The sequence below is a fragment of the Cannabis sativa genome, chromosome 8, assembly GCF_029168945.1.
Source record: "Cannabis sativa cultivar Pink pepper isolate KNU-18-1 chromosome 8, ASM2916894v1, whole genome shotgun sequence".
In the NCBI taxonomy this organism is placed as follows: Eukaryota; Viridiplantae; Streptophyta; class Magnoliopsida; order Rosales; family Cannabaceae; genus Cannabis; species Cannabis sativa.
Genome location: NC_083608.1, coordinates 47,535,758 through 47,679,062, shown reverse-complemented (window position 1 = coordinate 47,679,062; position 143,305 = coordinate 47,535,758). Strand labels below are relative to the sequence as shown.

The 143,305-nt window shown below is 30.3% G+C and overlaps 9 protein-coding genes and 1 non-coding gene across 12 annotated transcripts; 5 read left to right on the top strand and 5 right to left on the bottom strand.

The window, feature by feature from the left end:
- The first annotated feature begins 1,225 nt into the window (after positions 1–1,225).
- TRNAP-AGG (transfer RNA proline (anticodon AGG)) lies at positions 1,226–1,297 on the top strand. The gene has a single exon. It is a non-coding gene; the product is annotated as a tRNA-Pro (tRNA).
- Positions 1,298–24,477: 23,180 nt separating this feature from the next.
- LOC115700951 (uncharacterized) lies at positions 24,478–28,392 on the bottom strand. 2 transcript variants are annotated; one of them, XR_004008466.2, is made up of 5 exons: positions 27,943–28,198; positions 27,567–27,766; positions 26,585–27,057; positions 26,285–26,435; positions 24,478–25,606 (listed from the first exon to the last, which is right to left on the bottom strand). XR_004008466.2 is itself a non-coding variant. In XM_030628630.2 (4 exons), exons 1-4 carry the CDS (start codon positions 28,115–28,117, stop codon positions 26,396–26,398), a joined length of 888 nt encoding a protein of 295 aa, XP_030484490.2. In that variant the 5' UTR covers positions 28,118–28,392; the 3' UTR covers positions 26,073–26,395. The 2 variants fall into 2 exon arrangements, 1 of the variants encoding a protein (XP_030484490.2); XM_030628630.2 differs by lacking the exon at positions 24,478–25,606 and having other exon boundaries at positions 26,073–26,435; positions 27,943–28,392.
- LOC115700950 (two-pore potassium channel 3) lies at positions 24,601–26,092 on the top strand. The gene is made up of 2 exons (XM_030628629.2): positions 24,601–25,685; positions 25,773–26,092. Exons 1-2 carry the CDS (start codon positions 24,601–24,603, stop codon positions 25,906–25,908), a joined length of 1,221 nt encoding a protein of 406 aa, XP_030484489.2. The 3' UTR covers positions 25,909–26,092.
- Positions 28,393–62,499: 34,107 nt separating the features above from the next.
- LOC115701027 (WRKY transcription factor 71) lies at positions 62,500–65,597 on the top strand. The gene is made up of 3 exons (XM_030628711.2): positions 62,500–63,547; positions 63,925–64,068; positions 64,782–65,597. The coding sequence occupies exons 1-3, from the start codon at positions 62,847–62,849 to the stop codon at positions 65,260–65,262; spliced, it is 1,326 nt and encodes a 441-aa protein (XP_030484571.2). The 5' UTR covers positions 62,500–62,846; the 3' UTR covers positions 65,263–65,597.
- Positions 65,598–78,471: 12,874 nt separating this feature from the next.
- LOC115699296 (probable receptor-like protein kinase At2g42960) lies at positions 78,472–82,789 on the bottom strand. Its single transcript, XM_030626632.2, has 8 exons — positions 81,892–82,789; positions 80,465–81,217; positions 80,270–80,374; positions 80,002–80,124; positions 79,740–79,910; positions 79,503–79,632; positions 79,204–79,413; positions 78,472–79,058 (listed from the first exon to the last, which is right to left on the bottom strand). The coding sequence occupies exons 2-8, from the start codon at positions 81,130–81,132 to the stop codon at positions 78,924–78,926; spliced, it is 1,542 nt and encodes a 513-aa protein (XP_030482492.1). The 5' UTR covers positions 81,133–81,217; positions 81,892–82,789; the 3' UTR covers positions 78,472–78,923.
- A 10,861-nt stretch (positions 82,790–93,650) lies between these two features.
- On the bottom strand, positions 93,651–97,450 carry LOC115699200 (chlorophyll a-b binding protein of LHCII type 1). Of its 2 annotated transcripts, XM_030626488.2 has the most exons (4): positions 97,413–97,450; positions 96,517–96,964; positions 95,693–96,279; positions 93,651–95,576 (listed from the first exon to the last, which is right to left on the bottom strand). In XM_030626488.2, exon 4 carries the CDS (start codon positions 94,569–94,571, stop codon positions 93,768–93,770), a length of 804 nt encoding a protein of 267 aa, XP_030482348.2. In that variant the 5' UTR covers positions 94,572–95,576; positions 95,693–96,279; positions 96,517–96,964; positions 97,413–97,450; the 3' UTR covers positions 93,651–93,767. The 2 variants fall into 2 exon arrangements, with proteins under 2 accessions (XP_030482348.2, XP_060958123.1); XM_061102140.1 differs by lacking the exon at positions 97,413–97,450 and having other exon boundaries at positions 95,693–96,184; positions 96,517–96,767.
- Positions 97,451–98,850: 1,400 nt separating this feature from the next.
- Positions 98,851–115,519, bottom strand: LOC115701509 (callose synthase 7). Its single transcript, XM_061102139.1, has 42 exons — positions 114,888–115,519; positions 113,972–114,072; positions 112,703–112,815; positions 112,515–112,602; positions 112,291–112,401; positions 112,032–112,191; positions 111,243–111,328; positions 111,029–111,120; positions 110,784–110,907; positions 110,020–110,154; positions 109,855–109,931; positions 109,694–109,778; positions 109,136–109,258; positions 108,169–108,286; positions 107,571–107,902; positions 106,991–107,043; positions 106,757–106,817; positions 106,016–106,097; positions 105,871–105,920; positions 105,680–105,766; positions 105,395–105,502; positions 105,040–105,134; positions 104,868–104,949; positions 104,615–104,778; positions 104,366–104,489; positions 104,177–104,277; positions 103,954–104,059; positions 103,722–103,873; positions 103,299–103,408; positions 103,103–103,207; positions 102,950–103,018; positions 102,579–102,768; positions 102,372–102,483; positions 101,766–101,888; positions 101,564–101,682; positions 101,368–101,451; positions 101,013–101,125; positions 100,676–100,905; positions 99,787–100,584; positions 99,637–99,687; positions 99,354–99,539; positions 98,851–99,262 (listed from the first exon to the last, which is right to left on the bottom strand). The coding sequence occupies exons 1-42, from the start codon at positions 115,099–115,101 to the stop codon at positions 99,008–99,010; spliced, it is 5,769 nt and encodes a 1,922-aa protein (XP_060958122.1). The 5' UTR covers positions 115,102–115,519; the 3' UTR covers positions 98,851–99,007.
- Positions 115,520–121,233: 5,714 nt separating this feature from the next.
- On the top strand, positions 121,234–125,739 carry LOC115699341 (conserved oligomeric Golgi complex subunit 5). Its single transcript, XM_030626694.2, has 4 exons — positions 121,234–122,570; positions 122,899–123,372; positions 124,347–125,419; positions 125,510–125,739. The coding sequence occupies exons 1-3, from the start codon at positions 121,464–121,466 to the stop codon at positions 125,289–125,291; spliced, it is 2,526 nt and encodes an 841-aa protein (XP_030482554.2). The 5' UTR covers positions 121,234–121,463; the 3' UTR covers positions 125,292–125,419; positions 125,510–125,739.
- Positions 125,740–129,935: 4,196 nt separating this feature from the next.
- Positions 129,936–132,637, bottom strand: LOC115701233 (GDSL esterase/lipase At4g10955). The gene is made up of 2 exons (XM_030628976.2): positions 132,237–132,637; positions 129,936–131,218 (listed from the first exon to the last, which is right to left on the bottom strand). Exons 1-2 carry the CDS (start codon positions 132,371–132,373, stop codon positions 130,162–130,164), a joined length of 1,194 nt encoding a protein of 397 aa, XP_030484836.2. The 5' UTR covers positions 132,374–132,637; the 3' UTR covers positions 129,936–130,161.
- Positions 132,638–140,710: 8,073 nt separating this feature from the next.
- Positions 140,711–143,137, top strand: LOC115700637 (cytochrome b561 domain-containing protein At2g30890). The gene is made up of 4 exons (XM_030628248.2): positions 140,711–141,346; positions 141,436–141,597; positions 142,218–142,366; positions 142,622–143,137. Exons 1-4 carry the CDS (start codon positions 141,215–141,217, stop codon positions 142,929–142,931), a joined length of 753 nt encoding a protein of 250 aa, XP_030484108.2. The 5' UTR covers positions 140,711–141,214; the 3' UTR covers positions 142,932–143,137.
- The last annotated feature ends 168 nt before the right edge of the window (positions 143,138–143,305 follow it).

Here is a 143,305-nt window from a genome sequence, read left to right as displayed (position 1 = left end):
TTCGAACATGAGGCCTGTTTTTTATGAGGAGAAATGTATAAAACTATTGTGCTACTTATGATCACATTTTCAGTTATTAGTTTCAAATCTTTAAAAAAAATATTTAAGTATGTTCAAGAATATTTTTATATGTTTCAAATCTTGATCGATTTAACCCTCAAATCTGATATCATTTGTCGTGAAAAACTATCCCCAAACATCAAGATTCAATGCACCAACTAACATAAACAATTCGAACCAGAGTTTGAAAACTAATAAATTGAAAAATGATGAACACCATAATTTTAAGTGGTTCCACCGAAAGCTTTGCAATCTCTCGATTTAGTCCATTGTAGAAACAGTTTCAAAGCCACACAAACTTTGATAATCTTTATTAAATCTCAATGAAATAGTACAAAAAGTTTGTCTAAGAATTTTACAATTAACACACTTAATTCTTAGAGCTCAAACACACTTACACCTCTCAAACTCTCTCTGTCTTAATAATGGGATTACACTTTATAATTGTTTTGACAAACCTTTATATAGGCATTGGTACAAACTGAAAGTAAGAGAGAAAGACAGCTAGACAGCTAGCCTAATTGTCTTCTTATCTGAGTGATGAGTTGGTTGCTTAGGTGACAAGTGACTTGATCACAATACCACACATATCTTTAGAGAGAGCAAGTCTCATCTTGACTTTGTTTGTAAGGTACTAAATACCTTAGGTTAAGTGAGTAGGAATGCTGTTTAGAAAATAATGCAAACTTTCTCATTTATAAAAAAAAAAAGAAAAGAAAAAATGCAAGATCCACATCTTTTAAGGAAATTTAAGGAACTAAATTGCATGTGGAATAGATTCAATACAATTTTATTTTGGCTTTGTTATATGTTATATATATATATATGCTACTCATTTATTTTCATTCCATATATCCTTACTTTTAACGTACGGTTCACGTACGTTTGACAAAACCAAATGGGTCTCACTTGGCATTACTATAATATTGTGTGATTGTATACATATAGAGACTATATGTAATTCAGACACTATAGAGTTATGGAATTTGAAATATCTACATACCCTCAAACAAAAACAACTGGTATATAGTAATAGTATATTTACTTAATTACAGACAGAAGAAGAGAAATGTTATTTACTGCATTTCTTTTTCATGCAGTGGTCCCAACTCAACAGTTTCTGCTATGCTTCAAAACATTATAGGTTCACAAGAAATGTAAATTCGGGGATTTAGTCCAGTGGTAGGATGCTCGCTTAGGGAGCGAAAGGTCCCGAGTTCAATTCTCGGAATCCCCAACATGATCTTTGATCATATATTTTTTTTCAGAGATAGAAAAGAAAATAAAAAATGGTGAAAGTTTTAACAATTGGACAAATACGAAACATTTTTCTTTTTAATAAAAAAAGCCATCTTCATTAAGCTATATATCGTTCAAAACAACATCAAACACCTCATTTGGGAGAGAAATTTTTCGAATAAATACAACCAGCATTTAACCACGAAGGTTTTAACAATTGGGCGAACACGTGCGTATTCTTTTTTAGTTTTGTAAATAGATGAAAAAGATAAAAAAAAAGGTTTAAACTTAGCAACAAAAGAAAATATTAATATGCATGGCTTCCTGTGTTTTCGTTATGCATGATTTTAAAATGTTATTGTTTAAATGTGTAGGAGCAAACTCTTTCTCATGTTAGTTAACTAGGGGTTCTATAATAAGCATTTTATGAATTAATTTATCATGTCCTTAATTAGGCAATGCAATGAGCAAGTTTATTTGAATAGAAATAATCTAGATCTATTCACGTTTTTTGTGGGTCAAAAAATTATTTTTATTCATATAATAATTGAGACATAATCTATTTAGAAAGATAATTAAAAAGATGAAATTAGTTTGACAATTCAAACAATAATATCTTTTAGGCTATGAGCGAGGGGAGGGATTCTAACTACTCTCCTTCTTAAATGAATCAAACCGCAAATATTAGATTAACTCTGTTTGTAGATGCAACTATCTTAAAGGAATCTAAGGTAATTAGAGTAGGGCCATTATTATATCAGCACATCATATAGTGTTAACACTACGAAATTACTAATGTAGATAAATTTTTTAAGGTTTATAGTTTTCATATAATGGACAATTGTGTTTTCTAAAAATCTTAATGATTTGAAAAGAAAATAATGTTATAAGGGCTATTACTAACTAAAGAAATCTATTTAGAGTAGTATGAGTTATTCCTTAGTTTCCTCCTTTAGTATAGAAGGGGTTTGTTACTGCCTTGGATCTAGTTTTGTTTTGTGATCTTCATTTTCTTGGAAGCTTATTGAGTTTTGTACAGGAATTATAATAATTTTGATAGTTAATTACTAACCAAAGGTGTGACCTTTGGTTAGTATTGGTTGTTTGGTCTGTTTTATTTTTTTTCTTTGTTTTAAAAAGTAGTTTCAGTTTTGGCGTCGGTTGGGTTTTGCTTTGGTTGATAGTTTCTTCTTTGTTCTCTAGTTTTAGTGAATAATACTTTCTCCCACTTGTATTAATGTTGTTCTATTGTATGGTGTTTTGATATTAATTAGTTTGAATAATGATAATGATCATGTTGATCAATTTTCGGCTTAGCTACAAATCCACAGTCAAGGCGAAATTGTCGCCTTACTGGAGGAACAGAAGTAGGTAATTCGACCCATTTTTTTGTGAGTGGATTGCTAATGCAAAATTCATGATTCTGATTCGATTGCAATTTCGGTGAAATCAACATGTCAAGAAATGTAGCTCCAATAAAAAATTGACTACCCCAAGGGTAAAAACTTTCATAATCATATCTCAGTTTCACAATATCTTTATGAATGATTTTTGATTCTTCAGAAAATAATTCATAGAATTTTGTGTTACTGTTTGGTACTATGTCTCTAAACAAAATAGTGTATGGCATAATATGATGATATCTTGGTCTGTGGTTGAGAAACTGAACAAAATCAGAAATAAATTGATTGCGAGTGATAAGAGAATACCAAGTTTTACAAACGCTGGTGCATTAGATTAGAGATCGAAGATCAGAGACACGCATCAAGATTTGGATGAGTAATTCTTCAGGAACAATATTAGACATGAATCCCATTAATGCATTAGCACTATATGATTCTTCTTCTTCATTTTCTTTAACTTTTTCTTCATTACTCGTTTTCCTTCTTTTTTGGCTACACCTAACCATGATCATGAATTTTACAATAATTATTATAATATATATTTTTGAGTGATTTTGGGGATATATATATATATATATAAATAAATATTTACATTTACAAATAAATCTGTTACTTTAATTCCTTCTATTTAGTGATTTAATTATGCATTGCCTTTTCTTGAGGCCGTTGTTACGTTCAATGTTGAATTATTCTAATAGATTTTTTTAATTTAATTTAATTTTGGATTTAAGTTTCAAAACTAAATTCCTTTAAAAAAAAAAAAAATCAAAACTAAATATAGTTTCATTGTATACATTAATTTTTATGAAAAATAATGGTGATGAAAAATATTTAATAAAATAATTAGTGGATTTGCTCCCTCACTTTTGTTGCTACTATTATTTTATTGGGATTTTTACATTATATGTCAAATTTGGTATCTTTTTTACATTTTTATTTATGTTTGGTTTTTTAAACTTTTTTATAAATTTTATTTTTCAATTTTACTTTTCAAAAAGTTCTTTAATTACAAAAATACATTTATTGCTTATGTTTAGTATCTTTTACATGTTAACTCCCTTTCTCTTCTTTTTTTTTCATTTTCTTTTTTTTTTCTCTTCATTTTTCTCTCTCTTTAAATTAAAAAAAACAATTGTAATATTAATTAAATAAGAGATATTTACCCAATTCAACAAAAAATCACATATTATTACTTTCTTATTAATGAGGAGCATTTTGAATAAGTTTAACATTGATTTTTTAATACATTTTTAAAAGTTTAAAAATTTAAAAATTACTGCTTACACATTAATGTTGATATAATGTATTTTTTCAATTTTTATATGTTAGACATGATTTTCTCCCTCTCTCTCGTCACTCAAATACTCATTTTTTTTTTGTTCTACCCTTTTATATTCATCACATTTCTCTCTCTCATTTTTTTTTAAATAGAACTTCTCCAGTACACATGTTTTCCCATTCCACTCATTTTTTATTTGTGAAACTATTTTTTTTAATTCATAAATTCATAATTTACTATGGTCTTTTTTTTTAAAAAAAAAAAACAGAAAGAGAGAGTAACAAGACTATGGCTATTTCTAAAGCTTCTTCATCCTTTCTTCTAATTCTAGATCTTAAAAATGTTACTAAATAATCATAAAAACCCAAAATACAAACTAAAATGGGTAAACGCTATTGCAATGGAGGATGACTCTATTTCTCAACCTACTCCAGAAGCATCAACTTCAAAGAAAAGGCCATTGCCATATAAGGTTGAAAATGAAAAAGTAAAAAAAAAAAAAAAGTGAAAATAATCAAATGCTAGTGTAAGTAATGTCATGTATAAATACCCTATTTTTATGTTTTATTTATAATTTTACGGCCTAAAATTTTTATTTACAAAAATACGGTTTTAAAATTACAAAAATACTCTTTTCTCAACAAAAAGTAAGAAAATAACTAAAAAAACAACGTGAAATTAACATCATGACAACTATGAAACAATCATAAAAAACTACAAAACAACCAAAAATATCCAAAATAAATAACATTGTGGCAGCTACAATACAAGTTTAAATAAACTATAAAACAACAAAAAAAATAATTTATTATTTTTACTGAAGTACGTATTTTTGTAAATAAAAAATTTCAAAGCGTAAAAATAAAAAAGCATTAGTGTTAATGTATTTTTGTAAATTTTTTTTTTAATTTTTGGTCTATTATGCGAAAAATTCTTTTGTTTATGTTTTGCATTGTTGTTTTCCTTTCTTTTTTATAGTTGTAAAAGAATTCTTGTATGTTTTTGTGGTTATAGAATGTTGATCCTAATTTCGTTCATATTTTCATTTTGTTTCTACTTAGCCATTTATCATTTTTTGTTGTTGTTCAGTTTTATTTTATCACTAAGCAAATGTATTTTTTGAGGTATTTTTTCGTTGTTTTTCAGTTTTTAATGTTCTGTTCTAAGTATGATATCTTGAGTTTCTTTGGTTGGGTTTTAGAGTTTCTGTAAGGTTTTTCAACATTATGATGGCCAATTTCATCATGTTTGATTTATAGGGGTTTTTTCCTGTAACATTTGTGTATTAGAAAAGGTGTTAATGTTTGATTAAGGATTTTAGTAGTAATTTTTTAGATGCTATATAGTTATTTTCAGTTGTTCTTATCTATATACTAGTGTCATTTTACATTTGATTTTTGGTTGTTACAAAATGTTTATTTAGGTTTAGTTGTTTTATGGTTTTGAATCACATTTTTCGTTATATTTGTGTTATTTTTGCATTTCTTTGTATAATTTTTCTTTCAAACTCATGGACAACAACGTAAAACAAACATGACAACAACGTAAAAACAACATATTGTTTATATTAAAATTCTAATACATTATATTCATTATAGTACCCAAAAATTCACTTGAGTTGTTTTTATTCTAATTTTTCGAAAATTATCAGAATGCACTAAAATTATATAAAAAAAATCTACTGGCTAATATATGTGAATCAAGAAAAACAACTATAATGAATGAAGAAAATAATTACAGTAAACACACTAAACAACTTAAAAACAACTATACAAAAATATAAAAACAACCTTGGTTATTCCAATATCAGTAATTAGACATCATCATGTTATTAGATCCTAAATTTATAAATTGAACATAAAATTCATATTTATAATGTAGCTGCTGATCTAACATTTTTAATTTTATTGATCATATTCAGAATCTCTTCCTATCAACATAATGTTTATTGTCATCCTATTTCTCCAAATCATGTATCAAGATTGGTATAAGTTTTATTCCTTAGAATTAAGGGATGATATGAGTTTTTGTTTTGAATCGTAAAACTCTATATTTTTTACATATTGAAAAAACAGAGTGTAAACAACTCGTAATAAACTATACAACAACATAGAAATTAATAATTTTATTTTACCAAATATTTTATAGTTGAATATAAATTGTTACAAAAACAACATAAAAGAAACTTAATTAATAACAACATGAAAATAACTTTTTATTTTTCTTAAAAAAAATTGTGATTTATGTTTAGTTATTTTTAAACTTTTTTCAATTATTCGTTAAATAATAACAAAATGTATACAATATTAATAAATATGATAATGGACCTTCATACTAGCTACCTATCTATTGAGTCCATATGAGGAATGATGGTCACTGATTTCTACGTTATATTATGTATAGAAATAGGTGGCAGTGGAGTCTATATATGTTAGTAGTAAGTGGGGTCATTTAGAGGTAGTGGGCAACGTGTATATGCGGATTATTTAGTCAGTCCGTATTTTTGAAAAAAAAAAGTTTTGTATTTTCTTTTTTGTTTAATTATCTTAATAAAATAAAAATGTAAAATTTAGACCTAAAATGCCTATTATAGAAAAAGTCCCTAAATAAAAAAGTGCTGGTTATATATTGCTATTCTATTTTTTTCTTCTTTATTTCTTGTGATTAACACCTCTTGATTAACAGGATGTTCGTATATTTGAAAAAAAAGAATCTTCTTTTGTATAAAAGTTTAAATATGCATGTGTCCGTATAAATGTAAATATGAGGTCTTTTTTGTATATTTGAGAAAAAATCCCTATTTTATTCCCTCTTATTTTCGACATGATATTATTTTGTCCCTTTTATAATGGCAAAGTTAATATTGTTTTATCTTTATTTTTAATATTGTTAAATTTAAACCTTAAATTAATATTTTTTATGAACAAAATAATTTTTTATTATATATATAAAATGTAGAAGAAAAAGAATACAGCACATGTAATATAATTCTATTAATAAACAAGGTATTGCACATTTCTTCCAAAGCTTATTAAGATGTGTAACACTTTTTACACTCTTAATGTTGATGATAATGGTGGAGGTTACTCATAGTAACAAATAACTCCCCAAATGCTATAAAAAGATAACAATTGTCATATGTTACATATTAGTTTGTTACACAGATATTTAATCTATACATGATAAATAATATAACATATTATTAAACAAGAAAGAATTTCTTCTAACTAAAAAATCTCGTTTTTCATCTGTAGTGCATATCATACTTACTATGTGTTGCGTATTATCATGTAACGCCCTCGCTTCAAGCCTCTATTGGGCCCTTACACCCACAGAATGAATGACTCTTATACACGAGTACGCCACTCTGGCTGCTTCATGAACTGATGACTGACCCTACAGACCAACACGAGTGTTTTCAGCGTGCTTTGTCCTCACTCACACGTTTCCTGGGAAAACTTCTCCAGGTCAAGCACGCTTAACTGTGGAGTTCTTTCGTGATGGGCTATCGAAAAACAAGATGCACCTTGTTGATATAGGTAGTACCAATCAATCCATTTAAGCTCTCTTCAACTGTGTAGTCCCATACCTACACAGTCTCACAATCATCCCGCTTGACCTTCCCCAGGCGGTGTGGGATTGCACAGCTTACCCGGTATTTTCCCTTACGGATCACGGGACTACTGACTGTCACAATCACCACCCCTTACGGGGTCCGACGTCCTCGTCGACCACACTTCCGGCTGGGTCAAGGCTCTGATACCATTTGTAACGTCCCCACTTCAAGCCTCCATTGGGTCCTTACACCCACGGAATGACTGGCTCTTATACACGAGTACGCCACTCTGGCTGCTTCATGAACTGATGACTGACCCTACAGACCAACACGAGTGTTTTCAGCGTGCTTTGTCCTCACTCACACGCTTCCTGGGAAGTTTTCCCAGGAGGTCACCCATCCTAAAATTGCTCTAGGTCAAGCACGCTTAACTGTGGAGTTCTTTCATGATGGGCTACCGAAAAAACAAGATGCACCTTGTTGATATAGGTAGTACCAATCAATCCATTTAAGTTCTCTTCAACTGTGTAGTCCCATACCTACACAGTATCACAATCATCCTGCTTGACCTTCCCCAGGCGGTGTGGGATTGCACAGCTTACCCGGTATTTTCCCTTACGGATCACGGGACTACTGACTGTCACATATCATTTCACATTACATGTTGAAGATATACACCCAAAAAAATAAATTACGAAAATCTAAAAAAATGTAACAACAACATTCTCAGAAACATTGACAGAAAAAGAAAAGATAGAAATCACAACAACTTCAAAATCACCTCTATAAAAACCCAACAACGAACAACTTTAAGCAGGAGAAGATCGTCTAAGTAGCATATGAATGTGAGGAGCTTGTGCTCATGAACATCGACTCTCTATTAAAAATATTTTAACTGCAAATAATTAACAAAATATACATTAGTAAGAGAAAAAAATAAGAATTAAAAAATAAAATAATATCATAATAAATAAATAGATATTATTAAAAATTTTATCATATATTTTTACTATAAATTAATAATAGTATTCTTTTTATATAAAAAAAAAATTATCTTATCAAATGCAATTGATAATTGATACTGACACTAAATCTGCATAAATAAAAAAAAAAAAAAAAAAAAAAAAAAAACTGCTCAGAAAACCAATAGCAATTTAATTAAAAGTAATAATAATAATAAAAATTAAAGACAACAAAAGTTACTAAATAAGCGGCTGGTAACAAGTAAAATGAACGGAGGAGATTGAATTAATCTAACTTTGCTTTTTTTTTTTATTATTATTTTTAATCTTCAACCTTAATTAGTCGTTAAGAATTAATGAGAATGATTTTATATTTAAATATTTTCCTTTAAAATATATTTTTATATCTATCTCCTTCCGAAAAAAATCTATCTTTTTGGACTAAAAAATATAAAAATACTTAAATTAAAAACTTCAATTAATTAAATTATATTGTTTACTTATTATCCCATTAGGAATAGGTTCTTTTTAATTCTTTTATATAAACATCCATACTCCCTATTATACAATACACAATTTCATTAATTAACTCTTTTTCCACAACACAAAAACTACTCGATCAATTATCAATCATCATGACTACTTATTATACGATGCATATTTATCCTTATTGCGAAAATAATCTTCCACCACAATTTGAAGCCGAAGAAGTTAATGGAGACGAAGGAAATCAATATTTGATTTTTAAACCTAATATTTATTATTTGCGTCTTCATTCAGAATCGAATTATTCTGAAATAATTTTTAATGACTATATAGAAACTACTCCTAGTAACTACTTTTTTGAACATTCCTCCATCTTCAGGGGCATTTTAGCTATGGCTGAATGCTATGGTTTCGACTTGAACCTCATCTCTGAATATTGCTCTAGGATACCAGCTCACGTTATCAACACTTTTAATAATCCTACCTTTGCCACTTCTAAGACTATTATTTTTTCTATTGATATTATTGCCATTCGTTTTCCACAACAATAGGAGCAAGAATAAGTACTAGGACTAGGGTTTATGGTGTGTGGGTGTTGGTTAGTTTTATTTTTTTATTTTTTTTAAGGATGTGTACTTAATTAATGTATTTAATGTTTTTCTTTTCAATTTTATGTTTTAGTTAAAAGGGTTTTATAAATGTAATTTTTCTTTTTATTTTAATGGGTTTAATTCTAAATTTTCATAAAGTTTTAGACAGATTAATCATAAACTCAACAATAATAATCATTGATGTTTACAATCTAATATTTTGACAGTTGAAGAAAAAATACCTATAATTACATAACAACAAATGTCTCTATTATTTTCTCAAAATTTATAATAAATAAATAATTAAGCCATTCTTTTTTTTATTTGCATTCGTACATTCCAATAAAATGTTAATCTTAACATAAGCATATAATACCTAACTATAATAATTTGTGCATACAGGTAATTAGATAATATTATTATATAATTGAATTGTCTCAAAACTAAGTAAATAAATGTCTCCATTTTCAAATATGTAGTAAAATGGCTCAAGTGTTCAAATTTTGACTATGAATATATAATTATAACCTTTGAAAGCTTTAGACGAATGCTAATTACAATCTCATATTAGAACCTCTTAGTCAATCTCTATGTTCGAAATTACATGCTGAAATATTTTTTAAAATTTTTTTTATAGCAGTATTTGTTATAGTTACAGTATCATTCCTGTAAATTTTTGAAAAATTTCGAATAGTTTACAGTACCGAAAACAGAGTTCTTGATATTCAAGTTTACCACGCGCGTTTAAAAAATTTCAAACTTATTTTCGGCACTGTAAACTATTTGAAAGTTTTCAAAAATTTACAAGGATGATGTTGTAAGCATAACAAATACTCCAGTGACAAAAAAAATTAAAAAAATATTCCGACATGTATTTTCGAGGGTAAAGGTTGACTAAGAGGTTGTAACAGAAAGTTGACGGTAGCACTCCTCTAGTATTTATATAAGGTATGAAAATAATAATCACATCAATCAAATAAAAGAGAAATGCTAAAAAACATTTTATAGTTAGTGCCAAACACTACAAAAAATATCATACTGCTATTGGTGCAAATTAATAACAAGTCACACACATTTGATTTAATTAATAATATTAAGAAACTGCTAACCACTCGTAACGTACTACATCGATATTATGCACTATATAGTATCTAATAGCAATACTCCAATAAAAAATATTAACAAACTATATATGATGATTTTGAAAGTTTATTGAATTCCAATTAATGTCTGCATTTAAATGATGATTACATCAATTCATTTCAAGAAGTACACATCAACCAAAAAATGATGGTTAATGGAGTGTTAAGGATATGGCCTAGAGATGGTGTGGAGGCTTTGGAATGGAAGATAGAGAGTGTAGAAGAGTAAACTACTTAATCGGTTATGTACTTAATTCATCATTTTCAAGACATGATTTAAAATAGTATAAATCATATTTAATATATTAAAAGTAAAATTAATATTTAAATGATGTGGAGAAAAGATAATAAAATAAATAAAGTGACATTTCAATATTCTAATAATGTATTTTAAAGAATAAAATAAATCTTATAATAATAGCAAAAAATTGTATCTCTTAACTAAATAAGAATAACACATTAATTAACTGTGAACTAAAAAAGAAAAAACTAATAATAAGATAAGCCTTGGGATATTAATGCATATACCATGGAGATGGATGTGGAGGCTTTGGAATTGAAGATGGAGGGTGTAGAAGAGTGAACACACCTAAGCAGTTATGGAGATTATTCTTCATAACATACTTATAATGGGTAAGTTTTGGGAATCTACCATGAAATCTATACTTGTCTTCTTTCACTTCATATATGTATAATCGATATTTTAGTGATAAGAAGATAACATTGGGATTGTTTGGATGAAAAGCAAGCACAAATGTCTGATTCATTTTAACTGTTTTTCTAATTCGAACATCATGAACCAAACACCATAATTCACCATCATCATCATCATCATCATCAAACTCCCAAATTCTCAAACGAAAAAATCCAACCCCATCACTCTTAATCAACGATAATCGCAATCGCCCTCGAACAATTCCAATGCAAATTCTCTTCCTGTAATTCACTCCATGTGTCTCAACACAACCTTTGGGAAACTCAATGAAACGAAGCCGTTTTGGATCAGTTTCTTCTCTAAATGGATTACATGAGATTATTCCTTTAACTTTATACACTCCCATATAATTTCCTATGGTCAGTAACCAATAAATATTTCCTTTACTACTCGTAACTGGCTCTTTAATAGAGAACGATTCATCATTTTCTATTGAACCCCAATTAGTTGGACTCAAGGAAGAGTAAGAAAAGGTGTAACTACTCCATTCTCTAGTATTTGAACAAAAGGTTAATACTCTAACCATATCTCTGTTACGATAACAACTATGTTCTAAAATAACAACCTTGTAATTGTATAGCTCATCAATATTATTGGCCCCATGATCATATTCAATTTTTGGCTTAGCAACTAATCCATACAAGCATACCAATCTGGAGTTTGATAATGGAGGATAAGGTAGATTTATACGTTTTTTTGTGAGTGGATTGCAAATGTAAAATTCCCTTTCAAAACATGCACTTAACACCAACAACATGTCATGGAATGTGGCCCTAATTTCACTTAAACAACCACATTCCCAAGGCCAATGTCTTTCATCATCAGTATCATATGTATGTTTTTGTTTCATAATATCTTCATGAATGATTTTTGATTCTCCAGAATATACTTGATAAAATTGTTTTGGAAAATAAGAGCATCGCATCTTGTTTCTGAACAAAATTGTGTATGGCATAATAATCTCATCATCATCGTTCTCAACATTGTATCGGCGGCGTGGTTTGTGGTTAAGCAATTGAACAAAATTAGGAATAAATTGATTTTGAGTGATGAGTGAGTACCAAATTTTGCAAACGGTGGTGCATTGAATCAAGGATTGAAGATCAGAAATACGAATGAATATTTTGAAGAGTAATTCTTCTGGAACATAATTACTTGCTTTTTCTTCTTCATCTTTGATATCTAACTTTTCCATTGTTATTATTTCTCTTAAGTTATAAAAATATCTATATATCTTTATCTTTATATATTAAAATGTCTATCTAACGGCATTTCTTGGTTTAACAGAATATACTTGAAAATAAAAAGAATATTCTGTTAAATTTAACGATTAGGTTTGATCTCCCGTTAACAAATAAACCCAATAATTAAACCCAAAAAAATTAAACAATCTTTTAAATATTAATAATCTCTTTTTAAATTAAAAAAATCATCTTAACTATATCTCTCTAACAAACCTATTTTGGGAGAATATTAATAATTTTTTTTATTTATTTTTTTAAAAAATCTTTATTTTTTTTATTCCGATGCATAATGTGATGTTATTTTTTTTAATTGCTTTATTAATTTCTTTTCTATTCTAATGAGAAGAAATTTTTGGCGATAGAGAGTCATCAAATGTAGTCCAAGTGTTGGTGTTAATTCGGTCCGATGATTCAAGTGTCATGGTTTAGCAAAAATACCACTTCTATCTTTGTGTGATTGCAGATATACCACTTCTGTCATTAACCTACTTTTTAGCTTTATAAATGAAGATGTTCATATAATATTAACACTTTACAAAATATTTATAGATATAAACTTACATTACAATGCTATGTTAAAAAAAGAACTAAATAGAATAATCTACTACTCCAATAATAAATTTATTTATAATTTTATAATTACACTAATATTATTTTTAATACATTATTAAATAATATTTCAAATATAAATATTTAATTTTTTCAAACAAAAAATTTGAAATCTTTAAAAATAAAATATATTCAAAATCTTAAAAAAGACTAAAATCTTAAATAAAACTATCAATACGTGGCTCGGCACGTACAATCACCTAGTATATATAAATGAATCTGTTTTTTTTTTTTAATTATTATTACTCTTTTACTTTTATATTTTTTTAAAGAAAAAATAAATAAAATCTCAATTATGAAGAAAAAGATAAAACAATTTTTTTCGTATAATATGTGTGATTTGAATTTAATTCTGATATATAGATAGAAAAATATCTAGAGTTTTTTATATATTCACAAAATAATAATAATATTCAAATAATAATAAGAGCATAGCATCTTGTTTCCGGACAAAATTGTGTACGGCATAATAATCTCATCATCATCGTTCTCATTACTGTATCGGCGGCATGTTTGTGGTTAAGCAATTGAAGAAAATAATAATAATATTCAAATATCTATTTATTATGTTTCAAAAAAAAAATCTATTTATTATTATATTTAAGCGTTTTTTTTTGAAAAATAATGGTCATGAAAAATATTTAATAAATTAATTAGTGAATTTTCTCCCTCATTTTTTGTTGCTAGTATTATTTTATTCTCTCTTATTTTCGACATGATATTATTTGTTTTATCTTTATTTTTAATATTGTTAAATTTAAATCTTAAATTAATATTTTTTATGAACAGAATAATTTTTTATTATATATAAAATGTAGAAGAAAAAGAATATACAACACATGTAATATAATACATATTAATTTTTTTATTAATAAACAAGGTATTGCACATTTTTTTTCAAAAGCTTATTAAGATGTATAACACTTTTTACACTCTTAATGTTGGTGATAATGGTGGAGGTTACTCATAGTAACAAATAACTCCCCAAATGTTACATAAAGATAACAATTGTCATATATTACATATTAATTTGTTACAGATATTTAATCTATACATGATAAATAATATAACATATTATTAAACAAGAAAGAATTTCTTCTAACTAAAAAATCTCGTTTTTCATCTGTAGTGCATACCATACTTACTATGTGCTGTGTATTATCATTTCACATTACATATTGAACATATACACTCAAAAAATAAATTACGAAAATCTAAAAGATGATCTAACAACAACCTTCTCAGAGACATTGACAGAAAAAAAAAAGGATAGAAATCACAACAACTTCAGAATCACCTCTATAAAAACCCAACAACGAACAACTTTAAACGAGAGAAGACCGTCTAAGTAGCATATGAATGTGAGGAGCTTGTGCTCATGAACATCGACTCTCTATTCAAAATATTTTAACTGCAAATAATTAACAAAATATACATTAGTAAGAGAAAAAAAATAAGAATTAAAAAATAAAATAATATCATAATAAATAAATAGATATTATTAAAAGTTTTATCATATATTTTTACTATAAATTAATAATAATATTCTTTTTATATAAAAAAAAATTTTATCTTATCAAATGCAATTGATAATTGATACTGACACTAAATCTGCATAAAAAAAAAAAATAAATAAATAAACAGAAAACCAATAGCAATTTAATTAAAAGTAATAATAATAATAAAAATTAAAGACAACAAAAGTTACTAAATAAGCGGCTGGTAACAAGTAAAATAAACGGAGGAGATTGAATTAATCTAACTTTGCTTTTTTTTTTTTTTATTATTTTTAATCTTCAACCTTAATTAGTCGTTAAGAATTAATGAGAATAATTTTATATTTAAATATTTTCCTTTAAAATATATTTTTATATCTATCTCCTTCCGAAAAAAATTTATCTTTTTGGACTAAAAAATATAAAAATACTTAAATTAAAAACTTCAATTAATTAAATTATATTGTTTACTTATTATCCCATTAGGAATAGGTTCTTTTTAATTCTTTTATATAAACATCCATACTCCCTATTATACAATACACAATTTCATTAATTAACTCTTTTTCCACAACACAAAAACTACTCATCAATTATCAATCATCATGACTACTTATTATACGATGCATATTTATCCTTATTGTGAAAATAATCCTCCACCACAATTTGAAGCCAAAGAAGTTAATGGAGACGAAGGAAATCAATATTTGATTTTTAAACCTAATATTTATTATTTGCGTTTTCATTCAGAATCGAATTACTCTGAAATGACTTTTAATGACTATATTGAAACTACTCCTAGTAACTACTTTTTTGAACATTCCTCCATCTTAAGGGGCATTTTAGCTATGGCTGAATGCTATGGTTTCGACTTGAACCTCATCTCTGAATATTGCTCTAGGATACCAGCTTACGTTATCAACACTCTTAATAATCCTACCTTTGCCACTTCTAAGACTATTATTTTTTCTATTGATATTATTGCCATTCGTTTTCCACAACAACAATAGGAGCAAGAATAAGTACTAGGACTAGGGTTTATGGTGTGTGGGTGTTGGTTAGTTTTATTTTTTTATTTTTTTTTTAAGGATGTGTACTTAATTAATGTATTTAATTTTTTTCTTTTCAATTTTATGTTTTAGTTAAAAGGGTTTTATAAATGTAATTTTTCATAAAGTTTTAGACAAATTAATCATAAACTCAACAATAATAATCATTGATGTTTACAATCTAATATTTTGACAGTTGAAGAAAAAATACCTATAATTACATAACAACAAATGTCTCTATTATTTTCTCAAAATTTATAATAAATAAATAATTAAGCCATTCTTTTTTTTTATTTGCATTCGTACATTCCAATAAAATGTTAATCTTAACATAAGCATATAATACCTAACTATAATAATTTGTGCATACAAGTAATAAGATAATATTATTATGAAATTGAATTGTCTCAAAACTAAGTAAATAAATGTCTCTATTTTCAAATATGTAGTAAAATGGCTCAAGTGTTCAAATTTTGACTATGAATATATAATTATAACCTTTGAAAGCAAGACGAATGCTAATTACAATCTCATATTAGAACCTCTTAGTCAATCTCTATGTTTGAAATTACATGCTGAAATATTTTTTTAAAATTTTTTTTCATAACAGTATTTGTTATAGTTACAGTATCATTCCTGTAAATTTTTGAAAAATTTCGAATAGTTTACAGTACGGAAAACAGAGTTCTTGATATTCAAGTTTACCACGCGCGTTCAAAAAATTTCAAACTTATTTTCCGCACTGTAAACTATTCAAAAGTTTTCAAAAATTTACAGGGATGATGTTGTAAGCATAACAAATACTCCCGTGAAAAAAAAAATTAAAAAAATATTCCGACATGTATTTTCAAGGGTGGAGGTTGACTAAAGTTGACGGTAGCACTCCTCTAGTATTTATATAAGGTATGAAAATAATAATCACATCAATCAAATAAAAGAGAAATGCTAAAAAAAACATTTTATAATTAGTGCCAAACACTACAAAAAATATCATACTGCTATTGGTGCAAATTAATAACAAGTCACACACATTTGATTTAATTAATAATATTAAGAAACTGCTAACCACTCGTAACGTACTACATCGATATTATGCACTATATAGTATCTAATAGCAATACTCCAATAAAAAATATTAACAAACTATATATGATGATTTTGAAAGTTTATTGAATTCCAATTAATGTCTGCATTTAAATGATGATTACATCAATTCATTTCAAGAAGTACACATCAACCAAAAAATGATGGTTAATGGAGTGTTAAGGATATGGCCTAGAGATGGTGTGGAGGCTTTGGAATGGAAGATAGAGAGTGTAGAAGAGTAAACTACTTAATCGGTTATGTACTTAATTCATCATTTTCAAGACATAAATCATATTTAATATATTAAAAGTATAATTAATATTTAAATGATGGGGAGAAAAGATAATAAAATAAATAAAGTGACATTTCAATATTCTAATGATGTATTTTAAAGAATAAAATAGATAAGCTCTTATAATAATAATAGCAAAACCCAACATAAATTGTATCTCTTAACTAAATAAGAATAACACATTAATTAATTGTCAACTAAAAAAGAAAAAACTAATAATAAGATAAGCCTTGGGATATTAATGCATATACCATGGAGATGGATGTGGAGGCTTTGGAATTGAAGATGGAGGGTGTAGAAGAGTGAACACACCTAAGCAGTTATGGAGATTATTCTTCATAACATACTTATAATGGGTAAGTTTTGGGAATCTACCATGAAATCTATACTTGTCTTCTTTCACTTCATATATGTATAATCGATATTTTAGTGATAAGAAGATAACATTGGGATTGTTTGGATGAAAAGCAAGCACAAATGTCTGATTCATTTTAACTGTTTTTCTAATTCGAACATCATGAACCAAACACCATAATTCACCATCATCATCATCATCATCATCAAACTCCCAAATTCTCAAACGAAAAAATCCAACCCCATCACTCTTAATCAACGATAATCGCAATCGCCCTCGAACAATTCCAATGCAAATTCTCTTCCTGTAATTCACTTTATCTGTCTCAACACAACCTTTGGGAAACTCAATGAAACGAAGCCGTTTTGGATCAGTTTCTTCTCTAAATGGATTACATGAGATTATTCCTTTAACTTTATACACTCCCATATAATTTCCTATAGTCAGTAACCAATAAATATTTCCTTTACTACTCGTAACTGGCTCTTTATGATGGTTTGAGAATAAATTTGTATTGGTTTTGTTTAGAATAGGTGGATATGTAGTTAATAGTTTGATGATGTTGATAAGTTGGATGATTGGTGGGATAAGGAAGAGTTATGTAGTGTTTTAATTTTTATGTGTGTAGTAAGAGAGGAGACAAGGTAGTAGGCTAGTAGTAAAAGACTTGCTTTGGCTACTCAAGCTTAGTTACAATTTGGAAGCTTGATGGGGTATTTATAGTTGCTCACCCCTTACACTTTATGGCTAGAATTATTTCTTCTAGATCCTTCTTTTACTAGAAGGAATTATATCCAAACAAATCTAAATGTTTCTAGAATACAACATAACTAGTATATTCTAGATTTAATCTAATCTAGAATTCTCTTAAGTTCTTAGATAATTTTTCTACAAGTGTATAGAAATTTCTAGACTAAATTGTGTAGAAATGTGTAGCAAATTCTAATACTCCTCCTTGGTACACATTTCGGTAACTCCAATCATGTCTCGCAGTAGCTCGAACTTGCCTCTTGGTAGTGCCTTTGTGAATATGTCTGCTACCTGCTCTTCAGTCTTGCAGTGCTTGAGCTCGATTTCTTTGTTTGCTTCTGCTTCCCTGATGAAATGGTACTTGATGCTTATATGTTTAGTTCTACTATGAAATACTGGATTTTTCGCCATTGCTATAGCTGATTTGCTATCGCAATATATCTTTGTAGCTTCTTCTTGTAATTCTCCCATGTCTTCAAGTATTCTTTTGAGCCATATAGCTTGGCTTGTAGTCATTGCTGCTGCAATGTATTCTGCTTCAGCTGATGATTGTGCAACAGTTGCTTGCTTCTTTGATGCCCATGAAAATATTCCTGATCCAAGTGTGAAGGCATATCCTGACGTGCTCTTCATGTCGTCCATGGATCCTGCCCAGTCACTATCTGTGTAGCCAACAAGTTTTGAGTCACTTGTAACTCCGTACCATATTCCATAGAATTTTGTTCCTTGCAAGTATCTGAGGATTCGCTTGGTTGCTCCGTAGTGAACTTGACTTGGATCATGCATGAATCTTGATAGGAGACTAACTGCGTACATTATGTCTGGTCTTGTAGCAGTTAGATATAGAAGGCTGCCAATTAGACTTCGAAATTTTGATTCATCAGCTTTCGGTGAGCCATCTTCCTTCTTGAGAGCTTTGTTATTGTCTAATGGAGTTGATACAGTCTTGCATCCCTCCATTTTGAATTTCTTCAATAGTGTCTCTGTATACTTCTTTTGTGAGATGAAGATCCCATCTTCTTTTTGAGTTATTTCGATCCCGAGAAAGTAGTGCATTAATCCCAGGTCGGTCATCTCAAATTTTTTCATCATGTCTTCTTTAAACTTCTTTATCATCTTCTCATTATTGCCTGTGTAGATGAGATCATCAACGTATAAAGAGACAATTAGTGTATCATTCGTACCTTGAGTTTTGATGTAAAGAGTTGGCTCACTCTTGCTCCTCCTGAATCCTTGCTCGGTAAAGTAGTTGTCAATTCTGCTATACCAGGCTCGTGGAGCTTGCTTTAGGCCATATAAAGCCTTTTTCAATTTGAGGACTTTATCTTCTTGTCCTTGTACCACGAACCCTTGAGGTTGCTCCACATAAATTTCTTCTTCAAGATAACCATTTAGGAATGCTGACTTCACATCGAGTTGAAAAATCTTCCATTTCTTTTGTGCAGCTAGAGCTATTAAAGCCCTAATAGTGTCGAGGCGTGCAACTGGAGCAAATGTTTCGTTGTAGTCGACTCCGTATTGTTGTGAGTATCCTTTCGCAACTAATCTTGCTTTGTGCTTTTGGATAGAGCCATCTGCGTTGAGCTTTGTCTTGTAGACCCACTTGACTCCTATAGTATCTTTGTCTTGTGGACGATCTACAAGCTCCCAAGTCTCATTCTTCATAATCATCTTTATCTCTTCATTCATAGCTTTTCTCCATACTTCTTGTTTATGAGCTGCTTCAAAGCTTTCTGGCTCCATAAGTACTAAGTTGCATGTCTCGTAGATTTCTGATAGTGGTCTTGTTCGCCTTACTGGTGAGTCTGGCGGAGATTCTATGACTTGTGCAGGTTCTTGTGTTCTTGGTTGAGTAAGAACTTCATTTTGATCGCTTGTCTTGGCGGTAGAGGAATATTGACTCGTCTTTCTTTCAACTTCTTGTGTCTCCCGCCTGTATGCGCATCTTCGTCAAAATTTACGTCTCGACTGATTATTAGCTTATTTGTTTCTAAGCTATAGACTCGATAACCTTTTGATTGAGTACTATAGCCTAAGAAGATTCCTTTCTCTGCCTTCTCATCAAGCTTGCCTCTTTTCTCTTTTGGAATGTGATGTAGCAATATGCAGCCGAAGACTTTGAGATGCTTTGCTGATGGCGTACGTCCGCTCCAAGCTTCGATCGGGGTCTTATTCTGCACGGCTTTGGTTGGACATCGGTTGAGCAAGTAGACCGCAAGGCTTACCGCTCGCCCAAAATCGTTTTGGGAGACCTTTCTCTAGCAGAAGATGGCTCTTGCCGCCTCCATAACAGCCTTGTTTTTCCTTTCGTATACACCATTACGTTCGGTGCGTATCCAACGGTGAGTTGGTGCTCCATCCCTTCATCTTCACAGAACTTGTTGAATTCATTAGAAGTGTATTCTTTGCCTCTATCACTTCTAATTGTCTTGATGTAGTGACCGCTTTGTCTTTCGACACGGGATTTGAACTTTTTGAAAATATCGAAGACTTGCGACTTTTGTTGCATAAAATAAACCCATGTCATTCTAGTAAAGTCATCAATGAAGAGAATGAAGTACCTGTTTTGGTCATTTGATGGAGTGCGCATTGCCCCGCAGACGTCAGTATGGACTAGCTCCAGTGGCTTTTTGGCTCTCCAAGCTTTGCCAGATGAAAAAGGTTGTCGATGTTGTTTCCCGAGCATGCATCCTTCACGGCATCGTGTTGATCTCCTTAATTGCTGGGAGGTCTCGCATCATATTCTTCTGCTTGAGGATCTTAAGCCCATGGAAGTTGAAGTGACCAAACCTTCTATGCCATTGCCATGACTCATCTGTTTGCGCTTGCATTGCCACATTGCTTGCATATCTCCATTGTATGGGAAAGCATCTATTTTCTTTCATTTTTACCTTTGCAATTTGAAAGGATTTATCTTGCTTATCATATATTGTGCAAGAATCTCCTTCAAAATGCAAAGAGTACCCTTTTTCAATCATTTGACCTACGCTAAGTAGGTTTTGATCAATGTTGGGTACCAAGAGTACATCATTGATGTATCTCTTGCCCTTTTTAGTGTCAATGGCAATGGTGCCTTTGCCGACTGCTTCCATGAAGTCACCATTACCGATTTTGACTTTAGTCTTGGATCTATCAAGACTACAAAAGATGCTTTCATTTTTCGTCATGTGGTTACTGCAACCACTGTCAAGATACCAAGTATCCTTTTCTTCTTCTATTGCAGCTTGGCAGACATAGAAGAGATTATTTTCATCATTTTTCTCTTCAGAAAAATTAGCTTGATGGGATTTCTTTAAACGACAAGTTTTTTCAGTGTGGCCAAATTTTTTACAATTTTGGCACTGTGGTTTTCCTTTAAACCAGCAGTCTTTCTCCAAGTGACTATTTCTTTTACAAATGCCACATGGAGGATACTTGTCGTTATTTTCTTTTTGTTTTTCTTGTGTCTTTTTCCCATCAGCTTTTGGTTTTTGAGACCGCGAATTGATTTTAGACTGAAAGGCATTTTCAGCTTCACTTTCCTTATGCCTTTCTCGTCTACTTTCATATGCTTCAAGAGAGCCCATTAGTTCAGTTGGTGATAGAGTTTCTAAATGTTTAGTTTCCTCTATCACAGAAACTATTGAATCATATTTTTCTGTACAAGAAATTAGTATCTTTTGTACTATATTCTTGTCAGAAATTATTTCTCCATAGGCTCCCATTTGATTTACTATTTCTTTAATTCTAGAATAGTAATCTTTTGCAGTCTCATTATCTTTCATTCTAAGATTCTCAAAATCTCTTCTAAGCTTTTGTAGTCTAACTGTGCGTACCTTGACTGTTCCTTGGAACTCCTCCTGCAGCGTGTCCCATGCTTCTTTTGCTGTTGTTGCGCCCATAATTCGTGGAAAAAGATTGTCCGCCATAGCTTGTTGCAAGCAATATAATGCATGAGAATCCTTTTGTTGATTATCCTCCAAAGGTTTCTTTTGATCTTCCGAAAGAGTTGTAATATCTTCCGGAATAGTGATTCCTTCTTCAACAATTTTCCATAGATTTTGTGATCGAAAATAGGTCCTCATTTTGATGGACCAAAAATCATAATTTTCTCCATGGAAAATTGGAAGAGGTAGTGAAGAGCGATTGTACTCCGAACTCATGTTGATGAGTGAAAAAAGATTACGCCCAGTGATATATGATCGAACGGGGCTCTGATACCACTGATGGTTTGAGAATAAATTTGTATTGGTTTTGTTTAGAATAGGTGGATATGTAGTTAATAGTTTGATGATGTTGATAAGTTGGATGATTGGTGGGATAAGGAAGAGTTATGTAGTGTTTTAATTTTTATGTGTGTAGTAAGAGAGGAGACAAGGTAGTAGGCTAGTAGTAAAAGACTTGCTTTGGCTACTCAAGCTTAGTTACAATTTGGAAGCTTGATGGGGTATTTATAGTTGCTCACCCCTTACACTTTATGGCTAGAATTATTTCTTCTAGATCCTTCTTTTACTAGAAGGAATTATATCCAAACAAATCTAAATGTTTCTAGAATACAACATAACTAGTATATTCTAGATTTAATCTAATCTAGAATTCTCTTAAGTTCTTAGATAATTTTTCTACAAGTGTATAGAAATTTCTAGACTAAATTGTGTAGAAATGTGTAGCAAATTCTAATACTTTAATAGAGAACGATTCATCATTTTCTATTGAACCCCAATTAGTTGGACTCAAGGAAGAATAAGAAAAGGTGTAACTACTCCATTCTCTAGTATTTGAACAAAAGGTTAATACTCTAACCATATCTCTGTTACGATAACAACTATGTTCTAAAATAACAACCTTGTAATTGTATAGCTCATCAATATTATTGGCCCCATGATCATATTCAATTTTTGGCTTAGCAACTAATCCATACAAGCATACCAATCTGGAGTTTGATAATGGAGGATAAGGTAGATTTATACGTTTTTTTGTGAGTGGATTGCAAATGTAAAATTCCCTTTGAGGAATACGTGCACTCATCACCAACAACATGTCATGGAATGTGGCCCTAATTTCACTTAAACAACCCCATTCCCAAGGCCAATGTCTTTCATCATCAGTATCATATGTATGTTTTTGTTTCATAATATCTTCATGAATGATTTTTGATTCTCCAGAATATACTTGATAAAATTGTTTTGGAAAATAAGAGCATCGCATCTTGTTTCTGAACAAAATTGTGTATGGCATGATAATCTCATCATCATCGTTCTCATTATTGTATCGGCGGCGTGGTTTGTGGTTAAGCAATTGAACAAAATTAGGAATAAATTGATTTTGAGTGATGAGGGAGTACCAAATTTTGCAAACGGTGGTGCATTGAATCAGAGATGGAAGATCAGAAATACGAATGAATATTTTGAGCAGTAATTCATCTGGAACATAATCACTTGTTTTTTCCATTGTTATTATTTCTCTTAAATTAGCCATGTAAAAATATCTATATATAGATGAATCTGTTTTTTTTTATTATTATTATTATTCTCTTACTTTTTCACGTATATCTCTTTTTAAAGAAAAAATATATAAAATCTCAATTATATCTCTATATATTAAAGAAAAAGAATAAATAATTTTTTTTGGTATAATACGGGTGATTTGAATTTAATTTAGATATATAGATAGAAAAATATCTAGAGTTTTTTATGTATCCACAAAATAATAATAATAATATTCAAATATCTATTTACTATGTTTCAAAAAAAAATCTATTTATTATTATATTTAAGCGTTTTTTTGAAAGGAATTTAAAAGTTTTTTTAATGAGTTGATTTGATTTTATTTTGTTTCCATTTTAATGAGTTGATTTTTAGTTTTAATCTACTCGATAATTGTGATATTTATGTCGTATTTTTATTTCTCTTGAAAGGAAAGGTATTATGCGATTATAAATTTTTTTAAAATTTTTAAATTTTTTTTAAATTTTTTAAATTTTTTTAAATTTCTTAAAATTGCATCGCTACATGGGGTTTCCTGTATTTTAATTTTTACGATTAGAATATTTATTTATTTTATTAGTACAGAACCAATTCTTATACTTTTTTAGAAATTTCATTATTTCCGCCAGTCTCTCACAATATAATATTGATTAACAATATGCAACTGTTAACCAACTGATCAAAACACAACACACATAACTAAATTTCCAACTACCACCATTTGGCCATACTGAAAAACTATTCAAAGTGATCCAACAAATATTTGACTAGTAGTTTACAATTCTTTCTTTTCTCCAATCTCATTTCACTTTAAAGATATATATGAAAAAAAACTCACATTTTGAGGTCCAAAACTTCTCCTTGAAGACTTTGATATCCATGGATGAGTCTCTTCTATATGAAACAAACCAACAACCAAGAGAGATCACCACAAAACAACCACCACTTGAGGATCCCTTACACGATCGGAGCTTCCTAAACGATCCCGAAATAGCTCCTCTTTTTGAGCTTTCCAACTTCAACAAAAGACCAAGTCTCACAAGCCGTCGGTTGCCCTCTGCTCCATCGATTTTCATTGGAAATTTCGGGGAACTACACCGACACCACGCAGCCACCCAAATCCACAATTCATTCCCTAACTCAAACTTTTGCACATACCATTGTGCTACTCTTGTTCTTCTTCTCATGGCCATCATTGGAATGGCCACTGTTTTCTTAACCACCACAGGTTTCAAGGGACATTTCACTATCAAACCAGTGGATGCAATGTACTACATTGTTGTTACTCTTTGCACAATTGGCTATGGTGACATTGTCCCGAACACTGTATTGACAAAGCTCTTCACCTGTTTCTTCATCTTGATTGGTTTCGGGTTTGTAGACTATGCATTCAACTCTTGGGTCTCCCACATTTTCGATTCCCAACATGCTCTTCTCTTGGGGTTCATGGAAAAAACCCAATTCAAGAAATTGGCTGAAAAGGCACCCAACAAAGAGAAATGGTTCAAGAAACTCATCAAGACATACATTATGGATATTGAAAAGAGGAGAATGAGGATTAGAACAAGGGTTTGCTTTGCTCTGTTAGCTGTTGCCTTGTGTATAGCTATTGGGATATTTGGGCTTCATTACATAGAGAAACTCAGTTGGATTGATAGCTTTTATGTGTCTGTTACTTCTGTTACTACAGTTGGTTATGGAGACTTCTCATTTACAACATTTCAAGGCAGAATTTTTGCCATTGTTTGGCTCTCCATCAGCACATTAGCAGTTGGTCAGTCTTTTCTCTTCTTAGCCGAATTAAGAATCGACAAGAGGCATCGCGAGACTGCAAAAATTATTCTTCATAAGAAGATTAAAGCTGTGGATTTAGCTGCAGCAGACTTAGATTATGATGGAGCCATTAGGTACATATTTTCTTTAATTTTTGTATAAGTTATATCAGACTTTATGTACTCATCAAATTCACATCTATTTCATAAATTCCTACACAGTAAATCTGAGTACATCATATTCAAGCTTAGAGAGATGGGAAAGATAGCAGAGACTGATATTACTCAGATATGCAAAGAATTTGATTCGTTACAACATGGCAACAGAGGAAAAATCACTCTTGCTGATATAGTGTAAATGCCAAAAGGTCCATTCTATTCAACATTGTCAATTTTTGTTTATAAATAGCAATACAAACAATTCCTCTTAGTGCCTATAATATATTTGCTACACCAAAGGTAAACTTTAAAGAATATTGTAGATGGAATGAAGAGTAAAAAAGCATTCATGAGCAATAACAATTTAAAGTATTGAAAGTGTATTGAATTCAAATTAATGTCTGCATTTCAACACAGAAACTTCCTCAAAATGCACAGATGATTATATGAATTCATTTCAAGGAAAAAAAACATCAAAGTTAAAAGGAACACACTACACTTTTCTGAAGATCATGGAACTGAAGCAGCAAATGGCTGATATCTTTCATTGTATATACTAAATACAAAATACACACCTTTCTTTCTTTGCCCAATTTAGCCACTCATTGCAAATGCTAATTGCCATTTCTACACCAAACAAGCTTGCAAATACTAATAGAAAAACTGAAAACTGAAGAAGTATAGCTTCATTTAGTCTTTGCCTCAGCCAGCCTTATATCAGCAACTCTGAAATTAAAAAAGATGACCAATGGGATAAGAAAAAACTATACAATTTTTCAGCTACCAAACAATAAAGTAACAATTTTAAATGTTCAAAAAACTAAAACAGGAACCAATGGCCAGAGCTATATCAGCTTCAAATATAATGTTTATACCTTTGCCTGATTTCATGGATGCTCTCAAGAAGTTTTTGTGCTTGTTGCACCTTAAAGTTTTTTGTTTTCTCCTTATTGTCTAGTACTAAGGTTGAGAACCTTAAAACAGTGGCAATTTCTTCTTCAATTTTATTAAGCTGTTCATCCAGATGCTCTAAGAATCTCCCAAAAGATGTTATTCCTTTCAAGCGGCTTGAAATTTCATCACCGACTGAGATGACCCCTGGCAGAGATCCTTCAAGATCCTCCTTTTCTTGAACAACAGATAAACTAGCTTGACTGTCTATGCCAGACAGCAGCTCTTGATTGTCACTAAAACTCTTCTCAACGGATTCAGATTCTTTACCTGCAACAGAATCTTCTGTAGCTTCTCTGGTTGGAGATACAATCCGAACAGGACTAGAGTCCTCCTGAACAACTTCAAGATCCAACGCCACATTTCCAATTAGCTGCCTCTCTTTTACAGAAATCGCCTGAAACCAAATTGGGGTTTCTTCCGATCACATGATCGGCTGAAAGATAAAGTTCTTGAATAAGATCAAGTAAAATATCTAAAGAAGTGAGAAATCACAAAACAATTACAGAATTGAAACGATGCCCCTTTTACATATTTAAGTAATTCAGATCAAGCCTCTAAAACAAGTTGTTAGGGACATTATTTGTTCTGCATATTGTTGTTTCATGGTTCCTAAGTCAGATGCATCAGCAGGATTAGCTGGTCGGGCACTAACTATTTCTAAGTATTGGCTAATTGACAATATCCTGTATTTGAACAGCCACACAAGGATGTAAGTTGCATTAGAATTCTTTAGTGTGAAAAATTAGGTGCAAGAATTAACTGGGCTAACTACATGTATGTGCTTGATATTGTTTCTTTTCTTCTTCCCTTTTTACTTGGAATTAGAGAATTATAATATAATCTCAATGAGCCTAAACAAAATATAAAAAAAAATTGAGTAGTTATTGAACTCATTAAGTATACCTCATTAAGCTTCATAGAAAGTTGATCAAGAAATTCAATGCGATCCTTTGACTTCTGTAAAGCTTCCATGACCTTCTTCTTCTGAAATAGCAAATCCCTTGCCTCATCTTCCTTCCCTAACCGGACACTAATGGCTGCTTGTCGTTTAAGATTCTCAGCTGTCTCTGACAAACGCATAAGCCTCCCTCTGGCACTGTTCGCTACACAATTCTCATAACTGTGTCACTTAGTCTCTAACAAATTAACTTCAATCCATTCAACATGGCGAACTTTCGGGAAGAGAAATTCAACATAAAGAAGACGCTTTTCGAGCTCAAAAATCAAATGGGTATCTAAAATTGGAATTAGATATTATGAAATTGAAGAGACAACATACCTTTGGCTCTGGCGGTGTCAGCCTCTGTTTGAAGCTGATCCAGTTGGGCACGTAGCTGGTCTGTATTCGTATTGGAAGCCGAACACATAATCCTCCATGAAGGTCGCCATGGCAGAGCCAGGACTGACACTGAGCCCAGTCCAGAGTTCATCATCGTCGTCGTCGTCGTCATCATCCTCTTTCTTCGGTTCGGATTTGGGAAAAGTAGACAACGCCAGCAAATGGATCAGTGGCAAAAAAGTAAAAACAGTGTTTTTACAAATTTACGATTTTTTGTGCTAATATTTCAAAAATGCGATATGGGCTTCATAGACATTTTATTGGAAAATACCCAATTAATTTTGGAAAGATGTTATTATTCAAATTAAGAATTTGGAAACAAGAGTGAGTGACCATATGTTTTCCAAAATCGACATTTGTTCATATTACACACAAATTCCACACTGTGGCGTTAAATTTAAAATCTTTAGAAAAAATTTAAAATCGACGTAAAGTTATTTTATGAATTTTTTTTTAGAGAAAAGTTAAAAAATATAGAAAAATCATGGGGTACCTACCTAGTTACCATTTTATGGTAATTGGTAAGGGAACATGGTTATCGTTACTTAATTTTCTCATATTTTCTAACTTTTTTATTTTTTTATTTTTCTATAAAGTAATTTATTTTTTAAAAAAGAAAAATTTACATAGACAAAAATTTTTAAAAAATTACAAAAATACATAAAAAAAAATTTATTTTTACTCTTTTGAACTTTTTTATTTACAAAAATATCTTTTTAGTAAATAATAAATTGTTTTTCGGTTATTTTATAGTTTATTTATAGTTGTATTATAGTTGTCATAAGATTGTTTTTTTGTTTATTTTTTGTTGTTTTATAGTTTATTTATAGTTGATTTATAATTGTCGTGAAATTAATTTCTCGCTGTTTCTTAATTATTTTTTTTTTTGCTGAATAAAGTATATTTTTATAATTTTATAACTTTATTAGAGTATTTTTGTAATTAAAAATTTTAAACATAAATTGTAATAAAACATAAAAGAAAAGTCTTTTTGAAATTTTTCTTAAAAAGTTATATTTTTATAAAAAAAATAAAATAAAAATCCATATTCGTAATTTTCTATTTTAAATGGTTCTCATCTGTTAAAAAGGACTTCCAACACATAAGTATGTTTCAATATTTTATATAATTATTGAGATGATGTTAAATATTCCAATCAAATATAACGACTTACATTTGTTTTACAATAACTTGAAATTTCATTCAATTGTAAATCTGTAAAAATGATTCTTAAGAAAATCAGTAAAAATATAAAAACTGAAGGTGGGCTTGTCTTTTTACATTATGGGTACCCATTTCACATCCATTTTTTTCCAGAATGGGCCAGCTAGCAATTATTTAACCGAGCGTCCCGTTTCACTTATTTAACTGCCTCTTTTCAAAAGAGTTTTTGGCATGTTTACTAATAAGTAATGGGAATAAGTAGTAAGGTAATCATTCCCTTACATTTGTTTACTTGCATTATTAAAATTAGGAAAGGGAGAAGTTGATTAAATAAGGGAGAAAAGAAAGGGAGAACTTCTCCCACCAATTTTATAAGGAATGCCATTAAGGGTAATGGATTTTTATTATTTTTATTTTATTTTTTAATATTAAATATATAATGACAATTTTGTCCTTTAAAATATGTCTTGCAAAATAACTACCATATAATATAGTTTAACTCAAAAGGGCAATTTAGTCAATTTAAGCATTCCGATTACGTTTCCTAATAAAGTAAACAAGATAAATTACAACTATTCCATTTCTAAAAAATTTTAGTAAACAACATATTACAAATATTGATTCCGATTATTTTTCATTTATTCCGTTACATTTCTCCATTAATTTATTCCGATTCTGATTACTGTATAGTAAACGTGCCATTTTAGTATCCAAACCAGAGCAAAGACATGTCTCACCTATTTGTGGTCTCACTATATCCCATAATTTTTAGAGGAAATTACATGGTATACCCACTTTAACTTATTTATTTTTAATTTTTAGGTAAATACCATTTTGGACCCTCTGTTTTACAAAAGTTATCAATTGGATCATGTGTTTTGTTAAATGACAAAATAGACCCTGTATTTTTTAAAATAGTACAAATAGGACCCTGAATTGATTTTTTGTCAAAATAAAGTTTAATTATAATCCGATCTAAAAGTGTTATGATAAATCTGTTTACATTTTTTGTATCTGTTCGTATTAAGCATTGCCTTCAAGTTGGTTGTATTAAAAAAAAAAGTTGTCAAAAATTAAACTCAGGGTCCTATTTTTACTATTTTAGAAAATACAGGGTCCATTTTGTCATTTAACAAAACACATGGTCCAATCTGTAACTTTTGCAAAACACAGGGTCCAAAATGGTATTTACCCTTAATTTTTACCTTCATTTTTATATCCTTTAAGATATATTCACTTTTATAGATGATGTCCCTATTAACCCCTTAAGTTAATGTAAATTATATGGTAGACTTAAGTAGAGAGTAAAGGTATAATGGACAATCCACTCAAAAAAGTGGGTAGATTTAATAAAATATAACATAGGGTATTTTTGATTAATAGATACAAAAAAGTAGTATTTCCAACTTATCCCTAACTTTTACTAGGAATACACCACCCCACCAAGGTTTCAAAATGTGAAGGTAGCTTTGGGTTGAGTCTTAAGAAAGGTATCTCATCCGCCACATCACAAACTTTGTACTCCCTAACACATTCAAATAGAGCATTGCTATAAGGTATCAAAACCGCCTTAAAATATAGTGAGTCATAAAAAAAATTATTTTTTTAGCATTTATTTAGAAAAAAAAAATGTAATATTTTTCAAGTAAAAAATATATAATGTTAAAAGGGAAAAATATTTTTTAGGCCTCTAACCTAGGGGCTTAAGCACAGGCCTAGGCTGCCTATGCTCAATATCGAGTCTGGGTGGCGCCTTATAAATATTGGTTAACGATATTCCATAAAAATTATTATATTAAATTATATGAAATCTAATTTCTCATTCAAATATAAGTTTTGACAGAAAAGTAACTCGTTTTCTAGAAATTTCTATTTGTATTTGACAAATAATAATTATACATTTTTTCAGATTTTTAATATATTAAATTATCACATGTTCAAATTAAATAAAGTGACAGATTATCTTCAGCACTTGTGTAATACTCTTTAGCAACTTCGAGTCAATTACTAAACAAAAACCAGTACGTAATACACATTTTCAACATTTATAACTTATTACCCATTCATATCTATAGTGTTTGTTTGGCATTGCAAATAATAGTTCAATATATAAATAAATAAATATATATATATATATATATATTTGTGGTGCTACACTAGATGCCATAAAATTAAAATATATATTAAAAATGACTATTGTGAATAAAGCCTAATTTGCATATAGAAAGGTCAAAACTCGAGCTATATGTGTTCATCTATTGTGATTATTATTTATATGGCTATCCATATATGCAATAAAGTAATACAAACTATAATTCAAGTGACAATTAAAGAGTTGATTTATTTTTCTATTTTTGACAAGCTCTATCAACAAACAATATTTATTTATTTATGTATATATATTGTATACTTTCTAAAAGTCAAACCCCAATTTCTTTTCTTTTCCAATTAAATAAAATTATTGAACATAAGAAGAGATCTAATCATTATCATTATCATCATCTTTGGTTAGTCAAGACGATCCCAAAAAAAGCTCAAACCAAATTGATATGATACATGGTTATACATAGAAGAAGACAAGGAACAAGGAAAGAAAGAAAGAGGAAGCTAGTATAGATAGTTAGATATATAGATGAACATATATGTATATATCAACATATATAAACGATAAGCTTATTAATTTTTTGAACAATGTAAAGGAAATAGAGCCTATAATATATAAGTAGATTTTTTTTTTCTTTTTGCCTCATGTATTCAAGTTTGAAACCTCTCTAATAAATAGGGAGTGGGGACTTTTATAATTATTTATAATATAATTTTAAATTGGGAGATATCATTTTCTTTGACCTATTTTTATTTATTTTTTTTTTTTTAAAAAAAAATGTGTTTCTTTGTTGGATTTGGTAGGCAGAGACCATCAGAAAATGGGTCCACAAAAACAAATAATATAGTAGTAAAATAGAATAGTAGTAGTATAGATGAGGTCCATATGAATTTGTATATGTATATGAATATGATGAATTTGAATAATTAATGAATATGAAATGATTTGATACAAAGCTAGCTAAGCCAATAATGTAAAGGTCATCTCATGGCTTTGCTCCATACCAACCAACTCTAAATCATGACAAGCTCCCATCAACAACGCCCACCCAAAACTCAAACCTATTGCTATTGCTATACCATTCCATTACCATTATTACTACCCCTTTTTAAAATATTCATTAATTATTTAATTAAATTAATAAAAAGATGATTTTGACAACCTCCTAATTTGCTACTCATTGTTACGAACTTTCAATTGATCATCATCATCACCATTCACCTCCTTTGATTATTGCTTTTGATTTATGTTCAAAATTAATGTCTACTATATTGTATATATCTATATAGATATTCTTTTGAAAAAATGAAGAAAGAATTAATGAGAGAAAAAACCCAAGGGATCATTTTCATGAGAAAAAGAAAAAGAAAATTGTCATCTAGATAATTAATAATAATATGCGATCGAACTAACTTTTTAGCTATTATAAGAAAAACCATCTAAACAAAAGGAAAAAACTTGTCTATATATGAATGTAAGTTAAAGATAGGGCATATTTATTTAGTTGTTATAACTTTTGATCAAAGGAATTAATATATATATATTTGATACATTTGTAATTTAATGAAAGAACTTTTTTTTTCTCCGAATGAAAGAAAAGTATCATTTGGCCAAAGTCAAAATAAATTAAAGACATAAACAAATTTGCGTAATCCTGGCCACCAAACTCTTGCCTCATCAAAAAAAAAAAAAAATAACAAGTTTAGCAAGGTTATAGGCTAGAGTTCACAAAGTGATTAAAAAACAAAAACTTAGAAACATTAAACTTATCCCAAACTAAATAAATATTTTGTAAAACTTATGAACTATAATCTGTCAAATAAGTCTCTCTTTTATTCAAGAGTTTCGTAATAATTTGACAATCCGTCTCCACCTAAATATTATGATATCTAAAATGAGAGCACAATTACAACCCAAGCAGTATATATGACCATAGTTTCAACGACAAACGGAACTAAAAGACCCATCGTTAGGGTCGCTGTAGACGCCACACAATATCCTGTAAATTATTAAGTCTTTAATGATATCGCTTTAAACCCATACAACAGTTAGAAGGTCGCAACCCATTATCAATATTAAGTTTGAACCACATCCCTTCAGTTGGAGGTGACTCAGCTGACTACGGTGCCTCCAAGGACCGACCAATTGGACTAACAGTCGAAATATGACCAGAAGCCACACATCCAAATCTCACCTGAGTTTCTTAATAGGTTCGAAATCATACTTTGTAATTTCTTTTATTTATTTATTTTAAAAAAATCAATGTAAAGTAGTGCTCATGTTAAAATTTGATCAAAAGATTGTGTACAAATTCATGAGTATATTCTCATAATTAACAAAGTACCTTTTATTTATATTAATGATCATTATATGGAGAATATAATTTACTATTCTGTATTGATTTTTAAATTATAGAATGCCTGATGATTATTATTTATAGTATTAAAAGCCCGAATCGAATTTAGAGTAATTGTACCATATAGATTAAATGTAAAAGTATTGAGCCATATATAAGAACATGGAGTACTCCACTCATTGCTAATTAATTTTGAAATGAAATTCCATAATTCTCATGATATCAGCGCCAGGTCTCTAATTTGACAAAACTTAATTTATATTCATTTTATTTACATTTAAGTTTGGCATTGACTAATGAGAAAAAATAAAGAAATATATTTCTTTTGATTTATATAATTCGATTTCTAATAATTTATTTGAAATGCGGGAAGATTTTTTTTTGGTTTCAGGGACTAAATTGTTAGCATAAGAATAATTTTTATTAATTTATTTATTTTATTGTGGAATAACCAAAAAAGCAACTTTCAAACATCAATAATTACTAAGGTCACATGTCTCAATATTTTTTTTTCTTTCGTTTGCCAATTAGAAAACGCTACATATTATGATTGGTAATTATTTTTTTTAACAACTCCCCCTTAATCAATGTATAGTTTTTGTCTTTCCATGACACTGACTAATTTATTTTGCTTAAGAAAAAAATATTTCAATTTATGTATGGTAAAATAATGACACAAGGAATAACAATTAGGCTCAATGCATGGTTCCATTATTTCAATTTAATTATATATTGATCTCTCATTTATGATTGATCAAATGAATTAGACGAAGACTGATTATCTATATTGAGGCATGGACTGACTTTGAGCCCTATAGCTTATACACATTTCGTAAAATAAATAATATTAGCTAGACCATGCATTGCAGTACTATATATAGGTATATTAATTATTTTTTATTTATATATAATTTTGTCACTATATATGTATACACACATGGGGTAATTAGGTCGATCTTGGCCACCGCAACAAAAGAAAAGAAAATATTGATTGATGAGAAATTAGACACATTTCATATCAATATTTCATTTTCAAAAGTGCTATGTATCTTACTTACTTAATAGCTATAGCAAATTAGAGGAGTAGAGTAGTCAAAGTTGTGGTATTATCTTCAAACTAAAAAGGAGTCAATTACCATAATATTATCTCGTTTAATATATCATCATTTTAATATTGTGATTAAAAAGTTCGTGATTAAAGATATTAGTAGCAAAAATCACAAATTGTTGTGACTAAATATATTTTTAGCCACAATACTTATTGTGTGACTAAAATTAAATTAATGACAACTTGTGTCTAAATACTATATTTTAATCACAAAAAATTATATTGTGACTAAAAAGTTATCACTAAAAGTAACTATTTTTTGTAATATAGCTATTACGTAGTATATGTTTGTTGAGACTTAAAATATATACACATTATTAATTAAGTACCTCGACTTACGGATTGAATTAATGGTTCATTAAATTTGATCAACAAAGAGGTTAAAGATGTTTAACTAATATAATAGGAAAATCATATTCTAATTTAGTAGGATATGTTACAAATTGGTGAGGATATATATTTATTCTTTTCATAATGTAATCCATAATATTTTATTTATAGTGTATTCGATTTGTTTTAATTGTAGATTTTATATTTTAGATTCAATTTAATTTACACAATAATTTTAGTGTATATTTTATATTTCATTATCTAATCCATCATTAAATAATTTTAGATATAAAAAATTATATTATATACATCTGTATTAAATAAAATTATTACATATATGTAGAGATCACAACTCTAATATTATACTCATAGCGTAATCATAGCAATAACATAAAATAATTATTTCAATCATATCATGTCTTTACCGTAATACGTGGCATATCATAGCCACTACATACGTAACATGAGCCTAACCTGGTTCTGATACCAACTGTAACACTCTGATATTGTCTGCTTTACTCTGAGTTATATATAAGTGACCAATTATGTTATGAGTATCAAAATAGTATTAAATTGTAATAGAAATATTGTGTAGATACTATAAGTTATTTATAATTTATTTATCTCAAAACTCATTTATAACAAGTAACATATATCAGTTGGAGAAATACAGATCTTCTATCTAGTTCTATTCAATTTGACTATTAAATCGATGATGTGGCATTATACATATATAAATGGTGTTAGATAAATTAACAATTAACCCCAAGATCAATTTGTATATAACATAGAACACAATAATAATATATAATAATTAGGTATGCGTACCTGATTGATCCATAGCAATTATCTCAATTCGATCCACAGCAATTACTTCAATTCGATAGTGCAATACTATCAACTAAGTCTTCCTCTCTAGATCTCTAAATCAGAAGCAGTTTATTTATCTGATTATCAAAAAGTATACAATTGTGATGAGACAATATGTATTTATAGAGTTAGGGAGGGGACTTAGCTACAAAATCCTAGTTGGGCTGGGCCTGCTCATCAAAGGCTTCAGTCAACTAGAAAAGTCCACACTTCTGCTTCACCTAGACTTTACACACAGATGCTAAGCCCATTAACAATTGATCACCAACAACATGGGCTAACACAGCAAAGAACTATCCAATCAACCCAAGTTTTAATAAAACCAATAAAAGTTAATGTAAGCCCAAATAAAAAGTCTAACAGATGGTAGTTGAAAACTTATATACCCTTAAGAAAAAAAGAATAAAAACATGTTTATAATGGTAAATAAAAATCTTAAAAATAATGAATAAAAAGAAAATAATAAGAATCTAAAACAAGATTGAATAAATTTAATTTTTCTTGACTTTCAAAAAAATAAATTTCGGTCAACACAACTGTTAACAACACCATAATTTTGAACTGGCCAAATAAGAAGAAAATTTTATTGTATAATTATTTCTTTAGAACCTAGACCTTCTATTTTGAACTGGCAAGAAAAAATGGTCGAGATCGTTTTAATAAAATTATTTTTATTAAATCGTTTTTTTTTTCAAAGAGTTTATGAAATATTTTATTTTTTAAATCATTTCTTAATTATGTTTTTTATTTTGTAATATAATAAATGAGAACTCTATTCACCTTTTATCATCACTTATGTCATCTCATAATCAATTTTTTCTCTTAAAAGAAGTAAAATTACTACTTTATCCTTTGACTACCACATCATCAATATCAATTCTTTTAAACCAAATGTATAGAAGATTAAACATAAGCATAAAAAGTTATACAAAGACTATTTTTAACAAGCTAAATAGATTAAGGGGGCACAATAGTATGGTTATTCTTAAAATTAAATTTTAATTAATTTTAAATATTAAAAATTTAATAAATATACTTATTAAAAATAATCTAAATATGATTAGAAAGTGTACCTAAAAAAACTAGTTATTATCTCTCTTTCATATTCATCAAGAAAAAAAAAAATACAAAAACTAATCTAACAACAAAAATTGAACCTAACAACAGCGCCTATTGACTAAAATTAACAAAAATACAAAATTACACAATCAAAAAATGATATGGGAACCCAAGAAAAACCCAAAATCCCGACTTGAAGATCATATGAGTTTACCTATATATGTTCTTCGCGATCATATCCAATATTAGCAGACCCTCTCGAGTGTCGAGTAAGATATAACATCCTATATAGAAAAAATAATAAAATAATAATCGGTGATATTTTAAAGTAGCATTGTGAGTCCTAGGTTGGTTAGAGTAGCCGAGAGACCACTCTAACAACCTAAGAACAGAGTTGCTAAGTAATTAGAACTCTAAATCAAAATTTATTTGGAGACAAGTTGTAAATGTGACATGACAAATGAAACCATTTTTATAATTAATTTCTACAGACATTGTATACCCTTAAACGACCCACATGTAACTTGGAGTTGGACCCTCTATATCTCATGTGTGGCTACACCAAACAACATTGAGAAAAATATGTCCAATAAACGAATAACAACATTTGCTAATTATTAGTCAAAATCATCAAACTGAGATGAGATTATTAATTAATAAATTTACTATAAGTGGAGGAATTTAAGAGCTATATATATATATGTCTTAATTACATTTATTTATTCAGTAGTATCCTAATTTTGAATACTTGTAATTCTTCAAATCATGTTATTAACCCACCCATCTAAAGTGAATTAATTATTTGACCTTAATTTGCGAAAGTCTTAACTTTGAGCATCAACAAATTAAAGATGGAGTTATATTATGGGGTTTAGTCAACTTAATATATTGTCTAATAATTTAATTTGTTATATATATTTTTTAATTGAATTTCAAATATGTATATAAATATGTCGCCATCTTCTTTTTCATTTCATCTTCTCTAGAATAATATCTTTATTGGTAGAATAGATGCTTGAACGATTCAGACAGCAATTTTTAAAATAAAACAAGAATAATATAGTAAATTAATTATAAGGGTATTAATATTAAATTATATATATATAGATTCCTTTTTAGTCTAAACACTTTAGTGGTTGGATGCAGTAAAGAGTGCTTCTGACTTTAGATAAGAGTTAAACCTATCCATTCCAAATGCTTTTCACATTTGAACCAATATATATCAATTATTTCTCCCATTATATTAAATCTTAATTTTAAATATATATTAATTTTAATTTAATAACTGATAACAAAATAAGATAAAAGTTGGGAAATTACCCCATGCATATACTATTTTTTTAATTGTTTTTTTTTTTAAATTTACAGTTTGAGTTTCTAGTGGTTGCAGCACTAGTTGTAATAAGAGTTTCTATACGATTTTTTGTTACAATTTAGGTTGCAGCACTAGTTACAATAGGAGTTTCAATGTAGAATTCCGTAAAAATACCAAAAAAAAAAAGTATAAATAAAATAAAAAAGCCCCATAAAAATTTATGTATTTAATTTTACTATACTTAATTAAAAATAAATTTACACTGTGTCAAAATAAATATATGTTTATGGTTCAAAAAATAAATAAATATATTTATAAAAAATGGCAGAATTAATAATCATATATAAAATTAATTGTGGCGCATATAACCATATAATATATATTATTTATATCTGCCAGACCCTATATATATTGTGACAAATATTTAATAGACATTAGGGTTTACTGTAATATATATTAAAATTACAGCTATACATAGAGTACTCTGTTTCTGAAATTTCAATTACGTAATACGTACCATTAAATCACATATGTTTAGAAATTAGTGGAGACTGGAGAGCTAGCTTTTGTTGTATTGTAGGCCATATATATATATATATATATATATATATAGATATAGATCTATTGTCGTGATCGAGCACATAAATATAATTTATAAGATAATTAATCGAGAGTTCAACACACTAATATATATATATAGTTATTAATTATTAGGTAGATCTTTTGACTCCATACGTAGTACGTACGAAATTACATATATAAAATTTCATGCATGACTTGCCCCCATTAAATTGACAAAGATAAAACTAATATAACAAACGACGTAAGTGATTGTGTAAGTAGTTCTTAATCATCGGACATAAATTATTTAAATTATAACCAAGAAAAAAAACTAATGAGGAAGACTAGGGAGTCCGGACTACCTAGTTATAAATTATTAATTAACTAATTAAAGTTATTATAAAGCTGCATATATATTATAATTAACATTCTTAGATAATTTTTGTTCAAATTAAAGAAGAAAAAAAACATGCATACATATGTAAAATATGGCAGGTTTGCCACATATATTTAATTATTTTTAGTTTTTATTTTGATTAATTTATATTTCTAGTTTTGTATAATTAGTTTTTTTTATGAATGTTATTTAATAAATAAAATTATTTTTCATTAAAAAAATTTAATTTAAGTGTTATTTATCTATAAAAATAAAACAAAATAATATTTTAAAAAAATATTAATTATATTTTTAGTTTAAATATCGTAATACTTTTCATTTTATATTATTTTTCATTGTTTTTGAAGTACCATACTATTTTTATTTTTTGGTAAACAAAATAATAATAAAAAGATTTTTTTAAGAAATATGTGCAATCCTTAAATTATAATACTTAAAAGAAACAATATTTTATTATATGTATGTAGCCAAATTTAATATAATATAGCATGGATATGAATTATATAAGCATTTGCAAGCCACCATCTTTTTTTGAGAGAAAATATTAACAAGAATTTTTCATTTATACTTTATTTTCTTTCATTTTATTTGCAGCTTATATATGAAGTATGAACGAAAGTATATAAATATATATGATATATATTAATTATGAGAAGGATCGACGAAATAGTATATATAATATAAATATAATGAAATAGTCATTTTTCAAGGGTTCATTATTGATTTGTTGATCAATTTATGGATAATATGATCGGTTGAAATAGGTAACCTATGGTATATAATTTATATATGAAACTATATATAGAAATAAATATATATATATATATGTATATACACAAAGCTAGAGTACTACTTTCATTTTGTATGTGATAGAGTCAAACACGCTAACTACAATGCAATCATATATATTCTTGTCACTATATATTTCTTCTTCATCACCTAATTTTATTTATATTTATCTATTTATGCAAGTATATATAGAGAGTTGCCAATCCAAACATAGAACAATAAGCTGTGTGCATATATATAGACTGTCTAATTATTTAGTGGTTAGTAAGTGTCGTTTAATAACACTTTTGTTTTTTAATTTTTTAATTACAAAATAAAAGTAAAATTTTTATTTTAAAAAAATAAAAATGCGTTCTGTAACTACTTTTATTTTTCAATTTTAAAAACAGAAAACAAAAGTGTGTTCTGTAAAGTTCATTTTCATTTGTATTTTTTGATTTTATTTAAGTCGAGTCTAAGTCCGAGGTCGAATTTGGGTCTGGGTCAGAAACCGAGTTCAGTGCCATGGCCGTGAGGAGGGGATTTGGGTCCGGGTCTGGTCGGAATTCAAAATATTGATTAAGAAAAAAAATTATTTTAAAAAAATATTGAAAGTATTTTTTTCTTTGTTTTTAAAATTTTGATTTCTAATTAAAAAATTAAAAAGTAAAACAATTTTATAGAACATGTTTTTGAAAAATATTTTTACTTTTTTAATTTTAAAAACAAAAAAATTGATTAAAACAGTGTTACCAAACGCCACCATAATATATTGGGTAATATTTTTTTAATTAATTTTTTATTTTTAAAATTAAAAAAAATATATATTTTTTAAAATCATGTTTTATAAATTATTTTTACTTTTTAAATTTTTAATTAAGAATTAAAATTTTATAAATTTTAAAGACCAAAAAAAAATTACTTTCTAATTTTTTTAAATAACTTTTTTCTTAATTTTTCTTAATTATTTATATGCCAATTTTTATTTTTTTGTTTTTCCTCTCTTATGCAGTTCTATAAGATCCAATTACATTAATTAGTCATAGAAGTTAATTAATTTGTCATGTTTCTAAAAGTATTAATCAAAATCACATTTATATATATAAGAATAAGTAAAATATTTCAATTAAACAACTAAAATATCATTTTAATTTAGTGATGATGATATATCATATTGATCAATATATATATGTATATAAAAAGGAAGAAGAGTAAAGATATATATAAATATATATTAATTTGAATGAATTGCTGATCGATCACATGGCCGTACATGAATTATTGAAATGCTCTCAACTTGTCCCTTTCATTAACATTATTTTTCACACAAAAATAATATTATTGGTATGAGTCAAATGCCAAATTTAACTTCTTTTTTTTTTGTTTAATTCTTCAAAATATAAAATAGAATAAAAATGATGAAGAAGATGATCGAGTCATGAGTCAGAAAGAAGTAATAACAGCATAGAATAGAGATGGTAGAGAAGATGAGAAGGGTTAGGCTAATTTGTCTTATTAGGATGAATATGGATTCTTTGTACTATTGCTATATATATGGACCTAACAAATAACCTCTCCATTGACTAACACATCATCTCTCTCTATTCTTTTCTCCAATAACACAAATAATATGTCACCTATACTTTATACTATAAATAAATCAAATATATATATTTATCTTGGAAATGATTTTTTATTTTTAAATAACATTTGGTATCCTAAGTTTTAATAATGCTTATGTCATTTTATGCTATACTTTTTGTATATTAAATCTTTTTATAAAACTATCTTTATAATAATTCATAAGATTTTAAAATTTAAAATTTTATTATATTTAATTACTTATAATTTTGAATATAATTTAGTCAAACTGATAAAAAGGAATTCTATAAAATACCAAGATATATACAATTTCAAAATATGAAATTGTTACCTAAAATTTTGGCATTTAGCGAAGTGATGTGGTATGTAAGAGAAGATACATCATCATGAATACCCTACAAAAAGTTAGAAGTCGGTATCTTCGTAGTAAAATTTAGGGCCAGTATGTAATACAAGGAATGAGATCATAGAAGAGGGATTTCTCTTCTTTAATAAGAAACCAGTCATAATGAAGAAATAATTCTGACTTAGATACAATTACATGGGCTTAATTTGAAGTATTGGGGGAAGAGATTATTGTTAAAGATAATTGGGCAATTGGATCTTATTATGATTGATTCTGTCATCACTAAGAATAAAATGCAAGATTTAGTGCATGTTTGGCATCATAATTAAAAAATTATTTTTTATTTTTTTAAAAAAATTATTTTTTAAAAACAATTTGGCGTTTGACATTATTTTTTTTAAAACAGTTTTCCGAAAACAGAATTACAAAAAATAAGAATTTTGAAAACAATAAAATATTGTTTTTTGTTTTAAAAACCAATTCACTTTTGGTCAATATTATTTTTAAAAAACACTAACCAAACATAACTTATGTTTTAAAAACTTCAAAAATTATTTTTTGTTCTCATTTCTAAAAATAATTTTTTGAAACCAAAAAACAGAAAACAATACCAAACATTAACTTTCCTAGAGTTTTGGTAGAAGTTTGGATGATCTAGGAGTTTCCCAACATCATATCTTTTCATAATGAAATTAACCTTGAGGTTGAAGTTGGTGTGAAGTATTAGCGGATACTGGTAGTGTGTAATGAATGCAAGAATTTGGGCCATATCGTAATAGTGTGTAAAATATTCCAGCCACAAAACCAAAGAAGATATGAGTGGAAAAGAAACAAACATGGAAGAGAATAACATAAAAGAAACAGGAGGCTAAGGCGGTTGATGAAGAGGGCTTTCAACAAGTTAAGACAAAAAAAATAAAATTTTCATGCAAGGGTCTCAACAAGTTGTGATTTCAAATAATTTTTAAGTGTTAGCGGATGAAGGAGAATGTTTATTTGTTGCTGATGAGGAGAATATAGCTAGGCCAGGAGGTGAAGGTGTAATTACTCAAGGAGAGGGAGGTCATCCTTTCTCCAATAGATAGGCTATTGAGTTAGAATATCCGAGGGATCAACAAATTGAATAAACAATTAGAGGTTAAACACTTAATCTTAAAAATAAAAATAAGTTTGGTTGGTCTTCTCGAGACGAGAGTAAAGACTCCTAAAGTGGGGGTCACAAACTTGAACTTGTTTCAAGGATAGCATTTTACGTCAAATAATGTCTGGCATCTGGGAGGGAGGATAGTAGTAAGTTGGAATCCGTTAATGTTTAATGTTGACATTAAGTTTTATTCAAGTAAGTTAATTCACTTAAAGGTTAAGGTTGGAAATCAAAAATTTTCATGTTCAGTGGTCTATGGAATGAATGAAGAAGACTTTATGAATAAACTTCCCAAACTTCTGGTCTTTGGCCAAGTGAAGAGAAATCTATTGTTTATTGTACAAGTATGAGTGCTACTGAAGTTCAGAGAATGCTAGATGATCCATCATCAATTATTACTCTAGCCACACCATTATATTGGCTATGTGCACCTCAACAACGAGGGGGTGATTTTGAGGATAGTACTGGGTCACACTCGAAGCGTAGAGATTTTGGAAGCCAATCTCTAACATCTCTAATTTTAGCTCATGTTGCAAAGATCCCACATACCTCTTTAAAGCTTTTCTTGAATTATCGGCAATTTGTGGACCTCCTACTAGCACATCATGTCAGCCTGCCATTGATGCAGGCTAGAGAGGTGCATTACTTCTTACTTGACCCTAAAAAATCTTGCTTGCTCCCCAAGATCACTTGTATCTTCATTATATCCAAAAATGAAAAAGATGCCTGAAACACTTTTCAAGAAAGCTGACTAGAAATGACCTAGGTTGACAAAATGTCAACCTGGGCGTTGGGTCCACTTTTTTTCCACCAAACGGTTCTATTTGATTGAAAACACTCGTATCCCAGTTATTTATGAACGGGGAATATGCCAAGAAGACTTCACGGAAAAACTAATTGACAAAATTTCAACTGGGTCCCAGTTTTGGCTCTCAGATGACTTTGTTTGTTTCTCGAAAGTATCTAAATCTTAATTATTGAGGAAAATAGATAATATGCTTAGAAGACTTTTTCTGAACTACTATTGGTAATGACCCTAGTTGGCAAAATATCAGCCTAGACGCTGAGCCCAACGCTTAGGTCAAACTGGGCGTTGGGTCCTAGTTTTGGCCTTCAAGTCGATCAGTTTCTTTCCCTAATGCACTTAATTTCTCGTTTTGAATGGAGACGAATAAAATGCTTGGGATACTTCTTCAATATATGGTTGGAAGCGCCTCAGGTTGAAAATATGTCAGTCTGGGCACTGGGTGCATTAGGTGTCCTTGGCGCCTGGTGCCTTAATTGCTCTGATTCTGATTTTGGTGCCTCAAATATGTTCGAAATAAGTCTTATTCATGTCAAAGTATAAAGTTTCAGCCATTTGTACTAAGATGGGCCCAAAGACTGAAATCCTAAGCTGAATGTCTACCTGGGTGCTGGGTGAAAACCCTATGCCCCCGGGTTGACTTTCGGGGTCCTATTTCATATGTTTTCAGTTTCTAGGCCTTGGACTTGGATTCTTCTAGTCTTTTTGGTTCAGAAACTGAAAGATGGTGAGTTTGAAACAACTTGACAGGATCCAAACACTTATTCTGGAGTTCTTGGAGTTAACTTGGGCATAAGGCTATAGACTCCTCTCAAATCGAATGCTTTGACTCGGGACTACATAATTCTAAGATTTTTTTCTTGCTACGTAGTAAATATTAATGTCCACATCACCAGAATTAATTTTTAAGTAAATAAAAGCTATTAATTAAATCATTCGAATTGATAAAAAAATTAATTAATGTGTAAAATTATTGACTATATGTAGCTTATTTAATTAGTCTATATATAGCTGGGGATGAGCTATATATCAAAAGTTGCAGCTGTACCATTTCACTTATTATATCACTAATTTATATAGTACACTTTATTGATTGATCAAATTATGCTTCTCTGACCCGATCAATAGCCATCACCATTTCCACCCATAGAAGTTTTATTTTATTTTCTGTCCTTTCGAATGAAATAATAGTTGAAGGGTTCATATACAATTTGATCCATATGTTTAATTCACTTTTGAAATCTTTAAGGGTGTGTTACATGCATTGGGGAATTTACATGATTTGAAGGTTCTAGTTACGCTTTTTAATTTTTCATTATTCTATGAAATTGAGTGTAATTACTAAAAAAGATTATTTAAATATGAACTACTAAAAAATATTATTTTTCTTTTGTAATTACTATAATAATTTTGTCAAATATAATATTATAAATTCATAAGTAATGCCGTATTATATCTAAACACATATTATATTTTAAAATAGAGTGTAATTATTATTTATAATTACCATCCTAATAATTTTACAATAACTTTCAAACACACACACTAATAACTATTTGAGAAAGAAATCATGCTTACTTTTTAATAAATTGAATACTAAGTATATTAATTAGTAAAAAGTAAAAGAATTAATATATAAGGGCATTATCACCTATCTATAAAAACTTAAGATGAAAAATGAAAATGAGGAAAAGATATATCAATTCAAAGACATGGTCCACAACTCCAAATTGTGATGGGAAATGTAAATTTATTTGTGGATGTTGGTATTCAAGATATGATGATTGGAATATTGGTGTTGAGGCAGTGGTCTTAAACTGATCGGGTGATGTTCTCTGCTCGACAGCAACGCTGCTGACTGCTGCATTTGACTCTCACGTGGTAGAGGCGGCAGCTTTGTTGCAGGGCTGCTTCTTTATTTTTGGTTGGGTTCAGGGTCGGTCTTGAAATTTAGTGACTCATAAGAAAAAAAATATTTTTGGGCCCTTATTTAAAAAAAGACTAATTAGGATTTTTGTTCCTGAATTTTGACATGTACCAAATCATACCCCATGAACTATTGAAATTGTTGGATTTAAAGACTTTTGTCAAATTTCATTCAATTTTACGATTTCAAAGATTATTTATGTATTAAATTGTGCTCCCAAACTTTGATATCTACCAAATCATGTCCCTTGAACTTTGACATGTACTAAATTATGCCCTCTGAACTATCATCTATGTTAAACGCTTTTACTAAAATTAGAAAAAAGTCCTTAAATTTAACAATCTCAATAGTTCAGGGGTATTTTTAACGACCTTAAAAGTTCAAGAGGCATGCTTTAGTATATGTCAAAATTTAAGGGGCAAAAATCATAATTAGCCTTAAAAAAAAATATAGTATGTTTTAAAATTAGAAGAAAAAAAAATATGTATTTTCAAAAAAGAAAAAAATTGGACCTACTAAATTAAAGCACATGCTTAATCTACTTATGCCTAAAATCGACCTTGCTATATTATACAAGAGTGACAGTCTTTTCAAATGGCCTTATCTAGGTGCATGCTATCTCGAACAATGAAAAACAGTCCACTAAATTTAGTATTATTGTTAATACTAAATTTTTTTTCATCAAAAAATTTAATATTATTATCAATAATAATACCAAACATGTTTACTCTCTTGTTTTTCAAAATATTTATTTTTTCATATTAATTGTACGTAATTGGGTTAATAATGTGAAGACATACTCTCTCGATCGCTCGTATTGTTTTATCTTTAGATGTTTCTCAAATTTAATTAGTGGCCGGATTTACCTCATTTTAAACTCCAATATCCATCTTGTGATTATTTTTTAGTCTTATCAATGCATTTATTCTTTTTCTTCCAAATAAATAAAGCTTGATAATAATTTAAACATTTAAAACGTGATTAACAATAAAATTCTTTCTTGAATTGTTTAAAAAATTTCCCTTCTATATCATGGAAAATTTGTCTTTCTTTGACTGATCCAGCAAATTAATTAATTACTGCATAAATGTATTTATATTAGCAAATATTAGACCTCATGATCAGATCTCTCTAGGCTATTCAAATAGTGCATATATATAAATGGAATCTACGTATGATTATATATAAATTCTCAATCTCATAATCATAACATCTTTGAAACCAAAATATATTGATGCCATTTCTATACATTAGGCCTTTCAAACATTTTTGTGTGGTACACTTCACTTGACATCCGCCGCAATACAAGAAATTTAGGAGAGAGAAACAAAATATATAATATATTTAGGAGATTTTTAATTTTTACATTTTAAAATATATATATATATTTTTTTTTTTTGTATTTTTACGGAATTTTACATAAAAACTCTTATTCGTTGCAATTACTTTAGAAACCCAAACCGTAAATTAAAAAAAAACAATATAATATGAAAAAAAAAAAAATAATAATGATAATTCACAATAAAAAAATCTTTTTTGGATTGACATTTAATTATATACGTTAATATAAAAATTATTCAAAAAAGTTAACTTTCATACAGATTAGTTCCCAATTTAAAAAAATAATAGTAATAGTCCCCAAGTTTGAGATTCTTATAAGTCTATTGGTCTTCTTTTTAACAGATTCGTTAATTCCTCTCTAAAATGTCAAGTGATAATATTAAATCGCGGCATAAGTCTCTAAAAATTTATTTTTATGCAGATAAATCTCTAAAAAAATTACTTTGATGGAGATAAGTCCTAATCCCACTATCCTACTACGCAGAAAATCTAGAAAAGTAATTAAGCAAAAAAAAAAAAAAGATAATAATAAAGAAAGAAAGAAAGAAAAACAAACAAACCCTAAAAACCTAAATAGCTACACCTTGCTCCAACATTCTCCTAAATTTGTTCTGCCAGTCCCCGGTGGCTGTATTTTTTGATCTTAGCTTCTCTGGTTCAAACTTTACTAAGATTTTTTTAGAGCAACCCCTCTTGCTAATACAAATTGGAGAGTTTTAGTAGATTATACCAGAGCCGGGGATGTTAGGCTAGGAGTACTAGAGGAAGAACAAAGATAAAAAAAAACTGAAAAGATAAAAAAAAAAATAAAGATTAATTAATTAGTTTTTAAAATAATTTATTTATTTGTTTGTTTATTTCAAATTAATTTTAACTAAAAATATAATTTGGACCAATTAAAAATCAACACATGACATTTTTTGAACAACAAATAGAGTAAATTAGGTACCTAATCCAAAGCTTGTAAAATAAATTTTTGAGGAGCATAAAGACGAGAACAGTGACGGTGGAGGAGGATGAAACTTGAAAAGGTTTTGGAGCGGTTGCAAAATATGTGAGGAAGCGATTTCAAGAAGGATGAAGACGATGGTTTTTTTAATGGAATTCAGTAGCGACTGTTTAAAACCGTCAGCTATAAACCGTTAGAAATGCTTGATTGGCGACGATTTCGAATCATCACCTATTTCACCCATTTTGCAACAATTGAATTGGTGACAGTTATAGAAACCAACAAGGATACTTTACCCATCAGGAAAAACTAGTTTTTTAGTAGTGTTTCTTTAGCCCGTGAACTATAAAATGCTTTCGATTGAAGGTCGAATGACTACTTTCAATAACTATATTGACAACATAATTTAAATTATGGGAATTAGCATATAACTAAGAGATTTAATTATTATTTATGATTTTGTGTCTTAGTAGAAAATTAGGGTTTATTATCAGGTTTAGGCCTTAGGAGAATAATTTCTCAATTATAGAGATTTTATTAAATTTTAGGTGTATTATATATATATATATATATTATATATATGAATTTTTATGATTTTTATAATTTTTATAATTTTTGTCTGGTAACATGTGGCTGTGTAGTACGAGATCGAGGCTTGTAGACAGAGTTAGAGTGATCGTGTTGGCTCCCACAGTTAATCATATTTGGATGTAACGCCCCGATTTCCCGAGACGTCACACTAGCTAGTCCGTTATAAAACCATTTAAGATAAAGACAATAAAAGACTTCTTTAATGAAAAATAACTAAGCATGAGATCTCATTATTTTTAAAACAAAACATTTATTTATTCATAACCTTAAAATATAAAGCTTTACAAAAACTATTTGAATCATAATCTTAAATGAAATATTTTTAAACCAAAACATCGTGACAATCCCCTAACATGTAATCCACGCCTCGAGCTCGCCATCCTCACTGTTTAGTTTTGTCTTTGCCTGCACACAGAGTACCCGTGAGCTAACGCCCAGTAAGAAGAGCTATGTAGGACATAACCCCCCCCAACCAGATAACATAGTCATAAGTATAACAATATCACAACATCAAATCAATTCATACCATACTTGCATACATATACCAACATATCATATCACATACTATTCTCAAATACAATATAACATCACATCACAATGTAATCTTAATGCATGTTATACTCACACACATAACACATAGTATCTTATCGCACATTGTCCTCACATACGATAATCTACTCCCACTCATGTTGATCAGACATGAAGTGTAACTTGCCCTGCCTTGTGCTGTTCTCACACTCGGCATCCAATGGGGCAATCCCTTATCACAAGTTGTACTCACCCATGATAGGATAACCTGCAAGTAAACCCATACAAGCAGCCAAAAATATATCCTGCAGTGCTATGCTCACACCAGCAGCAGAAAACCTATTGTATAAGTGCTATCCTCACACAAACAGTCAAAAGCCTTATCACTATCACACACTAATAACATTAGCATAAAACAACAATCTACCATAGAATAAAACATGTAAATACAAACCCATAATACAGTTGTATGTTTCAACATACACCACGTACCTGAGATGTCCACTCTTCTTACCTCAGTTGTTAAGAACACCTTCTTGCTACTCCAAGCACCTCAATAAATTTTCTTGTTGAGGACAAGATCCTCAAATCCCACTGCTTAAGACTTGTTATCGCGTCACTACTACCTATAACAACACATGGTTCAAGACCCTAACATTAAAATTCGTACTCTTACAGTACAGCAGAAAGATCACTATTTTTGACCAACAAATATACTAATTCAGTGAAAGTTGTCTTCATAAAAATTATAGAAAATTTCATTATCTTTCCAATGATATAAAGATCATTAAAAATGGATTAAAACTGAGGGAGTTATGATTGTTTTACTGAAACTGTTTCTGAGAAGAAATATGGAGTGACGAATTACACAACTTAGCAAAAATACAAACTTTTGACATTGAATGGTTCAGAACTAAAAGATAACATCTTCATCAAAGTTTTAGGAAATTAAATTCCCTTTCCAATGATACCAAAATCTTTGAAATTGGAATTATATTCGAGGAGATATTACAATTTTACCAAAACAGTTTTGCAAGAACAAGATTCAAGAAACGAATCACATGATATTGAATAAAACTAACTTTTTGACATAGTATGACTTCGAATTAACAAAAAGTTTCTTCATAAAACTTATGGGAAATCGAATAAGCTTTCCAACGATATAAAAATCTCTAAAAACGGATCAATATCAAGAGAGATATCGTCACTTTACTGAAACTTATTTTTCTGAAAACGAAAAAATATAATAGATCCGAACCCTAGATAACATTTAGCATTATTGAGCAAGAAAATATTTCATACCTCTTCACATATTTCTATTCGATGTCTCAAGCCCGCAAGCCTTGATTATAAATCCAAAACTTTAAGAATGAAGGTAGAAAATAAGAAGAATTGTGGAAGGTTTGAGAGGAGCAAACATGAAGAAGAATGAGGCTTTGACTAATTGGTTTGGAGAGGAAAAATAAAACTATGATAGTTTAGGGTTTGATAAAAAGATTATGAGATATCGTATTCTGATAGGTTTAGGTTAACTAAAAATAATAATATATAATAAAATGCTAAAATATTATTAAATCAACAAATATCTAAATTTTTAAATTTTAAAAGTAAGCCCTTTATTTCGTAACTTTAGGCTCAGTTTTCACCTATAAAAATTCCGAATTATGATATAACTATTTCTACAAAATTTAAAGATCTTTGAATTATCTTTCTAACGCCACTGGAATCACCTCAATCGGAGCTCTAAAACTCTAGATATGATCATTTTAGTAAAACAGTTTTTAATCCTGCGAATTTATCAAAACCTACGAATTTTTGTGACATTAGTTCCATTATAATGTTATTTAATGCACTTCATACAATAGATTAAACCCACTAAATAATCTATAAAACTCTAATAGACTTTCATATTGGGCTTTAATTGAGTAATTATCCTAATTCGTAAAAACACCATAATTTTACCTTGACACTTACTATAATTTCAACTATGTTTAGAAATCTATCAATACTATTCTAAGCAATAGTCTCTATTCACTATTAGTAGAAATAAATGAATATTTATTCTCACACAAATTGTATAACAAATAAAATTTAAAATATATGTATATTTTTACCGGGTATTACATTCTACCCTCCTTAAAGAAATTTCGTCCTCGAAATTTAACTACCAAATACACGAGGGACTTCATGTTTGTCACCACTTATTACATGACCTCCTTATCTACCTTATGGACCCAACAAATATGTACTTAACTTTTATCTTATTGGTCAAACTACAACACATATAACATATACAGCCTAATTTAAGTATTGTTATTCCTTTATATGTTACTTAAATAACAAACATACTCCATCACAATACTTACATATACGTGCTTTAAATACATAAATTTTGCAATAACATGCTCGCAATTTTATATAAAAAAAAAAAACTCTTCTCTTATGAACATCCTTATATGCCACTTGAGAACACATTATACAATACAAAAATAACAAACAACAAGGAGTAGGGTAGAAGAACTTATGCAAACTTCTCTTTAATTGTTCCCATTCTTTCATTGAATGTTAATTTTTTTTTTAACTTAATTTCCTCCATAAAGCTACAATTCCGTTATTATAGTTACGTAGCATAATTATTAAGAATGTTGCCCTACACATAACGATCCAATATATCATCAACAAACCGATGTCATTCAAACAGACCACATGTCTTCTATAAATTACATGAACTACATGTAAGCTAAAGATCGTTAAAGGTCTTCTTACACATGCGAGCTAGCCAATATATAGGCTTAGAAGCATACAAGTTAACATACTCTCAGGAATGAGCTACATGCATATCACTATAAAAGAAACATCTACTAATCCATCCAACTAATGAAATATGAATAAAATTTACTATCAACATCACACTTTCTAAGAATAACTCGAGAACGAAAATCGCTTAATCCAATTCTCATATATATTTTTCTTTACTCGCTTAATCATATACCATTTATTTGTACTAAACGAAACCATTACATATATGTAGGGATCACAACCCTAACATCATACTCATAGCACAATCACAGCAATAACATATAAAAATTATTTCAATCATATCATGTCTTTACCATAACATTGGCATATCATAGCCATTACTTACATAACCCGGGCCTAGCCTGACCCTACAATATCCTGGGCCTAATCTGCCCATATAATAACATGGGCCTATGCAGCCCTACCATTGTTATAGGATAGGGTATCTCTATATTCAACAGTAACATCACTGTATCATACCCACCATAACAATCTCATACACGACTCAGTAAAATGTAGGGTAGGGTATCTCTACATTCAACGGCCTTATCCCGTATCATACCCCACCATGGTCCCTCACTTTACCTGAGACGTTAGCATACAACATATAACATACAACATAAACCATACAACATACAACATACAATACACAACATACAACATACAACATATACAAGTCATACAACCATAATCTATATATCAATTCACAAACTCATATTGTGTCCATACCACACATTCTCAGTACCATATACATATTCATAAAAACAAATCATAAGTCATATTTCAATACATAAAGAATTTAAATTTATGCAGATAAACACATACAAAACTATCTAATTTCCTTACGAATCACGGGGCTACTGACTGTCACAGTCTATTCTTATATTATAACCTTAATGATTAGATTTCACCCTTAACCAAAATTCAACTTAATTATTTCTAATAAAAGAGTAGAGCTTAAAATTATCTATCCATTAACACTTAAAAAAAAACAAACTTAAAAACGTACCAATAGTTATATATGTCTAATTTATTAAACCTGAAACATACACTCTCGTTAGAAATACTAATATAACAACTAAATTCTTTTTTTTTTTCCTAAAATATCTCATACATCGAATCCTACCCATAAAATTTTAAGACATATTCTTCTAAACGCAAAGAAAACTTCTAGTTACACTAAAGATGTAACGCAACATAAAATATGTAAGACTAACATGAACAGATTAACTAAAACTTACAGTACAGTGAGTCGAGCTTGTCTCATGGCAATGAACTTTACATGTTAGGGTCAACCACATCCTTTAGGACCGTATTGCTCTGATACCATATTGTAACGCCCCGATTTCCCGAGACGTCACACTAGCTAGTCCGTTATAAAACCATTTAAGATAAAGACAATAAAAGACTTCTTTAATGAAAAATAACTAAGCATGAGATCTCATTATTTTTAAAACAAAACATTTATTTATTCATAACCTTAAAATATAAAGCTTTACAAAAACTATTTGAATCATAATCTTAAATGAAATATTTTTAAACCAAAACATCGTGACAATCCCCTAACATGTAATCCACGCCTCGAGCTCGCCATCCTCACTGTTTAGTTTTGTCTTTGCCTGCACACAGAGTACCCGTGAGCTAACGCCCAGTAAGAAGAGCTATGTAGGACATAACCCCCCCCAACCAGATAACATAGTCATAAGTATAACAATATCACAACATCAAATCAATTCATACCATACTTGCATACATATACCAACATATCATATCACATACTATTCTCAAATACAATATAACATCACATCACAATGTAATCTTAATGCATGTTATACTCACACACATAACACATAGTATCTTATCGCACATTGTCCTCACATACGATAATCTACTCCCACTCATGTTGATCAGACATGAAGTGTAACTTGCCCTGCCTTGTGCTGTTCTCACACTCGGCATCCAATGGGGCAATCCCTTATCACAAGTTGTACTCACCCATGATAGGATAACCTGCAAGTAAACCCATACAAGCAGCCAAAAATATATCCTGCAGTGCTATGCTCACACCAGCAGCAGAAAACCTATTGTATAAGTGCTATCCTCACACAAACAGTCAAAAGCCTTATCACTATCACACACTAATAACATTAGCATAAAACAACAATCTACCATAGAATAAAACATGTAAATACAAACCCATAATACAGTTGTATGTTTCAACATACACCACCGTGCACGTGAATGTCCACTCTTCTTACCTCAGTTGTTAAGAACACCTTCTTGCTACTCCAAGCACCTCAATAAATTTTCTTGTTGAGGACAAGATCCTCAAATCCCACTGCTTAAGACTTGTTATCGCGTCACTACTACCTATAACAACACATGGTTCAAGACCCTAACATTAAAATTCGTACTCTTACAGTACAGCAGAAAGATCACTATTTTTGACCAACAAATATACTAATTCAGTGAAAGTTGTCTTCATAAAAATTATAGAAAATTTCATTATCTTTCCAATGATATAAAGATCATTAAAAATGGATTAAAACTGAGGGAGTTATGATTGTTTTACTGAAACTGTTTCTGAGAAGAAATATGGAGTGACGAATTACACAACTTAGCAAAAATACAAACTTTTGACATTGAATGGTTCAGAACTAAAAGATAACATCTTCATCAAAGTTTTAGGAAATTAAATTCCCTTTCCAATGATACCAAAATCTTTGAAATTGGAATTATATTCGAGGAGATATTACAATTTTACCAAAACAGTTTTGCAAGAACAAGATTCAAGAAACGAATCACATGATATTGAATAAAACTAACTTTTTGACATAGTATGACTTCGAATTAACAAAAAGTTTCTTCATAAAACTTATGGGAAATCGAATAAGCTTTCCAACGATATAAAAATCTCTAAAAACGGATCAATATCAAGAGAGATATCGTCACTTTACTGAAACTTATTTTTCTGAAAACGAAAAAATATAATAGATCCGAACCCTAGATAACATTTAGCATTATTGAGCAAGAAAATATTTCATACCTCTTCACATATTTCTATTCGATGTCTCAAGCCCGCAAGCCTTGATTATAAATCCAAAACTTTAAGAATGAAGGTAGAAAATAAGAAGAATTGTGGAAGGTTTGAGAGGAGCAAACATGAAGAAGAATGAGGCTTTGACTAATTGGTTTGGAGAGGAAAAATAAAACTATGATAGTTTAGGGTTTGATAAAAAGATTATGAGATATCGTATTCTGATAGGTTTAGGTTAACTAAAAATAATAATATATAATAAAATGCTAAAATATTATTAAATCAACAAATATCTAAATTTTTAAATTTTAAAAGTAAGCCCTTTATTTCGTAACTTTAGGCTCAGTTTTCACCTATAAAAATTCCGAATTATGATATAACTATTTCTACAAAATTTAAAGATCTTTGAATTATCTTTCTAACGCCACTGGAATCACCTCAATCGGAGCTCTAAAACTCTAGATATGATCATTTTAGTAAAACAGTTTTTAATCCTGCGAATTTATCAAAACCTACGAATTTTTGTGACATTAGTTCCATTATAATGTTATTTAATGCACTTCATACAATAGATTAAACCCACTAAATAATCTATAAAACTCTAATAGACTTTCATATTGGGCTTTAATTGAGTAATTATCCTAATTCGTAAAAACACCATAATTTTACCTTGACACTTACTATAATTTCAACTATGTTTAGAAATCTATCAATACTATTCTAAGCAATAGTCTCTATTCACTATTAGTAGAAATAAATGAATATTTATTCTCACACAAATTGTATAACAAATAAAATTTAAAATATATGTATATTTTTACCGGGTATTACATTGGAGGAATCGAAATAATTATTGGAGGAATCGAAATAATTATTTATTTTCCCATTTCTCTAATTCTGTTAATTGTATAGTGAACAAAATTAAAAGTGATGTGAAATATAGGTTTTACTTGATAAAAGATAGGAAAGGGACAAGACTGGAGAAAAATTTACTTCAAAGATTGACTTGTAATTATTAGTTAGTTGCTCTTGTTGCTTCTCTTTGAAGAAGTTCATTTGGTTGTATCTTGTTGAGTTGATTAATGAAGTTTTTTTTCTTGATAAAAAACAACAGTGAAATACGATGATTTGGTCATTAGAGTCACTTAGATACGGTTGAGTATCTTAAAATTAACAGGGCAACAAAGTTAGATATTTAGATTGTCGGGATTTTATCTGGATTATGGTTTGAACTATTTTACCCCTAAGTTAAAAGTTACTTCTTAGTGAAGTTAAAAAAAATACTTATTTACCTTAGAATTTATTATTGGAATTAGTGTGAAATTCTAGAGTTTATTCCAAGGTGTCAATTAGTCATTATCCACAAAATCAAAAATACAAACATTATCTTTCTCTCTTTCCTTTTTTTCTTGTTCAGCCAAAGAAACCCAAGGCTAAACTAGCGAATCTATCATCCTTTTCAGACCAAAATCAAGTTTTGTTCAGCAAGAACTCATTGTAGCTAGAAGAGTTTTACCCCTAAGGTAAACCCTAGACTATTTTCTCTTTGACATTTCATTTTAAAAGTTTGGTTAAGCTTGTAATTTTATGAATTGTGTTTTGTATGAGCTTAGGGTGTTTAGGGATTGTTTTTTTTAAGTTAATTTTGAGTTGTTTGAAATTGGTTTAGTTAGTGTACTTAAGGACTTTCGTGTTGGTTAGCTAAGTTTGAGTTTATTATGAACTCAAATTTTAGCCCATCAATGGAAAAACTTGATTCTAATATTATTTCTTATTGGAATATATTATTTATGATGTTTATAAGTGTTTTTGGAGGTTTTGGTTCGATTTGGAGTAGAATTGAACTTGGGAGTAGCTTTGTGTTTCCTGTAAAAAAAACGGTTCTATATATTTTTCAAAAATGGTGAATTATTTCTCCAAGCATAATCCCAGAAAACGGTTCGCTATTTTGGGAATTCGGTTCACCGGTTTTAGCAATTTTGGAAGCCCTTGTTTTTATATTTTATCGATATTTAGAGTATTGCCACGCTATTTATCGACAGGGAAACTTTTATTTTTAATTTTAAGTCCCCAAAAGTGAGCTAGCAAGTTACTTACTAGTTTTACGTAAATTGTGACTTAGGGCCTTTAAATCATCGATTAGCAGTTTCCACTCAGGTTGACCAATACATTTGAATTCGAAATCAAGATAAAATTAGTATAATAATATACATGTATACATGTTTACGGTTGCCTATCAGTTAACATATCAGTAATGGATATATGTTTGGCACCATGGTTAAGTAGGATTAATAGTACTATCACATCAGTACGACTAGAGTATCGAGCATATATTGATGTTATGATCAATCGTACTTTTGTATGAACGTTCGAGACTTATATGCATCGGACGCGGGATAGAATCATAATTAGGTGTATGGGTGCCTAGTTACGGTCTGGTTGTATGTTTATGTTTATGATTTTCTTAAGAGTCTTATTCATTTTTACACTTAAAACAGTTTTGTTTACATCTTTTACGGAATTCTACATAAGAACCCCTATTGTAACTAGCACTGCAACCTAAATCGCAACAAAAAATCGTATAGCAATCCACATAGAAACCACTGGAGAGAAACCATTTTAGAAACCCAAACTGTAAATTTAAAAAAGAAAAAGTTAAAAAAAGAATATATAAGGTAATTCTCATTTTCTTAATATATAGTTACGTACATGCGTGTAGGTAAAGGCAAAACAAAGGCTCAGCAACAATGAATTTAAAACTGAATGAAGATTGTACACATCGAGGCAATTAGACTTAGAGTTAGAGTGTTCGAATCTTCAAAACAGATGGTCGCTAAGCGAAATTGTACAACTTTATGTTTATTTACTATAATTGTAATAAATTTTTTAATTAGCATAGAAGTGAATAATAATTAAAAAAACACTCTATAAATTAGTAAGGCATTACAATAACTCATTGAATATTGATTTCATGATAAATTTAATAAAGAAACAAATTTGTTTGAAGTTGTTTCACATATTTCTACAAGATACAAAAGAATATTATTGCATAATATCAAGGCACCATCTGTCAACGATCACCCCACCCACCCTCATATAAATATATATATATATATATATATATATATATATATATATCCTCTATCTGAACTGTTGCATATATATTGCTGAGATATAACTCCTCTACCCATCCACTACTTCCCGAACCCATATATCCAGCACACACACTAACAGATAAGAATTAATGTTTCTAATTAATCAAAGTTATGTGAAATCTAATTACTTCAAAAATTATTTTTATTCAACTATTAAACAATATATTAATTAATTGTCCAACAAACACAAAAAATAAATAAATAATATACAAATTTTACTTTAAGTCATATATATATAAACAATTAATAGTATAAATTTAACCAAAAGGACCATAATTGGTACTGGTTTTTTTGTGAAATCAATTGCTTTTAGGAGGATTCAAAAATCATGGGTTGTGTGTGTGAAAGCAAAGTCTTAATTATATTATATCATATATGGGGTTGGAGATGCCCCTCTTCCATTATTATTATTATTATTATTATTAATATATATTGCTTATATACCAAACTAATTAATAAATAAAGTATAAAACGTATATAATGTCGTGATATGCAAATCTAGAAAGAATTTTCCTCTAAAAAGCTATATATGAATCATATGTATCATTTATAATAAAAAGTATATATATACATATACACACATACATATATATAGGGATCGAGTTAATGTTATAATTAATATCTTCTTCAATATAGATATCACGGACCTTTCAATTAAATGATCTAATTAATTTGATTTAAATTCCTTCTTTAATAATAATCATATTTCACAATCATATTGTACGTATATATAGTTGTCATAATTATGTATATATACCAAACTTGCAAGTATATAAAAAAATTAAATAACTTTTTAATTGAATACAGCCCTTCAGAAAATAACAAAAGAGAAGTGACATTGAATATATATTTTTTTAAAAGAAATATAAAATAATTTGTTATTATTTGTTTGCATATACTGTTTTTTTTTATATTATATTATTATTATTTTACCAATTTTTGATCTATGATTTAAAAATAATTGACTGAATTGAGATGACACACTATAGTCTCGACCACTTTTAAAATAGATTAAAATGGGTATCTCAATACACATGTGATGATGTGAAATAGCTTAAGAAGTGGTAATAATAAAGAAACTTATATAAAGTGGCTTTATATATACATATGTATATATATTTATATATATTGATGCAGTTCCCTTATTAGAGCATACATAAACTTATGGGCAACAAAAATCAAGCAATAGAATCTAACTTCATTTCACCTTTTGATCATCATATCATCGATCACTACTTTTTATATATATGTATATATGTCACTAAAAGTAATTTTATATTTAAATACGTAAGAATAGTATAGTGACGAATGCCATCACTCTTTGTTATGATGATGAATATGTAAATATATATATAAAATAAATTAACAAAAAAAAATTATGTGCAAAATACAAAACAAAACAATATATTGTACCTTTCTTATTTATAATTTAACATACAAAAGCAAATATATATATGAGAAATAGTACAAAATAGTGAATGAAACCATGTTGTATACAATAAAATCTTGTTGATATATTTAGGGTAAAAAGAAAGAGAAGCACACATATAGCTTTCGTGTTTATTTGGACTCCATTCTTGGGTGATTATATATATATAGATGGGGTCCAAAGAGGAATAGGGTGTAAGAGAGTGATAGTTTATTAATCCAATAATTTTTAAAGAGCAATAAATCTCATCCACACATATATATATATCAATATATAAATACATACATGCATCTATACATCTATATATACATACGAATTGATATATAATAATATATATATATATGATCATGCAAAATATGATATTGCCATTATTTCAAGCTAATGCTTTAATACAAGAATTGTCACATCAATTTAATCCAAGGTTTTGGAAAAGGACCATACGGGTAGGAATTTTCAATCACCAATATATATACATATATATTAATATACTTCCCTCTAATTAATTAAGAATTTAAATCTCCCATGATTTAAGGAAAAAAATTAAAACTGGCCTTTATTCTATTTTGGCTGATTAGAGACCACAAATAATATAATTGTTGGTGATTACTTTTCATGTTTTAATAAGGTATAATATAACTCATCACCAAACCAAATTTGGATAGATATTATAATAACATTTTATTATTTCTAATATATTATACATTTCATTTTTGTGTTTCATTATTATTTTTTACATTTGTATATGTATACAAACTACCAAGGAAGCAGATATGAATAAACGATGAAAGAGAAAGGGTATTAATTGGTCTCAATCAAATAATATGAAAACTTATATACATAAATAAGGTTTACAAAATTGTTATTATTAAATATTTCTCATTCATACATACTCATCTTTAACTTGGTTCATGTAGAGGGGTACGTTAATTAATAAATTAAATATAAATACACAAATGAATAATAAAAGAAAGAATTAACCATTCAAGTTCAAAAAAATTTAACAAGATATATATTAATAATGAGAAATTCTATGGTGGATCCTGAAAAATGGTGTATATTGATACACCTATTTGTATTTTCAATTAATATTCAAATAATTTTATTTTAATTTTTTTATACAACGGTGTGCACCGTAGTTATTCAGGCTATGAGCATTATTGAGCATCAATAGTACTTAGCATCGCTTAGAAATAGTGTCTTACGATTGATTACAAGTATATTTTTTAAAAGCTATCACATTAAATTATATAAAATAGCGATATGACACGAGGGTGCTATACGCACTAATAGCACGCCCTTTTAGCATTTCTCTTACAATATCTCGCAATTTTTTTTTTTTAAAAAAAGAATATTAACGTGTTGAAAATAAGGTACAAATAGTCAGTTTCATGAGTAATTTTTTATTATTATTTTATATGTATAAAATAAATTATTTAAATCTTAATTTTTTTTAAACTGTTCAAAAAAAATTATTATTATTTTATAAACGTATAAAATAAATTATTTAAACTATTTTTTTTAAATTATTCAAAAAAATTAAAACAATTTACTACTCTTAAATAAAAATACAAAAAACTATAAGTTTAATATCAACATATTATTATAGAGTGCCAATAATGCTCAATATTTTCTATAAGTCTCTAAAATTATTTTATTAAGTTATATGATACTCGATACTTAATTATACAATAAAAGAACACAGTATGACACCGAGAAGACTGTAAGACACAATAATACATTTTAGTAATTTTCTTGTTTTTTTTTTTTTTTTTTTTTGTGTTACTGGTAATTCTACGGTAATCCTCATGTAAAACAAAAGATATGAAAGAAAAGTTAATTAAAGCCCAGTGATCACCTCCACAAATCACGAAACAATAAAGTAACAAAATTGATTATTAATTAACAAAAATAATAGAAACCCCGCCAAAAGTAGGCTTATTATTATAGCTTAGAGAGGTTGTTGTTGTGCTTCACCTTTTAATATTATTATTATTACTATTATTATTTAAAAAATAAATAAAATAAAATAAAATAGTAACGTGAGGAGGAGGAGGAGGAGGAAGATGATAGTAGCCCTAAAATTTAGGGGTATGGTAGTAACGGCCGAGAGATGACGTTGAACTAGAATCAGCAACACATAGGCGTGGGAAAACGGAACTTGCCCTTTCTTTCCCACGTGCCACTTACGGTCAAATGACGGTGCCCAATCCTTGACACGTGTAACTCCTCTGTTAACAACCGTAAAGTTGGACGAAGCCCAACAATAATAAATCAATAACTTTTTTTTTTTTTTTTTAATTTCTTAACAACTTAGACCACTCTTCCTCCATTTTCTCAGACTCACTTTCCCCACTCTGATCCAAGAGCTTTTTTATTATTATTATTATTATTATTTTATATTTTACAATAAAAAAATTAAATATATATATATGGAACGGTCAAGATTTGTTTTGCATATTTAATTGATGGAAGATTATTTATTATAATTAATTAAGAATTGGGATTGTGTGAATTAGTCATTGTAGTCTCTGTTATGTTAATTCAATATATTATGTAGTTGGTGAGAAAATCTTATCCGAAGTCATTTCAGTGCTTATTATTATGAATATAATACACTATAACGATAAAAGAGTTATATTTATATAAATTTAATTTAATTAATTAATTAATTAAGAAGGATTATTATTAGATTAGGGACCACCAATTTGTACAATATATCAATAATAATTAAAACTGTGCAAGAAATAATAATTAAGAATTGAGTCCAGCAATAGCAGTATAGTATAGTAGGACTCTACTACTACTATAGTGATTAGTGAGATTAGTGATTAGTGATTAGTGAATAGTGATTTGTGAATGGGGAATAGGGTTAATTACACAAACAAACTATAAAACTAAGAAAAATAAAAATAAATAAAGGGCAAAAGCAGACTAAAGTGACCCAAAGGTGGTATGCTATATTAGAAAGATACCGTTTTGAAAACTTCCTCTCTCCTAATCTTGAAACCCATCAAAACAACAAAATCCATCTCTTTCTCTCTCTCTCTAACCTAAAAGCTCAATTTTCAATTCTCTCTCTCTTTCTTTCTTTCTCAATTTCAATTTTGGGGGGTTTTGTCCAATTTTTCTTTGTTCTTGTTCTTTCTTCTCTATATTTCAATGTCAGATAATGTCCAAGAAAGTAATAATCATCATCATCATCACGATCCATATCGACCGTACGATCCTTTCAACTACGAGATCGACGGTCGATCTTGCAGTAGCTTATTATTCCCATTCCTGATGAACAACAACAACAACAATCAAAGCTCCTCAATTATGTACAATAATATTCCTAATATTAATTCGAATAATAATAATAATAATAATAATTACTTGATGATGAGTAATAATACTAGTAATATTACTAGCTACACCGACTGTCTCAACGGTAGCTCCATGGATCAATACAACACTCTCTCTAGAGCTTTCGACATCTCCTGTTCTGCGCCATCATCATCCGACGTCGTTTCCCAAATCTTAGATAATAATAATCATCATCAACACGACATCATCGACACTAGTACTACTACAACTCCTAATAATGATAATCACAACGCGCAACTGTTCTGTACAAATCCCGTAAAGGCAGATCATCAATCCGTGGGGACAAGTGAGAATCCTTCCACACCTAATTCCTCCATATCTGCCTCCTCTTCTAACGACGGGGCCGCCACTACTGTGACAGCTGGCCCTGAGGAAGATTCCGGTAAGAGTAATAATAATAAGAAGGAAAATGATGAAGATGAAGAAGAAGACGAGGAAGATAATAATAATAAGGTTAAAGGATCTGATGATGAAGAAAAGACAGCAAAAAAAGTGTAAGTTTTTTTTTTTTTCAATCTTTTCTTTTAATTTAGTTAATTATTGATTTGATTACATATAATTTTGATATATACATACATTGATTTGTTTTAGGGTATAGTTGTGGATTGTGGTGAAACCCTAATTAACTTTTTGTTTCGATACATTTTATAAAATAATGTCTAAGGAGTAATAATTGAGTGAAAATTTTGGGTAGTACAGTAGTTGTCATATATATCATGTCAAATATGGAATTAATTGAATTGATCATGTGATCTTAATTAAATAATTATTTAGTTATATAATTGGAATAATTTTTGTTGAAAATTGGGGTTTGTGTGTGACTGTACTATTTGTATGTATTATATATATATATATATATATATAAATATAGGTCGTGTAAGACTAAAAAGAAAGAGAAAAAGCCGAGGGAACCACGTTTTGCTTTCTTGACTAAGAGTGAGATTGATCATCTTGAAGATGGATACAGATGGAGAAAGTATGGACAGAAAGCAGTCAAAAATAGTCCATATCCAAGGTTATATATTTTTCTTAATTACTAATTAATATTATATATCATTTCCAATATTTATTTATATATAATATATGTATGTGTTCAATTAATGTTTGTGTCTAAATTTGTTTCAAAAAACAAAAAATGTTTGTGTCTAAATTTATGTGTATGTATGGTTTAGACAACAATTAGTATATATATATATCTTATTATTGGTTAGTTATAATAATGACAGTAGTACTATTAGATGTTATTATTATATATATAATTTCCAATTTGTGTGTTCTGCAGCTATAGATATATGGGGTTGCAAACGTACTAGCATTATTTGTTAATAATGCTCAATAATTAACCAAATTTCAAGCTAAGTACATAAAATGAAAGACCATGCATATAAACTATATATACTTAAAAACATTTATATAAGGAAATAATTATTTGCATTAAGACCTAGCTCTACTCATCTATCTAATAATAAGTAATAAAAGCCCTTAGTTACTAAGTATATATGCATCATGATCATCTATCTTAGCCCTATTATAAATGTATTTAATTATTGTTGATTCAGCATATAATAAACTATGTCTGGTTAACAAAAATTTAATTTTTCTTCAAAAATAAATAAATAGATATATATTACTTCTCTTTGTAAGTACAAAATGATTGATCCCATGCTCAATTTTGGTTGAATTATTAATTTCTTAAATGAACTTTTTTTTTTTCTATTTATTTTTCAGAAGCTATTATAGATGCACCACTCAAAGATGCACAGTAAAGAAAAGGGTGGAAAGGTCATTCCAAGATCCGTCGATCGTGATCACGACATACGAAGGACAACACAACCACCACTGTCCGGCGACCCTGCGTGGCAACGCGGCCGCCATGTTATCGCCTTCTTTTTTGGCCTCAGCTGGGACATTATCGCCTAATAACTTGCCTCATGACTTCTTCACTCAGTTTCTTCCAATTACTAATAATAATAATAATATTAGTAACATTCATCAACACCAACAACAACATCATAATCTTAATAATCATGATCATATTATTCATCATCAAGGTGAGGCTCCAAGTAATAATTCCATGTTATATTCAAACCTTAATACTACTCATCATCATCATCAATATCGGCAGCAGCTTCATCAGGTTCCTGATTTTGGCTTATTGCAAGATTTAGTTCCATCATTTAATCGTCATCACAGCAAGCAAGATCCTTGATCAAAATATTATATAAGATATGTATTCTACCTACTTATATATACATATATACACATTATAATTATTATTAGGGTCTATATATATATTAATTGATATATATTGCAATTATATATTCCCTTCACAATGTTTTATCTCATTATTATTTATATATTATTAATTATTGCTTTTTTCACATCTCTGTTGTGTGAAATTTTTATGTAAATTATTGTTTTAATATTAGTCGAGATATTAGTATTCTTGTTATAAGTATGATCATGATGAAATGGAGAATATATAACTGGCATTATTAATTAACTGAATGCCATTATATAGATAATATATATCTTTCTGGTTGATGTAGTTGTCGCAATTTCGATTTGGATATTGGGTTATTACATTATTAGAAAGAGTTTCCTGGAATTTTCCCTCCCAAAAAAAAAAAAATACATTTCTATGATGATGATGATATATATGTATAATATAGGTGATCATGTGTTAAATATATATATATATATATATATATATATATGGCACGTACGTAATCATTTGAAGCAATGGCGTGATCTAACTCAGATCGATCTATCATCAAATGATGATCACCTCATACAGTTATATACTTATATATAATTATTTATACATAGAAGATCAGTTATTCGTTGTGCGTGTAGCTACTAATTAAGATGTGTTAATTAGAGTACTTAATTTATAAATAACTTCTGTTTTTCTTTTTTGTTTTTATAAGCTAATATATATATATATATCTTACTTCTTATTAGCTACACAATATTATTGTAAGTAGAATAATCAGATTTTTTTTGCAAATTTTCTTTCCTTTTAATTATATCCTGATATTAATGATGAATATCTCACTTACAAATTAATCCCCAAACCTAAATTATATATACTCTTTTTTTTTTCGCTGGAATATATATATATATATATATAAATATATATATCCATGCACTACCCATATATATGAGTATGTCTGAGTGCATAGTGGTACCGTACTGTATATATTAATATTTGTAACATATATTGTGCAAAATAAGAGATGGTTTTAGATTAGAAATATATATTTTTTTCCATATTGATCTTTTGGATTTAATTTAAACATGGTCTTTTTTTTTTTTTGGTGATTATTTTCAATGAACGTATTACGTATTTATGATTCAAGAGTGGTGATCATGAAGGATCTCCATAAATAATCAATTTTCTTGATATGCTATAATTATAGAAGTATACATATTATACGTACACGAGATATATACATATATATATCTCTATATATATGATTCAAGCGGAATGTATGTCACTTTAATTGGGGACTCTATTTCTTTAAGGTTTTTTTTTTCATGTGATTGAAACTGATATTGTTTAAGGGATTATTTCATAAATACACAAAAAATAATTTAAAAAAAATTACAAATATTTTATTTAAAAAAGTACTGTCTTTTTATGTTGTACTCTTGTTAATTTATTATTGATTTTTTGTTATTTGTATGTTATTTTTTATTATTGTTTTAATATTATTTTCTTATTATTTTTATGTAATTTTATTGTTATTTTCGTGTTGTTTATATCAAAAATCGTAAATATATATATATAAAAAATTTAAACGTAAAAATATAAAAATTGTGTTTTATGTAATTATCTTTTTTTTTCAATAAATTTGGAATAAGTTGCATAGGATTTTATTTCAAAACTAATTGTCCATAAAAGGGGTAGCACATTTTATATAAGACAATTTACTTTCACACATTAACAATTATAGGACTAATTCAAATACGTACACTTTCAAAAATTAGTTACTCATGAATAATGAAAAGGTATTCTTGAGATCCCATATAAGCGATAATCAAGCGACAAAAACTGAAGACAAAACCCTTTTTTCTTTTTTCTCTAGTAGTGTAAGAAATTGTAAAATAAGATGTATAGGGTTCCATCTTAAAATTTAATTAGCAATAAAATGAGTATCTTATGCATTTTATAAATGGTGTTATATTTCTACACTTAGTAATAATGCAGTACTCTAACATTTCTTAAAGATGATGGCTAGTTTTTGCTCACTAATCTTGGACGGCCGCGGTACTATTGACACAACGGATCATAAGCGGTTTTAATTTTGGCTTATCTTTTTAGACCGGCAGCACTTTTGACTCACAACGGATCACAAAAGACTCTTTTTGGCTTGTCTTTTTGAACCAATTATTAGATTTGGATTGAATAGTTTAGCTCTGATACCATAATAAAATTGTAAGATAAGATACATGAGATTTTATCACAAAACCAAATATAGCAGAACATATCACTTGAATCACTCTCCTATATATATATATATTTATTTGCATTTTAACATATTATATTGAATGGTAGAAAAATCTCAATTGCCTTTCTCATACGGTAAGAATTGACAGTCAATTTCATATATATAGCTTATTATATATTCAAATAAATCACTTTGTTATTTTTTTTATAAAAAAAATAATAATAAAATAATAAAAGAGGAAAGTAGAGAATACTAATGAAAATAATATATTAATTATCTATTCTCTATAAGTTTCAATTCAACCCTTACTTTTCTACAAAATGAACTGTTAATAACTTTGTATCTTTTGTAGCTTACTGAAATCTCCTTCTCCTATACTTTGAATCACCATATGTTCCAATCCATAATTAATTATTAATGTCTACGTTTCACCTACTATATATATATGTCCTGCTTATATAAATATATGTTTTAGTATTATTATTATCATTACTTTTTTGTACAGTGCAATAGGGTATTTAGGTTTTCGTATAACAAATTAATTAATGGCTCGATTTATATCAGAAATATATATATACATAAAATATGGTAATTATAAGACCTAGCTGGTACATATATGTGCATTATAAATTAATATTCAAAATTACATAATGCACCATATAAATCTCATCTATGTATAAATAATACTAAAAAGGAAAAACCAACAAAAAAATAATGTAATCACTGGTCAATATATTTGAAAAAATTATAGTGGAAAATTGGTATGATTTAAGAAAACACAGCAAGGTATAAGAATTTTTGTAAGGACAGTCACACACAGATGCTGTTATATAATATATGGACTCGATCATCAGATCTGAATAGTTGTGGAATGTTCTTAAATATTTAATATTTTAATTTTGTTAAGGATCTCTTCATTTTTTTTTTTTTTTTGATAATTTAAAAAGATATAAATATGGATGGATCATCATCTCATGATCTCTTTTCATATTATTATTGGTAAAAAGGTCAAATTGGAATTGATTATATAAGCTTTTGAATTCGGTGGCCAAACTAATTGGGCTGCTTTTGTACCATATTTTTCTCATCTGTCTCTCTTATCTTTTTCTTTATAATTTATTGGTACTCTGAGATATACCATCCAATATTCCAACCTCATCAGTCATGACTACTTCAATAGTTTTCATATTCTAGCTACTAAATTTATAAGAATATATATATATTCTTTGCATGTCTTATTTGTTTCGCCAGTACTAGACAAAATATATAATTGTCCTCCAAAATATATAGTCAAACTTGTAATTATATATATAACACCAGGCCAATAATAATGAATTAAACGTACTATATATTGGAAAAAGCACATATATATATATAAGTTGCCCAAGTTTGACTTCTTGACGTTTTGCCATATCCAACCATTGATTATTAAGCTAGCTTAATTAGTAGAGAGAGGTTGTTATTACTCAAATAATGAAAATTAACAAAATAATATATATACGTTATATTTTGAGGCCAAAAATTTAATAATACTACTCACTACTAGTTAATTAAGGTTCCTATTTTTGTGTTAATATTATTACAATGCACAAAACCCTACCTAGCTCCTCTCTCCAACCCAATAATGTTAATATTGTCAACACTAAATACATAGCCTACACAAATGCATATAAATAAATATATACATATATATTCTTATCTGTGTTTATGGGGTGGTAACATGTCCAATTCTAAAAGGGATAATTTTACAAATACACAAAAACAATAAAGAAATTACAAAAATACGATTTTTCACAGAATTTTAAATATTTTTACGAATTTTTTGATTTTATTAACAGAAAATATTGTTTTTTAATGTTGTATTCATGTTAATTTGATGTTGATTTTTTGTTATATGTATATTATTTTTTATTGTTGTTTTGATTTTATTTAGATGTTACTTTTATGTAGTTTTCTTATTATTTTTGTATTGTTTTTACGAAAAACTATAAAAATGTAAAAAAAAAATTCATTAAACATAAAAATGTAATTTTCTTACAAAAAATAGTGCCTTATGTAATTCAGCCCGAGCATGATAGCAATTCAGCCCACTGGTAATATCACGCTGGCTAGTTCCACGTGAGTTCAGCTCACCAACTTAACAAGGCCGAACCACTTCGGTCAGGGAGATGTTGTTCAGCCTAGAAGACAAAGAGTCCATCAAGACCAATTTAGATACCCTCGTGGGGCTATTCATAGATGGACAATCGAAGAAGCTCTCAAGTTAGCTTCCAGATATATAACCTTATGCAGAACCGTCTAGACACAGAATCCCACAGTGTCAGGGTTTGTCCCCTACTTCAAACACACGGAGTTTACACGCTACCAAAAGAAGATCACATTTTTGTCGGTCATTTAGCTTCACATGAAATGGAGGCTAAAGCAATGTTTTCACAACCTAAATTGGGCACTTCAAATGCAGCTACCCATCACACTTGTAGAAACAAATGCTCTTATGATCTCAAGTGCTTTAAATTCGAGAATGGTGGCTACTCTTCTTTCAAAGATTTAATTATGGACGTCAAAAAACCATGCAATATCATTATTAATTCACTAATATAATAGGAATAATTATATAAAATACTAATTTTTATAAAAAATTTACATTTTTACGTTTAACATTTTTTTTATATATTTTTTACGGTATTTTATAAAAATACAAAAAAATAAAAAAATAAAAAAAAATACATGAAAATAACAAGAAAACAATAATAAAATAACATAAAAAATGCACCAAAACTGTAACGCCCCGATATTTTGCCTTATTTTACAAAAATACTATTTTCATGCATAATTTGAAAAGATAAAAAAAATAATTTAAATACAACAGTGGATTTAAAAAAAAATCAAAATGCAACAGAGAAGGATCCTTCATTTGTAAAACAAGATACAGTAAGTAAATAATTTTAAATAATGCATTTCCACTGTGTTAGATTTATCAACTGCTTAAAATAAAACTAAGGCACCACCGGCGTTCTAGATCGTTTGTCCGCCCGTAGCCGCTCACAGTATACGTACGAACCGACCCTGCTCACTATACATACTTCCCTGTCTAATACCTGTAGGGGGAAAGTAAGGGGGGTGAGCTAAAAGCTCAGTAAGGAAATGCTTATCAAACAATACCATATAATATCACACATACCATTAATGTATTTATTAAGTTTTAGCAATATCATACATGCTCTTTTATAACTATAACCAAATAACTGTACATATGGAAACCTTTATCATACAAGTCTATATTATTTGTTCACACCGTACACATATACAGAGATCATAACTCCAATATCATACTCATAACATAATCATATCAATACTATAAATAATAATGTCATTATCACAACATTGGCATATCATAGCCATTACTTACATAACCCGGGCCTAGCCTGACCCTACAATATCCTGGGCCTAATCTGCCCACATAATAACATGGGCCTATGCAGCCCTACCATTGTTATAGGATAGGGTATCTCTATATTCAACAGTAACATCACTGTATCATACCCACCATAACAATCTCATACACGACTCAGTAAAATGTAGGGTAGGGTATCTCTACATTCAACGGCCTTATCCCGTATCATACCCCACCATGGTCCCTCACTTTACCTGAGACGTTAGCATACAACATATAACATACAACATAAACCATACACCATACAACATACAACATGCAAGATACAAATACATCATACAACATGCAAGATACAAATACATCATACAACATGCAAGATACAAATACATCATACAACATACAACCTAAAACATACAAATACAACATACAACATATACAAGTCATACAACCATAATTTATGTATCAATTCACAACCTCATATTGTGTCCATACCACACATTCTCAGTACCATATACATATTCATAATAACAAATCATAAATCATATTTCAATACATAAAGATTAAATTTATGCAGATAAACACATACAAAACTATCTAATTTCCTTACCTCAAATCCCGCTGCTTAAGAGTTGTTATCTCGTCACTACTACCTATAATAAGACATGGGTCAAGGCCCTAATATTAAAATTCGTACTCTTACAGTACAGCAGAAAGAATACTATTTTTGACCAATAACTACACGAATTCAGTAAAAGTTTCCTTCATAAAAATTATAGGAAATTTAATTATCTTTCCAACGATATATAGATCATTAAAAATGGATTAAAACTGAGGGAGTTATGATAGTTTTACTGAAACTATTTCTGAGAAGGAATATGGAGTAACGAATCACAGGAGACATCGAAAATACAAAGTTTTGATACTGAAATATTCCAAATCAGAGAATACTCTCTTCATAAAAGTTTTAGAAAATCAAATTCCCTTTCTAATGACACTAAAATCTTTAAAATCGGAGTTATAACGTAAGAGATATAGATATTATACCGAAACAGTTTTCTAGAAATCCTGAAACAAATGGATTTCGAACTACAGCAATAAAACAATAATTTTGACTTAGAATAATCAATAATTAGTGAATGGTTTCTTCATAAAACATTTGGAAAATTGAATTATCTCTTCAACAGTACCAAGATCGCTAGAATCGGATCATTATTCAGAGAGATATTCGGATTTTACTGAAACAACTTATATAGAAAATATGAAAAACGATTTACAACAAACAGCGTAAAAATACTAATTTTTGACATAGATAAATTTCGATTCTGTAAAATCTTTCTTCATAAGAATTATAGGAAATTTAATAAGCTTTCTATAGACACCAAGATTGCGAGAATCAGATGAGTATTTAAAGAGATATGACAGTTTTACTGAGACATGTTTCATTCTGAAAAATAAGAAAAGGAGACCTACGAAAATTCTCCTATTGTGATCAATAAATAAGTTAATGTAGAGTTTCTTACCTCAAATACATCAAGCTACTTGGATCGATAGACATAAGATGATGGTGATCAAAGATGAGAGTGAAGAGTGGTATAGATTTGGCTAAGGATGTAATGGAAAGATGACTTGAAAATTTTTAGGGTTAGTCTTGCTCAAATAGGTGGGAAGAATAGAACGATATAATTTTAGGGTTAATGAAACCTATACTATTCTGAATCTTATTAGCTTTAGTTTTATGAATAATAATAATATTAACATAATAACAATAATAATATGATAAATTATTAAATAAATAAATATCCTACTTTAAAGTTTAAATTATAAGCTCTAAATCTCGTAATTTTAGGACTTAATTTTGACCTAGAAAAATTACGAATTATGATATAGCTATTTCTACAAAATTTATAGATCTTTTAATTATCTTTCCAACGCCACTGGAATCACCCCAATCGGAGTTATAAAACTCCAGATATGGTCGTTTTAGTAAAACAGTTTTTTAAACCTGCAAATTTCTCTAAACTTACGAATTTTCTCACATTAATTAAATAATAATATTATTTAATACCACTTATACAATTATTTAAATCAAATAAATATATTATAAAGAAAACTTAATGGACTTTCATATCGGGCTTTAATTAAACGATTACGTACTGATGAAAATACCATAATATTTTACTTTCGTAGTTAATATAACTTTAACTCTCTCTAGAAAATTGGTACAATAATCTAAGCAACAATCTCAACTCACTAACAACACAAATATATAAGATAATTATCCTCACACAATTAATATCCCAAGGAGAGAAAAAAAAAATTAAATACTATTTTAATCTGGATATTACATAAACCTGTGTTTTATGTAAATAAAATCTAAAAAACTGTAAAAATATTTGAAACTTCATAGAACTTTATTTTTACAATTTTTTGGTTGTTTATGTATTTTTTTTTTTTTTTTGAAATTATCTCATATGTATGTATGACTGCGCATAAATTTGTGTGGGCTATATAAGGGTCTAGTCTAAGCCCATATTCTAAGCTTGCCTAAGGCCCAAAATATAATTGATCAGCCCAACCTGCCCATACGTGGATAAAATATTCTCAGGCAAGGTTTTTTTCTTTGTAGTATTATATCATGTAATGTAACTAAGCTTATCTCAACTCATCTTCAAGTTGTCGAGTGCACAACTTGAAGAGCATCAATCACTTTGTTTCTCAGGATAAACTAGCTTATATATATTACCATAATATACGAATACGATACTCAAATATACCTAAAGGTACTTCGATATTATTGCAACTAAGTATTAACACAAACTATATTATCATGAAAAATTTAAGTATTTAAGTACGTTCGAACTTATATGTTGTTAAAATTTTAATATGTAAACTTACGTGAGTGAAGTCGATCCTACAAATACTGTAATGAAGTATCAAATAATTAAATCTTTATTTTTATTTAGCAAATAAATAATTAAATGTTGAAAATAGCAAAAATAATAGAAATAAACATATAAGTAAAAGAAGGAAATAACAATGATTTAGAAATATAGGAAATTAGCATCAACTTTCTATGATAAAATACAATCTAATTACTCTTTCAATTTCATGTGATAGCGGATTAAAATTCAATCTATATTCTTATTAGGACATATAGAATCTAAATCATATGACAAGATCTCCTATATATACTTTTGTGGTAAATTATACATATGATTTGCATTAAACGAAAAAATCATAATTGTTACATAGATCATATAGGTACTTTTGTCCAATATCGAAATCTATGTTTATTTCACTGTATAGCATAATCAATATTCACTTTTCAAATTTTGTATTAAAATCATAAATAAATAATTGGTAATCAAATAATTATAAGGATTAAGTATAAATAAAATAGATGCAAATGAGAAATTAAAAAAGAATTAGAATTGTATTAGAACCATAGAGAAATATCAAGTAGTATCCATTAACACCCCTAATTAAAAATTAACTACTCATTGTTATTGTGAACAATTGATTAAAACTAATTAGAACATGCAATAAAAAGAAGAAGAAAAAAACCCGTTGATAAACAATGGTGATAGTATTTTTCAGCCGCTTTCTACCTCCAAATCCGTCAAATCACGCAAGAACAATGCCTAATTTACACAAGCGGGTCGCGACATAGCCTTCCCAAAGTCGTGGCCTAAGTGGCCCATTTTCGGGCAGTGAAGCCTCTTCACACCATGTCTCGACATTGACTTCCCAATATCGAAGCCTGCCAATTTCTCTTGAAATTCGCCTTTTCTATCCATTTTTAGCACAAGAACGCACTGGCATTGAAATTTTCATGCCATGAATTTACTCCAATTTCTTCAATTCTTCAATTTTAAAAATTCTGATTGCACCAAATATTCAAAAATATTCTACGGACTGTTCTTTTGCCACACTAATGACAAAACTTCAACTAAATCTTAATCTTTTACACTATTTTTCTTCAACTTCTTCACTTTCCTCTTTATAAACTAAACCTAAAAACACAACAAATTAAAGCTTAAAATTAAACAAATTAAAATACTCAAAAATAACATAAATTAGAACCAATAGGCGAGTTAAGCCTGCCCCTATGGCTCACTCATTTTAGGGGCCCAAATAAAACAATATCTTTTAAAAAATATACATATTTTTTTAATAATTTTTAAAAAAACAATTTATCATTATAGTAAGAGCCAATAAAAAAAATTTATCTATAACTCATTTTAACTCAAGACCGACCTCATTATACTTAAATATTATGGCCACAAATTACCGTTCTAAATATTCATATCATATGTTAAATATTCTACCATATTATTACCACTCACTAATGCTTATCACCATATAAATATAGTAAAAGATTAAGTAATCATAATAAAATGAGAAGCATGATGACATGTCAATTGTCAAGTGTCAATAGATCACCGCTAAAACAAAAAACGACAATTAGAGGAAGCAATGGCATGAGAGATACGACAATAATATTAAAATTAACTAAGACAACACAGTATATAGTATATATATGGTAGGGTAATTGAAATTGGGTAATAAATGAGAAATTATACAAGAAGCGACAACATGATCTGTGAAAACGACACTGCCCAGCTACCCACGCTACGATACGAATACAACCCACAATGCAAAATGACAAATAACAAAATTTCACTTTCCCCTTTTAACTTTCAAATCTCTCACTTTTGTCTTTTTTTCTCACTTTAAACCTTCCATTGTAAAATTCTCTTACTTTCTTTTTTGTTTTTTATTTGACATTCAAATAGAGGTTAAGGTTATATATGAAATGCATACATTACACTAAATAAATTATATTAAGTTTAAGTTTCTACTTTTTTCTATCTGTTACAAATAATTTAAAATGCAACAACGGTAATACTATTTTAAATATTATATTTTACAAAATTTATAGATTGAACCCTCTATTTTATTAAATAATAAAATAGATCCTATATTTTTTAAAATAGTACAAATAAGACTCTGAGCTCAATTTTCGACAATTTTAATTTAATATAACTAACTTAAAGACAATTCTTAACACGAATAAATAGGGGTATTCATTGGACCACATCCAATATTTTTAAGACTATCCAGATCCGATCCAATTATTTATTAGATATTAGATTTTACCATCCGATCTGATCAGTCATCCAATCGATCCAACATCCATTGGATGTTGGATTGAATCGATTATATCCATTAGATGTGTTTCATATATATTTATTGATTTAATTTGGGTTTATTCAATATTTTAGACTTAGTATTTTTTGGATCGGATCGGATTCAATATTATGGGTCTAGTATATATTGGATTAGATTGGATACATCCAATCCAAGAAAAAAAGGGAAAATTTTAATGTTAATTTTTATATATGCATGTATATTCTACATATAGCAATATAAAATCTAATTACTCATCCAACTTAAATAAAAATACTAATTAGTTCAATTAGATGTTGGATGTACTGGATTTTTGGACACCCTATCCAACATTCGATCCGATCCAATTGGATATTCAAAAATAACATCCAATCTGATCTAATTACAATGGGATATCTAATGTTTAGCAGTCGGTTGTAATTGGATTGGATGATTTATGCACACCCCTACATATAGATGTAGAAAATTTAACCAGTTTTGTCATAACGCCTCTAGATCAGATTATTATTAAGTTTTATTTTGACAAAAAATTAGTTCATGGTCATATTTGTACCATTTGAAAAATACAGGGTTGATTTTATTATTTAACAAAATAGAGGGTCCAATTTATAACTTTTTCAAAATATAGGGTCGAAAATAGTATTTACCCTTGATTCAGATTGCCATTTTTTAAGTTTTAAGGACTATAAAGCAAATTCGTGTTAGATTTTAAGGGATAAATATGCAAATAACTATTTTTAATACCCTCCTTTCTCAACCAGAGTTTTATTTGCACCCCAAAAACTTATATATATACACTCTCATTTTAATAATTTTTATTTTATATAATTTATAGGGTGTTGTTACAATGCACCCTCTTGAGAGGGAAATCCATTGATACACCCTCTACTGTTTCGGCATTCAGAAAAAAAATTCAGTCCAATTTTTTTTATATTCGTGTACGTTATAGTTATTTAAGATATTCTATAAAAGTCTAAGAAATTCAAAATAATTTAAAATATAGAAAGTAGTGTTCGAATATTCTATTCTACACCCGTATAAAATAAAATAGCTACGTGTGTAACATATTGTTTGAACCATGTTTTTAGTGTGTTAAATTTTTCCAAATTTCTTAAAATTTAACAAACATACATGACCATGAGAAAAAGTTTGACTAAAAAATTATTTTGATACCAAAACAAATAGGATGCATCGGTACATCTATTTTAAAAGAGTACATGATAAATTTTTCCTAATATATATGTATATTTTTTTTTGTTGACATAGTGATTAGAAACCTTCATGAATTTATGATGCAAACATCCATAATTGGCACAAGAACCTTCTCGAACTAAGATAACTCATCGTTTAACCGCAAAACATGCTTTGTCAAATCACGGGAAGCTGAATTATCAAAACAGATCACATGAAATATAACTGCTCCAGAAAATTTAAACAATAAAGTTATGATATATATATATATATATCTTTAATTTCTCTACAAAAAAAAATACAAAGAATTTTGCTACGTGTATTACACTAACATCAACCAACGCAGAAGAATTGTTTAGAACAATGTATTAGAAAAGGCAAACATAATTTAAGAAAAATCATTTTTTTTTTTTTAGGTTTAAAAAGAAAAAGCAAATCAGAGAAAAATATGAAGCTTCTAAGTAAAGATTAAATGAGGATTTAAAACCATAATTGCTGCTAATCTAATCCTATGAGCTAATCCAATTCCACCACTTGTAAAGGCAATGCATAATACAATTTTTTTTAAAAAAATAAAAATAGGACCGTTAGAAATAAGAGTATGGACCAAGAAAAAAAAGGTCAAAAAAGTAGGGCAAAAGTGAAAAATAAAATAATGGAAAACGCCAAAATAAACAAACGGTTCATCAATTCATCCATGCCTCCTTTCCTTGTCAGCTCAGCTGGAATCGAAATCATTCTGACCCAACCAAACTATTCCAAATCCAAAAATAATGAATACAAACTTACAAAGTCATTATTTTTGAATTTTCACATTATTATTATTTTACATTCAAATTGTGTTACCCCTTTTCACACGTTAGTTTTTTTTTTTTCATTACCAAATTTATTTATGTTGTGAGTCTAATAATTAAATACCTACTACTATATAGTATTGTGTGTTGTTTTGTCACATAAATGAGTTCATATTGTAAACAGAAAAAGTCAGAGTCAATACTCAAGACTAGAATTTTGTAATGATAAAAAAAAAAGGAAGTTATATATAATAATGAGTAGTAAATTTTGGTTTGACCGTAGACCAAAAAGAAATTTGGGAATGAACTGAAAAATCATGAACAAGGCAAGGCATGAGGAAATCATTGTTTCAATTGCTTTGATATTGCACTGAACAAAAAATAATAATTATGAATTGAGACAGGGAAAAGAAATGAAACCAATTTAATACTTTTTCTGAATCCCAAGTACAGTAATCCAAAGAAAAATCAGTTAAAAAAAAAAAGAAAGAAAAAGATATTTATATATAATTATGTATATATGATAATGAAATAGACAAGCCACTGTTCCAAAGACAAGTCTGTACAACAAGAGCCTCTTTTTTTGTTGTCTCTATCTATGTCTCTGTAGACCCCAAATTTTTTGGGGTTGGGGACTCTTGTGGGGGAACTTTGGGAGCATCTATCTCTTGTTTTCTTGAATGAACCAAAACACATGCCTGAGAAGGCAACAACTGTAACAACAGCTAATGATTCATGACCCAAATGAGCTTTATATATGTATATATTGTAGTTTAATGAGCTAGTGAAAGATTTGTTGTTTTTACTCTGGTAGAGATGATGTGTTGTTGTTGTTGGTCAGTCAATCCTATCTGTGAGTTGTTTCAGATACTTGGCTTCCTGAATCCCCACCTGATTTTGTTGGTATTTCAGATGAACCCGATATTTCCCTTGTTGATTCGATTTCCATGCTCGTTGTTCGGCTCTTTCTGTTTCTTCGTTCCTGTAAAAATTTAGTGCTTTAAGATGACTATAATGTCATGTAGTAAAAGATATTGTGAAATGAAGGGAAGTCTTGGCAGTATGTATAATATGAAGTGTATCAATATGAAACACTATGTGGCATTCTTTGAGAGTAGGAATGGCACCTCACGAAATGGGTAGTCATCGGTTTCTAGCATTCGTACAACATGACTCATTTTTGGCCTCTTTTCTGAATCAGGATCAACACATCTAAGGGCGACTAGAAGAGCGTGTTTTAAAGCACGTGTCGTTGGTTTAACTTCTAGGAATGGATCTACAACCTCCTCAGCTCTTCTTGTACCCACCATTACCTTTAACCACTCCACAAGATTAACCTGTAAACACATTCATGTTTATCTGTTTAGTGAGAATCAGATAGAAGTGCCACTCAAGCAAAACACATTCAGATTTAAGATTTCGATACCTCATTAGCAGCTCGCCCATAGTCCACAGGATCCCTACCAGTAACTGATTCAAGTAGAAGGACACCGAAGCTGTAAATGTCGCTTTTCTCATTTAACAAGCCAGTATTAGCATACTCTGGTGCCACATAACTGAAATTTAACACAACAAACCAGTTTGTAATCTTTTTCATCAGAGACTGCAATAATTGTTACATTCTCTAATAACTAAACCATTTAGCATCTTATGCATTGCATACCCGAATGTTCCCATTACTCTAGTTGTGATGTGACTCTCTCCCGAATCCAAGAGTTTTGCTAATCCAAAATCAGAAACCTTTGCATTGAACTCATCATCAATCAAAATGTTGCTTGATTTAATGTCTCTGTGAATAACTTTGGGTTCTATTGCTTCATGTAAATAAGCCAATCTGCAAGCAAATATGGTATTTGAAGTCAGTTCAACTCTTGAAATTTTCACACACTAATTACTAAAGAAAAAATAAAGATTAAAGAACTTACGCCTTTGCAGTACCAAGAATCACTTTTATGCGAGCTTCCCAAGTAAGGGTACCATGATTGCGCATGGCGCCATGTAGCCATTGTTCAAGGTTTCCATTGTTCACATATTCATAAACCAACATCCTATGCAATGCAATAAAAGTCAGTATACTCAGAAAAAAAAAACTTTATAACCTTAAGCCAAAGGTCAAGAAATATAGTCTTCTAGTATGAATGCTAAAGATTATAATAAATAAAAAAGGGATGAAATTGAAAAGTAAATGAACACCTGTGAACTCCTTCTATGCAATAGCCAAGGAGACGCACTAGATTCTTATGTCGTACATGCCCTATCGCTTCCACTTCAACTCTAAATTCTTTCTCTGCCTGTCCCCTGCGTAAACCATTAAAAGTCGTATGAGTTATTACTCTTAATTTTTAGACTAAAAACATGGTGCTTTGAAGTGTATCTTATTGAGCTTACAGATTGTTAAGAAGCTTTTTCACAGCTACTTCAGTTCCGTTTATAAGTTTGCCCTTGTAAACAACCCCATATCCACCCTCACCGAGCACATTGTCTGCAGAGAAGCGATTTGTTGCGAATTCGAGGTCCCTAAGGGTAAACCAATGGCCCCACCCGAGGTGTGAAACTTCTGGCAAGCCAATTAAAGGAGAAGCTGTAACAATGCCTCCATAAGTTGATGAGTGCTGCTGCTTGCGGACACCTCCAGAGCTTCCTTCTTCCCCTGATTGCGAGCTACATGCTCTATCATGATGATAAACCGAGCTGCATTGACTCATGTTATCAGTATCACTTGTTTTGCTCATCCCTAAGTGAACTAACATCTTCTCTGAATTCTTATCACTTGGTTTATCATGAACTGTCACAAACAAACTATCCTGTCGATCATTCGTACTCTCGGCCCCAATCCTATCAACCTTGATATCTTTGGAGATATTTGGAATTTGGCTGAGTGAAAACTTGTCCAGTGATCTCCTAGATTTTCGCCGAAATGTAACCCATATGGAAAGGAAACAAAGGATCAAAACAATAAATGCTCCAACACAAATGCCTATCAAAACCCATAATTTTAAACCGAAAAGTGATGTCTTCTTTGACAATTCTGCATTCAAAGAATCCCCAGACGCCATAGCTGATAGATACCCTTGATATTGAAACACAGAGCCCAATTAGGTGTTCTAAGTACCAGGTCCAAAGAACTCAACACATTTCCACCTTGGTGACAAAAAAGACATATACTTTTTCTCAGAGAAACAAAACAACAATAATTATAAACAAAGTTAGAGATTATGCATAACTATTACTTATTGCTACCCAGCTAATAAATTGTGCTTTGTTTCTTGTCAAAACAACAATTATTAATTAGAAGAAAGAAAGAGAGCATTATCCTTTTCTTAGCACATAAATCCCACAGTAAAAGGAATCTTTCCAAATTGAATTCGAAGAAATTAGATATTTGCAACTTGCAAAACACAACAGCAAATCCATAGAATAGAAAAATACATCCAAAGGGAAGGAAAAACTGTAGTTGTATTATACTTGCATTGACATTTCAAGAAGAATTTAGATACAATGTATAGATATATTAGAAAAATAATGCAAAACCAACATATATTTATGTGAGTGTATATTTATTGTGTATACATCACTGTGATTAAAGAAACGGTATAAATTCCACATTCCAGGTAAAAAAGCAAACTGTTATCCAAGAAACATTCACAAGCAAACAAATCAAAAGTTAATATGTATTGGGAAAAGGGAAAAAGAGAAATCTAAGAGAGAGCATCACTTATGATTCAAGTAAAAGACCCAAAAAAGAGGCAAAATGTGAGTCATGTTAGCAAATGAGATTACAAAGAAAAAAGTGGTTCAAAGAAGAAAGCACTCACCTTTGAATAGTATTTTGATCTAAGCTAACCACCTTGATCTTCTTCCTTGAGAACCCAGAGAATTAAAGGAAGAGCTTCTTCTTGAACCAAAAAAGACTCAATAAGCATAGATAGGCCAATGTAGACCTGAAGTAATAGAAACCCACCAAAACCCAGATGCCTCAAAAGGCAAGAGTCCCAGATGAGTAGTTTACAAGTAGGGGTTCTGGCCTCAAGTGGGCCAAAACCAATTCAGAAGAGAATGATATTAAACAATAAATATATATATATATAAATTAAAAAAAAGAAAAGAAAGAGAAGAGAAGAGAGGTTAAGTAAGGCCAGACAAAAATGTAATCTTTGATGAGAAAATGTAGAAAGAAGATGTGGGAAAGAGAGAGAGAGAGAGAGAGAGAGAGAGAGAAAGAGATTAAATATATGAATAAAAGGGTGGATTTAGAGAGACAAAAAGAAAAGGTGGGTTAAATGGTTGGTGGGTATTTTGTCTGTGTGAATGAGAGAGGGACCTGAACAAGCTGGAAAGGAAGCTTGGTTTGCAATGGAGGAAACCAGAGAGAGAGAAACAGTAAAGGGAAAGCAAATTTGAGGTGAACAGTAATGGGGGAAGGAGCATTAAATTAATCACTGGGTAACAAAAATTAATTTCCTAAAATCAAACAAAAAGTTTTTTTTGGGACAAAGAAAAGTATTTTAAAGTAAAGGTCTTTCAAGAGAGAAAGAGAGAGAGAGAGTCAACCCAAGAAGAGGGAACTCCAAATCTAGGTTGGGTTGAGGCCTACTTACCAAACTGTCCTCATTCCCTCATCCCCTTCCAAAAATTATTCTCTTTTAAAGCCTTAAGCTATGTTTGGTAGGAATGGAGAAGAGAGGATGGATGGAGAGTAAAAAAGGTAGAGACTTTCTTTCGTATTGTTTGATATTAGAAGTAAATTTTAAAAATAAAAAGTAAAATAAATATTAAAATTATTATTTTATTATTTTTAATATAATTATATATTTAAATTATAAATAAATATTTAAATTTAATTTTTTGGGTAATAATACATAAGTTATATTTTTAAAATTTTTGTAAATACATAACTATGAAATGTTAAGTAAATTATTATGTAGTAATTTTTGATTGATGCAAATTATTAAATTTTAAATTTTTTTTAACAAAAATCATTTTAGATAGCTCTTTAATTTTTTTTTTGGTAAATACCATTTTAGACCCTATGTTTTACAAAAGTTACCCATTGGACCTTCTGTTTTATTAAATGACAAAATGGACCCTGTATTTTCCAAAATGGTACAAATAGGACCCTGAGCTTAATTTTTGACAACTTTTTTTTTAATATAACCAACTTGAAAATACAAACATATACAGAAAATGTAAACAGTTTTGTCATAACACTTTTATATTTGATTATTATTAAATTTTATTTTGACAAAAAATCAGTTCAGGATCCTATTTTTACCATTTTAAAAAATACAGGGTCCAAAATGGTATTTACCCTTTTTTTTCAATTCTCCTATTTTTTAAGGGATTAGAAATTGTATATTTTAAAGGAAAGAGTCTCCTTTCACCAAATCTCTCCCTTCCCTTGCCAAACTAGAGAATTCATTAATCTCTCTCCCTCTCTCCTCTTCTACCCTCAACCAAACATAGTGTAAAAAAAATTAAAAAAAAAAATCTCATTTTTATGTTTTTTGCCTAATATAAGAGAGAGAGAGAGAGAAGATTAAGCATCACAGTCTGTCACTGCATACTTGGCAGTTTTGACAGACAATTTAGAGTTGTGGTGCTCCATAAAATGGTCTCTGAGTTTCCACTTTCATTTGTTTTAATTTGCTTGTCCTTCCAATTATTCCAAACTATAATATATGTGCCTTTCAATTTTTATTTTTTATTTTTTTCAAGTGTACTTCCAATTTCTAAGCATGAATAATTTCTAATAATAATAATAATAATGTTACATTCACATTGGTTTTTGGATAATTGTGTGCATAAATTAAATAAAATCAGGGAATTGAATAATACCTTCTTAAATTACCCGTTAGACGACAGAATAAATAAATACATGAAATTGAAATTAAATTAATTCTATTGCCATTGCCACACACACTTATAGTAAGTACATTTAATAAAAATGGTAAAATAAATGGTTTTTATGGAAACTTAAATTTCTACCATTCAATGCTCTGAATAATTGAAATAGAATTGGATTTGGTTTTGGTCCAATATCATTATTCAGTGCACTTGGTTTGGTATATTAATTGGATTTTAGCAGAAGTCTAGGTACTTAAATTACACACCACTAAACAAAATTACCCACAAAGTACTATGTGCCCATACCATACCAAAAGTTTTTATAATCATTCAGGGTTATTCAAATTTCCAACAAAGGAAATCTTAAAATGAAAAATGTTATCTTCCAACAAATATCTCTTGTTAACTTAAAAAATGTCTTTTTATTTGTTGAATCTACTAATATAATTGCTTATAGTATTTTTTTTTTTTTTGCATATTATTAATAAATTAGCCTTTATATATAGATATAGGAATATCTATTTGAGAATGAAGAAACCCCTTTGACAATCTGAGTCTTAAAAAGAGACTCAGTGAAATAAACATATTAATCTGTAAAGATGTGGACTACCTGTATTTAGAGAGAATGACCCTATGAAGCTTTATTGTTCTTCGAGATTGGCTTTGGACTTTTCATGCGCAGCTTAGGTGGGAGACAAATAAAAAATTGGTTAGACGCATAAAATTAACTAAGCATTTTATTCGAACAAATATAGAACCAGAATGGATTGTTGAAACCAATCACTCAAATAGATGGCGATAAACTAATAAGTTCATATATTATGAATTCTATATTTATCGAAACAATACTCTTATCAACTTATTAACAACAACAACAAGTTCCCTTAACCAAGCTAATGCCTATGAGTCGTCGACTCATTCTTCAACAGGCATGCAGTCAAAGCTTTGGGCTCCTCCCACTGTTTGGGAGCTTACGGATTCATGTTCTACAATTTTTACTCCTGCTAATAGTTTAACACACTCTTTGTTGTTACTTTGGGGTCTTGAAACATGGAAAAAATTTACTCGTGGTGTTAATTAAGTGATCTATGAACTTTTATTGTTCTCTACAGTGCTTTGCAGAGGTTTCATGTTACGATTTTCAATAAGAGTGATGATCTTAATAAATTGTCTTGTTTATTGACTAATTTAGTAAATTAATAAGATTATAATTTACATCCAACAAATATTAGTGATATGGCTAATTAGAATTTTTATCCCCAAACTTTAACATGTACTAAATTATGTTTCTTGAACTTTTCTGGTCGTTAAAAATTTTCCCTGAACTATTAAGATTGTTAGATTTAAAGACTTTTGTTTAATTTCATTCAATTTTACTATTTCAGTGATTGTTTATGTATTAAATCATGCTCCCCAGATTTTGATATCTACCAAATCATGTCTCTCGAACTTTGACATATACTAAATCATACCTCATGAACTTTCATCTATGTTATATTTTTTTTACTAACATTAGACAAAAATTCTTAAATTCAACAATTTCAATAGTTTAAAAGGTATTTTTAATGACTTTAAAAGTTCAGAGAATATGATTTAGTATTTATTAAAATTCGAGAATAAAAATTCTAATTAGCCTAGTATAATAATATGGAAATCCCAAATTAGTTATACCAATTTTTATTTTTTATTTTTATTTTTATACATATATATTTATGGCATTAAATGGGTTGGTATTTATCCAGAATTGTTTAGAGAACAAGCCCTTTCAAAATATTCTCTCCCCTTTTTTATTTTTTCTCTGTCAACTGCTTCTGCTTCTGGAAGTTTAATTTATTATATCACTTACCATCAAGTGACCAAAAAAATTAATATTAATTAGTTTCTCCACAGCTAGCTAGCTAGCTACTACTACTAGTGCCTATCCAATATATTATATTTTAATAGTAGATAATGTAGGTTTTGACCCAAAAATTTCAAACCCTTTTTAGTTCCAACGGTTCTCAAGGCTAAAATTGTCAATACAAACTTGCTTTGCTTACATAATAATAAACCCAACATTCTGAACTCAACTCATATTTGAACACAAAAATAATTAAATCTTTTTATTATAGCTTGGGACTTGAAGAGATACTAATATATATATATATATACACAAAATATGGCTAATAAGTATTTATAATTTATATAAAAGCCTCCCCCAATAAGGGGTGAATGCACAAAGACTTTGATTTGAAGCATAACCTTTTATTAAAGTGACTCCTATAGGAACTACCTTTTTTCAAATCCTTTTTAAGAGTTTACATTAAATTAAAAAGTAATTTTGGTATTATTATTATTATTATTATTATTAATGATTCCACTAAAAAGTAGCCAATTAGGATCATCTCGTGGGTCCCACTTTTTATCACAAAATTTGACTTGTATGAAACAATCTGAGCCCTTGATTTTGTAAATACTCCAAAAACTATGATTGTTCTCTTTCTTTTACTATGTAGAAGAGAAGTAACTACTAGAATGGATTATACATCAAAAACAAAAAGGTTTCTTTTTTTTTTTTTTCTAAAAGTAGTATTATAAATTTATATAATTTAAAATGTTGAAATAAAAATAAATTTAAAATTTTTTAAACACGCATAGTATACTAGAATATTTAAAATTCTGTTTTCGGTACTATAAATTATTTAATTTTTTTTATAAATTTACAGTGATGATATTATAACTACAACGAATACTGCTATAAAAAAAATTTAAAAAAATTCGAATTTAATTTTGACCATAAATATTAATTAAGAGGTTATAATAAAATATTGTAATTATAATATATAAATAAATAGATTAATATTATAAAGTATGAATGTTCCCATTTCCCTTTGGTTGCGTGCATGTCACGTGAATATCCAACTCATGTGATATTTCATTTGTATCACCGATTCACAATCCATAAATCTATCTACAACTCCATCTGTAAGTACAATATATCAAAATGGTTTTTATATAATATTTATAACATGGGATACTACTCCATAAGTACACAAGAATTATCCTATTAACATTATATATAATTAATATATTAACCAAATTGGTGTAGTCAAACAATTATAATCAAAAATCTAAGCTCGTGTGTTAGGGTTGTCTCTCTTTTATTATTTGTGTGACATAGACAACTGTCACTTAAAATGTTGATCTCCTCAACTCAACTCATGAATATTAGACAACCTCAAGGTTATTATGAGTACTTTTGTTTTTACATAATCACACATAATGTAGTTTTCATTTTTTTTTTTATTATTTGATGCATTGATCGAGAAATGGGAAATGTTTTGGTGAAAATGAAAATATTGTGGTATATGGTACTAAATTAATGTTGGTGGGTGGGGGAATGTTTTTTCATGCATATGGTTTGTTATTCTTTTTGTTGAAAAGAAAAGAAAAGAAGATAGAGCATCATTGAGTTTATTGAGTTGAGTTGAGTGTGCAAATGCATATATTCTATATATATATATATATATATATATATATATATCTTGAACTAATAAACGCATATATGTACGCATATATAATTAACTACACAAATATCAACCTACTATATGTGAGAGCTTTGGTCCTAATTCACTAATTCATATTTATATCATGTATACTTTGCGATGATGGATAGATAGTGTTAGATAAAGTTGTTATGTAAATAAAGTTTGTTAATTTTCTAATCTCTTTTGTGATTTCTCCGAAGAGGTATTCTTGGGAGTTTTCTGTAGTTGACCATATTAATTACAAGTTGTTCTGAACACATTTTCTTGAGTGTCCACTAAATTAGTGTACTCAGTAAATTTTGGTTCATACTCTTTCCTTGACTTTTTCGAAGCTTCACTATGGTTCTGGTTCCTCCCGCCCCTCTTACTTTGGGAATGGCTCCCATTTTGTTCTAGAACTTCTGTTTGTTGCTTCGATTGACCAAGAACATTATTGAGTTTGGTTTGTGCCGCTCCATACTCATAAAAATGGGTTTAGATAAGTGCCTGCACAAATGCAGAAGATCCATAGACAACCAAAGAATATTGAGTTTTGGGAATAGGCACTTGTGGGGTGAAGCCTAAGCCAGACACGAAAGCGAAAGGAGATGGACCCAGAGGGACTCCAAATGCTTGTAGGTAAGTGTCTTCTAGATCGGCGATGCCTTGAGCTCTGGACATAAATTCGGACAAATTCTAAGCCCTTTTTCTTTGCATCTCTCCCCATAACAAGGAACCGATTGTGAGTTCGGATTGTAGGACTATGAGTTTCATGTTGTCGCTCAACATTGTCTTGGCTACTACCTCCATTATCCGTTGGATGAAGTTCTTCAGGCTTTCCCCTGCTTGCTACTTTACATTACTGATTGACCCAACTTCCATGTCATAATCCCGGACAGTTATGAACTGTTTCTGAAAAGTAAATTGCAACTCTTTCCAACTGTAAATTGATCAGGGAGCTAACCTCTTCCACCAATCCTCAACGGATTTGGTAAGAGTTAAGGAAAAGTACAAACACTTGGCATTATCACTTACTCTTGCCACCAGCATCATCTTGTTATATTTTGACAGGTGGGTTTTAGAGTCTGTACGATCATCGTACAATTCGATCTGTGGCATCTTGAAATTCTTCAGGAGTGGGGCTTTCGCAATCCTCTTGACACAAAGTTACGGGTCTTCGTCTTCTAAATCTGTGAGGGCCCCACTCTACTTCTGAAAAAATTTGGTCAAAGCAACAATTTTCTCTTCTAACCTCTTTGGGTCACTATCTAGAAGGTTGCGTCCGCGAGCCTTATCATTCAAATAGTTCCTAAGGTCATTTCTTTGTAGCCTTGCCTTTTCTCCTTTAGCTTTTTCGTACTTAGCGTTAAAATGCCTTCGGAGGTCCACGGTGGACCAACTATCATCATAGTATTGTTCCCCGGTCCCACTAACATGGTTAACAAAATCGTTGGCGTAGTTATTCCTCCCCCTAGGCCTGAGTACTTTCACACAAAGCCCTTTTTGCACAACTTGGCCCTGTGGAGCAGAAGAGCATCCAAGCCTGGAGGCATCAGTGGCCTTCTGTGTCCACAAGGGCTAGTTGGCTGGATTCATATTTTTTCTATGAGGTAAGGAGCTATCGAGTTTTGAGGATCACCTACCTTTCCCTTCCCCTTGTCCTTTGTAAGAGCTGGGGTTTCAGCATTGGTAAGGTTTTCTCTGTTAACAACTTCCACTGAGGCATCTTCTTCAAAATCCTCCTATAAATCTCCGAACTTTTCTTGAAGGCGAGTCATCATCCTCTCCATCTTTTTAGAAAAATTCTCCTAGCAGGCTAGCTTTTCCTGGATCACATGTAGCTCATTAGACACTCGAACTAGATCTAGATCTTGTTCATAGTAATACCCATCATTATAATTCTCGTCTATGTATTCATCGTCGTCATCGATCTCCCTCCTTGTCTTTAGCGTCAAGGTCTTCCCCGTCGACTTGCTTACGACGCTAGTCTAGATCATCCCCTCTATTGTCGGCTTCAGATGTATCCCCTCTTCGTGCATTGCTCAGTTGGGCGTGCTTCGGAGAGAGAGGGTTTACATCATCCATGACAACGTTTAGGTTCACTTGAGGAGTTTTCTTTGAACGTCTTCTTTGAGCAGGAATCTCTTGTTGAGAAGGTGAGACCACAAACTCAAGTGTCTTAATAATTAAAACAATACAACTTATGCTTTAAATATAATAATTTACTATATTTTTTTTTTTTGAAGTAGTGATTAGAATCACTCATGAACTAAGTAGTGCCCGTCCATTCTGCCTCGCTCGGCTTGTCGGCCTGCTCTGAAGAATTCATGAGCCAGTAGGCCGGGCGAACGAGGACCGTCGAAGAAGTGCCTCGACACGTTGTAGTCATTACTTCCCTTTATAGCGGCTTTTGTCATTTTCACATAAATGTTGTAATAAATCTTATCTCCCCTATCTCTACTTCTGCTAACGAACGCTAGAATTGGGATATCGAGAAAGAGAGTAGACCGTAGAGGGTTCAACAAAGAAAAGCAAGAAAACGTAAGTCGAATCGGGCAGATCTGAATATCGGTGTTTTTTATGGATTGTCATTTCAAGTATTGTTCCCATAAGCCTTCTTATGTTAGGATACAGGTCAAATAATAAGTATTTTTTTTTAGGTGGTCTACAAGTTGCTACTCAATCGATTAGTTATGAAATACCATTATCTTTGAAGATCCATTAGACATCGATGTCTTATTGGAACCGTTTTTTGAAACGGAAAGTGACTTCACATCTACGAATTCTTCACGAACTGTTCATTCTCCGGGGGACGGTCCCTCTGTGGCCCTAGACCAGGATAGGTAGCGGCAGCAAGAGGCCACAATGATCTGAACACTTTGTCGCATCTCTTCAATACGGATACAGTATCGATCATAGCAATCTCCTTTGGTACTTACTGGTACGTCAAAACCCAATTGGTCATAAACATCGTACGATGCTGCTCTTCGCAAATCCCAGCATACCCCTGAACCTTTTAACAATGCCAACAAGCGTCTATTATTGAATTCATCCGGCCCAATAGTATCCATTTTGAGAACGTCCAGCGCCAAAGTCACTAAATGGGTAAGTCGCCAATCCCTAAAACGGATATGTAATGTACTTCATCTGCTGGGTTGGGCATTTTACCAGAGGTTTCTATTGTATCGGCCAATTTCCCCTCTTTTGCAATCAGTTTCGCTACAGCACCTGCTGCTCTAGCTAATTGTCCACCCTTTCCAAGTGTGATTTCTATGTTATGTATGGTTGTGCCTAAGGGCATATCGGTTGAAGTAGATTCTTCTTTTTAATCAATCAAAACCCTTTCCTAAACCGTACAAGCTTCTTCCAAAGCATACATCTTTCTGGATGTAGAGAATGATATCTATACAGATGGAGTGAAATCCACTCCACGAAATAATTTGATCTATGGACAACATCGTTGTGGTAAAGCTCGTAATTCCAGAGGAATCATTACAGCATGGCATAGAAGGGGAGGTCATAAGCGTCTATACTGTAAAATAGATTTTAGACAGAATGAGAAAGACATATGGTAAAATCATAACTATAGAATACAACCCTAATCAAAATGCATACATATGCAGGTATTTGCAATCGGTCCTAGAACATCCTCGAATAAGGATAGCTCATCGTCTAATTGAAGGACATTGCTTTGTCAAACCATAGACTGTCGAATTCTTATCACTAACCACATGAGACAAAATTACACTTAAAGTTTAGACAATAAAACTATAATATTTTCAAATAACACATCGGCTCGTTGAAATACACCTATCTCTTGGTAATAGCTGTTACCAGAGAAAGTGAATATGATAAAACCTTACTAATAAGAAATCCACATGACTGAGTCCGATTGAGTGCTACCAGCTAATTAAAGTATCTGCTTGTAATACAATATATATAGAAGACAATTACAATATGAGCCCAACTAGTAATTTACTAATTTAATACAATATAGAAGACATACAATACAAGGATTACCAAACCCTTTTTCTTTCTTCAAATTTTTGGTGTCCTATGGAGGGGGAGGCAAGAACTACGAATTCCATCGTTACTCGTTAACAATCAATATAAATATACATATCAAAATAAATTAGTAAGGAGATTACGTAAAAGAATATACGTACATATGTGTGGTGACAATTAGTCCAAGCTCAGAAAACAAGAAGAGTATCTTTCATTCCATTCAGGGCATAAATATATGCATATCAAATTTATTTTTGTAGATACAATGTATTTGGTCCATTTGACAAAATCCCAAAATTGGAACTGATCCTCTCTAATTTAGTAATAATATATTATTACTAATTAAGATGTAATAAAAAGTACTAAAGAGAACAAATATGGTTATTTCAACAAACAATAATTTTATTATTATTCCTCTTCCCTCTATAAAACTATATATATATATATATATATAAATATTCTGTACATTTACACAAATTTTCAGGGGTTGCATGTCTCAATAGGACAACCTTCAATATAGTCCGGAAGAACCTATACACAAAAACACACACACATATATATATATATATTATGTGTTATCTTGATGTAAGAGATATAAACAAGTGCAAATTGTTCTACATATATACAAAACGATATATAGATGGATAAGTGTAATAATATATATATACTATACACTTTGCATGTGATGAATGATGATCTCTGTGCAATCCTCTGACTGTCTCAGGGTTCAAAGGTCTTACTGTGTCCGTACCAATTCAATTCATTATTTATGGCTTTAAGAGAAGAAGATGATGACACCATGATCTGGGGAGTTGGGATCCATATATATATATATAGACCTTAATTCTTATATATTATAAAGCCCTACATACATATTATGTCACACTATTTGTGTTCACACTATAGTTTATATAAGATTATTGCAGTGTCACTCATAAAGTCACAATCTTTATATTTACATATAATATATACTGACTTGTTTATTTGTTTATAAATGTAAAATCAGCTGAACATAACGAAATATACAGAGATGAATTGCTTTGAAATCTATGCATTCTCGAACGGTCAGTTGAAATGAATCCCTTTCTATGCTTTTTAGAAACCCTTTTTGGTGTATAGTAAATTTCAAGGGCACTAATTTTCTATTTTCTCCCTAAAATATATAATTAGGAATTTTGTCATTTAGTTTTTCTCCCCTTTTTATGCAAAAAATACTTGTATAGATAGTGATGTTATAAGTATAAATTCTCATAATCAATAGATTATTTTGAAAAATGAACGAAATACAAACCTATAGAACATATTTGCAATAATTACTATAATTCGGAGAATTTGTCTATCTGAGCACAAAACTTTACAATGTCATAATTTGAGTAATAAAAATCCTATTTTATAATAATAATAAATAAAATGGTTTAGTTAAGTATGGGAAAATAGGTTATATTATATGATGAATTTAGGTTTGGTGACAGTTAGGTTGATCTAATATTGAATTTGGTTAATTTTGTACTTTCTGTTTTGCCTGATCTTATTCCACTATACTTCTGGGTGTGGTCCTGAGTTAGTCATCATGACCACGTGTATGGGGGTGTTTTGTCATTTTTTTTCTGTAAATGTCTATCAGAAATATAATTATTATGAACCTTGATCATGGCTCTTCTCCATGGATCTGAATCAAAGCTTGTGGAGACAATTATACTGACAGGGTGTTATCTGTATATATGTATATGTTGTGTTGTGTTGAGTTGATTATACTCAGAAATTGCAGTGAAACATTTTGGTATAGTAAACTCTCTAACTTAGCAAGATCTCTTTCCATATATAATATAACCTTGTACTCAATATATAGTACTAATATATATTGATGAGTTGTATTATTGTATTGTTCATACATGATTAACCCTAATGATTAATTATTCAACTACTAGTCATGTGTAGTAATATGAAAGCTACATAAATCAATCATCATTGCTTATGATATATGTATATGTATGTGTGTGTGTGTGGCCTTTATCTAAGATTATATATAAGTCAATTTTATTACAACCAATTACGCGTAATTCCATTATTATCATATCATCTAATAAAGCTGTTCTTTTGCAAAATGTCAACATTAATTAGCTAAAATTGACATTTATCACTGTGGCCAGATCCTGATGATTAGTGGGTCTCTTTCAAGTGTTTTTGATAAATACGTTACAATATATAATATATTATTATTGGCTAAAAATAAAGCATGTTCTCATTTCCATCAATGTCACAAAATATGTTATAGTTTAGTACAACATCAGTTACCAAATGTAGGAAAGAAAAGAGAAGAAATTAAGTGTCAGTTTTCATTTTCCAGGGGTAAAGTTTGTGGCAAATGCCCAAGCATTGTTGTTAACAGGGTCAGCCAAGTGATCAGCCAAGTTCTCTATAGGACCTTTTCCAGTTACAATGGCTTGAACAAAGAAACCAAACATTGAGAACATAGCCAATCTCCCATTCTTGAGTTCCTTCACTTTCAGCTCAGCAAAAGCCTCTGGGTCCTCAGCAAGGCCCAATGGGTCAAAGCTCCCACCTGGGTACAATGGGTCTGTCACCTCACCAAGTGGCCCACCTCCAATTCTGTACCCTTCAACTGCTCCCATTAAGATCACTTGTGTGGCCCAAATTGCTAAAATGCTTTGAGCATGGACCAAGTTAGGGTTTCCCAAATAGTCCAGCCCACCGTCGCTGAATATTTGAGACCCGGCCTTGAACCATACTGCCTCACCGAACTTGACCCCATTGCGGGCCAAGAGTTCGGGGAAGACACAGCCCAAGGCCCCGAGCATGGCCCACCGTGAGTGGATGACCTCCAGCTCACGGTTCTTGGCGAAGGTTTCGGGATCAGCTGAAAGCCCAGCTGTATCCCAACCATAATCGCCAGGGAATTCTCCGGTGAGGTAAGATGGAGCTTCACCTGAGAATGGGCCCAAGTACTTGGCGCGGTCTGGGCCGTACCATGGGCTTGAAGATGAAACTTTCTTGGGTTTAGCTGCGGCCTTTCTCATGGTGGTTCGGCTCTCGCCCATGAGTTTAGATGGGGAAGGAGCAAGCCTCACAGCTTGGCCTGCAAAAGATGGAGAGGAGAGAGCCATTGTTGAAGAAGCCATTATGAAAGAGAATTTTCAATGGAGAAGAGACTTTGTTCTCCTTGGAATGATATGAGTTTGTAATACTATCAGTGTCTTTAGTTATAGTGTATATATAGTTTATTTATTTTATCCTTTGAATATCTTTATCTCTACTCTCATTCGTATTAATGAATTGTTTGATTATCTTTTCATTTTTTTAATAACAAAGATTGTCTTTGTTGATTTCCCAAACTCTAGAGGTTTAGCTGTAGCCAATACAATTTATCCACGTGTCCTCAGGAGATGACAATATCATCTCTTGAGCTTATGAGTTAAAGATGTAAAAGATAAGGAAAGAGATATCAATAGGATTCTTTGAGATACCCTTTTTGTTTCCTTTTCTGTTTTTGGTTACACTTGTTCTACACCACACAACACCAATATACCATTTATTTATTAGAGGACAATATAAACTAACTAAATTTTAACAGCAAAAGCTGTGAGGATTCTTCGATATTGTTCACTGGCATTAATCCATTTTTCTTCCACACCAGCAAAAGCTTAGCTTGTAAATTTAATTTCTTAAAATCCATCTTCTTTTTTTCACCTTTCATTCATAGAGTCTAAGCTTAACTTAACTGAGCTCTCCATGAAATAAATATATGAAAGTTGAAAGCCTACTCAAAAATGGCTCTTGTTAATTGTTATATTATTATTAACTCAGGACAAGCCAAAAGAGGCCACTAAACACTTTCTTTTTGCTTAAATGGAAATGAAACAGAGCCATCTAGTTACACTCTTTCTAAAACTCTAAGAAGGGAATCTGATTTCATGGTGGTAAATAACAAAGCCAAATCAAGAACTCTTTACTAACCTACAAGACATCTATCATCACAAATAATTGAAATTTCAGCATATGAAAGTTAAAACTCAGTTAATAATAATATACTTAATTACCTACACTACAGCTCCATTTCTAATCAGATACTGATAAAGCCACCAAACAAGATTCAACAGCAGCATCATCCAGGATTACTGTAAATTCTGTACAAAAATACACATAATAATGTCAGTACTAAACATGGCACATTATATAGAATTCAACAAATCAATGAACTACAATCTAGAGCTCCATGCAGAAGTAACTAAGAGCAATGTACCATTGAAATTCAAGAGGTTCCATTCATCAATTCTTGCAAAGTGGATGATTTAAATATTCGAAGAAGCAAAGCTTTTTCTTTCTTTCCCAACTTGTGTGCACCGTAGCGCCTAATGACACCGAGCTTGAGTGCTTCTCTGCCTTCTTCCACAACCTTTTTTCTCACATCCATTAGTAAACCTGTCCCTTCACAACCATTGTCCTTCTCCTCTTCATTTCCACCTTTCTCTTCCCTTGTTGATACTGCACCAGTGGATTGAACTTTGGCGAGTTCTTGAGATCCAGCTCCATCTTTGGAGTTAGAGATGGCTTCATGTCCATCAGGAAAGCTAGTTCCTCCCCACCATTTATAAGACACAGTTGATAAGCCCTGAGATGGAAACCCATGTTTGAATTCATCCAAGGTATGATGAATATTATTAACCCCTTTAGTCAAATTTGTGGTTAGCACATTTTGGGATCTCACAATCTGAACATTCTTGCCTCCTTCATGCTGCAAGTTTTGAGAAATTGTATTTGAAATCTGTGATTTCGACATTTCTGTACTCAAATTCTGAGGATGACTCTACTCAACCAAAGAATAATTCACTGAAAACAGAACCAAAAAAAAAAAAAATACAACTCTGTAATCTGTATCCAATTACTTTAGTTATAACTCATACTACAAATTACAATCTTAAGTAAACCAAACTTCACAAAAAGAAGATTCATACATACATACATACATATACAAAAGACTAATGGAGTTCAAAATTCAAACATAGGGTTTCTCAAATAAATTTGTAACTAGAGAAAAAAAAAACAATAAAAAAAGTTTAATCTTACAGAAGGAGAAAAATTGAGGCGTCAACAGCGGAGAAACCCAGAAGCGCTTCTTCTTCTCGGTTCCAGATATCTTTGTTAGAGGAATTTTGTAGGGTTTTGGCTTAAATCAGAAAAACAACAAAGTGTAATTGAAAATCATGAGGTTGGTGGCGCCACCGTCATGGAAATGGAAATGGCCGGCGGCGGTTAGAATAATAGCGGTTGGCGTTGGTTTAGAGAGGGAAGAAGAAAAAGACCATTTAACTTTTACCTTAAACTTTTTTTTTTTTATTTGGAGAAAAAGATAGAAATGAGTTTGATTGGTAACAAGTAAATATGGAGAAACATAAGAAAGTAATTTTTTTTAAAGGTTTCTAGCAACTTTTTTTTTAGAGAAAGAAGAGTGTTATATTAATCAATGAACCATGTTAATAATAAGAGTATTGGCATATGTAATTTATGTCATTTTCTTCACAATTTAATTTAGGGTGTGTTTGGAAATAACTGTGTAATTACTAGAGCGATAATTACACAGTTTAGTAATTACACAATATTTTAAAATGCAAGGTGTGTTTAGATATGAGGTGTTAATTACATATGATTTTCTAATATCTTGTTTGGCAAAATAGTTAGTAATTATATGGGAAAATAATATTTTTTAGTAGCTAATGTTTAATATGGAAAGTTTTAATAATTACACAGTGTAATTACATTCAATTCTCATGGGGCTATCAGAATTAAAGAGTGTAATTGAAACCCCTTAATTACTTCTAATTATACAATTACAGTGTAATTACATGGTCAGACAAATATGTCAAATTGTATAATTAGCTCCAATTACACATAAATCTAATTATATTGTGGCTTTCCAAACGCACTTTTGAGAAAAATGGAAATTTTCATTAATAGGCAATAACATATTACATGATGATATATGTCAAAATCAGAATCAATAAGATATACAAAATCATGTTGTTTGCAAAATAAGAATGAAAACACTAATAATACTTTAGCGTTGGAACATTAAAAAAAAAAGGTAGCTATATTACAACTTAAAATGCTGTAAAATTCAGAAATCACAACTTAAAAAGATTGTAATATATTAGCTAATAAAAGTGAATCAGTTTCAATATAATATATTTGAACTTCAAATCTAAAACCTTCACAACTTCTAGTTCAAAATTACATTTCTATTGGAGTCATGCAAAATAATTTCAAATTTATTCTTTTATTTTATAGCATCATAGGTAGGATCTGTGTTAAATTTCAGTCTACCTAAAAGTAAATTCATCCACCGTAGAATAATTGCAGTCATATTGTAGAAGGCAGAAGCTGAATAATTTAGAGTAGACCAACATTTTGTATTCTTCAAAATCAATGAAAATACCTTTTCTTTTAAGAAACATTACTTCAACAATATTATAATTTACTTTATAATGGAAAATTTATATAATAGGACATTAAAAGGACATAACAGTTCGTCTCCTACGCCTCTTCAGAATTTATATTCCTACAATCAACTATGGCTGCCTCCACCCGTTAGTACGCTAAAATTTAATGTGGATACTACTTTGGATAATGATGGTCAAATAATGAGTATTGGAGGTTATTGTTAGCAATTCTAATAGTCATGTCATTGCTACGATTTCCAAACCAAATAAGAAGTTCTGTTACAGAAATTGAAGCGAAGGCAATCTCTTACCATTTACAATAATTGAGTAATATTAATTGTGGTTCATTATATAGAGACTGATGCTCTCACTGTCTCACAAAGTGTTAACAATCATCAACAACATAATAGCAGATTTCATGATTTATTCAAAATATTATTTATTTATCAAATGTCCTCTTTTTCAAGTGTCTCTCTAAGTTGTGTTCATCGAAGTGCTAGTTCTACTGCACATGATTTTACTAGATTGGATACTGATATTATTTAGAAGGCTGATTATCTCAGCCCCATTAAAATTATCATTGTAAATGAACTTGTTCATTAATATATATAACTATTTTCTCTGAAAAAAATAAAAGTATATGATCTTATAGATTGATGTTCTAATACATTTCTAATTGAAAAATACTAAAAGACACCCATGGTGCCTAACAATCTTGTGAGCTGTAATATCACTATTAGGTTAATTTAATATCGGGTCCCACTTATTTTACTTTAATAAATATTATAAAAAATTGCTAACTAATTATAAAACGACATTTCATTGTGATGCTAAACACTATGGGTGCCAAGTAACAATGCTCTTTCTAACTAAAGTATACCATATTACTTTGTTTCACTATTTCTTTTAATATAATTAAATATTGTTATGTTGTTATACTGGTATAGATATGTAAAAAAAAGACTAATTAAATATTTGATCACATAAATAAATACAACCACTATATTTGATTCTAATCTGGACAGAAACTAAAGTCTGTATAATGAAATCTCAAAAGAATTATGTATGGTTCAAAAAAGAAAACAATAATTATTTATGGAATATCAAAAAAAAAAAAAAACCTAAACAGAAGAAAACTCTTTGGTTTCTGTTTTATCTTTTCTTCCAGCAAGGATCATAGAAATTTGGAGGCCTCTACTGAAAGCTTGGTTGAAGAGCAAACGAGTTTGGAACTCTGATACAAATGGGAACCATGACAAAATTGCTGTAGGCATGAAGATTATGAGTCCCATTATGTATTCATAAGCTCTTGCTAATTCCTTTATTGAATCCCAGAGTCCTATCCTCTTCAACAATCCTCTGCAAGCTTGACCAATCTAAACAACAACAACACACAAGCTCATATAAATTCACTGAGTAAAAAATTGGATTGAAATCTGAATAACATAAGATGAACAAGATACTTACAAGAACAATGGCCCATCCTGTTGGCAAGAAGGCAAGGATAGCAGCAAATAAATCTGATATAGTGAGACCACATACTACAAATAAGACGGTCATGACTGACATAAAACCAAGAAACAATAGCGCCTTGAGAATTCGAAACATGAGCTGGAAATCGGTCCCAAATCTTCTTCTGCCCATGGATACCATCTGATAAACCAAAAATCAAATATGGCATTTGGAAAATGATTAATTGTCCATTCATAATATATATTAACAACTCAACAATGTCCATTTGCTTAATTACCTTTAAAACAAGAAGACAAGTTACCATGACTAGCCAAGAGAGTCCATAAACCTAGAACAAAATTTTAAACAAAAAAAAAAGACAACAAGATAACTATTAGAATAAAAATTAGATTAAGTGTTCAATTGAAGATCATGTATTAATACTTACCAGCAAACTCTTGCTGTGATGAGATATATCAAGGTGATAGACGATTCCATATTGGTAGATAAAGAAGCGGAATGCAAGTAAAATTTCAAGCACTCTTCCACGAAAATCTGTGTGTTTAAGGTGTTCTTGCTCTTCATCCCACCATGACTCCCAACTTTTGTCAGGTGAGATCCCAATACCACCACGATTTCCCATCCATCTCTTCCAATCCGTCCAATCATCCACAGTTTTTTGCCAGTCGAAACCAGAAGGATTGAACACAAAAGGAGCAAACAACCAGGAAGCAACAAGAAACCACATGGAGAAAGTGATGAACAAATAGAGATTTGAGCTACGGTAAGATTCTCCATAGACTTCATACACAATTAATAAGATAAAAAGTTCCAACCCTTTGACAAAGTGACTACGTGAGTAAAGGCGGTAATTATCAGCAAACTTTGCATGAAAAACAACAAACCCGCGACCAGTAGCTCTGTATTTAGAACCTCCGTGCAAGATTGTTCTTCCAAAATAATGCGCTTTTGTTCCCAGTTGGAATGTGAAGAACACAGAGGCTAGCTGCAGCTGCATGATGATGAAATCTCCCAATGCAGTCCGAAATCCTTTCTCTAGACCAATTTCCATGACCATTGGCAATACTAGCAACAACCCCAATTGGAAGACAGACTGCGTAGCCAAAGCTTCTTCAAGAGCCTTGGTTTGATGTATGGTTGGATTTTCCAAGATCTCCCTTTCCACTCCACTCATAACCATGTAAAGGCGTCCATACAAGAACACATATACGGTTAGCACTGTCACCTGAGAGTGAGACACAGGAAAATGTCACCATTGAATTGACAATACAATCACAATCAATGCAAATAATAATACATAATTTCAGCTCACATACCATACTACTAAAGTAGAAACCAACAGTTGTGAAGTAAAATGAGAGCATTCTGTAGAAGTCAAATCGACGTCCAAGCCGATAAACATCACGACTTAATGTTTGTTCTCCATTTCCATTAGCAACCTTAGCCTCAAAGTTTGAAATCTGATTCATACCCACATCACGCCCTTTTCCCACTTGGATATACTCATGATGTGTAATAAATCCTCCACGCAAAGTTGAATTGTAGCCTGTTCATTATTAATTTATAAATTTATATTCTTCTAAACTTAACATTCAATTGTTGTCAAGTATTAATATCCTTAGAGCTCATACAAGTAACCAAACCAAATAATACCTGCAAATATATCTTCACTCAAATTTATTGTTTTTGAAGCTTTGCTTATCCCACCTCTTGTTAGATGGAAGATTCTATCAAAAATATCAGGGTGGCCATAATGAAAGCGAACCCTGTAAAGACAACGTTATTACGAAATTACAATAGCAACATAAAGTTAATGTGTCCAACACCATATGAGGAAAACAACAATTAGTGCAATTTATTTTTTGGGTACCACATATTTAAATTTAATTTAAAATATGTGAGACCCCATATTAAATTTCACTATAATATCGGGTCTCACATAAAAAAATCACTATAAGAATTTAGTTAGCATAAGATTTACAGGAAAAAAAATGAATATTAGACTTACCTAAGAGGATTTGCCAAAATTCGTTGACCAATAGTTACAAAACTAGTCTCCTGATTAGACATGAACCATGCAAGTGAAGAAACACTGTAAAATAAACAAGCAAAAAAAAATTACACCATCATCAATTGCGAGATTTGCATTACCAAACATTAACTGATATGCAAGCCATCATCTAGAGATCGAAGAGAATAATAACCTTCCAGTGAATATATGCTCTCTCAGACCCAATATTGTGGGTTTTCGGTCCCCAAGACGCGGCTTAATAAATTCTGCCAATACGTTTCTCATTTTGAAAGCTTCTTCATAGTAGTTATCCTGAAAAAAAAGGGGTTAGCAAGATCATTGTTTAAGCTTTTTGTCTTGCTTGTACTTTCAAATGAACAATGAAAAAATGTTACCTGATTCATGTCTATTGTCTGCAAGGCTTCTCCACGAGTAAATATAATAGCATGATTCTGATTTTCAGGCTTCCCTTCGCCAATGACTGTTGGAGGTCCTGGAAGCTTGATTCGGTATATTTCCTAAAAATTTGAGAAGTTTCACATGTTAGGTAGTAGAGAATGAATTCAGCAGTAGAAAGGGGTGTTCCTCAAATTGATGTTACATAATCTGAGAAGATTATTTGCAAGTGTTTATCATTGTATGCATCGAACCTAAATGAAATCTTTAATTAGCAAATAATTCGTCTTTTTATAAACGTATAATTGAATCTGTCTTTTTTCCTTTCATCCCACAGCCTTTGTCTGGTAAGAGCTTTGTCTAGCCTTCAGTTCATCTACTCTACTCCTATCTAGCAACTCTATGTTCATAAATAAGTTTTCTTAACCAGCCTTCCCACATCATTTTCTCCTCCTAGTCACTCCGTGCCTCTAGTCAGTGGCCTTAGGCCTAACCTAATTTATTTATTTTCTCTGATAAGGTTTGAGTTTTAAACAACCACTTCTAATATACTACCCAATTTAGGAAAGAAAAAATAATGCAGAAAATGTTAAAATTTTCCATACCTCATCTAACTTGTCACCTCCCTTGAGCAAAACAGAGTAAAAAACCTTTTGAGGCCTTCCATTCACTGTGTCCTCTCTTGTATCAATGTAAGCAACACGTAACGATTGATGTCTACACAATTGACATTTTGAAAAAGGACATCAGCATTTAATACATCATTCCTTAAACTGCATCCAGTACATCATTTTATACAATTGACGACTCACGTTAGCATTAGTTTCAGGATACTAGTGTAACAACTTTGATCCCTAGGATCATTGGATTTCTTTTGAACACCGTAAAGTTGGCAAGACACAACATAGGTAAACTTCAAATCGGCCAAAGCTTGTGCACGGTCAGAAAATGTCTTTTGGTCTTTTTCACTTAACTCCAAGGTTCGGTAGCCACTGAAAATAGCTGAAAAGGGAAAAAGAAAACCTCTAAAACATATTCACAATACAATAAGATTAGAAATAAAACGAAGAATTTATCTTCTTTTTCTTTTTCTTTTAAAACAAAATTGCCTTGTATTAATTTAACATAGAAATACAAGGGTGTGGAAAATCCACAAATTAGAATATCATACAAAACCACTAACCATTATCTCCTGCCAATTCGAGGAAGCACTGAAGCTCCAAAGCCTTCCTATAATACATCATCCCTCTCACTGGAAGAAACACCAGCGATTCTAACTTTAGATTCTGTAAGTGATTAGTATTAAAGAGATTCCAAATCAAACCATTATCCGGACCTGTTCTATAAAGTGTTTGCCCTCTGTAAGACACCCATTGACGAATTAAGTCTGACTTATCCTTCTCAATATTTTTGATCCGAGCCGTGAAATTTTGCCATTCATCTAAAAAAAATAATTCAAATGGTTGAAATGTGTTAGAACTTTTCCCCATAACAACAAGAATAATGCAACATGCAGTGAGACCAAAACTCACCAGGATATATTTTCTGCAGGTAAAACAAAATTGATATCCCATCCTCATTTTCCTTGTTAAGATCATCATCGGTATAAAGGACATCTTCTTTGTAGTACGGAGTAAGAACACTAATTCAGAAAAGGCACAAATGTTTAATTTAAGGAAAATAAAGAGAATAAAATACTGTTTAACTTGACTACTATTCCGACTTTTTCTTCTCTCCCCTCTCTCTAATCTTGTACAGTAAGTAGATAAGCTAATAAAAAGAGTGAGACAAGTCATACAAGAGCATAGTAATATAGCTTTATGATAAATTTTCTTGATAATAGATTATACAATCTTCAGAAGTTTTTTTGCCTTATAAGATTCTATTCATTATCAAGAAAATTTATCATAAAAGATCTTTGTTTAAACCAAATCAGTTATGCTATTACAACTAACCTAAAGGATAACATGTCACGAACTTCAGGAGCCCTTGGCATATTCATAAAGAGAGAGTTTGCGAAGAAGGTAATACGTCGACGAGCATCCAAGTTTTGAGGCACATTTATGGCAGATTCCTTGACTGTTAGAAGCAAATTAAGTCTGACAACCTACAGTGAACATGGAAGACAGTAAGTAAGACAGAAAATCTCAGTAACTCCATTAAAAAAAATTACACTTGTGACAGTACCTTCTCCTTCCAAGAGCTATTGTATCTTCGGTTTAAGTTAATCTTTTCAAACCTCTGCTCCTTCTTGACATTATGACCACTGTGATGGTGAGCTGTTTCCAAGATTCTACAAAAGAGAAAAAGCAAAATCACATTACAACAAACAACTTGAAGTACACATAAAATTTGGAAAAGGGAACCACACACAAAAACAAGGATACAGCAGAATAAAATTAGTTCTTACTGGTGCCCATTACACATAACATCCTGTGTGATAATTTCCATAATATCCTGAAGCACATTGATTAACTGAGGTAGAAGAGTCTCATCGTCCTCATCAGATAGCTGTCAATATACAAGCTTAAAGTATTAAATCACTGATCAAAATATGTAGCATTAAAAACCTTTAAATGTAATGGAAGAAATGTGTTACCAATTTGCCCAAGAATTTTTCCAATCTCTCACTGAGAGAAGGCATCCCACTCATCCGGAAATTACTCAAGAAAACTTTTCTGTCTAGACATTCGTCTACTTCCTTACATATACTCTCTACAATCCTGTCCCAAAAGAACAAAAAATCAAACTCTGATGATACTTCTAATAACAGGGGGTCATGTTTTAACAAAGAATATCATATCCAAAAAAAATAAAAGCTTGATACTGAAAATTTTATTTGTCATACATCTTATCAGCTTTGTCTTCCAGTAGGCCATATATTACATCCCTAAGTGACTCATAGCATTCAATTACTGCAGAGTACATATAATCGTCACTCTTAATCTTCTTAAATAATTCATTATCATCCTTTCCCTTGAAGTCTTTTGCCATATCTAATGCTATAGGAATCTGTCACATTAAAAAAAAGGCTAAATAAAAAGGAATAATGACATAGGATCTTGGTCAGAATAAAGATAAATAAATCATGCAAATAGTACCTTACTAGCGAGCAAGAAAGGGGGCCACTGGACAACAGAGACTTCATTTGAACAATAAGGAACCAAAAGCAAATCTCGATCCCTGGACAGTTTCCATTAATAGAAAGTAATCAGAAGCATAAACCAACACCACATTTATATCACAGCTTGATGAGAAAGAAGCAATCAGAACCTATTGCTAATAAGGTCTTCTTCTCGCATAGAATATATGAACTCGTTCCACACTTGAGAGAAATTGGCAATATTCTTCCGCACTTGTGATGGATCCTGTCATTGAAATTGTTCGTTTTAGTCAAACACATGAAATATAATAACATTTAGGAGAGAGAGAGACACGTTCAAATAATGTTCTATAGACAATCAGAATAAAGAAAAAGACACAATAAAAACTCCATACAATTGTACATTTAGAGATTTTGTTTTGGTATCTGGTGCAGAGTGTATTTTTATTTGGAAAAAAAACATAAATAAAATTACATACATACATCATAGAGAACTATGTACTTTACTGTCTAAAATTGCATTACCAAATTTTTCTGTTTGGAGTGGTCTGTATCTGTTGATGGCATGAGACGACGGCTGAAAGCTAGAGGCACAGATTCAAATCTGGACCGCAGCATACCCAGCGTTCTTATCTAAGAAAATTGATGTAGAACAAAATTATTAAATCCAATCATTTAAGAACTTAACTACTTAAGGAACTTCCAACTTCCCACAAACCAAAAATGAAGTGCTGATAGTTAGTTTTCAGCAAAACAGTGTTATTTACATTAATAAATTGCAGCCAATTTTCCCTATAGTACACCACTAACCTCACCCAGATGGCTGAAAGCTCCATGTATCCCGCCAAATAAAGTGGAAAATATAGCATACCATATTTGAGCATCCATGAAGTAAACCTATACTCCAATCACATAAGACAAAGTCAATGATGACAAGAGAAAGTGTAAAGAAGAGAGAAATAAAACATCTGCGCAAAAATCTACATCTCATCTTAACTCACCAGAATAATCGGTGTCCATATGGCAATGATGATGAAAATATTATGCGGTACTACAGCGGAAGAAAAAAAAATCAATTAGATAAATCAGTCAGTAAAAAATGTTGGAATATTACAAGAAAAAGAAAAGTTGAAGTATATGTATAACCATGTGGAAAGAACTCATGCCATTGATAATTATCAATAGGCATCTCCATGATCAATTTTGTTGGTTCAACTAGAGGTGCTATCTGTCAACAGAAGACATTAATCAAGATTTGAATAGTTCAATAAATATTCAAAAATGTTAAAACTGAAAAGTGGTAGTACAAAGCTAATGGCACAAACCACAGGAAGGGGATTTTTTTTTTCAAACATAAAACCTCAATCAAACCTTGAATGAGTTAAAGATGAAGTTGCTTTTCTGGTATTATTAACAAAATAAATCTAATATCTTGAATTACAGCCAGATATTCTATATCCAAACTAGGTACAGTTGGTACCACATTACAAGGTTTTTCACTATAAACTTTAACGGTCTGCTTCATCATTCATTACAAATGTTTATTTAGTGCTAGGGTTGCTCTGCATGTACACTTCAAAAGTTATAATGAGTAAGGATGAAATTAAATGCCTATTTAGATTAATGAGTGCTGCTAAGCTTACTTAGAGCTTTGTATAAGTACTCTGACTGGTATTTATTTCAGTTATCATCTGCTATCCTAGTTACAGTCAACAAGACTCAATGCTGTAAAGAGTCTAAGTTTTCTTCTCTCTCATTAAAAAATTTTTTGAAACAGCACTTCATGCATGCATATATCTGTGCTTTTAGACAAAAATAAATAAGCATAAATCCATAGTTCACATACAGAATTCCTTTAAAGTTATAAACTTCTAACAAAATATTCACCTCAACATAGTAGCTGAAGGCTAGCTTGCTGATCAGTAGCATGATCCAAAACAATGTATACCTGAGCACATCGAAACCACATGAATTAATAGCAGTATAAACAGAGAGCACATCTATAGCCACTTGAGGCTAGCTCAAGTTTTTGGATGTGTTTGTGTGTTTATGGGATGGGGGAGGGACTCTAATCTCCACTGTATAAAAACAAAAACAAAAATACAAAAGCTTCTTCCTTACTTCAGCAATGAGAACATGTCCTCATGCATGCCTCTTCCGACATACAACTTTGGCTGCAATGTGATAAAATATACAAAATTTTCAAGTTGATCTCAAAATAATAATAATAATAATAATAATAATAATAATAATAATAATAATAATAATAATAATAATAATAATAAGTAACTAGAAAAAAAGAGTGAAGAAGAATAATGTGTACAACTATGTTTTCCATAAGAGACACAGATTGCTAGTAAGAAAGAAAGGTAAATTCAACACAAACATGAGGACAGGAATCCCTCCCAGAAAGGGACTTCAAAGTTGACACAGGCCAGTAGTAATTCCTAAGTTTAGCACAATTATCTTATTGTGTGTATTAAATTTTCATATTTTTTTTTCTTGTTTGCTGACGCAATTATTTCCTGATTAGTGTTCCTGTAGTAACTAGTTTAATTCCTAGACATTAGATTGTATAATTTAACGGTAGCTACACTTTAAGTTTCTTGTGTTTTCAAAAAAAAAATGCATACCCGCTGCAGCAAAAACAATGAAACAAAAATGAAAAGAGATCAAACTAATTAATGTTGGGCATGCTCACCTGAGCCCACCACATAAGAAGAGTAGTGATATGCATGTTAGAACGCTCCATGGTTCTTCGTAAGGGTGGAAGGACAAAGAGTACAGCAGCCAATATATTGGGTAACAAATAGATTGCAATTGCATAATCATACAATGAGTGGTTACTCCAATCCCCAGCCCAACTCCTGAAAAATTTCACAAGTCCTGTTGGGCTCTGCACAGAACTAGAGTAACAAATTGGCAGAACCACAACCCAGAAAGCTGCTACCACAAATTTCAAGAGGTATCGCACCACCTGTGTTATTTTTAAGCTTCTCCATGCATTGAAGCTAAGAACTATATCCAGAGTAGCTGCAGGAAATAAATGAAGATTATAAGAAATCTTCTATATAGTAAACCTGTAGGAAACAACTAGAGAGAATAGTGCTAGAACTCAAGTAGTTGATACAAATGCTTATGGTTGATTTAGTACAAACTATGTATTTTGTTTTCTCCTATTTTGGCCATTAGCAACATAATGAAGTCTCTCCTATTAGAATCATCCACAAAAATTAGCACCATTAATTTATACCGTAACTAAATAGACTACATGCACCAATGGAGTATATTATATTTACCTTGAAGAAAATTGAGAAAAGCAGAAGTGATGAAAATGCTTAAGACACTTCTGAATACATCTGCATCGAAGAAAGCTACTATAGATCCAGAAGGGCTCCATGCAACGATGAGCATAGCCTGAAAATAGTACAGTACAAGGTCAATCCTTGAGGACAAAAGACTAAAGCTGCAACATGATATCACACCGACTTAAGTTGAGCCTCACTAGATTCATAAGTGCCAAGTTAAGATTCTAGCATGAACGTGATTCACTATAGGAACATATGAAAACCTTTCATGATGACCAAGATGACATTATTTCTCAGCATCTATATAATCCTACCAACTTTCGAGAACTCCAAATGCCTCTTTTACAGCAATTAAGGGTTACTCTTCTACTTATTTTGGATGCTGACAAAAGTTTTCAGAAATATATAAATGCTTACTGCCATCTCAAGGCTATACATACTGCCTTTAATCCAATGGCTTCTAAGGGAAAGTGGGAATATCTTTTTTCTTCAGATGGATGTGCTTCTAATTAAGTGTTTATTAATACAAGGGGAAACCCTTTGCTTTACTATGGACATATGTATGCATATAATATTTTTCTTCCAATTGGAAAGATCAAGTGCAGATTATAGCTAGGGTTTCTTGTAACATGTTTTAATCCCCATGAAAATTGTAATGTCACGGTGCTTCCACCATCACAATTGACCACTGGTGTCCTCATCAAGACTTCTTGAGCATACTGTAAATTCTTTAGGCACAGCAGCATCAATCATATTTTTTTAAAATAACAGCAGCATCAATCATAAGATAGAATATTAATAACAGTGTACTCAATCTTTATTGTTTGTATTTCAGGAACCTTTGAATTACGACAATGAACAGGAACATATACCACATTCTACTTTCATGAGGGAGATGTATTAGCTATAGGAAGTTAAAGTCTTAAACTAAAACAAAAACTCAAAGCATTAAGGTTACCTGAAAAGCCAGTATAAAGAAAACCCACATCCGATCGAAATTTCTGTACAGATGCAAGAATGTTCGGACTTCAACAAAATTCGTTTTAGGTTTTTTTGCCCCAGAAACAGCTTGATTTACTCTCTGTCAAAACAAATAAGAGGATCATCCCTTTTTCTCAAGAATAAGATAGCGTAAGACAAGAATAAGATAAGGTAAGAATAAGATATGATTGTTTATATCAATACCAGCATAAGTATAGTTGTATGTATTCATCTGTATAAAGCGTGAACATAAAAGTAGGCATGCATATACATACAATTCATTGGCAATAAAATAAAACAGTTCTGTATCTATTATTTTGAAAAACCGTAGCAGATAATCCTTTTATATTAAAAAGAGATTGTAAATTATTAGGGAGATGATAAGGTATCAACCAAATTACGAACTAAGATGCCAATTGTAATCTACTGTGTCAAGTAACCAGATAAAACATCTTGTAGTAACCGGACAAGGATCCGTTCGTTCTCTTTCAAATAGAGATAGAGAAAGAAAGAGAGGTACAGAGAGATAGAGTACCTTATTAGAAGGTTGGCCATCTGAATGCCTGAAAAAATCTGATTCAAGATTCATTGGCCATCCTAAGCTAAAACATTTCTTGGACCTAAAACAGAAGTATAATTAGCCATTTACCATCTTCAGGAGCATATACACAGTATTAAGAATTCAAAGATACTCACCAAAAGTACTCATTCAGATCATCATAGTTTCTCCAATTTGAATGACTTGCCTTGCCATTGTTATTTCTCTTTGCTTCCTTCGCAAAGAACAAAATTTATTTTCAGATAAAAATTAAAATGTAACATCAAGTATTAGTGATTCATAACACCTAACATCCTTTTTACCTTTTGCAACACATCAAAGATAGGGGTTATAACATGTGTTAAGAAGTGCTCTTCATGACATGCCTCATTTTGATAAGTGTCTCCGATAACATCACTTGCATTGCTATAGAGGATCCCATACACCTCATTGGCCATCTTCCAGAAATAGGAGTTTATATCATAGTCAAAGCAGTTTCGTCAAATACCAAACAAAAATGCCACGCATAAATGCTACAATGTAGAATAATGACCCAATATATTACATAACATATTGATTAAATTCCATCAGTCAGATAATTAACTAAGGATAAGGGAGGACTATAATCAGTTTAAAAAACAGAAAGCAAAAAAGACACTGGAGCCTAGCTGAAGTAGTTGGGTGTGTGTAGGAGGCCTGAGGTTCCAGCCCCATCTGGTATAATTATATCAGCAAAGAAATTGTGTTGCTTTCAACCAAACTAAAGATATGTAAAGTAAAATGTTTGATATTATGAAGCCATTAACTTCATTAGTGGAGCTCAACTTCCCTAATTCATCTTCAAACTTTCTTTATAGTTACAACGAAAACAAATTAACAAAAATAAATAGGTAATTATCTTAAATGGTTTAAAATATTTGCAAAGAAAGAAAGATTTGATCCTAATATCTCTTACGTTAACAATGTTAAATGGTTGAAAATATATGTAAAGCAAGAACGATATGATGCCAATATCTCCTGAACACAAAGAACAATGATTATAAGAAACTGCTAAATACATTAAATGGCTAAAAAAAAAAAGACATACATTATGAAAAATATAGCATAAGCATTCGGGCATGAATCGAATATTTGAAGCTTCACCCCATATCAGAAGATAAAGTGCAATGTAAATAAGCTCCAGTTGTTGTTTGTCAGTAACTTGTGGAAACCTGTGAGCCAAGAAGTAAGGGAAGACACTACATGGTTAAAAAATCAATCATTGGTCTGAAACCTAGTTTCTTACACACTAAGAACAATAAATTTGTAGTTGAAAAGCAGCGAAGTTCTTACCTAAGATTTGATTTACAATGCAAATATTTACACCACGAACGGTAATTTTTAAAGAATTTGTCCAGCAAATTCTGTACAGTGGCAGCTGCCAACTGTAATAAAGTTCTAACAAGTCAGTTTGATTGAATGAGGTATTATGTTGAAAATCTATCAAACAATTCAAGAGCTTATAATTCAACAAAATAAATGAAAGTTCAAAAGATCAATGAGTTACTTCGGTGTGACGTTCAGAACTCCTCCTCCTCACATCAATATTTGCAAGAAGCAATATGAGGTGTTCTCTTTGATTTGCAACATTTCCTTTCTTTATATCCCAAGATTTCAGCATGAAAAAACAGAGTCAGAGATATAATTGCTCCTTCTTACAAAAATTTGCAGTAAACTAAAATTCTAAAGATAGATTCATAAGAAAATTTAGTTCAAACGAACTAAATTCAACTACGAAATATAACATTGGAGAATTTTGGACATCACAACATTGTAAAATGAGAGGATTGTTGGAAAATCTCAAGCCCAGAAAGGCAAATTCTGTTCTCAGAGCATAAAACATAACTGTCAGCTGTACCCCAAAACAACAATTAAGCCTTCATATACTTCTAGAAGGTGAGTTTACAAGTAAAAGGCAACTAACTCAACAGACCTTCTTCACTGGTTGTCATTTTTTTTCAGAAAAAAAAAAACCTTAAAAATCAAAATATTGAACATTTGATGGCAACTCAATCACAAGGAAAACATAAGAAACAAAAAGCATATATATGGATTTTGTGGTTTCTATTTCTATCCATTCTAGTCCAATTTATAGTGTCAAACCACAGGAAAGAATGAGCTTAAACGGGAAAGAGAAGATGGCAACAAAAAGTAGAATTCTCCATCTTCAAGAGCTTCCAGCGAGTGACATTTAGTGTTAGGCAGTTACCACAGCATGGTATGACAGGAGCATAAATAAGAGGCATTAACTTTTAAGGGATGATGAAAATCAAACTTAAAGCATTCATTGAACAACTTGCCTGAAACCCAAATATAGCAGAAAGCCAGTCAAGTATATCATTAACAGGCTGAACCCTCTCTGTAGGAACATTGTCATCAGGTCCAGTAGGTGTACGTTGAATTCTAGGCTTTGGAAGACTCCCCACATTACTTAGAGCCCGAAGAGCTGCTTTGATCTATACAATTTCCGGTGAAAATGAAAATTACAGTAACTAAGAGAATTTTTCTTTTAGAACTATCCAGAAAAATCAAACTTACAACAGTGGTTACATTACCTCTGGAAGTTCCATAATGGCTGGTTTAACCCCAACAGCATACAATGGGAGAATGTTATAATGTGCATACTGATCCCGCTTGCTATCAACATCCTCGGAAATTTTTTTTGTCTGTGATGAAACGGAAGTTCATAAATAGTTAATCATATATTTCCTGAGTGCCTTTCACAAAAACTGTTTTAAGATGTGAACCTACAAAACCAAGACCAATGAAATATCATAACCTGGGCATCTATCTGATGTGGAGGTACCACTGTCTTCAGCACCTCATAGAGTACTGTAGCAATCTGACAAATCTTGGCCATCTCCTCCCTTAAAATGTTGAAAAAGAACAGCAAAATTATTTTATAAAATATAGTAATAAACCCACAGCTAGATCTGGATGTGTATTGACTAAAAAAGCAAGCCTCACGGTTTTTTAGTATATTCTCCTTCTTTAATATTCCTTTCATAGAATTGTTGGTAATACAACAGAATCTCCTTTGGATCACTTCTAGCAAGTATATGAACTGCTTCTTCCTCTTCCTGCAGCAATATTCAAAAGTAATTGAAACAAATTTCAGGTCTGAGAAATTCGTAAATATTTTAGCATTTTATCTTAGAAAGCTGCGACAAGTCTCAATCATAATAGTTTTTCAATACAGCTTGATTTACAACATTCGGCCAAGAATTATCTTTTCAAGATTTGACCAGTGAATGGAGTCTTTCACTACATTAAGAAATCATAGGCAGCTGTAATTCTTGCTAATGTGTGCATTTATTTACTTGTTACTTTATCTGAGTTTTAGTTATGTTTATGAATAGCTAAAATTTAGACAAGTGACCTGTCTCTTATTCAAAAAAACACAAAATATACAACTTGATTTACAAATTTCTGATCCTAGTCTACATGTTTATACTTTCTTCTTTCTTCCTTTTTTTTCTCTGGAACCAGTAACATCAGATAATATCCTAAGATGACGGCTACCAAAAAAAAAAATTATTGCTCCCACTTCAAGAAAATAAATAGGACATCACATAGTGTGCGTATAAGAAGGGGGCCCTAGCTACAATAGGTGTGTGTGTCACGCATGATTCTAACCAATATCTAAAGACCAACACTGACACACCAAAACACTGCATTTTCTTGTGTCATGCGTTCACTATGAATATATATGGTTTAGGCTCTTTAACTCCTTCAACAACTAGTGGTGCATGCCCAATGATGTGATGAATTCATTGTCCAGTTTGTGTCAGGGAATGAAACTATTATGGAGGACAGGGACAGTGGCTGTCTGGTAGGAAATTTGGTTGAAAATGAATAAAAGATTGTCTGAATGGGTAGAAGATAGTGCAGAAGCCATATGGGATAAAGTAAGATACTAGGCAGCTATTTGTTGTTCAATGTGAAAGAGTTTAGAAATGTGCCTTTCTCTTATTTATGTACAGATTGACAGGTCTTCTTGTAATACTGTTGTATAGTTCCTGTTTGCTTTGTGATTTTACTAGGAACTTTATTTAACATTACTTTGTAGGTTGGGTGGTACAGTCTTGTACACCCTTTTACTTCCTGTATTATTCTACATAATAATAATACAAGCAGTTGTGTTTAGCTTCCAAAAAAAATACACCCAAAAAGGAACATCAAGCATCATACAAAATTAATAGGAAAGAAATTATGCACCAACAATCAAATGCCTACCTTCTCAAGCCTGTGCAGGAGATATGTCTTAAATTGTCGAACACCACGTCCACTAGATGTTGGGTCCATCATATGGGCCTTCTCAAATGCATGGAAACGGCCTAATGAAAGCAAATAGCAAGTTTGAAAAATTAATAAACCATGCTTAAAACAGTGCATATTGCAATTCGGTCCTTTATGAATCACAAGAAGCATGAATTATAAAAAAAAAACAAGGAAAAGTAAAGTCAGATATTCAAGTTGCAACAGAAGCTAGGTGGAAAGCTTCTTCGGGTTTAACATGCTACTCAATTAATAGATCAATTCTCCTACAGACTCTGGTATCACAATAAGTAGTTTCTAAGTATTCTAGTCCAAGAGCTATGGAAATCATAACTTTTGCAAAAGAACAGTTTAAATACATTTTTTGAAGGGAAAAAAGAAGAAGAAGAAGACAAAAGCTACCAGAATGATACTCATCTGAAAGCATTGCTAGAACAAAACGTTCATAAATTAAAGGCTAAATTGAACTTCACCAAGAACACAAAAGGTTCCACCTACAAGCTCCATTCCTACTCTTATCATGCAGAGATTCAATCAATTCAATAAAATCTGTTGACAACAACACTTTTGCAGCAAGTTTTCGTGGCAAAGGTAACTTATACTATACTAAGTACCATCCAAAGCTTATTTTCAGTAACACAAAAATCCAATATTCTCTGCATTTTTGTTGTGCATCAACTAACTCAACACTAGTAGTCTCTTTCTTTATATATGTTGCCAATTTCAAACACTTAACAAAGACAGTCTAATCTAATAGAACATAGAATAATTCTCCACAATTCACACACATAAAAACTGATACATATAAACACACACGAAATAACAATAATAATAATAATAACAATAGTAAGAGAGTAAGAGTAAGAGGGTTTACACAGATAAGCGACCCTAGGATTTTCATTCTGGATTTCATTGGCGACCCTAAGAATAGGAGCAATAGAAGCAAGTGAAGAAGGAACAAGCTCACTATCAACAGCAGCATTGTCCTCATTCCCCAATTCCACATACCGCGTAGGCATCCTAGTCATCCCTCTCGACAGCGTCCTAGGCGGGGCGACATCGTTCTTCGTCCCGCTGGAGCTCGCCATTCTCAGCGAACACTCCTCTCAAAACCACCACAAATCAACCACTTCTTCTTCTTCTTTTTCTTCTTGGACTGAAATTCGTTCTTCCTTGGATACAAAATTGTAGCAGAAAACATCTTTTCAGAGATTGGAGATCAGAGCTTTTATATTTCTCGGAGAAAAAGTAAGGAAAAGAGAAAGGAAGATACTTTGGGCAAGAATTGGGGCAAAGAAGAAAAGCAAAGTGAGATTTTTTTTGAATATTTTTTTGCTGAGGTTGGAAGAAAAGAATGTGCACTGAGAATTTTTGTATTGAGTCGAACCGAAGAATTTGAGTGCTTTTGCTTTATAGTTATTTTGGTCTTTTTTTAAGGAAATGTTTTAAAGTATGAATCTGATTGTTGTTTGTCCTTTTGTTCTTTTCTTTTTGGGTTGTTTGAGTTTGATGAGAAATGCTAAAGGGCACCAGTAGTGCCTAGCACTTTCCTATGTGTCAATATCGCTATTGGTACAACTAAGTATCGAGTCCCATATAATTTAATATAATAGTTTTTAGGGAGTATCGCTAGCCAATCGTAACGCGATATGTCGCAAAGGTGCTAGGCACCACTGGTGCCTAATAGCAATGCTCGAGTTTTATAAATATATGAAGTTTGAAGAGCTTGACTATGCCTCGAAGTTAGGGAGCTCCAACTTTTGTGTCATATAATATGGATTATGGAATGAATGATTGGGGTTCTGGTGGACCCCACTTTTCTTTATATGTCTTTCTCTTTCTTAATGCCTAAGAAGATTTTGGAACCAATATTTCCCTCAAAAGTCTTGAAATTTTAAGTTTGTAAGACCATTTTTAATGAAAATTACAAAACCAAAAAAATGTTTGTGATGTATTTTCATTATCTTTTAGCCTTGTTACAAAACTTATACAAAATTTAATGTTTGATTAGTATATTTTTATTCTTTTTTTGGTTTAAATTAAAGTAAAACATTCACTAAAAAAGTGAAAGAAGTTCCTCAATCTAAAAAAAAAAAATTGTCTATCTTAAATTGTTAACAAGTTCACGCGTAAACACATTTATTTGTCAACAACTAATCTCAGTATCACTCATTTCACAAAAAAAAATGAATAGAGTGTAATAAATGGACTATGTTAATGTAAAATTTTATTTTGAAAGGTATTACTAATAAATCGTATAGTAAAATTTAATATTGTAAAAAATTTAGGGGTAAAAATTAACTTTTATTATGTGATAAATTTGAATCAATTTTTGCATATTATTAGAACAAATTTTTTTACAAAAAAAGTAATATTTTAATAATAAATCACAAATTTTTTACTACAAGATATTATAATGACTAATTTAGCTATTTAAATGAAGTTACTTACCATTTTTCAAAAAAAAAAAAAAATCCAACGAAAAAAACTTATTGAAAATGTAATTTTGTTTACTTAATTTTTGTTGGATGTAAAATTAAAAGACACGTGGCATCACTTAATTATGTCACATAAATAATTAGTTTTTAAAAATATTTATGAGTTAGACTAATTAAATAGTGACACATGTTATTTTAGGTACCATCTAATAAATTTTTTATTAAGATTTAGACTAAAGCATCTTTAAACAAGCAACATTCCAAGTTCATATAAGGGACTCACTATAATTCTTTAGCCAATCTCAAATGGCCATAAATGGTACACGTGGAGTGGCGGACTCAGAATTTAAAGTGAGGGGGGCATAATTTTTTTTTTTTTTTTGTAAAAGGAGAGAGGGCATAAATAAATTTAAAAAGAAAAATATAAAGTGTAGTTAGTGAAATTTGAACCTTTACCCTCTACCATATTTGTATCTACCTTAACTGTTACACCAAGCTTACTTTTATGTCTATAAATATCATTTTTTTTATACAAATATATGTTGTAACTAATTAAAATACATATACATTTTTTTCCCGATTTTTTTTCAGGGCAACTGTCTCCTCGCTACAATGTCGGTCCGCCCCTGAGTGGGTATGTGAGTAGGGGGGTAATAATATCGATTCCAAATTATGTAACTAATGTATATAAAAGATGCTTAAAAAAAAAAGCTTTAAGCCGATCAATTTTTAAATTAATAATAATAATAATAATAATAATAATAATAATAAATTGACCAAGGAACCATACCTTATTTGTCACACAAAATAAAAAATTATTCATTATAAACATAACATTCTAATTGTATATATATATATATATATATACTAAATTTCACACATGATAAAATTATGCCAAATTAAATTCAACAAAGAAGCAGAATAAAGAGGTTGATCTCTAGTTACATTACTAAACTATATTAAAAAGTGTTATCGCTACAATAAATGTTCCTAAAGTACATATTAATATTAATGGAGATGCATTGTACAAGATTCTTTACAAATATTATATCACTCTACATCTCCAATATGTACTTTAATTTAAATAAAAATATGTAGAATAGACATATATTATATATATGATATATCATATCATAGAGTGATGAACATTATAACAAGTCGTATTGCCAAGAAGATTTTGTGGTAGGTTATGCTATTCTTTTCTGTATATAATAAATCTCCTATAAATTTATGAAAAAATATGAATTATTTATAATATTTTAAAAATAAAATTGAAATAACTTGCTGCATAAAAATATGTACCTGCAACAAGTTGTTTTAAATTAAAATAAAAAAACATATCTAATTTATATTTAATACACATCATTATCATTGTATCTGCAGTTTGAGTAATATTTAATCATGCTCCATGTCTAACAAATTCTGAAAATGAGCTAAGCTACACAAGCAGAGACCTTTTTCTTTTTTGAAAAGAAGGGTAATTATATAAAGGGAAACTTACAAAAATACTAGAATTTAGATTAATTTTTACAAAAATACTGTCACACGAAAAAGTTTTCAAAAATATTGTGTTTTTATAAAACACCAGTAAAATACAAAACAGAACAACTCAGAACAACAGTAGAACAACCAAAAAACACTAGTAGAGCACCAGTAATAATTTAACACAGTATACTGCAGTATGTAACTTATAAAAAATACAGTAAAAAAATACCGCCTAGCAGTATTTTTGTAAAAAAAATAGCAAAAGTTAGTATACCGTGTAAATTTTTATAAACTTAAAAAATCTTTCATAATATTTTTAGTCCATAAACTTATCATTAGAAAATTGATTTGTATCAACAACTTCACTGTTTCTAGTTAAAACTAAAAGGTAAAGAAGTAACTCAGACCATGTTTTTTAGGTCTAATCTTCGGCATAAGTAGGCCAAGTCTGTGCGTAAGGCCCCCTCACCAAGAGGTTTCCAAATTTGGAAAAATACAATCTTTCACATTCACAACACAAAGGCTTTCAAAATTTTGAAAATTACCATTTTAGATATAAACATTTGAAAAATAACATATTTGTGGTCTTCCAGTACTCATGACCGGGCCTGAATCTTCTTGGCCCACTCACACCCCAAAATTCAGTGAGGAACATTTTCAATATTCATAACTTTTTCCTTAAAATTCATTTTCACATGATTTAATCCAATTGTGGCATACCATACACCAAAATATTTCAATATTAGGATAAATATTAATAAATCTCCAAGACTCCACTTGCAAACTATATATATATATATATATATATATTATTAGATCTAATTTCTAACACACTAGAGAATAATTTTCAAAAAAAAAAAACACACTAGAGAATACTTCTCCAAATCATGAGTTTTAATATTCTCAGTCATACATAGTGAGTGGCTAAAATCAAAATCTGAAAAATGGAAGAAAAGAGACCGTTTTATAAAATTAAGTGGCATATGATGAAAAAAATATGCCAACTGGCCAGGCATGACCGATTCTATTTCTTGGTATTAAATAACCATTTAACCGACCAAATCATCAACTTATATAATCAACTTTTTCTTTGTCTTTTTTGTTTTCCTGAATATGTGTGTATATATGGGATAAAATCATGTTTCATCCTCTTATTATATTTTTATTATAATGTTATATATAGCACCAGAACCTATTCAATTTAATTCAACTGAATCTAATGCTTTTTTTTTTTTTTATTAAATCGTTTTCAATATCAATTAGATTTTATCTTATTTTTTTCATGTTTTTAAATTAAATTGAATTAGATTGAATTTAATTTTTAAGTTTAATTGGATAGAATGATATGAACCTAATTACAGGTGAGAAAGAGAAAAGTATTAGATTGAATGAGATATCAAATTATATATGGCTCTTATTATAATTAATAAAATGAGTTTCAGAGTGTAGCCGTTATCTACAACTGGACACGTCATGATTTGGGTTTGACAACGTCAACAACGGCAGTGCTGGATACAGTCGTTATAATGTGGAGTAAGGCTAGTTTAGTCATTTTCCTCTTCCAACTTTTATACTGACCGATCAAATATACATCAAATGATAAAACCGATCAAATTTCAATAGATTGATTAGATGATTAAAATTAATTAGATTGAATCAGATAAAATATAATGTCAAATATTGAATTTGGTCTAATAAACACCCCTAACTCCAAATATATTCCTCTTACTCCACTAGATTTTTTAAAATTCCAAAAATACCCCTATTTTTCATTGTTTTTCACTCTCTTCTTACGAGGAAACCAAGGCACCGTTATCTTTGCCCATCACTTACCTGCTGTCCTTATCTAACGTCTATATATAGCAATGCTTATTACAACTGAAACTTAAAGAACCATTCCTCATCTAGAGAGAGAGAGAGTAATATCTCATATCTGTGATTATTATTATTATTATTATTATTATTATTATTATTATTATTATTATTAATGGGAATGATGAAGACATTGTCGTTAAAGAAGACGATGATCAAAGAGCTATGGCCATGGAGATTTTCGGGTTTCAAATGGAAAGGGAAGGACTCTTCTTCTCCAACTCAGTCTCAGTTAAACATCTTAGACGACGTCGTTTTCAAGATATTATATGTCGTTGAAGCTGTCGTTCTTGTCTCCACTCTCTGTTTTTTCTTCCTCTGTTGCGGCTGTCACTTCTAATCTTTTGATATAAATATATATTATATATACTGTTAATTCCTTCCTTCCTCACAATCTAATTTTATGGTTATTTATTTAAGATCCATAATTGGGGCTTTTGTAACTCGAATTTTTCTTCTTAGGATTTGGAAGATTCTTTTATTTATTTTATTCTTTTGTGTGTAAATTATTGTTCTTGATATTCTTTAAAATTTCTAAATCAATGAGTGGAATATAATTATTATGCTTTTGTGTTTTTGCTTCAAGTTTTGATTTTTGATTTTGTCAATGGTAAATGGAATAACAAAGTTATGGCTGGGCCTGGGGAAACCTCTGGCTTTGTCGTTTATTAAATTAAACGACATTTTTTTAGATATGGTAAACCTTATGTCGTATTCATGTAAACTTTTGTCGTTTTTAGACACCATTATAATCATTGTCGTTTTAACAATGGGGCTAATGACACTATTGCAACGGTTGTTATTGTGATCTAAATTTCTTGCTAAAAAGAAAAAAGAAATTTGGATCGTTTAATACCACATGAAAAAGTTTTGTGATACCATTTATCAACGGTTATTTAATACCTCATTGTATTTTGGAGCAGTAATAGTTTGGGTCTAAATACAAGTTGTGCTCCATTTGGCGAATCTAATCCGATTCCAGCTTAGACCCGACGTAAATAAAATAAAAAATAAAAATAAAAATAAATTTTATACGACACATTTTTGTTTTTTTGTTTTTAAACTTTAAAAACAAAAGTGGTTACAGAATGCATTTTTGTTTTTCAAAAACAAAATTTTTAAAAATAAAAATTTTACTTTTATTTTGTGATTAAAAAATTAGAAAATAAAAGTGTTACCAAACGGCGAATAATATCTCTAAACATATTTTATTAATTATTCTGAATTTTAATAATTATTTTTTATAGTAATATAGATTATAATATTATAATTATTTTAATATTATATATTTGAAATAGATAAAATATATTAAAATTAAAAAAAAAATAAAATTTTGATAATATATTTTAAATAAGTAATATAAAAATATATTGTAAAATAAAAAAAAAAAAAATTTGACAGAAGCTCTTGGTCTTGGGAGTGCACTTGAAATTGTACTTATATTATTATCTTGAAAACAAAACGGGCTGTCGTTTCCAGTATTCCTTTAAACGACACTTTATTTTTGATGAAAATCCTTTAAACGACACTTGACGAATGAATGGATTTTGCGATAGGCATCATTCCACATTTGGACAGTCATATATTCAGTTCTGTCCAAAACCTCCAAGAAACTATCACCGACCACCGTCCTCTGGTGTCCAAAAACCTCAGCTATGGCGTCTCCGGCCTTACCAATGCAACGATCTCCCACTTCTTCCTCTTCTCCTCTCCAACGTCTCTCAACCTTCAAAAACGCAGCACCCAATCCTACAACCACTTCTTCATCCCTCACTGCCGCATCTCCGCTCGATTCCTTCGCCTCAGACCCAATCTTCTCAGCTTTTCTCTCATCCGATTTCTCCTCCACCTCCTTCTCTTCCGCCGCTCTATCTTCCGGCTCTCCAGCTTCCACCGCCGAGAAGCTTCACCAAGCCATCCGTCTCCTTGAGTCCCAGCTTCGCTCCGAGGTTCTGTCTCGCCATGGTGAGCTTCTCTCTCAGCTCTCTTCTCTCCAGCATGCCGATCATACTCTTGCCACCGTCCGATCTGCCGTCTCCTCCCTTCAGGCTTCACTCCGCCGTGTCCGATCTGAGCTTTCTGATCCCCTTAAATCCATACAGACACAAACGATTCAACTCTCCAATATCCACCGCTCGACGGAGCTCCTCCAGCACTCAATTCGCGCACTTCGCTTGTCGAAGAAGTTACGTGATCTGATCTCCGTGTCTGCGGCTGATCCTGATAAGCTTGATCTCGCTAAGGCTGCTCAGCTACATTGTGAGATCTTGACACTCTACAATGAGTACGATCTCGTGGGTATCGATGTTGTTGACGAAGAGCTCAAATGGGTTAGAGAGACTGGTGATAAATTGAGGAGCGAGGCCATGAAACTGCTTAACAGGGGAATGGAGGGTTTAAATCAAGCTGAAGTTGGTACTGGATTGCAGGTTTTCTACAATCTTGGTGAACTAAGAGCCACTGTGGAGCAACTTATCGAAAAGTACAAGGGTATAGGATTGAAGAGTGTGAGTACGGCATTAGATATGAAGGCAATTACAGCCTCCACCGGTGGTGGCGGATACGGGCCCGGAGGAATTAGGGGAAGCGGAATGCCGCAAATTGGAGGTGGAGGGAAGGCTAGGGAGGCTCTTTGGCAGAGGATGGCGGGCTGTATGGAACAGCTGCATTCGGTTTTGGTCGCAGTTTGGCATTTGCAGAGGGTTTTGTCGAAGAAGCGTGACCCTTTCACGCATGTGCTACTGCTTGATGAGGTTAATCAGGTCAGTGGGGTATGCATTTTTAGTTCATATGTGTATAAATTGTTTTGTGAGCTCCTATTTGTTTGATTTGTAAAATGAAAGAAGTTAAATGACACTTGTGAATTGTTTAATTTCATTGTCTGGCATTGTGGGCTGAGTTATCAGGTTAGCGATTTCGTTTGCGTAGACAGAACAGAACAATTAAACAAAGTAGTTAGTTTTTCTCTGTAAATCTGTAGAAAAAATAGCTTACTGACTCATATTGCTGATTGCTAATTTGTTTCAATTTGGGAATCAGTATTTTTGATTTCTCTTTCTCTTTAGCTTACATCAACTTTTACTTGCTTAGGAAGGTGATACTATGTTAACAGATCGAGTCTGGGAAGCCATTGTGAAGGCATTTGCTAACCAAATGAAGTCTGCTTTCACTGCATCAAGTTTCGTCAAAGAAATTTTCACCATGGGGTATCCGAAACTCTTTTTAATGATAGAGAACCTTCTTGAAAGAATTTCACGTGATACAGATGTCAAAGGGGTTTTACCAGCTATTAGTTTGGAGGGGAAAGATAAAATGATTGCAGCCGTTGATATATTTCAGACTGCCTTCTTGACTCTCTGCTTGAGCCGCCTTTCAGATCTCGTGAATTCTATATTTCCTGTGACCAGCCGTGGAAGTGTCCCCTCCAAAGAGCAAATCTCAAGAATCATATCACGTATTCAGGAAGAGATTGAAGCTGTGCAATTGGATGCACGGCTGACTCTTCTTGTATTGCGTGAAATTGGCAAGGTTCTCCAACTTCTGGCACAACGAGCTGAATACCAGGTAATTTTTTTTAAGTCCACTTAGGAAACAATAAATTATTTTGAATATATTGACGATTTTAGTTAAGTGTAATATTATGGAACTTTATGACAGAATCATATACTTGTAAAACTCACGTCTTCACTTTTTCTTCAGCTTCAAGGTACTCTTGAGTACAATGAGTTTCCTTTTATGAAATATGAAATCGATGGTGTTAAGAAAGATGTTAATTGTAGATTTGGAACACATTGGATTTTTTGATTTTAGGATCCAATCCAGTCATTTGTTTATTTCCCATGATCCCATCCAATTTTAGCTGAATTTGTTCATCTTCTTGGGCCTTAGTCTGACTTACTAAAAGTTCATACTTTGAAATATACTCTTACTAAGCTAAACGTGGAGGGAAATTCATTGGAAAAATAACATAGCCATGTAAAAATAAGCTCAATACTTAACATCTTAAACAAAGAGGGTATTGTGTTAGAAAATAAATAGCCAGTGTAAGCTTCAGTTGTTTTTGAGACTTGAGAGAGTAACACCTACAATACTTAACATGTTCAGTAAGTGGGGTTGAAGAGTTGAAGGTATAGACAGATTGATGTGCATGGACGACTTTATTACTATTTTATTGAGAAATATAACATGTAATAAACTATGTGTTAATATTAGTAAATTAACTTGTAATAGAATTATATCTTTAAAATTAAGCTGGCTTTGGTACATGTAATATGCTCAAACGTATTCTGTTTTCTGTTTTGTTTGTTATTGTGGGTAGTAAGTTCTTTGTACTCCCATACCTCTTGTATTATTTCCCATATTATTAATACTAGTTCTGATGTTTTGTTTTATAAAAAAGAAAGACATTGATTCTGCTGTAAAGTTCATGCATAAATTTTCTCTGAAAATTACACAAAATATGAAAAATACTAATGTTAATGTCTAGTCACAATGGTTGAGTTTGATTTATATTGATTGAAATTTATCTTGCTGTACAGATATCTACTGGTCCTGAAGCTCGGCAAGTCGATGATCCTGCGACTTCAGCACAACTCAAAAACTTTGCCCTGTGTCAGCACCTGCAAGAAATTCACGCACGTGTGTCAACTATGATTGCAGGACTACCTGCTATTGCTGTAGAGGTGCTGTCTCCCGCTTTAGGTGCAATATATGAGGTTGCCTGTGACTCAGTGACATCCCTATTCCAAGCTATGGTTGATCGTCTAGAGTCTTGCATCTTGCAACTTCATGAACAGAATTTCGGCATGCTTGGTTTGGATGCCGCAATGGATAACAATGCATCATCTTATATGGACGAGTTGCAAAAGTGTATTCTTCACTTCCGAAGTGAATTTTTATTTAGGCTGTTGCCTCCAAAGAATGCTGCTAACATTGGAGTAGAAAATATATGCACTAGGCTTGTTAGGAGCATGGCTTCAAGGGTTCTAATATTCTTTATCAGACACGCTTCTCTTATCAGACCCCTTTCAGAATCAGGAAAGCTGAGGATGGCTAGGGATATGGCTGAGCTTGAATTAGCTGTAGGCCAAAATCTGTTTCCTGTTGAACAACTCGGTGCACCATACAGAGCCCTCCGAGCATTCCGCCCTCTTATTTTCTTGGAAACATCTCAACTGGCATCATCTCCTCTTCTTCAAGATCTGCCACCAAGTATAATACTTCACCATCTCTACACACGAGGTCCCGAAGAACTGCAGTCGCCACTTCAGAGGAACAGACTTACCCCACAGCAATATTCATTGTGGCTAGATTCTCAAGGTGAAGATCAGGTTTGGAAAGGTATAAAAGCAACTCTGGATGATTATGCTTCCAGAGTGAGGGCCAGAGGCGACAAGGAGTTTAGTCCTGTATACCCTCTTATGCTTCAATTAGGATCATCCTTGACAGAAAATGCTCTTGTACCCCAAAAGCATAAGCATTGATATGGCTGGTACATCTGTCGAGTGCTATTGTGAAAATGGACTGCCAATTTCAAACTCTTCTATTTCGGAAGATTTAACTGTTGAGAGAGTAGTAGATAGATGGGCAAATTCCATTGGCAGCTTTTGAGGTACATTACTAGTCCTTTCCACATTTCAGTTCACTTTTTCTTCAATTAAATTTGTTTTGCAGCTGAAATTACTTCTTATCATCTTGTCAGGTTTTTGGTTAATTTTTACAAATCAGTGATACCCTATCACATACACGGTCGATGTTTGCGGTTGATGAAAGAAAAAGATTCGTATGTATGGTCACTGAAAATTTAAATTTTGTTCCTTGTTTTTTATTCATTGATTGAGACTTTCTCTTCCCATTTGTTAGGATTATTCTCCCAATCTGCATATAAATTACATAGTATAGCAATAAAGTTTTTAAATCCATTATCCCAAAGTTAATCTTCTTATAAACTTGCATTTCCTTTTACTAACAAAATGATTGTTAAATTCTCATAATTGCCACCTTATTCAATTCTGAATATTGACACTTTTAGTTGGAAAAGTTTGAGTAGGATAATTTGTCATTGTAATCTTGTTTGAATATCAGGAGTGGTACAAAATGTAATTTTTTTGTTGAAGTGAATAATAAACTTCTTATTTTGTAGTTAGGCTTTACATTATTGTTATTACTGTTTAGTGTGTATGGTATCTGTATCACAGTTGTGAGCTGAAAAAGAAATTTACACTTGTTACCAACTTAGCAACCACGTTGGCGGCGCTTTTTGCCATTTGTATGCCAAAAAAGAACCATTTGCTTTTTATTGTTGCAATTATTAATCTTGTAATTGTCTTCTTATTGATCTGTCCAAAAAAAATTAAATATCTTCTTGTCATATAAAATAGGAAGAAGTTTTTTGCTCCATAAATAAGTAAAATGGGGGTGTAAGTTTTACTTGTAAATCAGTAGATTCATAGATGAAATATCAGAAGTAAACAATTAAACGCAAAATATAAAATTACTAGTGTAAGGAGCTTTCATTCTTGCTCCTCATTTTATCGGAATAATTGCGGTATAGTGTATAATAATTTTCTTCTGTTTTGTTAGTACAAATTTCATTTTGATTCTATTAAAAAAAAAAATTAGAAGTAAATTAATTGATATTACATATTTTTGTTCAAGTACAAATGATTTAGAATACAAGTTTCACGTATGTCCTGTTAAGTGTTAGAATGCGAAAGTGTATGGTTAAGGTACTAGAATAAGTGAGTGTATGGTAAAGGTACTAAAATAGGTGAGTGTATGGTAAAGGTACTAGAATAGGTGAGTGTATGGTAATGTACATGAGGTTTCATCTTAAAATTAATTGGCAATAAGAGGAGGGTTTTCTTTTTTTGTACCGACTTTAGGATATGGTTAAGGTACTAGAATAGGTAAGTGTATGGTAAGGTGCATGAGATTCCATCTCAAAATCAATTGGCAATAAAAGAAGTAGTTCATGCATCTTACATATGGTATTTAGTTTCAACACATTATCAATTTAGGACTCTCTAATATTAAGACACTAAAAAAATCTTTATTAATAAAATTGAACAAAAATTACAGTCTTACATTTTATATTTACGTTATTAAAAAAATTATTAAGTTTTCCGTTTATAAATTTAAAATTTTAGATATCTATTTATCTCATTTTATATTTTGAAAATATTATAATTGAATCTCTAGTAATGCGTCACACATAATTTTAAGAAAACATTATTGTTAACAAATCATGAAGCGTCATTTACTATTGGTATCCAATAACAATACTCTAATAAATGAAAAATTTTAAAATGCACTATTGATGCCTAGCATTCTTCTCGGTGTTATACTGCTATTGGTGTAATTAAGTATCAGATCTCTTAAGAAAATAGTTTTTAGGAAATATCGCTAACTAATCATAAAGCTTCATTTATAGAAGGTGTTAGACACCACTAGTACTCAATAATAATGCTCTTATTGAGTGCCTTACTAGTTAACACGCACACATGCGATGATTCATGTTATATGTTAGATCAAGAGGTTGGAATTTATCTTATCTTATGTTAATTTGAATATCACAAATGTTTAATTTCATTATCTAGTTGTCTCAATTGTGTGCAACAAAATGCCTCTAGTAATAATTAAACATTAAGCCTGATATATAATAGGTTCATATATAACTAAGGATGGCATCAATCAATTCAATCACCTTCTTCTTAAAACGTAGTGTTTCGGCAAACAGTGAATGCATGTCATTATTGACATTGATATATATATATAAATATTTATATATATTTATATAAATATTAAGTCGACAGCCACAGCCAAAAACCAAGATTTTAATGTGATGTAAAGGACTTGGACATGTAAACCATCTAACATTAGATAGATGAAAAATTGTTACGTAAAATTATATATTAAATATGTAATCAATTGGAAAGGACAGAGAAACACAAAGCAAAATCTCATGATATTATAATAATTCACAAATGGAATGGTAACAACGTGCCTTATATGTCCTTCTATCTCAAATGAGTTCAAATATAAGTACTATTTCTTAATGTTTTATCTTGAATTGACCAATTTTTCATGTGCACACAAACATTAGCATCTTCCTAATTAATAAATGAGTCTGTATGTGTGTGTGTGTGATTTAGGCTTCTAATTTTGGATTCTTGTTTTTGAACTTTCTTATATTTTCATATATTAACATCATTTTCAGCATCTTAATGACTTGTGACCTTTTTCTATTACCAATTTCCACACTTATTACTTCCTTTCTTAATTAATCTTCATATAAATACTTCTTCTTAGAATCCTCCGCTAACCCAAAACTTGGGCTGATTATTCCAAAGCCTAAAAAGTAAATATATACTAATATGGGGAAGAGAGTAAGTCAATCAACATCTGTGAAAACAACTAAGAACAATGAAAAGAAGGACTTGAATAGTTGGATAAAAGTCCTCAAGCCAAAAGTCTACATAACTGATAGCTCAAACTTCAAGCAACTTGTACAACAACTCACTGGCAATGGCAACAACCAACCCTTTACAAAACCCCAACAAGAGATCAAGAATGTTCCGGTCATAGAAATCGACGAGGATGATCATCAAGAAATTGAGCCTGAAATCAGTGTGGAAGTAGCCTCATTATCCTTTGATGGTGCCACTGATTCATCAGAGTTGTTCTACAGCAACCAATTAGAGCAAGAGTTCAGTCAAGTGTATAATAATGAGATATTTTTGGATGATGATAATACAAACTTGGAAAATTATTCAGTAGCAAATCAACAGGTGGACTTGTTAGCTTATTGGGATATTGAGAAATGGCTTCTTGATTATGATTCACATGGTTTATTATACAATAATGTTTATGGTCCAATTGAGCAAGATGTCAGCATATATGATTATGAGCTATCTGGGATTATATGAGAACTATTTTCTCTGTTTTCCTCTGCTTATACATATATATATATATATATATATATATTGAGAATGTATGTATAAATTATCTGTTTTACTAGATTATTGTAGTTGTTTCTATTTGTCATCCATAGTGGTAATGTATACATTGTGATTAATTTTTCTTTCTTCAATGTTAATTAGTCAGTTAACAAATTCAATATGAAGATTATCAAACACTTAAGAGATAGATTTGATTATGGTTCTGGATTTTTGTCCACATCAGAGTGTAGTTTTTTATGTATTAATTTCCCAAACAATGCCAAATTGTAAAGACATTATCTTTGTTTAATATAGTAACAAGTGATTTGCATGAAATTACCTATATATTAATCTTGTAATAGTTATGGATTTAACAGAAAAAGACAACTCAACACCTTATGAAGAATAGTAAGTTGCGTGCCCTTCATGTCATCATTTCATCTTTCCATTATTATATTAATATATTATTTGCTTATTTATCTTTAATTTGAAAACAACTTATATAGGGAAGAATAATATTGAATATTTAAACTCTTCTAACATTTCTTTCTTTTTCTTGTGTAAAAACAACAAAGTTGAGCATTTTCTTGAATGCCCATCTCTCTCTCTCTCTCTCTCTCTCTCTCTCTCTCTCTCTCTCTCTCTCTCTCTCTCTCTCTCTCTCTCTCTCTCTCTCTCTCTCTCTCTCTCTCTCTATTGTAATCACCAAATTAGTTTATTTATGTGCTTTTTTTTTATTGAAAGAAGTTTGTTTGTGTGCTTGGTGCCATATATGGTGGTTTATGCTATTTTTCAGTTTCATCTTAAAAATGACATGAGGTAACAATGACACATTTAGCTCGAAAGATATGATATCAAATTTTAATTTTTTTTATTAGTATAATAATTTAGTATGTTTTTTCACCATTGAATTAAAAATTTCTGTTTTAATTTAATATTATCTTTAAGGTTAATTGAATTTTATATATTTATTTTATAAGTGTCTTAAATTCAGTGACTTGGTTATTAAAGAATCTAAGCATTTTTAGGCATGCTAGAATGATCTTGATTGCATTGCATATATGGATAAAGGATGAGATCTTGCTCCTCCTATAATATTTTCACTTTTTATTCTTATCAACGATATAAAAATAAAATCTGTATGCAATTAACATAGAATTACTTATTATCAAAAGCATAAAGAACATCTAAATTAAAAACAAATTCAGTCACTATATCATGGCTTGGTTGATAGTATATAATGCTTTGACCAAAGTGTGTATGAGACTAGTCTCTCAACATTTCATCCAATATCAATTTTAGCAAAGTATCCACACTGTATAATAAATAAAATAAATAATAATTGCAGACAAACACAATACACAAATGAGTTATTTTAACAACCAAACCTTTTGTTGTTTATTGTCATGTCATGCTAGGCTAGGCTTTCCTTTCCCTGTGTTTTTGGATTTGGAAGACTATACAAGGATTTCAGCTGCCTACTTATGAGCTTACTGTTGTGAAGAGCAAGATTAAGTTCTAAATCATCAGACCACCATTGCTCCAATCCATGTGCTTCAAGAAACTTTTGGTTTCCCTTAGACATCACAAACAGCTTAGCTGCCATTTGTCCTGCTCTAGGCCTCAAATTCTCTTTACCAATGTTGCCCTTGTTTTCTTCTTTTTCTTCTTCTTCTGTTGCTCCATCAGGATCAGTATAAGAGCAACAAATGTAGTCACTGTTATTTACATACAAATGAGGTACCCATTTTCCCAAAGCTAGACCAGGATTCTTCAAACCATACAAATTGGGCACCCACCAACTATTATTATTACTATTACTATTACTTGTTTCACCTTCACTGTTAACTTGAGTTGAAGAAGAAGAAGGAAGCATTGACTTGAATCTCTTCCAAACAAAACCAGCTTTTTCTCCAATGTTTCTTAAGCTCATGGCAAGTGAAACTGAAGGTGGATTGAACAAGTGTGTGTCTACATATATCCCTTCTTTGGCTAATGTTTTTCCCACTTGGAGAGCAAAACCAGCCCCTAAAGAGTGACCTGCAATACACACATTACTACTACCATACTTTTCAGCCACTGATTTCAATGCCTCTAAAGCCACTTTGAATCTGATTGAGCCTTTCAAGCTTTCCCAAGCCAAAAACCGTAGGTCATCTTCGATGTCCCTTCGGAATGTTAAGCTCTTCAGGAGTGTTCCTCTAAGTGCTAATACAGCTCTTGGTGCACCACTCGGTCTAATGAGGATTAACTCAGAAAGGGCAGCAGACCTGTCCCATTCTAGTATTGCCCCGAAAATCGATCCATCTCTTTCATCAACCAAGGTTTGAACTAGCTTGTATTTAAAGGGTATCCACCATTTTGGGGCTAGAGCAGTTTCTTCACTTCTGTTCTCTTGTCTGTCAAGTTCAAGCAGATATACTGCCTGTATAAAACAAGCAATTACTGTTCTTTTGTAGTTTCCATCCTTCCTGACAAAATATAATGAAGAGGTTGTTCCTTTATCAATTGGGTTACAAAAAATTATTACTTCTCCCCAACGGCTACTATGTTTGGAAGTTGAATTTTGGCATGTATAAAATAAAATGTGGAAGATAAAAATAAAATCATCTTCTCATGTTTAGTCTGAAAAGAATTGTATAGAGGAAAAAGTTGTTTCAACAAAAATTTTCATTTCTCTACCAAAATCCAACTTCTACATTACCCAATTAATCAACTAACCAATAAAACTAAAGTTAAGAAAGCAAACATATCCAAAATGAGACATGATCTAGAGAGAGATAATCTTATGTCCTAACTATAAGAAATCAATGCTTAATTAGAATTGATAATGGTTACACTACATTACTTTCAATATATATATGTACACACACACAATTGTGTGTGAAAGAAGACAGCCAAACATACAGAAATACATAATCATTAGGGCTTCTATCCAACTTGCATTCATTATCTGAAGACTTACCAAAAAGGAATCCTGATCAAAACCAATGGTATCCAGCCAAATGATAATCACAGTACTAATTTGTTCCACTAACAATGCAACACTTAATAGGACTTAGTCAATATTCACAAACAAACGAAAAAGGAAAGTTCCAAGTAAAATTGCAAGAAATCAATCCCCGAGTTCACTTCCATGAATGATTCATCAAAAAAAAAAAAAAAAGGGAATGTTCATTAAACCCAAATTTGCATGATAGACTCAATTCAACACACGATCAATATTTCAAATCACTAAAATTTAGTATTAACATTTATTAAACTATCAGTATCAGATTCCCATTTCATGCCATACATAGTTTACACATTTGGATCTTAATAATTCTCGATCCTTTCTTCACAAACTTTCAATTAGGGAACAAACCCATGAGTTAGACTGAAAAAAATCTATGAACTTGTTCTGATTTGCCCAATTAACCAAATCCAAACATAAAATAAAAACACCATTGATATATAAAGATTAAAGAAAATGATGAAATGGGTACTGACCAACTAGAATTTATAAGCTCTCTCCAATTAAGAGAAGACACATTTCGAGGTCCAGACACATGAAATGCATATGGGTGAGCCTCTTTTTCTGCTGTTACAGCTTCATTAATCATCTCCTCAGCACCACGCTTCGCCATTAACGAAACTAACTACAACAACAACAACAACAACAACAACAAAGCTTCCACCTTTTTTTCTGCTTTCTTCTTCTTCTTTCCTTTTTGGGGTTTCTTAGCTTGTTAGAGAGAGAAAGAAGAGAGAGAAAGAGCGTTTCTCATATGGAAAGTTTACTAAAGTGAAGAATTTCAGATTTGGTATATAATTCAAAGAAAGTAAGGGATATAATTGAAAGTATTTAATGATTTGAAGCGTTTTCGTTTTCTTCTGTCGATCTCTTCCAACGGTCATATTTCTTTCGTGGTGTCGGGCTTTCATGTCATATTACCATATTACCCTTATTCATTGAACATTCACTTTATGCGAAAGGGTAGATATGATGAAGGTTATTTTGGTCTTTAACAATGCTGTCAAGCTTATTAGATTACAAGTTGGATTCTGCCAATGAAGTCAAAATTAAGAGCATTACAGTTTAGCTTTTTATTTAATTTTATTTTGGTTAAAATTAAGAGCATTATTAGGCACCATTATGCCAAATATCACCTGAGATAACATTTAAAAGTATCGATTTTTCTTTTTATAATAGAATTAAATTAAGAAAAATTTGTGGTAAAACTTTAAAAAGTTACTTTGATACATATTAGTCTTAAATTTCGAAAAAGATCAGTAATAATTTATATATTTTTTTTTAAGTATGATAGTCCTAAATTTAATTCATTTGTTACTTATTTAAAAATGCCATGTGTCAAAGTATTATTGGCCTAAATTATAATTTTAATGAAAAAAAATTATAATAAAAATAAAAGATATTAACAGCAAAACGATCCAAACTTTATATTTTTTAACACTTAAACACATAAATCGATTTTTTGGTGGCAAAACTTACCAAATTCACATTCCGTTTAACTTTTTACACTATCGTTTAAAAAACTTAGTTAAATGCCACGATAGACTACCCATATGTATACTAATACATGTGTGGCACGTTTTTAGTGCTCCACATAAAATTAATTATAAAAATAATTTTAAAAATTATACAAATAAAATAATGATTAAATAAATAAAAAATCTTTTTTCTTTTTCTTTTTCTGTTTTTTTTTCTTTTCTTTTCTTCTTCTTCTACCTGCAAGACCCAACCCCAACCCTAAATTCCAGCTCCTCTTCCTCTCTCTCTCTCCCTCCCTTTCTTCTCTCTCTCTCTCTCTCTCTCTCTCTCTCTCTCTCTCTCTCTCTCTATTGTGCGGCGGCGCTGTCTAGAAACCTCCATCTAGGGCCGTCTCAAATATTTTAGAAGCCCTGTTCTAATTTTAAAAAATAGGCCCTAACAAAAAAAAATTATAATTTGTAAATAGTATTTTTAAATATTATCATATTACAAAAATATATTTTACATAATTAAGCACCTAAAAACCCAAATAATTTTATTAAAATTGTTATTATTTTTAATACAACTTCAAGCTAATATCAAATATTATAGAAAAAAAAATTAAAAGGCATTAAATAAGGAAAAAAATCAAAGAAAAAACATTTTTTTTATTTGGCATAATGGAAGGTTGGGCTAAAAATAATTTTGAAAAATCATATTGGGCCTTTTTAATTTTTGGGCCCTGTGCATTAGCACTTCTTCCACGGGTACATGGTCGGCCATGCTGCCATCACTCTCTTTTCTCTCTTTACGACGGACGAAGGCACAAGGCGAAGCCCTCATCACCGTCGACAAAAGCCTGGCTGAAGCTCCAACCTCCATCGACCTGCAAGAAAGAAAAAAAAAGACAAATCCCAACAAAGGAGAAGACGTGTCGAAGAGAAAGAGAGAGATGAGAAAAAAATGTGAATTGGGCAGAGAGATAGGACATGAGATGGAGAGTGTAAATGGGGGTTCGAGTTTCTCGGGTGTGGCCCGTACGGGCTGAGGATTGTCGGCGGTAGCTTCGAGGAGCTGAGGAAGGATGCCACACAAAGAGAAAAAGATGCTAGGGTTTTGGTGTGTGGTTTGTGGAAGATGAGAGGTTTCAGAGAAAAAAAGAAAGGAAAAAAATAAAAATAACATAAAATAAAAAATATTTTTTATATAATTTATTTATTTGTATAATTTTGTAGTTTTTAAATTATTTTTATAATTAAATTATTGACCATTCAAAATGTATCACGTGTGTACTAGTGTACACATAGGCAGTTAACTGTGTCACTTAATTGAGTTTTTCAGACAGAAGTGTAAAGAGCAAAACAGAATGTGAGTTTCGTAGATTTTGCTCCCAAAAAATCAGTTTATGTGGTATAGTGTTAAAAATATAAAGTTCGGGTGGTTTTGTCCCGATAAATAGATTATTTAAAAATCTTAATTTTTTTTTCTTCCTCGTCTTCTTCATCTCCTCTCCCAATCCCGATTCACCCCCACCCTCTCGATCTCTCCTTTTCACTCTTAGGGTACAAAAATCTCCGCCTTTAAATTCATTCTCTAGCTCTCTCTCCACAACTCTATACCTCTCTTGTTTCTCTCTCTTTTATTATAGTCCATCATCTCTGATTTTTTTTTCAGTTGATAAAACGTGTGGTTGGGAATCGGCAGTGTGGGTGGAGACGAAGATGACGAAGAAGAAAAAAGAAATTTAAAAAATCACTACAAAATTTTTTACTTTTAGTCACAATAAAATTTGTGAATAAAAGTAAAAAAGTTGTGACTAATTATAAAACATTATTCTTATGTTGTGGCTAAAAGGTCTATGGCTAAAGGTATTAGTCACAAAAATTACAATTTATTGTGACTAAATGTATTTTTAGTCACAATACTTGTTGTAACTAAAGCTAAATTAGTGACAATTGTAAGTAAATATTATATTTTAGTCACAAGTAATATTTTGTTGTGACTAAGGCTATGTTTGGTAGGAAGGAGGGAGAGTTAGATGGATGGAGAGTTGATGAAGGATGGAGAATATAAGAGAGGGAGAGGAGAGTAATGATCCTTTTATATTGTTTGGTAGGAAGGATGAAGTGATTGAAGGATAGATAATTATTAATTTATAAAATTACTATTTTATCCTTATAATTATTTTTTAATAATATTTGTTGAGGGTATTTATGTAATTTATAATAATTAAAGAGGAAGAGTTTCAATCCTTCCATTATTGGACGGATTACAAATTAGAGATTTGAGTGGATTTACTATCCTCTCACCTCACATTTCTCTCCTTCACTCTCTCTTGCCAAACAAAGAGATTTGTTATCTCCTCCCACATCTATCGATCCCTTCCCTCCTCTCTATATCTCTCCACTTCTCCCTCTTACCAAACATAGTGTAAAAGTCACATTTAGTCACAAAAAATATATGTTGTGACGAAGAAGTTACTACTAAAAGCAGTTATTTTTTAGTGAATAATTTTTAAGATTTTTAAATCATTTATTTATTTATATTTATTATAATTTTTTTAATTAAAATTATGAGTTTGACCAATATACTTTGATATGTTACAATTTCAAATAAATAAACAAATAGTTACTAACAAATTTACAAAAAAATGTAAATTTATTTTTTTCAAAATAATCAGTCTTCTTATTTGTTGTCCGCACTTTAGAGAAGGTCACGTATTACTACCTTTGTCCTAAGAGAATGGTTAAGAATCTACTAATTAAGTATAGTTGGTAATAATTATCTTGAATGAGAAGCTACTTACGTTCTCCTACCACGACTTGCAGGCAGCGAATGGGGACACTGCCCTCGAGGCCCGATCCGAATAACTATTCAAGTCTCGCAAAAATTTCGCTGTTCGGGTAAGAGTTCAAATTTCACTATTAGTGGCAGAGCCACAAGGAATCATGTGGGGGTACATGATCCAGCTCAAGTTTTAAAAGATTACATTTTTATATAGAAATTTTAAAATAATTTTAATTTTGCCGGCATAAAATTTAATTTTTAGTAATTTTATCCTATAAAATGTATTTTTTTAATTTATATTTTTAATGTTTTTATGTTTATTCCCATAAAATTATATATATTTTTTCTTTTTACCTCCATAAAATTTTAAAAAAAATTCTCCAACAAAATTTATATTTTTCATTAATATCCTACTTATATAAAAAAAATTTGGCTGCCCTAAACTATATCGCTGGCTCCGCCAGTGCCTATTACAACCCCTCATAGGAAGAATTATATGTTTGACCTTTTGAGAGATTAGCTTGTTGTGACAGTGTCATTTTTAATGGGATGATAACCCTCGAGATGCATACTGATGACCTAATTATGGGAGATGAGGTATAAAACTCTTATAATTGGTACGTGGTTCTCAAAATTATTTAAGCTACTAAAAAATTAGGGAAGAAATTTGCACCGGGTCATATTTTCTTAAATAAAAAAAAAACACATGAAAATTCCCTCCCACACATAAACTAGAGCGTTCATGCTGAGCTCATGCTTTGTTCAGTGATAAGAGTTATAGTTTTTTTTCTTTCTTTTTTTTAAAAACTCAAATTATATAGTATCTATCTTGAAAAATTCTTAACTTTGAAATCTCCACATAATTAGTCTGCATGGATACTATTTTGAATATACACTACCTTTTAGATTACGTGTTTACTTTCCTCCATGACATAACACAATTCAATCATATACCCACCATTAAGGGAGAAAATTCATATATATAACACAAATCAAACCCGTGATTGGTCTAGATATATATATATATATATATATATAAATATACATGAGTCTACTCACTATACTACTATTACATGCATATAAAGAAATTATGTATAGCTTTATTAAAAGTCCAAAAGTAAAGATAAGTCCAAAATTAACCATTCAATAATGATCTAGTATATAAGAAAAAAGTTAGAGAAGAAGGGTTTGTTCAGTTGTTGTAATCCTTATTATGAGCTTTATCCCTTTAGAAATGATATATTAATTTAACACACCTACTAGTACTAGATTAGATATATATAATATGCTTCAAAATGACAACATTTAAATTGATTTGTGTGACATGTTGAGCTTAATTCATGTAAATAATAATATTGGTTCATAAATCATACTTCAATTTCAAAAATCTTTGGTTTATATATATAATAAATTAAGATGAGCATTTAGTCAATGTTGACACTACATTTTAACTAAATTAGCTATCATTGTTACTTGAGAGGTTGATAATTTTTCTATAAAGCTCATGATTAATATAATAAAAACTCAAAAATCTCACATGACATGTTAACAGCCAATGGGGAAACCATATCATTGGCTCATGTTACGAGCCAACTTAAGTGTCATATGCTCCCATGGACCCATTTTTGTTGTTTTTGGTATTAATTACATACACTCTAGCTCAAAATAATTTCTATCTCTTAGTGTAATTTAAATAGTCTTTTTTTCATCAAATTTTGTTTACTGACTAAAATATTACTTGTCTTAATTCTATTCTAGTTAATTAATATAAAATTTTTACCACGTCTTTCATACTTGCAGTCAAAGTCATGACTCACGAGTACTTTAAGAGTTCATTTGGTACGTTGTATTACATTACATTACATCGTATTGTATAATATTATATTGAATTATATTTTATATAATATTTTTATATAAAATTTATATGTGATATTAACTTTTACGGGCATTTAAATATATAATGTTTTAGTATAAATTAAAATTAATTTAACATAGTATTATTATTATATAAAAATATGATATATAATAATTCAATATAATACAATACAATACATTACGACCTAATACAACGTTCCAAACGAGCTCAAATATATGTAATAATTAAATTAACCTTGTTATTTAAAACAGTTAGTTAGTTGACATTAGTGAATTGTAACAGTTTCTTGCTTTTTTTTTTTTTTGATCTCTTGTAATTCGACTGATATATAAATATGTGTGTCTCAAGTCAGTTCGCTTTGTAGGCCCGGTACTACTTGTTAATTTATATTTTCGTATTGTGCTCAAATTCGTGATGTACTTTTACTTGGGCTACTCTATTTTTAGGTTAACCAGTTTTCTTATACAGCTAGCCTAGATTTCAAGCTCCAATAATCTACTATTATTTTACAATTAATAAATTAATCACTAAATTATATATATATTTTTTATAATTTCAATTATTTTTTTATAAATTTTCGACAATACTTTACACATAATTATATAAAAAATTATCATATCATGTTTTTGAGCTATTCTATTTATACTTATGTGTCGTGTTTTTAGATTTATCGTAGTGTGTCGTGTTTAAGTTTATTTTTTTTTCATGTCGTGTTAATTTACAGTATCGTGTCGTGATCATGCCAGTGCCTTCCAAACTCTATATATTGGAAAAGAAAAATGGAACAATTAACTTCTTTCTCTCATTTAATTTAACATGTTTAAACAAGTGAAATTCGGTGGATTTTAACTAAATTGATGGTAATTATATATAATCACAAGAAGAACAGAAAATTGATGAGAGAATCTATTTTATCTTCCCTAAACAAGAAAACAACAAAGCCTATATATAACTTCCAAATCATCATCATCATGAATACAATTAATCAACAAAGAAATGGGACCACCCATACAACTTTTCTCAACTTTATTTTTCATAACAAAAAAGGTATGCATTAACAAACAATATTATTGTTAAAATATATCGATCGTTAATTTGTTTCCATGTATCACAGATGAACTTGTATATACTGATTTTTATTGGGACCATTTTCTAATACTGTCATATATTGAATTTATTATATATATATATATACATATGCTTTTCTTATGCATTACATAAATTACCCCAAAAAGCTAAAACATATATATTAGTGAATATAATTTTTCAACAGCTTGGATTAGCTAGCCTGTGTGTGGTGATGATATATATATATTTATATATATATATATATAAATAGAAGAGAAGAGAAGAGATGAAGCAATAAGCCCACCAAATATTAATTAATAAAATTAAATAAAGAACAAAAGTGATGGGGAAGCAACAAACCATCACATATAATTTTCTGCAATGCTAGCTTGACCCAATTCAATACTTATTAAGCTTTATTTTCTTATCTCTTTATTTCTTTATTTTAATAAAAGAAAACATTATAAATGATGGGAAGAACAGTGTCATTCTCAATAGTAATCACTTTAGTACATGAGGTTTCTGTCCACATACATACAATATTAATTAATATATATATATATAATATATGTATAGATCTTTGATAGCTACAGATATATGTTCCTTTTATTCACGTAATAAATTTAATGTGAATAATCACATCACATAAGAATTCTTTTATTTAGGACTATGTTTGTAAGTTAAATTTTGATAGTAAAGAAAAATATAAGGAAAATTTAAGGAAAAAAAATGTAAAAAGAAAAATAAATTTTTTATGTTAGATATAATTTTTATTTATTGAATCAGTATTTTTTTTAATGCACAATTGTTCCACTTTTCTTTTTTTTTTTTCTTTTCAACATAGCCTAAAAGTTGGAATGATCATAACATTTAAGTGTCTCTTGTAGAAACACGTCCTCATAAAAATGTAATATATTTAAAAAGAAAGATTATCAATTTGTAAAATTTATATAATATATTTTTTTTCAAAAAAAAAAAAAGAAGAAGATTTTGCAAATCAAAACAATCTACCACACCACATGTATTGAACACTGTTATTTTGCCTAAAAAAATATTAAAACAAAAGAACTTTGGGAGAGAAAGCATCTCATAAAATAAAACAGAAAAAGAAAAAGTAATGTCCCATTCCCAAAAATTGTTTTTATTTTTTTTATTTTTTTAAATCACCCAAAAATTGTTATTGATTGATCCTATGATTTTTCAACTTGTGCTTAAAAATATATTATTTTCCACTCTCAATAAATAAAGCTTTTACTTTCATAAAAAAAAAATAAATAAAGCTTTTGACTTTGTTACATTATTTTCTACTGTGTGGGTTGGCATGATGAAATTATACATAAATATTATAGTTTTTCCTGTTTTTGTTTCATTTCAAAACTCATATAATGTAATACATTAATACATATATATATATATATATAGTAGAGTGTCAGTAGTGGGAGGCAAAAGATAATGTTACACAGAACAATACCAAAAAAACAATCCACTTTTTATATATATAGGTACATACATATACTAACAATTTCATACAACTTTGAAAACCAGACATTCCATTTGCTCCCAAAAAAAAAATTCCCACTTTCTTTTTCCCATATACCACCAATTTTTCCATCTTTTTTTTTTTAAAAATAAAATTAAAAAAAAGGCTGTCAAAGTTGAAGAAATACCCCACAAAGAAGTTGAAATCTCAATCCATTCCCATTCCCCACTTCTCTTTATTTTTTTTCCACTTTCTTTATTTTACTCAAGTATGTATTTTTTTTCTTCTCACCACCTAATGCATCAACAATAATATCCATGCAATTTATATATATACACACACACAAACACATACCTTTCCATCTTTAAAAAGATTTCTCTCTCTCTTTCTTTATAAAAAAAAAACCAAACTTTGAATATTTGAGAGCTCAAGTGTGAGCCATCTTTTTTCTTTTGACACATATTTGATCTTATTATTAGATTTGTATGGCAAGAATGGTTAAATGGGTCAGCAAAGTTTCATTTTACTGAGGCATAAAGATGACACAACTCTGACATTTTCCTGAGAAAGAGAAAGAAAAATTAGGAAGAAAACAATATATAATCAAGTGGGCACACTACTACAATTTTGCTTCACAAAACCCAAGTAGTACAATGCTGTGAAGCACTATTTTTCACTTCTCTTTGTAGCTGAGCTGATCAAAGTTCACAGCTTTATATTATCATATATCAACACACAAGAAGGTTCTTTCACTTTATGCCCTCTTTTCTCTTCTGGTTTTAAAGATGGGATTTTTATGTATTCAAAAGAGTCTTCTTTTTCTTCTTCTTCTTATTCTACCTCTTCTCTGTTCATCTCAAGAAATTAATGTGAAAAGAGTAGATACTATTATGATCGACAAAGACAACATCATTAAGGTATGTTTTCAATTTTCTCATTTAATTTTGATCTTGGTAAATATGTAACACTAACACCCCATATATGTATATATCATTATTAATTACAGATGGATCATAAACTATTGCTTAATATTACAATTCATGGATTTCTTCTTTGGGCTTCAATGGGATTTTTGATGCCTATTGGGATCCTCACTATAAGAATGTCAAACAGAGAAGAATGTGGAAGAAGGCTTAGAATTCTTTTCCAGATTCATCTTATTTCACAGGTAAGACTTTTTACATTAATCTTTATTTATTAAATTATTTATAAGAACATAGTAAAAAAATTACCATGTTATTATAATTTATACAGTCTAGATTAACTAACCCAATTGTGTTTTTTAAACCCATTTTTAATAATTTTATTTTGTTTTTGATTAAATTACTTTACAAACAATATCTCTACAGTTTTTCAAAAGATACCATTTATGCTTTGAGACTTTGTTTATTGAAGATATATACCCCACAACTCAACTTTTAATGATGATCATGAAAGAGAAATTAAAGCAAATATTAATATTTTATGTAGCCCACTGATTAATTTGTTGGATAACTAAAAAATATAAAAAATAAACAAAAGTATCTAAGGGAGATTATAATGAACCTTAGAGATCAAGAAAACACAGTAGTACTGTTTAGTATTTCTAATTTCATTAAATTATCAAAGCCAATCTCTGATCTTATTGTTACACAATTATGATGTTAGGTGTGTCAATATATAAATTGAGTCACAAATAATTAACTTTTTTTTTCTTTTTTTCTTTCCATAATGATTTAAGAAGTGTTTTTTCATTCATTTATTTATCACTTAATTAATTAAATTTGTCCCTTTTTTTTGGCTGTACAGACTCTTGCTGTACTTATTGCAACAGCAGGAGCAGTTTTATCCTTCAAAAACTTCAACAACACATTCAACAATAATCACCAAAGAATAGGAGTAGCATTGTATGGAATAATCTGGTTGCAAGCCCTTATTGGGTTCTTCAGGCCAAACAGGTAACACTCAATTAATTAAGGCTAATTAGAATTTTTCCCTATTTCCGTTAGTCTTTTACATGTATTAAATTATGTTTATCGAACTTTCACCCACGTCATGGGCCCATTGACGAAAATTCTTAAATCCAACAATCTCAATAATTCAAGGAGAATTTTTAACGACCTGAAATCAGTTTAGTGCTCAGAATGGCCAAATCAATATTTCCCTATTAATTTGAAACATTATTTACAATTGTTGGGTTTTTTTCTCTACAGGGGAGCTAAGGGAAGGAGTGTTTGGTTTTTTGCACATTGGATTCTTGGAACTACAGTGTCATTATTGGGAGTGTTTAGCATTTATTCAGGTTTACAAGCCTTTCATGAGAAAACATCAAAAAAAGTATGGATTTGGACCTCACTTTTCACTATTGAATTATGTTTCATATGCCTTTTTTACCTCTTTCAAGACAAATGGAGTTATATACAAAAACAAGGAATAATCTTGGGCACTACTACTACTACAAATCCAATGGCTGAGGCTCCTCCAAAAGAAAAACAAAAAGAATTGAGTCTTGTTGAGAATTAATAATATAGTATAGTATATAGTAAAGTATATTAATTAATTATATATTTACTAACCAAAAATCCATTTCTTGTTTCTTTTTTTTTTCTTTCTTTGTTTATTAATATTCTCATGTGGGACACATTGGTTTTTACAATCCAGTGTTGGGGGTGTTTGAAGTTTGTATATTGGATTGTGTAATGAAAATTTTGAACCTTTATTAGTTAAAATTTGTAATGAGAGATAATAATTAACAATGCAGTGCAAATTTTTTTCAAATTCAATTTTGGTAATCATAGCAATCCCCTAAATTTCTTGAAATATATTCAAGGCTCAACCATATAATCTTTGACATTTTTAAGATTTTCTCTAAATAAATATTAGTCAAAAAAGATAAT

What these genes read in the sequence shown, in the direction of transcription:
- LOC115700950 (XM_030628629.2), top strand. Translation starts at nt 24,601, where the DNA reads ATGAAAAAAAACTCACATTTTGAGGTCCAAAACTTCTCCTTGAAGACT. An exon ending in GATTATGATGGAGCCATTAG is followed by an intron (nt 25,686 to 25,772) that starts GTACATATTTTC and finishes ATTCCTACACAG; the next exon opens with TAAATCTGAGTACATCATAT.
- LOC115700951 (XM_030628630.2), bottom strand. Translation starts at nt 28,117, where the DNA reads ATGATGACGACGACGACGACGATGATGAACTCTGGACTGGGCTCAGTG. An exon ending in TTTCTATGAAGCTTAATGAG is followed by an intron (nt 27,058 to 27,566) that starts GTATACTTAATG and finishes ATTTGGTTTCAG; the next exon opens with GCGATTTCTGTAAAAGAGAG. An exon ending in ATCCATGAAATCAGGCAAAG is followed by an intron (nt 26,436 to 26,584) that starts GTATAAACATTA and finishes TTTTAATTTCAG; the next exon opens with AGTTGCTGATATAAGGCTGG.
- LOC115701027 (XM_030628711.2), top strand. Translation starts at nt 62,847, where the DNA reads ATGTCAGATAATGTCCAAGAAAGTAATAATCATCATCATCATCACGAT. An exon ending in GAAAAGACAGCAAAAAAAGT is followed by an intron (nt 63,548 to 63,924) that starts GTAAGTTTTTTT and finishes ATATAAATATAG; the next exon opens with GTCGTGTAAGACTAAAAAGA. An exon ending in AAAAATAGTCCATATCCAAG is followed by an intron (nt 64,069 to 64,781) that starts GTTATATATTTT and finishes TTTATTTTTCAG; the next exon opens with AAGCTATTATAGATGCACCA.
- LOC115699296 (XM_030626632.2), bottom strand. Translation starts at nt 81,132, where the DNA reads ATGGCGTCTGGGGATTCTTTGAATGCAGAATTGTCAAAGAAGACATCA. An exon ending in ATTCTTGGTACTGCAAAGGC is followed by an intron (nt 79,911 to 80,001) that starts GTAAGTTCTTTA and finishes ATTTGCTTGCAG; the next exon opens with ATTGGCTTATTTACATGAAG. An exon ending in ATGGGCGAGCTGCTAATGAG is followed by an intron (nt 79,414 to 79,502) that starts GTATCGAAATCT and finishes ATGTGTTTACAG; the next exon opens with GTTAATCTTGTGGAGTGGTT.
- LOC115699200 (XM_030626488.2), bottom strand. Translation starts at nt 94,571, where the DNA reads ATGGCTTCTTCAACAATGGCTCTCTCCTCTCCATCTTTTGCAGGCCAA.
- LOC115701509 (XM_061102139.1), bottom strand. Translation starts at nt 115,101, where the DNA reads ATGGCGAGCTCCAGCGGGACGAAGAACGATGTCGCCCCGCCTAGGACG. An exon ending in TATGCTATATTTTTCATAAT is followed by an intron (nt 110,155 to 110,783) that starts GTATGTCTTTTT and finishes TATTTCTGGAAG; the next exon opens with ATGGCCAATGAGGTGTATGG. An exon ending in TCTTTATACTGGCTTTTCAG is followed by an intron (nt 108,287 to 109,135) that starts GTAACCTTAATG and finishes TACTATTTTCAG; the next exon opens with GCTATGCTCATCGTTGCATG.
- LOC115699341 (XM_030626694.2), top strand. Translation starts at nt 121,464, where the DNA reads ATGGCGTCTCCGGCCTTACCAATGCAACGATCTCCCACTTCTTCCTCT. An exon ending in TGCTTGATGAGGTTAATCAG is followed by an intron (nt 122,571 to 122,898) that starts GTCAGTGGGGTA and finishes TTACTTGCTTAG; the next exon opens with GAAGGTGATACTATGTTAAC. An exon ending in CACAACGAGCTGAATACCAG is followed by an intron (nt 123,373 to 124,346) that starts GTAATTTTTTTT and finishes CTTGCTGTACAG; the next exon opens with ATATCTACTGGTCCTGAAGC.
- LOC115701233 (XM_030628976.2), bottom strand. Translation starts at nt 132,373, where the DNA reads ATGGCGAAGCGTGGTGCTGAGGAGATGATTAATGAAGCTGTAACAGCA. An exon ending in GAGCTTATAAATTCTAGTTG is followed by an intron (nt 131,219 to 132,236) that starts GTCAGTACCCAT and finishes ATATTTTGTCAG; the next exon opens with GAAGGATGGAAACTACAAAA.
- LOC115700637 (XM_030628248.2), top strand. Translation starts at nt 141,215, where the DNA reads ATGGGATTTTTATGTATTCAAAAGAGTCTTCTTTTTCTTCTTCTTCTT. An exon ending in ACAAAGACAACATCATTAAG is followed by an intron (nt 141,347 to 141,435) that starts GTATGTTTTCAA and finishes TATTAATTACAG; the next exon opens with ATGGATCATAAACTATTGCT. An exon ending in AGATTCATCTTATTTCACAG is followed by an intron (nt 141,598 to 142,217) that starts GTAAGACTTTTT and finishes TTGGCTGTACAG; the next exon opens with ACTCTTGCTGTACTTATTGC.